At 46.8% G+C, this 128,923-nt stretch overlaps 1 protein-coding gene across 4 annotated transcripts; it reads right to left on the bottom strand.

The window, feature by feature from the left end:
• Positions 1 to 31,385: 31,385 nt before the first annotated feature.
• LOC8036479 lies at positions 31,386 to 83,065 on the bottom strand. 4 transcript variants are annotated; one of them, XM_042294410.1, is made up of 6 exons: positions 82,954 to 83,065; positions 63,634 to 64,165; positions 55,935 to 56,075; positions 52,885 to 53,113; positions 43,740 to 43,876; positions 31,386 to 32,194 (listed from the first exon to the last, which is right to left on the bottom strand). In XM_042294410.1, the coding sequence occupies exons 2-6, from the start codon at positions 64,157 to 64,159 to the stop codon at positions 31,617 to 31,619; spliced, it is 1,611 nt and encodes a 536-aa protein (XP_042150344.1). In that variant the 5' UTR covers positions 64,160 to 64,165; positions 82,954 to 83,065; the 3' UTR covers positions 31,386 to 31,616. The 4 variants fall into 4 exon arrangements, with proteins under 4 accessions (XP_042150344.1, XP_042150345.1, XP_040077995.2 ...); XM_042294411.1 differs by lacking the exon at positions 63,634 to 64,165 and having other exon boundaries at positions 82,954 to 83,040; XM_040222061.2 differs by lacking the exons at positions 63,634 to 64,165; positions 82,954 to 83,065 and adding an exon at positions 58,554 to 58,569.
• Between the last annotated feature and the right edge of the window lie 45,858 nt (positions 83,066 to 128,923).

Below are 128,923 nucleotides of genomic sequence, written 5' to 3'. Positions count from 1 at the left end.
ACAGTTGCGTCTCGCATGAAAAACCCCTACGGAATTCATGTTGATGATTGTAAAAAATATGATTGGCTTCTAAATATTATATGGAGTGATAGTTTGAGGCCAGCACACGATCACCGCTTTTAAAGACCGGAATGACCTTCCCCAGCTTCCAGTCCAATGGTATACGCTGTTCCACTTTCAGTCCGAGCACACTGGATGTCACGAGCTATCCCAGCCGATCCAGCGTCGGGAGAAAGTCGTGTGACCTTTCAGTTGGCCAGAGCGACGCAGGGAGCTCAAGGTCACGTACATGACACTCTCTCAACGCTGGATTGGCTGGGATAGCTCCTAGCGTCCGCTGTGCACGGACTGGAGGTTAAACAGAATATAGGCAATACTGCTGTAATGACTAAGAAAATATGAATGTGAGGAATTCACTAGATATTACTTTGGTGTTGCTAAGAATTGTGGGGCTAATATTGTCTGGATCACAAGATGATGAGAGTTTTAAACCTATAGGTCAAAGTATTCTGGAAGCAGAAATGTTAGTGTCAATGGGGGCCATGGGCTCAAAACCAGAGCAAGGCAAACTATATAGGTATATGATCAACGCTTTCGTTTGATAGTATGAAAGAGAAATATTTGTTTAAAGCTGTAGCGCAATGTGGCTCAGACACGGCATCTACATTTTCATTCTTTAGTCAGATAGAGTCAGTATTATCTCTGGGTGAAAATACCTTCCAGAACTTCTGGGGGTTACTTTGCAGAATTCCTGGCAGACCCAAAGAAAATAACTTTTTTTTCGTCAACCTTACGCTCTGTACAAGATTTGAGACATGAAAATTATTTGTCACGGACTTTGTTATTATTTGCTTGTTTAGCTCTTCTATACATGCCCTTCTTTTTGTTATTTATAATGATTGCAAAGTTTTATATTGTACCAGGGGTTATGCCCGTCGCTGTGTACAATAACATTCGGAACAAATTGTTCAGTTAAAATATTAAGTTTGTTTTTAAATAGTGACCAGTTTTCTTCCACCGATCTTAAACAAAGGTTTTCGACATACGACTGATAGAACGATTATACGTTCCGATTTATGGTGACGTAGTAATCATCTTTGTTATAGCTCACGAATTGTTTGAACAGTTGGGCTCAGCGTCGGCACAGGGATAGATAACTCGATGATCAAGATGCCGTGGTCACTTAAGCCAGCAACACAGTTGACAGTTTTTATTATTTCTGGTGTGCTTGTAGGGGTATGGTCAAGAATATTGTCGCCAGGGGTGGGTTGTTCAACAACTGGGGTGAGGTTAAAATTCAAACAGTTATTGAAAAACTCTCGCGCAGCATTCGAGCTGCTCGGGGTAAGATGAACCCAGTCAATGTTTGGAAAATTCAAGTCGTCAAAGATAGCAAAATCTCCTTTTGGGTAAAGACTCTAAATGTCGAGCAGTATGGTGCGCAAAGTGTTGCAGCGCTCAGAACCATTGTTCGGTGCCCGATAATACAATGGGCAGGAGATCAAACTATAAGGGGTACTTTATTTGAACTTGTCCCCATAGTCCGGTGTTTACTACCACAGCATAACAAAGAAATTGAACCTAGTCATCAGTCGTGGGCACGTTAACAACAAAAAGTAACAGTGTTACAGTTACAGTTACCTAGGGGGGAAAAGTAACACTGTTACGGTGACAGTCACCGGCTTCAAAAACTAAAATGTTACAGTTACTGCAAAAAGAGTAACGCCGTTACTTTCTCGTCACAGTACAAAAATTGGACTTAAGAAATCACAAACCAAAACAATATTATTTTATTTGTTACACTGTACAGTAAGAAGAAAGGTAAACTGAGAAATTAGAAAAATTTAAACCCAAAGGGTGTTTCTTTTTTTGCGTGATTCGCCATTTCAGCATTTTGATGTGCACAATTTATTTGCAATAATTGATAAGCCAATGCTTTTGATGAGCGACATCGAAGATGACGCTTCAAAGGCCGCTTTTTATACGACCAAAGCGCTGGTAAGAGTGAAGCACTTGTATCCAGACCGTGCATGACAAGCAGTCTTGGGCAGTAACTAGTAACTAGTAATGTGTTACTGGTAACTAGAGTTACTTTTTGGTAACGAGTTACTCTTTACTGCTGGTAACTTGTAACTGTAAGACTGTTTCTTTTGTATTGGGTAACTGTAACTGTAACTCCACGCATTAAACAAACAAAAAATTGTCTGGTTTAGCACACGACTGAGAATCGAGTCAGCACGAAACCGGGAGATAAAGGAAGCAGCACCCGCGGTGGTAAAGGCGGCAAACAATGTCCGTTTCACCGACTTTGTCTCACTCTTCTCATGTGGGGACCATCTGCGGGTGTCGGTGCTCGTGCAATATCTCTCGGAGTGTTCCGTCTGGGCTGTACCTGCACCCCCCTCTCCCTTCGCCTTTGTAGGATAAGTCTGTGCTGTCATTTTTACACCCAGCGGGTCACCGTCTCCTCTTTCCTATTAGTTTTTAAGGAAGCCGTCCCCACGGTGTGCAGAAAGTCGGCGCTTGTTTCACTTATTTGTTCTCTTCAGAGCCGCTCGAGTAAACACGAAGGCAGGTTCAAATGAAATATCCTTTTTCGTTGATAGCCTCAAGAAACACCCCAATGGTTGGACACTTTGTTGTGGAACCACAGATGGCTTTTTCGACAGAGACGCCGCAGTGGTCGTCGTACATTCTCGTTGAGCACCAGAAGGCCTCACTTTGTCTCCTTTCCTGTATATTCTTTTGAAACTGTTTGACCCGCTACGTTCAGGCCTGCTTCCGAGTATATCCCGTGAGGTAATTATGCGATCATCCGTGTCCTCAGTCGTTTCAAGGTCAAAAATAAACAAAAACATTAACTGATGTAGGCCGATGACAATTTTGAAAAACAGTTGATTCTAAGTTATAGTCATATGCAAAAGTGGATTTTGAGTTTGAAGCGATAAGTTTTCGCCAAATACTTTCAATTTGAATATTGAAAAGTTTTCCTACACCTTTCACTGCATTATATGCTTAGACGAAAACCCTGCTAAAATCGTGAAGGTTGTTCTACTTGTTCATTTATATTAAGGTATGTTTAACTATAAAATATTTATGAACTGTGACCTCAGAAGGTCTGATGTCATGGGATGGCAAGTAAACGACGGATCTGATATAAAATGAATCCCATAGAGACAGCCAATCATACCTAATTGAGTGAATTTACAAATCTTGCCATATAAAATATTCTTTCTTTAATCTCGAGTTAAAAAATGAAAGCTGTGTAACTCCGAATTAGAGCGCAGCTCTTGAGGAGGAGGAGGGAAGTAGTGAGCGGAAGCTATACCCCTCCTCCCTCCTTATCCTCCTCCTCCCCTCATTCTTGAATCTCCTCCAGGGGAGGGTTACGTGACCTTGAGGGGGTCATGTGACCTCAAGGGGGAATCTTGGGGGGGGGGGGGTCACGTGACCTTGGGGGGAGGGGGGTCACGTGACCTCGGGGGGGGGGGGGTCACGTGACCCTGGGGGAGGGGGGGGTCACATGACCTCGGAGGAGGAGGGGTCACGTGACCTCGGGGGGGGGGGGGGTCACATGCAGCCCTTATGGTTAGTCCAGGTGTGAGGAAATCTAACATGCTGGAGCCTGTATCCATTTAGCCGAAAAACCAATTACTTTTATCTAATTGGAGACGTTTGGCTAACAGCTAGGAGGGAGAGGGAGACAAATTTTATTTACAATGATGCTTCGTCCGCATTATCTGCATCTCGATCATTAGCGGTCAAAAAGATGCTGGTAGTGAGGGCGGCAGCATGCATGGTCCCTGCGACGTTGAGAATGTGTGACACTAATTGGGGCCATGTCAGTTGTGCTTCCCGGGGTGGGGCGGTCCAGCTCTTCCAACTGACAGATGTGGAAGGCATGAGGAGGAAGGGGGTGAGGTATTATGGAGATTATTGTGCGTGGGTACAAATCGGTTAGGGTAGGCATGTTATTAGGCACATATTCCAAAAGCGCCGCAAAGCAATATTTAGCCGACATTTAAGCCATTGCACGGTGCAGGCACATAGCCAGGATTTTGTTTCGGGGGGCGCCCGCCCATGACTAAATTCTGTATAAGGGGGAGGGTGGAGAGGAGGTCCCAGCAAAATGGAAGATTTCGGGGGGAGCCCGGGCGCCATGAGTCTCTCTCCTGTATACGTGCCACGGTGTATACATGAGTAAATTGCAGTGTTGCAGGGGGGAGGGGTGGGGGGGGGGGGGGGGGGAATTATTGTGTTCGAGACTTGAAAAGTTTGAATTTCGGTAACAAATCACTCCTTTTTATTATTCCGTATAGACTGTGAAAACATTTGCCATTTGCATACTGTTTGGTATACACATCTAATACATTTGGTTAGAATATTTCTTAGTATAGTAGATCCCCAGCTAAAATTCCCATTAGATCCAATTGGAATTTTAACTGGTTTTAACCGGAATCGATTGGTTTTAGTGGGTTCCAATCAGCACATTGGCCAATGGGTCTCACCAATTGGAATTTAATAATTCAGAGGCATCCGGTTTAGAGAAGCTCGTTTTAGCGAACGCCGTTTACCGACCCCGGTTTATCGAATCCCTTGAGAACCCAGTTTAGAGAAGATGGCGATGAGCTTCCCTTTAGCGAATTCGGCTGCCATTTGGCAGGGATAAATTGGTTGTCTGAAAACCCAACATGGTACCAATTTTAAATTCCAATTGGAATCTAATGGGAATCCTCAACTGGCCCGGGATGTCATATGAAAATTAACAGCACCAGCATCTTCTTTGCCAAGCATATTTTGTCCCTTCATCAGGGAAAGCAACCTCTCACTGGTGCGATAGTTCCGTTTAACTGTGTCTTTCATCTATTCTGAGTTCGGGGCAGCCGAAGCGAAAACAACTGCATCGGTGAATGATGTTGATTGGGGCGAAGCTCTGGTGGTGCTTGTCTGCGTAGACGCTGAGCCGCAGCATGCCGAGCCTTTCGTTCGTTTTAATTCATCCATGTCACGCTGCGGTCAAATGCTCAAATGCTTATATAACCACGTTCCATATACCACACATTCTCTTTCTGACATGGATGAAAACGAACAAAAGGTTCGGCATGCTGCGGCTCAGCGTCTACGCAGACAAGCTCCACCAGAGCTTCGCCCCATCAACATCATTCACCACGGGTAGATGCGGTTGTTTTTTGCCCTACACGAGCACGGGAGCATGTGCTCACGTGCTCGTGAGCACGAGCACCCGACGCCAGACATCGGATGGACATACGGACATGGCTAGCCCCTAAGGAGCTTCGCCCCTAAAAAAATAAAAAAAAAAAAAACGCGCTGTCCCACAAGCCTGCTGGCGGGACAGCGACCTTGGCCGGAAAAGCGTTATCTGTCCCGGCCTAAATGGAGACATCTGGTCATTTTATTGAAGGCTAAACATAAAACAGCGCAAAACAACGAGGACTAGCTCCACAGGCGCAGCACTCGTCCTGTGGTGTTTGTTCCTTTCCTTAGTCCTCTTTGTTTTGCGCTGTTGTACCTACATGACGTTTAACCAATCATAAACCTGAAATTTCTTTATCTACTGTAGTTGCCCTTGCAATTGCTTGAGCTCCTGTACCATCTGCTCAGCCTGTGAGTTGCCGGTGATGAGGTGCGCTGGTGACTCAGATGATATTCATGCAATAAATCATGGCAACTTAAAGCAGCTCCGTTGCCCGAACAAACCTTTATTAACACTTCAATTGTGCCTAATAAAGACCATAAATCCTTGATTACTACGCTCGACGACATGCTGCTATCCACTCACACCTCCAGCCATTTGGTGTATAACAACCTGAAATGCTTTTCATCACTGAAACAGCAAAGCCTATGTGAATTTCATTCCAAGATGTTGACCATTCTCACTGTCAGTGCTTTTAGCTTGGCTTTCTGGTTGTTTGGTATCGAGTATATGGGATCCATACATAATGGTCTTGGACATTATGATCCCAGACAATATGGTCCCGGACAATATGGTCCCGGACAAAATGGTCCCGAGTGCCAGCTAGCCGGACAAAATGGTCCCATGTTGTTTTTGCTGCATTTTTCTTTTTTTTTTCTTGCTTTTCACAGGTTTGTAGATTGCATGTATTTATTTTTGGTAAATATTTGTGACATGAGCCATTGATTATTTTAAAGTTACTTTTTAATTGCTTGGTCTTCACAGGTTTATGTTATTAAATGTGATTCGCAAAATACTTATATTGCGAGCCGTTCGTCAATCTAGAGTTTATATTTTTCACGCATAATTTTCGCCATTTGTTCTACTTTTCGTGTGTTCAACTTGAGTTTCAACCAGTCTACCGAGAAATGCAACAGCAACTTCAAACAATCTGCACACAGTACAAACAATTGAGCCGTATCGATGATCGACCCTCTGAAAGGCGTGGGCCAAGTGCCATTTCAAGATCGTAGACCTTTTGAACTGGATTGGGTTTTTATGGCGCAAGGGCTGCTGAGGCCAAACAGCATCAAAGAAGGGTAGACCTTTTCTGGGAACGTAATAAAACATGTCATGTGTTCAAAATCATGTTTATTATTTTCCATTCTTATTTTCTAACATTGCACCAAAACATGCGGTATCTGCACGGTAGATTGCCTTTATTCCCCCTATGACGAATCGACATGTGACGAATAGACCGTTAAAAGTAATCGCTGCAGATATCAGTGACATTTTAGACAGTGCGTCAAATGTGTCGGAAATTTTACTTGGGACCATTTTGTCCAGGTTTGCGCTTAGGACCATATTGTTCGGGATCATATTGTCCGGGATGATATTGTCCGGGACCATTTTGCCCGGGACCATTTTGTCTGGGACCATATTGTCTGGAACCATTTTGCCCAGGACGATTTTGTCTGGGACCATATTGTCCGGGACCATATTGTCCTACACCCATATATGCTATTTTCCCCAATTCCTGGCCATCGGACATATAGCTTCTGGCACAGGCTTCCATGGCGATGATTCTGCGGTATACGGAGTGCACCAGAGTCAGCGACCCAAACCGTGGATCCATTGGTATCACAACACATGATCCCTGCATTAAACAACATCATGTCACCAACACACTGATCTCACCAGCTATTGTGCACATGCTTGGTGATGCCATAACTGCTCACAGGGGACAGACGGCCGTGCACAAGACAGGTGGTGTCGTTTCGTGTACTGCACGCACAGGCCCACAGCGGGGTTATCACGCGTGCAGGGGCTGCAGTTCTCAGAATGAATAGCGGCAGCAGCAGTGTAAAGCGCGATCCAAACCAACGCTTCTTTTTGCGCCTGTAGGTCGTGCGGCTGCGGATGTGACGCATTTCGTGGCGTTTTTGCTGTTTCCGGGCGCGCTTTCTGAGTCAGAACCGTGCGCTTTGGTTTGGACGGGCGAAACTTCGGGCGAGCGCGCACGCAGGCACGAGCGCACAAGCAAAGTGCAACTGCGACAGACTGGCCGGCCAGACGGCGAGAGAAAGAGAGAGAGAGATTGCGTTGTCATGTTGGAAGAGAATAAAAGGGGGGAGGAGAGGGCAGCCAGACGGCGAGAAACGCGGAGCCGGAACTAGCTTGCCCTCCACCGATTGGCCGGGACACGAAGCGTCCTACTACGTCACCGCGCGTTTTTGTGCTCGTTGAGAAGAAGTTGAAATCAACCAACTTTTTTATGCGCGCCCGGAAGGAGCGAAGAAGCGGCGCGACGTCACGAAAATGCGTCACATCCGCAGCCGCACGACCTACAGGCGCAAAAAGAAGCGTTGGTTTGGATCGCGCTTAACAAAACTCTTGAATAGGTCAAAAATATCCTCTCTGGGGCCTCCGACATTTCTACCCTGAACTGCTTCGGACATGTGCGAAAGGGTAAAATTCTATGTGGTCTTTTCTGCCAGCTTCTGGAACATAATTAGAGTCTCCTGCAGGTCAAGAATAGCAGGAGAAGTCTCTGTCCCTCTCTCTCGACATTGGCGGAGCGAACACTGGAGAGAAGCAAACCACCTATCATGACAAGTAGAGGTGGTTTCCTCTTCTCCACTCTCATGCTATTCTTGACCTGCAACAGACTATAGCGCCCTTGTCAACGCTTGCAACATGAGCAGAACTGTGGGAGGGTTGGGCTCATCCTTGCCCGCAGGAAAGGCAGTCTGCTCAAAATGTCTGCGTTCAGATTCTTCAACGCACAGCTAAAGGCAACACTGAATTTGCCTGCTGGCACCTGTCAGCATCATGGATCGTCTTGATCAGCTCGAGGCAAGGATGCCGAAAATTTCGTCCTCGGAGTTTTCATGCAGCGTGGACTCTGACGTACACTGCTCTAAGAGTCCGCAAAGAAAAAAAGGTCCAAGGCACCTAGGAAGAGGGTTCCTGCTCAAGCTGAGTCAGCCGCAGACACTGCAGTCGCTGACCAACGTGACTGTCAGCTCGGTTTCTCAACTGCGCACGGACATCATCGCCTGGTTTCACCAGATAGATTTCAGGTTCCAGACGTTTAAAGTTGCACCAGGTGAGGCCATCCCATTGATTGTATCCAAGCCACCATCTAAGGACTCCAAGTGGATTACGTACCACCTCAAGACAGCCAAGCTAACAATGCATGTAGGAGCAAATGAAGAAAGCTTTTCGTCGTCGTTACAACCTGGACAACGAAGCTGAGGCGAAACAAAAGATGTTCAGCACAAGTCAGCACTCGGGAGAGTCCTCCACCAACTCCGCCTTCCGTTTACTGGAGCTCATCCACGAGTGCAGCTACCCGGAGAAGAAGGCGGGGAAATGCAAGGTTATCCTGGCCACACTCTTCCACAAAGCACGAAAGCATGCTTCGACAGGCGCTTCGCTTCGTTGAATGAGTTGCTGGACTCTTTCCTTTGCTTTGACCAGGTTGTCTTCAGCCAACCAAAGACACCGGTTTTGGCTCTCGCTGCAGAGCGAATGCAAGCTGCGCAGGGACAAAGAAAGCGCACTCCTTCCTGCTCTCGAAGCAGTGCCGGCCATTGCCTCATCGGAACGCTGACGACAGCAATCGTCACCAGCACCCTTCTGCAACAGAGAAGTAAAAGAAGCAGCATGCGTCGCTTCAGCATGTGTCAAAAACTTTGCGGGACTTTCAATGTTCTTCGTCCCAATACCCTGAAGTTCGTCCGCTACGTCTCATTTGTAAGAGAAGCGGCCACTTCGTCACGTGATGCCGGCAAGAGCTGACCCAAGAATTTCTGGAATGGCAACGGCACTTTGAGTCTGTTGCATTGTTGACGGAGAAAAGTGAAAACCTGATGCCCCTATTGCCTGGAAGGTGTCATCAGTAGTTGTTACATCACCTCTGGTGCTGCAGTGGGCATCAAGACAAGCTCAGCAATGCGGACACTGACCCCATTTTCCATTGATCAAGCCTTTTTATGCCAGGGGACTTCTGTCTCAGAACATTGGAAAGTTGTCAACCCTCAGCACCAACGTTGGTGTCACATTTGACAGCGGTACGCAGCTCGGAAGTTGACCTCCAGACAAATCAAGCATGCTCAAGAAAAGCAAGAAAGCGACTTTGACAGCGGCACATGTATGTTCTTTTTGAGGACTAGCTCGTGTTGTAGGAGAGCCCACTCATCAGAGTCAAGGCAACACTATGATTTACTGGCCCTCGCAAAATTGTGAGCCGGCTCTCTCCCGTGAACTACGAGCTTGAACTCGTGAACGGTACTGGCCGCGATGTAGTGCATGTGGAGAAACTGAAGCCGGTCGTCAAATTTGTGCAGCCTCTACCTGGCGATTGAACTTTGTAAACTTTGTTTTTTTCTCATTTATCACGTCGTATGTATATCATTATTTAATCATGTGCATATTGCTCGACGCAGTATTTGTTTAATGTTTGTTTAGTGTTTGTTGCGTGGCAGCGTGATATCAGGTCGACACTTAAAAACCTTGGCACGTTAAGGTGTATCCACACGACGGACCGGTCCGCGGACCGATTGATCACGTGATGCGCGGCCCGCGGGCCGCCCGGCTGCAATGAGCATCCACACGGCGGACCAAAAGAGCAGACGACAGAGTGAACGGGCCGGTCTAACCCTCGACCTCAAAGCTCCGCCAAACGTATGCAGCGAGCTGCTTTGAGGCTATTTGTAAAGAGCCAAAATGGAGGTTGAACGAAAGAGACGTTTGGCCGCGGTGGCCCTGGCGTTGAATATTGAGGATGAGGACGACCTAAGCGAACCGAAAAAGGCATGGGGACATCTTTAGATGATTATTTGTGTAGTCGTCGCGACTATTGTCCCACAGAGCGGGGAATTGCTCCATGAGCGTGATGAAGGAAAACGTTGCATCGTCGCACAACAAAAAGTTCGTCTTCTTTGTCTTCAACAGTTGGCGCCAAAAGAAAACGACTTTGGATTTGGATTCCAACGCAAACAACAAAAGTCAGCTTGTTGCCAGACTTAGCGCTTCAATTATACTAAAAACGCCGCGGTCCGCCGCCAAGGTCCGGGCGAGAAAAGTCGCTTGGCATTTCTCACAAGCGCGGGCCGCGGACCGCCGGCGGACCTCAAAAACCGGTGACGTAAGATCACGTGATGCGCGGCCCGCGGACCAAAAGAGCAATTTGGTCCGTCGTGTGGATACACCTATACGAGCTGCAAAAGAGACATCGCTCTGAAGCGGCTCGTGCGACCGCTCATGATCGAAATAAAAGAAGTAGTTTTGGCATGGTAGCTGATGACGTTGACATGTCTTTCCTGAGCATGGTGCCCATTTATCTTGATGACCGATCCAGATCGTCACAACAACATTACCCAGGTAAAATTTCATGACAAGTTTTCCTGCTAGGACTGTCTCCTTGCAGAGCTGGAAAATTGCCGCGGCAGCCGAAATTTTCAAGAGCATCCTTTTTACTCTGTGTCGTCCTTTGATGGTGTTTATGGTGAGCATATCTGCTGTCTCCACTGTCACACACAGCTAGTGGAATGCTTTGTGGCTGGGGCCTCTGCCGTGGTCTGCGTGGCGGTGGGTTGGGGCACAGCGAGTTTTCTTATCTTCCCCTCTGGGTTATGATTATTCATTGTTTTCATACGTGTATATGTGCTATCTTATACTTACGACTACAGTTTGTTTATGTTTACACCTACTCAGCGGCGGGCTAGCAGGCGCACATGCGTAAGGGTACTAACCTTTCTGTCTAGCCTCGCACGCCGCTGACTAGGCAAACTTTTTCGTGCAAATAAAAATTATTATTATTATTATTATTATTATAAGTGAGGTCCAGTGTTGAAAAAGTGGTGCCTCCAAACACGCTCACCACAAAATCTGTTACAGCCCGCATCAGATTTACCGCCAGTTTTTCAACTGCGTTCAGTGTTGTGTTGGCTCGATTATGCCTTAGCTTTGGAGCATCCGGAGTTCTGCCTCCACTGCGGTACACATTGCAAAAGGAACAGGGCTGGCCTTCAAAAAGCGCAGTGCTTCATCTTTTTTCAGATCCAGGTTCGCCGAGGGTTCTTTGTGCCTGCTCATCCCTGGGTCAAGAACTTCCTCATGTGTCAGCAACGCATCATCTATAGGGTCTTGCCCTGGTCAAGGTGGTAAGCTACTGTGTCTACCTCAAACTTCATTGGTCTCCCTTCGACTTTGGGTAAGACCAGATAATTCTTGACCAGTACATTATTCAGTGAAGAAAGGGAGAAAACACAGGCGAGCTGGTGAATGACAAACATAGTAAACCCGAGACTTAGGAAAATAAAAATAAAAATGAAATGAACATTGAAGTCTCGGACACAGGTTGAAGTTTATTCAACAAACACCGCCTTATATACACGTCCAAACCTCCTTCACAATCCACCCTTTGGCGAATACGTGCTGCCACCTAGACACGCGACTGGGATAGAGAATAAATGGCTAGAAAACAATGCGCGCACCAGGCCTCTCTAACCTGTTCCACACGCAAAACGTGAGCCACATCCTGTTTGCCCATTGAGCCGCTGTGACCTAGATACGGTTTCCCCAAACTTGCCTTTGTCCCCATCGTGGGTTATCTTCTGTCCCGAAGTCGGCACGAGAAAACTATTTTCCCTCTCTGCTCGGCCAGCAGGAAAAGAAAGAAGGTACTAGAACCACTTACTCTCAAACCAATGTTTCTACAAAAGGTTCATTGCTCGGCCAGAAGGAAAAGAAAGAAGGTACTAGAACCATTTACTCTCAAACCGATGTTTTTACAAAAGATCCTACTACTAGGCGTAACATAACTTCCAACCATATCCAGCACACGAAACAAGAAACAAAAAGAACATGAAACCCAGACACAAAAGAACAGGCCAAAACAAAGGACCTCAAACCGCAAAGGTTGCACAAGCAGAAGATGGTATGGCCTCGACTGCCTTCACAGCGCTTGCAGTGAATGAGCACTCGTGCAACCGCCATGGTGTGATCCAAAGCAATTAGCTCACACTTGTAGAATCTGGCTAACAGTCCATGCTAAGGGGAGATGAAGTATAGAAAACTGCAGCTCTAAACACACACACACACACACACACACACACACAAAAAAAAAAAAAAGACCTGCCACATTGGAAGAATATAGGAACAGGGATGGGGGGCAACGAGTTTGAATTATGTGGGGGATGGAGAATATAGCAACCCTGCCCACCTGTTCCGACGCAACTTCGCACATAATCCGATACCATCCGAGCCTATTTAAAGATCTATATCACATTCCCACCCGATCTGATCGGCATTCCTAATCAGTTTTATTTTCATATGTTCAGTGACAATGCAAGCCAGTTTCAAATACTCTATTTTTATAATATTACTTTTTCGTACTTCTCAATGCAACATTTTCATTGCTGTTCCCCAGATCACGAGAGCCGCGCACAAGTAGCGATCCTCAGTTTGGGCATCTAGGACGTAGTACGTAGCTGTTGTGCGTCTCGTACGCACTGCAAAATCTGCGTAAAACGATCCAAAACTTCTTTCAGCAAGCGCTGCGACCCAAGGGGGTATCGGAAGTCGAGCGTGTTAGCGCACCGAAACTCGTACGGCGAAAGGTCCCACTGCCAGGGATCCCCACCCCCACCCGATTCGATCTGTTGTGAGGCACAGACCCCAGGCTAGCAGTCGTACTGTAGTGGCTAAATTTTCTCATCTACAGCCTGAAACGGTATCGCCAGAACCTAGACAGGCCGATCGCACGCTATTTAAAATAGTGAGCGTCTTATTTTCTTCCGCTGTGCCCAAAATGACGACAGGGCATGCGATTGAAAGACCAGCGGATAGGCGGGCTACCACTCTTGCCTTCGAATCGTTCGGGAGTCGGGCACCTGCATTTGCACCATGATTGAAGAAACAGAAAGAAGCGACGTCAAATCACATTGACACAGAATCACTCCAAGCTTCCTTGCTTGTGCCCTTCAGCTCTGTGCGCCGTCAGTCGTATCAACGGTAATCAAAATTAACAACGCCTGCCGCGCGCGTTCCGCTGCTCATACAAACAACAACAAACTATCAGGGTACTTTGCTGCAGAAAGTTACTTCCGCCAGTTTTAGCGAAATACGGATTGGCTCAACCCCTGCTGAACCGACGTTATTCAAGGTATTGAATTTGGCGTAAGGGTAGTGTGTTTGGGGTATGCGAAAAAGACTACGGTATTGACTATGGCGTACGCCGAAATGACTACGGTATTGATTTTGGCGTACGCCATAACCACTACCGTAGTCGAAGCGGAGGGGTAGTGAGATCGGCGTCCTACACCGGCGCTGGCCAATCACGAAGACGGATCCGTCCTCGCGATTGGCCAGCGCCGGCCCTCGCGCCTTCCTCGAGGAAGTGGAGGGGCCATTCATTATCATCCACATTTTGGCATTGCTAACCCTCTGCCTGCTTCGCAAGTGGAAACTTTAGTGTCATCCCACACTTCGCAAATGCCTAGTCTTCCTGAAATAGACTGATGTAGTTTTCAGTGACGCTCGGCAAGTTTCTAAGCAGCAAGTTTCTTTTCACTACTTAAAAGTTAATTAGTAAATCTTAGGTAATCCTGCCATTTGCGTCGGCACACTCCAAACTGGTGAAGAGGGGGATCATTAACCTCTGCTTTGGTAACGCTCTAAAAAAGTTGTGCGCATACGATTGACGAAATTGTTTCAATAACTAGGCTTTAAGACTTAAATCAGCGTGATATCCGACCCCCCTTCTGTCAGAAGTGGCCGAGAGCACCCTCAAGAAGTTAAAAAATAAGAATAGTGAGCAGTAGCGTCACAAGGAGGGGGAGGGGGGGGGGGGGGGGCAAGGGGGGCGTATTGCCCCAAGGGTTGTCGCAGCGGGCGACGAGCGGAGGGAGGAGGAGATGTTGCGGTGGGCGACAAGCAGGGTGTCGCGGACGGCCACGAGACGGGGGGCTGTCACCGCGGGCCACTGCCCCGGGTGCCGCTGACCCCAGTAACACCACTGATAGCGAGGCGACGGAACCACAGAGAAAGGAAAAAAGTGGTGTTGATACCATACCTGCATAAAGTATCCCACAATCTTAAGAGAGTGGGCTTGCACACGGGAGTTAACATAGTTTTGTCAGGAGGGGGAGGGGGGGGGGTGGCTGCTGCCAGAGGTTGCCTCCCTTCCCCCCCCCCCCCCTTTGACACCTGGTACCCGGGGCCCCCCGCGCACCCCATTACTACGCCACTTTGATAGACAATCGGCGTCACTGTGCTACCGGCCAGACTTGTACATCATGTCCATGTCAAACTCCTGCAGTCGTAGACCCCACCTGGCGAAACGTCCTCAGGGGTCCTTCAGATTCGCAAGCCAGCAGAGCAAGCGATGGACTGTAAACACTCCGAACAGACTTCCGTACAAGTACGAGCGAAACTTGGTGACGGCCCAGCCGACGGCGTGGCATTCTTCCTCCGTCGTAGAGTAATTAACCCCGCCCCCCCCCCCCCCCCCCCCTCTCTTGGACAGTGTACGGCTAGCATAGGCGATTACCCGCTTTGTTACCTTCTGTATTTGGACCACCACGCGCCGCGCCCCGTGTTACTTGCGTCGATGTGAATTTCTGTTTGAGCATTCTGGTCGAAATGGCCAAGGACGGGAGGTGTTTGAAGTCTTTGTTTAAGCTCGTCAAACACCCGCTTGTGCTCTTTTGTCCGCTGAAACTTTACGGTGTCTTTTGTAAGGTATATCAGTGGCGCAGAAAGCTTCGCAAAATCTCGAACGAAGTGCCTGTAGTAGGCACAAAGGTCTAGAAATCTTCTTACGGCCTTTTTGTCCGACGGCGGGGAAAATGCGGCTATGGCGCGCGTCTTCTCGGGGTCAGGATGAACACCCTCACCGCTCATGACGTGGCCAAGGAGCTTGAGCTCGCCATAAGTGAGCCAATATTTCCTTGGCTTGAGAGTTAGTCTAGTGGCCTTGATGGCTTGAAGTATGGCACGGAGTAGTCGTAAGTGCTCGTCGAAGTTGCTGGGGAACACTACAACATCATCGGGGTAGACGAGACAGCTCTGCCATTTCAAGCCTGTTACACGCTGTCTATGGCATGCTGGAAGGTCGCCGATGCTGTGTCCAAAGGCGTCATTTTAAATTTGTACAGTCCGTCAGGGGTGACAAAGGCAGTTTTCTTCCGGTCCTGTTTTGCAACCTCGATCTGTAAGTAGCCACTTTTCAAGTCCATTGACAAAAATTATTGGGAGTGGCGAAGACGATCTAGTATTGTCGATATGGGGCAGTGGGCAGATGTCTTTCTTTGTTCCAGCATTGAGTCGACGATGGTCCACACAAAATCTCAGGTTTTCGTCTTTCTTTACGAGTACTGCAGGTGAAGCCCACGGACTGCATGATGGCTGGATGATGTCATCATCAAGCATTTGGATGAATTCCCCTTTCTTTCAAAGCGACACGGTATAGTGACTGTTGGACTGGGTGCACATTGCCGTCGGTAACAATGCAATGTTTTGCCACTGATGCTTGGCAAAATTTCGACAATATGGCAAAACAGTCACTGTATTCAGCAGTGAGGTCAACCAGTTACCGGTGCTTTGGAGCTGGGAGCTCGGGGTCGATGTCGAGTTGCAACGGCGACGTGCTCTCGTGTTGTGACGACGAGGTTTCTTCGAAGATTGCGGTGAACACGGCTGACACTTGAAGCTCATCGACGTGGCACACAGTGGTACCCTTCATTAGGTGCTGCGGCTCCTCTCAAAAGTTTGTCACGAGAACGGTGGTATGTCCTTCTTGCAGATCTAGCTGTTACGCCTCATGCGATGCCAATTTCATTTTCAAAGAGCATTTGGACGTTGTTTTCCAGAAGAGCTTCACCGCATATGGCTGTGTCGGTTACGACGGTTACGAAAACACTTGACCGCGGCAGCAGGTTCACATGGTCGGCAATAACTCGGATCGCAGCTGACGTCATGTAGGACTCCATCGGCGGCAAAATGGGCTTTCGCGGCGTCAACTGGTTTGCCCCGAGGTCGACAATGGCACCAAACTCACCAAGAAAGTCTATTCCGAGGACAACGTCCCTCGCACAGTCTTGCAAAACAACGAACCTCACGCCGTGGATCTCGACGCGAGCAGTGCATCTCCCAACTGGTGTTGATCTCCCATGGTTCGTATTTCACGTCGGTCCAAAGGCATCGTCACTTTTTGCATGCAGAGAGAGCCTCCCACTCAAGACTGGGTAGTCTGCTTTGGTGTCCATGAGTGCTGATGGGTCGTGGCCGTCGGTAACAACATTGAGGTTGTCGGGCACCCTTGCAGGAGCGTCTTGCGATGCGCGGCACCGGGAGAATGGGAGGGCTCCGACGTTCTTGGAGGCTGTTTACTTCGGTCATCTTCGGCAACGCCACCTCCAGGCGTTGCCACACTTAGTTTTCCCAACAAAATAGAGGAGACAGGCTGTCCCGCCATGAGGGGCGGAAGGGCGAAAGCGGACATCAAGGCAAAGCCGAACGGGAACCTCGGGGTAGAGTCGGCACCGGGAACAGGAGTCGTTGAAGGTACTCCTCAATGTCGATTGGTTGCTTCCCAAGGCGGGGCCGCGCGTTGCTCAGTGCAAAACCTCGCAGGCCCATTTGTCGGTATGGACACCGACAAATGGGCCTCGCCGCAGTGATAACGGAGCGGTCATCGATGAGCCGTGCACCACACATCCACCTTTCTAGGCGCGGTTGTTCGGTTCGGATGAGCTTGGGCTGTCCTTCCCGACGTCGGAAAGTTTGGCAGGTTACTTCAAGGCGACGTCGAATACTGCTGGGAAGCTGGCGTTTGTCTCTGAGCTACTGAGGCGTAGGTCAGAGTGGGCTCCTCGTTGTAGCAAAGCAGTAGTCGGGTGCTGCTATGCTAGCAGGAGCCTCCGGCTGGAATGCACACTGAATTTCCTCGCAAACAACTTCGGCTATTGACAGCGAAACCGGCTGGTTGTCAGCTGGCAAGACGTTCCTGAGCTCTACCCGGACGACGTCGTGAATGATATTAAGAATGCCCGGGCTGCTGCAGCTGGAAGTTGAGAGGGCAGCGATGCCGGGGAGGGGCTGGTAATGGGAGGCCCGCGCTTGAAGGGCACGTTTGATGTTAGTAGCCTCAGTGACGAATCCGCACAAGGCCTCCGAAGATGTTTTTCTTCACTCCCCGCATCAGAACCCACAGCGCTCTCAGAACCCGCAGCGGAAGCGTTTGGGTACGTCGCCCCTGTGAGGCAGACCAAGTTCTAGGCTGTATAAACATACCACACAACCCAATTTTAGGCGCAGTTCATCGGCGGAGAACGTCTCTGACAAATCTTGTGATGCTCTCATTCGGCCCTTGGCGCCTTGCTTGCAGAGCTAGGTTCTTCGGCCTGCTGTCGTCGCTGCTGGCTGGCAAAGGTACGTCGAAGCTCGGCCTGGAAGTCTTCCAACGACGAAATTGACGCTTCGTGGTTTTCGTACCAGGTGCGTGCTGTGCCTAGCTTCCAGAGCGAAGTAGACGTTTCGTGGGCTTTGCTCAGCACCCTATCCATTGAACTGGGCGACGGGCTCGTACTGGCTCAACCTGTCGTCCACATCTTTGTAAAGGTCACCATGGAAAGTCGCCGGTGTCCGTGGCGGGTCCTGCACCCAGAAGGTGGAAGTTGGTGGTGCTCATCGTGGCCGCACCCCTTGTTGGCTTAGACATATATAGTGACGAAATATGGTGGCAGGCCTTGGGTGCGGCGGCTGGTCCGGGTTTAAGGTTCGTCGACGGGGATAGGCTTTCCGGGACTTGAAAAAGATAACGCCTGACAGATCTTCTAAGGGGTACAATCACGGGCATAAAATGCGGTACCCCGCACCTCTACCAAAAAGTTATTAATGACGATTGATGAGGCGATGACTGACTGAAGAAAACTAAAGATTTTTAACAAGGCGAGCTTGTGCCCTCCTTCCCCCCCCCCCCCCCCCCCCCCCCCCAAAAAAAAAAAAATAGAAAAAGGCTAGCGTCGCAGGCGTCAATGGCGGCATAACAGCAGGATCGAGCGGTGAGGTGGGACTGACTGCAGCTCTGAGCTTCTGGAACAATTGGCGTAGAAGGTTCGACGCGTAGAAAATTCGAACCTCAGAGAAACAACAGGGTTCTCGAATTCACCAAAACATGACATTTACAGAAATAAAAAAAAAAAAAAAGGCACATCAGCTCCCAGGCCTCGAACTTCGGCTATTTGCGTGGGAGCGAAGCACGATAACCATTCGGCCGTGGGCGCGCTTGCTCGGAGACGCGCGTGGCAATATTAGGCAATTACTTTGCTAATTAGTGCCCTATTGCGACCTCCAACGTACCCCTGGCTTACAATTTGTTTCCAACATAAGGTGGTTTGCTTTTTTTTATCAGTCTATTTATTTGAAGGGATTTTTAAAAATATTCACAGAAACGGCCGGTATAGCCCACATTGGAGTGGCATACTTTGGAGGACGCTGAATCTGTATCACTGCACCATGACTCGTGGTAGCAGAAGGGAAGAGATGATGCAGTACATTCGAAAGAAGCGAACGTACGGTCCAAGTTTGATAGTCATGTGTTCAGCATTTATGAATCTGAAATGCAAATTGCACGGAGCCTGCTTGTTGCTGCTAGGAATAGTTGCATCACACATGGCTCGCACGTGACATCATCAGACCCTGCCGGAGATCCCCTTTGCTTGATTTTGCCGAGAAAAACAAATTTGGTCGTGCAAAATTAGGAATGCAGACGGTAGGACTCAGTAGCAAGGCCACCACAATGACGGCCAATGTGACATCAATGCAGGCCGTGCACAGGGTATTTCGATTGCTATTAGGGCATGAAACATTCGTACGGGATATTTCCACGCCAAACTATTTAGGCTCAAATTCGACCCTCACAGATTCGGTTGAAAAAATGTTGTGTTATTGGTGATGTAAAAGTATATTTTCCAAAATTATTCTGCTACAACTATTTTTTTTTGTGTGTGTGACACTTAATTTTGTTGGAAACAAACCCCAAAAAGTGAAAAGCACAATTGTTTTTTCTTATTATTTTTTATGGAAGGTATGAAACGAGACAGCGAAATAAACATTGTTTATAGTAGGTACTTCCGAGTTAGTTTGAAGGGCATAGTGTAAAGGTTAGCATGCTTGGCTATATATATATAAAAAAACGGTACTCTATGTGTTTCACAAAAATTTAAATTCAACACGCGTGCATTAATTTTTTTTTTTTTTTTTGTATTTTGTAAAGTTGTTTTTGCCGCCTCTGGGAACGTGACGTTTAAACTAAAAGTTATTTTAAATCACAATCACAACATTTGAGAGAGTGCCACTTCGGCAAACTGTAAAAGATTGCGCACCTGCTGCATCGCGCAGGCATAAACATACGTAAGAAAGCATGTTGCACATTCTTGTAGCGTTGATGTCGCTCTACTCGTCAAAATAAGCATGACCTGTATTAAAAGGACACGACGCCCCCCAAAATGTTGTTTTTTCATTTTTTGCTAGGCGATTTAATATGGTGTCGAAATAATACCCAGTTAATATTTTGCTACTAAGTCCCGTATATTTTTAATAAAGCCAAAAAACGCAACTGCTCGAAACGGAAACCTGCGCACGGAAAGAGTGAGTGGCGGAAGTCACGTAACTTCACCCGACCGCGCGCTTTTTTTCTTTTTCTTTTTATTTTGTAGCGCAGCAGGCAGGTCTTTTGCAGTTATGTTTGTTCCGCTCGCTGTTCCGCACTTCAGCACGAGTTGTTTTGTTTGGAAATTAGTAGTGAGTGCCCGTGGTGAAATTCCCGTGATCGGCTCCAAAAAGAATACCCAAGATGTTGCGTGAAGAGCTGCCGCAAATGTACTGCGTCCGAACATTTGCGGGCACCTCGGAAAGCGGACGCTCCCCCGATTTTTACGCTCCTTGCATTTTTCTGGAAAGTGACTACATTGAGTTCGCAGGTGTCAAAAAGGAAATTCCAAATCACATAGTTCTGCAACGTTTCGTCCACAACAATTATTTTTTTTTTTCAGTGTATAGTTAGAAAAAAAAAGAAATGTAAATACCGCTAAATGTTACAAAAAAAAAACGGTTTTGCCTACACTTGGGTCCGTTGCGTGAGAAGCGGACATCTTACCACTGAGCTACTAGGGAAACTCTTCGTAGTAATGCAGCCGGTTGGCTGTAGGTTGGAAATTTTGCTGCCGATCTTTTACCAGCAAACACACTCTCGGCTCGAAATCGGGCAGCACCACGCATTGGCTACATTTGCACCTAGTAAAGAAATCATATGCGTGCATATTCAACTTGAAGTACGCCCTTCGTGTTTAACGTTTGCGCGAGCAATGTCTTCAGCCACAAGGGGGCGACAGGTCGGCGATGTCTTCGTGCAGATTGGCTTGGTGGTCGAGCGTGTTGTACGGGATGAATACCAATTCTTTTGATCGGTCCAAAATTTCTCTTTCGAAGGAAGACAGAATTCGCCGGTACCGCAGATGACAGTTCTGAAGTAGAGGTCCCACGCCCGTCGTCCGCTGCCATCAACCATCCAGCCCGCGATACGGGTAACGACGCCATGTTGAGAATGGTTCCCGGACATTTCATCGAACGCAGTTTCGTCGAACGCCGTTTCATCGAAAAAATGAAAGTTTCATTGAATGTCTTTAAAATAAAAAGTGTGAAAAATTTTCTTTTATGCACGGATCGAGTGCATTTTCGTGTCATTCACCCATTTCATTGTCAGGTTTTTTAATGTCCAAACTTGTAGCTGTTACAATTTATTTTGATGCAAGTAACCGATGAGGATATTTGTACCGATCTTTATGTTTGTTTCGCACATTGTGCTTATCTGTTCATTACCTCTGTATTACCCGATGGGCCTTGAGGGTATTGTAACAAATAAATAAAAAGTCGCACCCCCGGTAAGAGTGCACTGCAGCTCATGGAGGCCAGAAGGCGACTTAGGTTTTGTGCAGGCGCAAAACCTAAGTTTCGCAGTTTCTGTACAACAGCGATCAAGACACGGCGTCAAATAAACGTTTACATTGTTTATTAGCATACTTAAATCTAACAAAATGCGATCCAATGCATTTTCCAAAAAGAGCCTTACCTGGAAAAGAAATTTGAACGCGTTATTTGTCTCACCTTCAGCACTTTTCATTAACAAAGGCGAGCAAACCGCACACCCGCAACAGGACCAACACAACTTATCCCGCTATTTTTTTTTTTTTTTTTCTCTTTCAGCGTTGAAACTTTGTCAGCGATTCGGAATTACGTCATGCTGCGCTCCTTTCACTCCCCATGCACCGTCTCCGGAGACGGTGCACGAGAGCCTGACTTCGAAAACTCGGAGTAACGTGCACCGGAAGTCGGTCTTTGCCGTCTAGTGGAAGGAGGGCTACGCACCCAATGCTAAATGCCTTAAAATCTACAGACTATTATTTTTTTTTTTTTCAATCATTCAATAAGTGTTTGGTGTTCTGACATCATCGCAACCCCTGTGCAAGAAGCAGACGAACTTGTGCTCCGCCTACACCAACTCATGTCTACAAACAAACCTGAGTGCCCCTAGCAGCATGCACCGGCGCCGCACACACGCGATGGGGTATGGGCAAATGCAAAAAGGTGAAAAGCACCGCCTCCTACATCAACAACTTTTGGAATGTTATGTTGCCGGCGTCGGTGCGAATTCCTGTGCTCTTTTTCGCGTTGGAATTGTCGACTCTAAAGGCTTACTAATTTGCTGGCGCCAGCAAAGACTCGTTACTGCAAAGCCTTCATGTAAATAATGCGCCGTACAGCAATTCATTCCACGTAAATGCTGCAGAATGGACAAAGCTTGATTCACATTACTGTCGGTTTTGCTCGCTATTTTCAGTTGCAACGCCGCTCAGACTGCAAAAGTGTGGATTGTAGCTGCGATGCTCGACGTCGATACTGAAAATCGCAATCAAGATCGGACCACGTGAATCGGGCATAAGTCGGTGATGGCATGGTAACCATGATAATATATTTATTTCCACAAAAAGAATATTACTCTCAATAGCATGCCAGGCTAGGGGTTTTACTACAGTTGATCAAACACTATTTGATTGAAACACGTTTAGAGAACAGGCACGCTTTATCGAAGCTCGATTTGGAGAATGCACAACCTCAGTTTAGAGAAACGGCATTTATCGAAAAGGAGACGCAGTTTTTAAAAAAAGGCTCGCCTACTTAACACGTGTTAACCCACCCGAGCCCCTCGTTTACGCCGCTTCCCGGCGAATCTGCAGCAGTTCATTACAAAAATGTTAACCCAGCTGGGCCACCCAAACACGCCGCTTCGCGGCGGCTCATTTCGCTAAAAGGAGGCTCACAGTATTTTCTATAAACTGGGTTTCTCTATAAAGAGATTCGATAAAAAGGCGTCGATAAAACGGCGTTCGCTAAATTGAGCTTTTCTAAACTGCATGCCTTTGCCAGAGTGGGCAGAATAAAGGATAAAACCTGTACACAAGTGCACCTGCCCGCCCCCCACCGAATCCACATCTCCTTGTATTTACTGTTTACACCGAGCCTACTTACCCCAAGCAAACTTGAAAAATTTTAAAAGTCTTTTAAGGCCTCCACTTCCCGCTGCAACGTTCAGTCTACTGGCTGCGGTCATTTGAACGAGCAGACAACAGTTTGAATGAGTTTTAAAGTGCATACAACAGCTAGTTTGAACGATGAGACAACCAAATTTGAATGTGAAGACGTGCTGAACGCTCCACGGCTGGTTTTTCCTGTTGGTTCATGCTGCAACAAAACAAATAAATCTGCCGACCAGTATCATCTGTGAATTCAACCCAAAGTGCTTCCTGTACAAGCAGTGGTGTAATCGGAAAAAATTCTCTTTTTTGTTTGCGGGGGGGGGGGGGGGGGGGGGGGGGGGAAGGGAAGGGAAGGGGAAGGGAAGGGGAAGGGCTGAGGGGCTGAAGCCCCAAAAGCCTCCCCCCTGCTGGCTATGCCACTGCGCACAAGCAATCGTGGTCAGATGGTGTCTGGTCTTCCCTTTACCCAGCAGCTATTCACACTCTTGGACAAAGCAAGCAGGCAGGAAGAAATCACATTAGAACCGATTTTGACAGCTTTCCAGGGTCCTTTAATACAGCCCCGGTTGCAGGGCTTTGATGAGAAGGAAGGTTTTAGTCTGGCTTCTTCCAAACAACACAGGAATGCCTATACCGCATGGCGACTTCGCCAACAGCCCTAGACCGGAAGTGCTCCTGAAATGTTGCCATTGCGGCGCACGAGACATCCAAGCTTAGTGACAGTCTTATTATTGGCGTTTCAACTACTAGGTTATAACCATTTCACATCCCCCCCCCCCCCCCCAAAAAAAAAAAGTGCATTGTTTCTTTCTTTGCAAAAATGAACTATGCATCACTGAATGCTCATTCTTCACCCAAATGTGGTGCCAGAGGTCCAAACCAGATGCCAAAGTTTCAACACTAACCATTATCTTATTCAAAAGCTATAAGGGATTTTCTAAAACTTTTACTGGGAAAATCGGGTCCATTTTCGCCCATTTTCGGTAACGGTGCCATAGAGCTCCACATATTTGAGAGCTGTCGGCCGCCCTATTCCCACTGATGTAACTCTTGAATAAGATCAGGGTTAGTGCCTAAACTTTGGCATCCGGTTCGTACCTCTAGCGCTACATTTAGGCAGAGAATGAGCGTTCAGAGAAGCATACTTCATTTTTGCAGTTAAAAAAAACCCAGCACATTTTTAGGGGGGACACCCTGTGCATACTGGAAGCTCTGGATTCCCTTGGACCAGCCTCTAAATAACGCTACCTATATGCACACAGTCCACTCTTATTAAGACAAACTCCAGGGAGCCACAGACTTTTTTGGAACGTTGGAAGTCTGAATTAATCAGAAGTTCATCTTAGTATAATGTGAAGCAAAGCAGTGATTTGCTACACACACCAAGCTCTACGCTTTCAACATAGGCCTGGTATTTATAAGCAGGCACACACATAAAACACTAGTCAAGCTTAAAGCGAAAAGTGGTTTTAGCTGAAAATTTTCTAATCAAATATTGAATAGTTTCTCCCAGCCTTTTCTACCGTTGTACGATGCTTAAACAAAAATTCAGCTGAACTTGTGAAGGTTGTTTCCAACCTTCCACTTGTGCACTTCTAAGCTCAGTTAGTTTTAATAAACATAATGTCTAGAGTACCGTCCAACGGTACTTCACTCATGCCTTCAAGTGCCATCCGAAAGTCGTCTATAAAATGAGTTCTCAAAACAACTTTTCGAAGCTGTAGTGAAGCGAGGGAGGGAGGAAGAAGTGATCGTGATTGGACGCTTAATTTTCGTTCTCTTGAACGAAAGTGATTCACTGGGGCCCTTGTGGCCCTGGGTTCCGCTACGAAGAAGGCAGCGATCCTTCAACAAGATGAGCTCCAAGGACAGCAGCATGACGGTCCTTGAAGACCGGGTTAATAAGAGGCAAAGGAATGCTCCAAGCAGACCAAGGAATATAGAATCATTGTACCATGTCTACCTACAGGTATGCTCGTCACAAACTCCCTTTCCTTGGATGCGGATATGTCTGGGCGACTGTACGAGGCAACAGATTTCAAAGAAGTTCTTTTTTCAATAATTGACCGGAAAGATCTCGTCGCCTTAGGCCCTTTCCAAATGAGCCATGTTTGGATGGCCGTCTTCACCAATGGTGCTGCAAAATACAAGGTAAAAGCACAAGAAGAACTCGAAATCAAAAAGAAGTGCCTGGTAATGGATCATACAAGGAATGAAATCAAAATGAAACTGCTATGGCTACCGCCTCAGCTACCGGACAGCAAGGTCAAGAAGGTGCTTGAACCGTTTGGAATGGTAAAAGGGATAACTAGAGAGAGGTGGAGATTTTCAGATCTCCAGGAGAAAGACACCTAAGGCCCGATTTGTAAAACTAGTACTCAGGGATTACCTCTCGGTTGATAAAGTCCCACACATGCTCACCATCTATACAGTGAATACTCTGGTGGTCATTCCCAGACGACCTCCGCTCTGCCTGTGCTGCAAACGATTGGCCATATTTGTCGACAGTGCTCTACACCACGCTGCACACAGTGCTGGCAGTATGGCCATTCCACCGAGGAGTGCGTTGTAACCTATGCCTCCAAGCTCCAGGGTAATGCTTTGCCATCGGCCGATGTAAGTGAACACCTCATGGACGTCGATGAAATGTTCACTAAGGACCTGGAACCTCTGGATGATTCTCAGGAATGTCAAGAAAACCTCGACAACTCATGCGAGGCCTCCTCGAGGCAGCAAGAGGAAGCACCTAAACCTTGCACCATCAATGCCCTAATCCAGGAGCCACCAAAGGATCCCACATCTGACGCTCCACTCACTAAATCAAAAAGGACAAGAAAACTTCTCACACAGATTACTCCGCCTGCTGTGACGGAGACAGAAGATGAAAGGTTGTGTAAAAAGGCAAAAGTCGACGCAATCGGCACCACCTTAGCAGCAGATCCCTGCTGCTCCAAAGATGTCCCCTTGAGCAGGAAAGACGTCCATCCCCAAGGACCACGTGGAAAAGCGAAGTTCAAGGAGTGGAAGAAACCAAACCGTCCCTGATCTAAATCAATGTTTAAAAGGTTACAGTCAGCTTTGGCACCACCCAGATAAGTTCCTTAACCATATGCTCCCTTAATGTGCGCGGTATTAATTCACGCAAAAAGCAATACCAACTATATCGTTTTCTAGAACCACACAATTGTGACATAGTCGCGTTGCAAGAGACTAAAGATTCTCAGGATAACGTTTTGTTCTTGGCTAACAGCGTATAGTCAAGCTCATACGATATATACCACTGCCCAGCAACCAATTACTCTGCTGGATGTGCCATTTTGTTTAAAAAAAGTTTGGAATACTGCATGTGCAGTTTAGTTGAAGGTGCAGATGCAGGGTAGGCTCTTAGTTGCAAATGTCCCCATACATGGTCACCCCTGGCAGATAGTTGTTGTTTACACCTACAATTACTCCGAACAAAGGGAGAACTTATGCAATCAAGTGAGGATTCACGCCGACACACGATTCAATGTTATCCTCCTCGAAGATTTTAGCTGCGTATTACATGCCAAAGATAGAATTCCGAGCAAGAAAATCCTTGATCCAAGTGTTGACATTCTTCAAGCTCTCGTTCGTATTGCGACCTGTTTAACACTTTCAAAACAAAAAATGTTCTTCAATGTACGCACTTCCAGGGATCATTGCATGCGCGTTTGGACCGTATCTATGTGTCTGGTTCGGCTAGCAGTTCATTTAGTAATTATAACGTCATCCCTGCAAATTTCTCAGATCATTGTATGGTCATGGTTAGTGTAGGTTCGAACCGAAAACGAATAAAGGAAAAGCCGCAATCATGGGAATGCTGGAAGATGAACAAAAGCCTGTTAGAAAATGATGCCTTTCAAAAAGCCACAAAAAACCTTATAAGTCACCTTGGACACATCAAAACTGGTGGTGCCAAAAGTGGGAACTGTTTAAGATCAAAATTCGAGAACTAGCTATTGAGATATCTTCAATAAAAAAGGTACAACGAAAAAACTGAAGAAGGACAACTAAACAAAAATCTCTTGTACTTATATAATCTCGAATGTCAAGAGCCAGGGATGTACAACAATGAAATAAAAAATATAAAGAGGCAAGTAGAAGAACACGACAAGAAGCGGTATGAAGGTGCGGCTGTGAGGACACGCACTCTACGACTAATTGAAGGAGAGCCACCTATGAAGAGGTACCTACACACCGAACGAGAGTATGTGAACAAAAAGTCGGTGCCATTGCTAATACTGAACGGCCAGGAACTGAAGAATGAAAGTGAAGCGCGAGACACATGCGCGAAAAATCCATCCGATCCGACGTCCGATCCGGCAATACGACTGCCTGATCCGAAAAATTTGGTCACTTCAGACGTCGGATCGGCGATCCGACGTGCGTCCAATGCGCCAGATAGTTTCGCACGGCGGACGGATTGTCGGATGCGTCCAGCCAATGACAGCACAGCTAGCGTGAACGTCATGATGACGTACTGGGTCTGGCGGGACGAAGCGAACGCGATAACGGGGCGGGCGAGGGGAAGCCGGATGCGTGAATCCCGCTGACCTATTCGAGAAAGATGGGCCCAGCAAAGAATGCACGCGCTAGCGAGAACAAGCTCCTAACTTTGCTCGTGCGAGCTAAACCGTCAATCTGGGACCAGAGATCTATGAACGCGGACCTCCGCTGGAGTGCTTGGATTTCCTGGGCGGAGCCGAACGGATCGTCGTGTCGCATGCAAGGTCGGAAGCGTGTGTCTCAAACTGTCGCGTACGGCGATTCGGAGCGGCGTTCGGACTGTCGGATCGGACGATTCTGCCGTCCATGTGTCTCGCGCTTGATATTCACCAGGCTGTTGTCTCGCATTACACCAATCTTTTTGCAACAGGCACTAAGGCACCTCATCCACGTCTGCGAGAGATAATATCAACACTACCCTGCTTAGAAAACAACACAACGGAAAAACTTAATTCACCCATGGATGTACAAAAAATTATGCAAAACATCTCTGAAATGAAAAGTCACAAAGCTCCTGGTCCAGATGGATTACCTGCTAGCTTCTACAAGAACTGGCAAGACCGATTTGCCCCCATACTTTGCAACGTTTTTGAAGAATCTGCACCACGGGTAACTTACTGCTGTCGTTTCGTAAGGCTCCTACAATACTAATTCCTAAATCGAAAGACCCTAACAAGCTTAAAAAAGTTGAAGGCTATAGACTGATCAGCCTTCTCAATACTGACTACAAAATCCTGGCTCGATTAATCGCAGGAAGACTTCAAACTGTCATAACCCTAGTCATCGAAGATCACTAAATATGTTCAATAAGAGGAAGAAATATACAGACAAACCTCCACATTGTTGGATCAACGTAAGAAGCAGCTGCTATTTTACAGCTTGATATCGAAAAAGCTTTCGATAGAGTAGACCACTCATTTCTTTTTGCCCTGTTGAAGCACATACAGTTTGGCAAAACACTTGAAAAGGGCATCATACTTTGCTACAATAGCTTTCCTCTTTGCCAAGGAAAAATGCAGAGCACATGCACTTGCAACCAATCTCCACAGGAAGCGTCCGCCATTAAAGTGCAAACGCTCCCCATGGTTTCCGATGGACCTTCTCTTCCAATACTCTGATCCTGACGTGCCCACAGAAGAGTGTGCCAGCGCGAGCCTTGTGCTACAGCCCGCAGCTGCTCCATTTCGACAAAGGTCGTTTTGTTTCCCAGTTTTTGCGGGCCTTGCGGCATCTTGTCAGCCTCGTCGGTCAGTGGGCGCGTGACCGAATCGTCACTAGAGGCGTCTGCTTGAAGCACAGTGGCTGTTCACGGGCGATCCGGGAAAGCGCCTTATTACGATGATAGCACGAGAGCAGTCGGAGCTAGGAAACACCCTTGCCCTTCTGTGCCTGAGAAATGCACTCTTTTCATCCATACAGAGACGAGAAATAGGTATCACCAGCCGCGTGCCGAGCAGACCATGCGCTAGACAAGCTGTGAATCGCGTTTGGGACGCAGAAAAGCCTTTGCCGATCGCCCCATCGGCAAAGCGAGCCACTTCGTCAGCAACGGCATTTGTGGGCAGGTCAGGATTGCAGTAGGTCGTGCTCTCTTCAATCAGCTTTCTGTAGCCTCCCAATGCAGGCAGCGCCGTCTTGCGGCGCACACGGGCATTGGAAGAGTAGGAGGAATTAGTAAACATGACGGCCTCGGGGAGCACTTCCGACAGCCATGGAGTATACAGGACGCGTTGTCCTTGGTCAATCCTTCGTTTCAGCTTAAGTCCAGACACAGGCAATGTTAGAAGCACGAGCTCCAGGCTTTCAGCGTCCCTGCCTGGCACACATGCTCAGGCAGTGCAAGCACCGTTCAGGGCCACATACTCGTGCTCTTAGCAGCGGCTGCGTTTTGGACTTAAAGGGCAACTCCGGCCAAAACTCAAAATGAAATAAATTACTGCTATTGCTGTAGTGACACAAAACACGACCCCAGGCAAAAAATTATGTCCGGGGGACGCCGCATTCTCAACTAATGCCGATAATAAAAATGTGACCCGCCGCGAGCCGCTGCTCCTTAGTGGGCGGCCAGCGGGTTGCCGATCGCTAAAGCAACATTGGGCTGTGACGTCAGTATCATTCTCTTTTTTTCCTCCGGTCCGGGCGTTGCGCGCTTTTTTGAGCCGCTACCACCGCTACTTCGGCTTGCGATTGGCGTGTTTAGCCGTTGCTTTTATCTGTAGCCCGTGTAGCTTCGGTATAGCCTTTTGTTTATTTGCTTGTGAGGACTCCAAAACTCGTTCTAGCGAGCAACTCAGTGCGCCCAAGGCTGCCCAGCTGTTCCTTGGAAAATGCCAAGTACAACTTGTAGCGGTGTGGGTTGCTCAAACAACCTGCTGCGCAACACGGAGGCGCTTTTTCACAAGTTCCCAACGGACAGGAAATTCGAAAAGGCGTGGGTGAACACTATTCGACGAGTGGACTTTGGACTTCGGCTTTTACGTGCCTGAGGAAAAAAGAACGAAAAAAATAAAAGCCGTTCACAATTCCCTGTAACGCCGGTTAGAGCGCAGCTCTGGAGGAGGAGGATGGAAGCGTACTGAGGGATAGGCGACTCCTTGAGGTCACGTGACCTCAGGGGGGTCATGTGACCTCGGGGGAGGGGGTCACCTGACCTCAGGGGGTCACGTGACCTTATGGGGTCATGTGACCCCATGCACTGTCAGGCATGCCGATGCACACCAAAGTTTGAACAAACGACACTTTAAGGAACATTTTCAGATAGGAATGCCAGAGAAATCCTGGAATGGTACCATATAGCAAAATTAAAGGAATGTTGTGTCAGCAGGACATCAATAACACAGTCTGAGAAGGAATTGCACTTTCTAGCTCTGTCTGTGACAGCTGACCGAGGCCACGTGACCTGGGGGGGTATCAAGTGACCTCAGGCAGGGTCACGTGACCTCGGGGGTCATGTGACCTTGAAGGAGGCGGGGGCGGAGTCACGTGACCTCGCGGTTACGCCGACGCTGCTCAAGCCGAAAACGGGCCCCTAAAAGCTGCGCTCTAAAAACAGACGTGTACAGCTCAGCACACGTGTTCGGGTGCCGCGGCACACGCTGGAAAGCCTCGAAACTTCGTGTCTGGCACTGACCCGCAGTGCGAAAGCGAGGGCCCCCAGTACTGTACATGACTGGCAGTGCGGCGTAGAGCAACGCCACTCCATCCACGAAGCCCTGATGACAATTTAGGCCTAGCGACGAGTACGGAAGACCGCACGCATGGTGACAACTGCCGAGTACGGCACTGAACGAGTTCACTCGCTTTCCAGTCGCTAGCTTTTGAGTATACAAGCGATGAGTACGGCATAGCGCACGCACGTTAGGTGCCACCGTGTATGGCACCTAACGAATTCACGGGTTTTCCAGTCGCTAGCTTTTGGGTATGTATACGCACTAACTCTTCCTACATAATCTGGATAAGTACCACGTATACAGAATTAAAACCAATATCAGCTTACCTCCTATCTTTAGACGGCTAGCGCAACAGAGGTAGGTGCCGTTCGGCCTGCATACTCGTTGAACGAGAACAATCCTGCCGTCATATTCACATAGCGGCTGATTTCCAGTGTTGCCAGGGTCTCGAGCGGCTAGTTTCAGTTTTGTTGGCCGCGCCCCAAACAAAACTTTGAGGCGTCGATATCTTTAAAGCTACGCACAATAACGAGAAAAAAATTACACCTTGCAATTCAGGGATGCTGAGTGCGCTAAATACAGTCATAATCCCAAAATCGAAAGAATGGACCGAAGTTGCCTTTTAAGCCGAAACAAAGTATAGGGAGGTGCCAATAACTCCTGAAGAAAAACGAGAAAAGGTATTTAATTCCGGCGCATAATGCCGACGTCGCGCTTACGCTAAACACCACCTCGTGTCTCGGCACGAATAGTGGGAGCCAACAAGAACCACCGTCCGCATTGACCAGCATCCAACAGTCACCAACGTCCGACCGTGGCACTAAGAAGGCATCGGCAACGACATGTCCTCACGCTGGAGCGAAGACGAAGAGTATAACAATCACTTCTAACCAGGTAGGCCTACTTGCCCGCCACATGAACCAGAGACGCTGCTGCCGTCAAGACAGCGTTGCGATGCCTCAACTCTAGCAGTTCAGCTTGGAGTCTGTGGCACTGGTCCTTGAGCATCAACATCTGGTCCTGGTACGCGGCTATGGTCAGGCCCGTCACTAGGGTCTGGCACCCGACAGAGTCACGAGGCACATCTGTCTCCGCCGACTGGTTCTGACTTTCGACGAGGCTAACCTGGATGCTCCTGCTCTCTCTCTGGCCATGGCTGGCCGTTGAGAGCTCCAAAAGCTTCTGCTTTGTCTGACAGCTGCGATCGGTAGTCTTAACTGAGGAACTGCTAGAGGAGAAAGAAGACGTGTTGCTGAAGTCACGTGTCCGGGCCTCGCTAGCTGTCACAGCCCTCGACACTCTACTGGTCACACTTTTGGCTGCTGCCTTAGACAGTGACTTGACCGCAGTTCTGGGGAACTTGGAAGGTACAGCGTGGGGAGCCAGGTAGCGCTTTTTGGGTCCTTGAATGTAGTCTTCCGGCTTGAAGTGTTTGCTGCAGATCTTGGTGTGGTCGGACGGTTGCCAGGACTTGTCACCTGCGTAGAGCGGATATTGTCCGTAGTTATTTATAGCCAGGGTTCCGTGTCTTCGGTAAACACCCATAATCCCCGAAAAATATATCCCCCGAGTCAGTTTTATCAAAATCGGGGAAAACCGGGATGCCCCAGATTGAAGCTTTTCTTGAATAGTGAAATCCCAAGCTTCATACAAAAAAAAAAATCATTATAGAGATCTTTTTTTTTTTATTTATTTAGATTACAAGTTTTGCTGAACTGTTTGTGCGCACTTTTTTTCTTCAAGACCTACACTACAGTAGAACCTCGTTGATACGTTTTTCAGGGGACCGCGGAAAAAAAGCGTATCAACCGGGAAAGCGCAGCAACCGATAACGCACTTAAAGGCACTCTATACAGTCGAACCTCGATATAACGAACTTCAATGTAACGAAATCCTCGATTTAACGAAGTATTTTATTTTTCATAATTTCTTGCCCATAGATCCCATGTATTTTTAGTCTCTATATAACGAAGTCTATTTTGCTGCTATTTCAATATAACGAAGCGCCATTGCCATAGAAGGCAATAAATAAATAGACTCTAAAAAACAACTTCGCAAAAAATTGTGGTTAAAAAGAAAATTATGCGCAAACGCGAGCGCTTGATAGGTTACTTCACGGGGACAGGCCTTCCAACGTTCCTAGGCTGCCCGAGGATGCGGCGCCGGTAGCGCCGGCGAGGCAAGCGGCAAAGCGGATTCCGCGGGGCTGGCCAGAAAATGCCGAGCAAAAAGTTAACGCGGCATAACAGCATCACCACTGACATTCACTGATCATCATAGTCCACTGTACCGCGGGTAGCGCGGGAGCCAACTTCAGCGGGGGAGCGACGTTGGCGACGTGATGGCGCGACCGCGCGACCGCACGGGCAGTGCCACTGTGGGCAGTGCCATCTAGGAGAAGACCGAGAAGACCGATTATCGTCTTGCGAGCGTGATGTAAAGCAAAAGCACAAGCACAGTGTGGGCGCAAGGGGGCAAGTAAACTGAAAAACTCTGCGGTCAAGAGTGCTGCGTAGGTTGGAAACATTGGCACCGCCTAAACTAAACACCTTTATTTTTTAACCGGGCGGTTCACTCACGTGCTTGCTGCCGTAAGGAAACGTAAAGTTCTTTCTTTGGATGAGAAAGAAACGTTTTGGACGCCATCCTGAAGAAACTGCCAAGATCACGAGCACTCGGGAAGTGCTCGACGCAATGGACGTGCTGAGGAGGTACACGGCGTCGCATGGGCACCAAGATGCCGTGCAAGCGCTGTGGGCCGTCAAACGCCGTATGACGCCGCTGCTACTGTCGGACAAGGCTCAAGCAAAACTCGCGGACTACTTTGCCCCTAAATAAATGTCATTTTCGGTGAGTTTTCATACCCGTAAAATGTTTCGGAATTTTTTTTTTGCATGCTAAAGCCAAATTTCGATTTAGCGAAATTTCAATGTAACGAAGTAAATTGCGAATTTTACCGATTTCGTTACATCGAGGTTTAACTGTATAAGATAGAAAGCAGCTCTTATGCAATGGTTTATTTTATGCACTTACCGAACTCTTTTGGACTCAGACACGTTCACAAAAACGCGTAATATCCACCTGCCGCTTCGAATTAATGGTATGCAGTAAAAGTCGTTTCTCCAGAAGCCGCAGTCCCCTCTCTCTCCGCGCAGTCATGAACGTTTACGTAGCGGCGCAAGGTGTCCAACGCAGCGATCGCGTCCGCAAACGTGGGTGCAGCGTAATCGTTGGTTTTTTTGCTCGTCTTCTTCATCACTTTCTTCGTTGTCGGCAGTAGTGAGGTCGGCCACAATGTCCGCTATGCTCGATATCCGAACGATCAGCAATCTCTTGCGCCTTCTCTCGCAGAATGCCTCCGTCGATGTTGACACAAGATGCCCGGGCTTGTTTGAACCATACCAACAGGGCCTCCTCTAACTTTGCGTGTTTTGCCCCCCGAGCCTGTTTAAAGCCTGGTTGGTAGAAAGGAGCCTTCGCCTCGATCTCCTTTCGTCTCGCGACGACACTGTTTAAAGTTGACGGCGCGAGCCCAAGCTCTCTTGCGACCTCAGACCTCTTCCGGCTGGGATTTCGATCCACCGTGCGAAGTATGTCAAACTTCTCTTTAAAAGAGAGTGCTTTTCTTTTTCGGGATGTCATGGCCGTCGTCAACGCGCACGCACTCAGAAACGGCGCTGTTCACGCAGTCGAGCTGTCGAGCGGAACAGAAACTGGAAGTGCAGCGTCCCGGCGTGCGTGCGGCGCGTAAACAACTCGCGCCGGAGAGAGAGGACAGACAAAAAGAAAGAGCAAGAGAGAACGAGCGTTTTCGCAGAGCTCAGCAAAGCCTAGTGAGGAGACCGGGAAAGAGGGTGAAAGGAGTAAAGGAAAGGGGGGCACCCGCGTGCCGCGCGGCCGCGCCAGAGGAGTGCAACTTCCTATACCGCCCATGGAACACAAATTGGAAAACCCTGGGAGGCCGCAGCGCCATTTGAATCCCCTGGTATCTGGTGGCTGTACTAAAATCAACATGGCGGCACAGCGAAACCAAAACCGAAACTGCACGGCAGCGCCATTGTGCTTGGATGGATGGGCGGTAGCTTGCGCCACCTAGAGTTAAATATATATATATTGTAGCTTTTTTTTGCCCGGTTTGCGCGTTGCTTTGCTAGGCTTCTGCTGCTTTGCGGCTGGTTTTCGCATTTCAATGCTGGTTAATGTGCGTTGAAACGCACACAAGCCAGCACTGAAAAGCGAGACCAGCAGCAAAGCAGCAGAAACCTAGCAAAGCAACGAAAGTGACACATACACAAAAAAATATGCAATGCTTGTCTTTTTACGTTCATTTTTATTCAGCAGACAGTAGAAAATACAGACGAAATTTCTCACTGTTTTGCACACGAGAAACAAAGAAGTGAACAACAAAACAGGATAAAACGTTAAGGTTACGTGCGACGCAGGTGATGATATGCGTCCTTGCAAATTTGATTATATAAGTAAGCATATAAGTAAAGACCGACGACGGTGTCTTAATTGCAACTAAAGGAAACTAAGCAATGAGTACCAAGAAAAACAGCTCAGCTCTTTGGTATTGAGTCTTCATCGAGAACCTGCCCATTCGTTTTTAATATTATCACTTAAATTTAGGAGTAAGTCACTGCTAAACGAAACGGGAAACCAGAGCGGATCGCTCTATCGCTCATCCTCAGTTAATCGAAAAATATTTAGGCTCATATTTTCACTCCTCGCGAACAGACGCGTGAATTGCTGACAACAGTGCCAAATAAACAGCTCACAGCAAAAAGTTTGCAATCTTTTAAAGTGAGCATATGTGCTCGATCTTGATATGAAAAAGTCGACACACAAGTCTCCAGTCATTTGACTATGACATATTTCTCGCGGCGAGTGAAGAGCAATCCTGAACAATGATAGGATTTGGTTTTGTGATTGGAAACCATCGTAGCTATTGCCAAAATCAAACAATTAATACTCACTACCACTGCGACAGTTAGGTTTTGTTGCAAACATCTAATCAGAAACTTAAGCGAGAGAAGACCAAAAGAGCGTACCGCACGTCCATTCGAACTCGAAACCATTGATATCCCGGCTTTCGGCAGTCATTGTTTCCCCACTTGGCACATCAGGTGGTGTGTTGATGACGAAAATCCATGCTTGACCACATTACACCAACAAGTTCCCACAAAAAAGAAAAGACCGCCGCGCGCGCACGAACGCGGGACGAATTTTGCGCCGCGACGCACTCCCAGAGGCGAAACAACTCGCCGGCTCGCGTCCCTCGCGCGTTCTAAAGCGCGATCCAAACCAACGCTTCTTTTTGTGCCTGTAGGTCGTGCGGCTGCGGATGTGACGCATTTCGTGGCGTTTTTGCTGTTTCCGGGCGCGCTTTCTGAGTCAGAACCGTGCGCTTTGGTTTGGACGGGCAAAACTTCGGGCGAGCGCGCACGCGCGCACGCAGGCACGAGCGCACAAGCAAAGTGCAACTGCGACAGACTGGCCGGCCAGACGGCGAGAGAAAGAGAGAGAGAGAGAGATCGCGTTGTCATGTTGGAAGATAATAAAAGGGGGGGGGGGGGGGGGGGAGAGGGCAGCCATACGGCGAGAACCGCGGAGCCGGAACTAGCTTGCCCTCCACCTAGACCTGTGCGCCGCCGCGCCGCGCCGCGCCGCGCCGCGCCGCCGCCGCGGCCTGTTTTGCTCCTGCCGCCCTGCGCCGCCGCCGGAATCCCCAGTGCCAGCACGCCGCCGCCGCCGCTGCACAATAAATCCGGCGCGCCGCCGGCGCCACCATCTTTTTTTTTTTTTTGGGGGGGGGGGGTATTGGTGGTTTTTTTTTCTGCTTCTGTATGAGTTTTACTTACTATATTATGCATAAAAATGAATAGATATTTTTGCCTTTCATTTTTACTCCTGTAAATATATCAATAAATGTAGAAGTTCCATAAAAAAACGGAGACACGGAACGATAAAAAAACGGACAAAACAACAATTCTCAAACACCGTTCGTTGTTTATTTGAACAACGAACGTTGTTACACATACCTCAAAACCCTCACCACCAAAAAAGAAACACCTCCTCTTCACTCGGTCACCGAGAGCCGGACACTCAGACAGAACCCATATGATTCATGATTCAGACATATCTAAATGATTTACACCAACCAGTCACCCTGATGACCTCGCTTGAGGGCTGACCAGCCACATGCGATAACAGGAAACTCCAGCTCCAGCACAGCCCTTACAATTTTTAGAAAACAGACGCAAAAAACGCCTCATGTCACTGTCCAGTGGCAAGGACGGTGTGCTTACTCAATTGCCAGAGGTCAAAATACGCATGGCCTCCCTCAGAACTCTCCTACCATTGCTGATTGTTGGGCGAGTTGGTATTGCGCGTGAGAAAACATGATTGCGCTTTAAGGCTTAGACATAGGAAGAACACCACAGAGCGCTTACTGTCAAATGATTTAATCCAAGAGCCTCAGCGTAGATACACACTGCGTCACCGCACCACATCTCAACCAATCCGTGGCCCTGCCGCGGACCGCAAATACACTATCTCTTTTTCTGCAAAGTCGATTGAAACCACGCATGACTGCAGGTGCAAACCATTATTTGCTTCTTCCACTGTTCTCGCTAGGCACAAAGAGAGATAACTGAGGCGGACGCCATCTATAGTTCCGGCACGTGTTGTGCATGTGTTTTTTTCTGGCACCCCTGAGGACCACCCGAAAAGGAGGTTAACCTTTCTAATTTGTGCTGAGCTTTGAAAACTAAATTTACACCGAACCTCTTTGCCACTGATATAAAGTTATGAGAGATTCCAATTAAGGTAGTAAGGCACACACACAACATTCTTTAAAACCGGTTTTTTCCACAGGAGCCGGATTGAACGTACGTTCCTTCACCTTCAGCACAACTGTAACAATCCCATCCTGGTGTAATTGTTAAAATGGTTGTGAACGAAAATTGAGCTTGGTAGAAGGTATTGTCGGTTTTTATCTAGAAATGCCTGACAGGAGTGGAGCAATTAACAGTCCATTGTCACTCAAAAACTCTGAGTAATTGATTGAAATATTGAATTCGCATCATGGGAGAAGGTGCGATGTGACAACTGTAGACATCAAGGACTTATGTTACTTTATGGATAAGTCGGAGCTGTTGATAATGTCAGGAGGTGGTGTGATGATAATCTAGTGAAGCTGCAGTCTGCCACTGGGATTGATGTAGATAGTTTTATCAGCATTCTGGAGTTTCATTTAGAGTCCACTGCCGTAGACTTTGATGGTTCTCTTTTTATTCAAAAACAGGGTGTGCGTATCGGGTCGTGAATTGCTCCAGTGTTGTCCGAGATTTTTATTTTTTTTTTAAACAAGACTTGTGTACACGTTGACACGGTTGTGCGGTCCTTGTTGATTGGACTGCACAACCCTGCCATCAGAGCAGTCGAATTAAGTAGTTATAGACCTACTGTTGCACACGGAAAAGGGCCTGTGCTGGAGGTACGGCAAGAAATCAGCCAAGCCTCTGCTGGCAGCGTCTATGTTGGCAGCTGACAGCTGTCACTTGAAGATAGTTAAGAGTGGTGTAAGTGCGTCTGCGATGGATAACGCCTGTAAAGAATCCCGTATGTTTTGGGTTGGTGAGGCAGTTGAGTTGCAAAAGATGCGTCGTCTGGAAGTGGGCCATCACCACGATGTAATTGTTAGAGTTGTGCTCAAGGTGCTGAAGGTTTAATCCGGCTCGTGTGGAAAAACCGGCTGTGAAGAATGGTGTGTGTGTGCCTTACTGCCATGGAATCTCTCATAACTTTATATCAGTGGCAAATAGGTTCGGTGTAAATTTAGTTTTCAAAGCTCAGCACAAATTAGAAAGGTCAACCCCCAATCTGGTGGTATTCAGGGGCGCCAGAAAAAAACGTAAGAAACCAAATGTAACTTTTCAGGCAGGAGTGGTGTACGGGACCCTCTCATTTCGTCGAAACTCGTTTCGTGGAATTACGTATCGCAGACAACTTTTCATGGGCACACGTTTCACGGACACACGTTTTGTCGACACGATCGTTTCATCGAAACTCGTTAAGCGAATTGAACGCTGTAGGGAGTCTAGGGACATCTCGTCACGCGTGTATCATTAGTAAGGGTTCTGATGGAGTTGCCTGTTATCGCATGTTGCTCGTCAGTCATCAAGCGGGGTCGTCTGGGTGGCAGGTTGGTGTGACCATGAATCATTTGGATCTGTCTGAGTGTCCGGCTTTCAGTGACGTGTATACACTCTAAAAAAAGGGTGTATTCTTACACCTTTTGTCTTCTATAAGACACCCCAACACTTCAGACGTCGATCTGACGGTACTAACTTTCACGAGAGGCTTGATAGCCGTGTGGTACAACTTATTAACATAGCTAGTGTACGTGTTACTGACTGCAAAAAAGATAATCGAGGTTTTCTTGGCCCTACTGCAAAATCTCAGCGCTTTCTTTCTGTGGTCTTTGATACATACTTTAGCTATATTTAATCAGTTATATCGCTCCGTTATCAAGCCCCTTGTTAAATGTATGGCCCTCTGTGCGCTGTGCGTCAAACTAAAGTTTTGGGGTGCGTTATATGGGACAAAAGGATGTATGGTGATACCCTTTTTTTAAAGAGTTCTTTTTTGGTGGTGAGGGTATTGACGTATATATAAGAGCGTTCCTTGTTCAAATAAGCTACATCCGTTTTTTTCAAGAAAAAAAGAAAGTTTCGAGCATTTATTTATTTATTTATTAAAGTACCCTCAGGGCCCGAAGGCATTACAAAGGGGGAGAGTACATACACGAAACAAAGATGTTCGTATACGCGACGCAAAGTCTTACGAGATTTGGTTGTCGAAGAAAGAAGCGATGATTTTGGCGCTAGAACGTGTACGTCTTGATAACACATATAGTAGAATCCAGCTACATATATCTCAATTCTCCACATAAAGGTGGAAATTAGTAATGGTTTGCAAGGAGTCGGACTCTTTTTGCTAGAGTTCTTGACATGAAAACGGGTATACAAGCTGTGTTTGAGACTTGTTGTCTAGTGCGTTATTTTTATCGTTTCGTGTCTCCCGTTAGTATGGAAGTTCTTCACCAGCTCGCCTGTGTTTTTAAAGTGCTATAATGGACTGAACGGTTTTGTAGACCGTAAAATGATTTAATGAGAACTTTGTGAAATAATTTGATACAAGAGGGCTATATTCGCGTCCGTTTTCAGGCTTCTTTCAAACGTATTTTATTTTGATCCACACGCCTGGCTTGTTCGTGTCACGTCGTTTTTCTAGGGGTCCTTCTTTCTCGTTTCCACGCCGGGATCCAGCATCGGGGGTCGAAGTCGAGCTCCCATCAGGTCGAGTCGGGGAGGCTCTCCTTACGGGTCTTTGCCGCCAGCGTGTTTGCTTACACTCCCGAGCTCAAAATCCTTGCGCCCACTGTGCTTGCGCCCTCGCACATTTTGTTAATGTTGTCATGATCCTCTGTTATGCGTCTAGCCATCGTGGAGGGCTGCGTCGGCGTGATGCGCTTGTAATCGGAGGATCTGCTGCGGTGCAAGGCGAGTTGGTTGAAATCGACGTCAATCGCTGCAGGTTGTTCGTGAAAAAAAAAAGAAAAAAAAAGAAAAAAAGAAAGAGCTATCGTGCGGCAGCTTGGCGGCAATCCGGTGTGTTTTGCGAGGTAAACCTGGAAATAGTGTAGGTTTGATTGCTCACGTTGGTGATGACTTAAGTGTTCGTGGAAAAGCAGGCCAAGTTTCGAGGTAAGGCCGTTCGTGTACCATACCCTGTCCCTGACGCTGTATGGAGCTGGTCGATATTTTGCATCGTATACGCTTCATGCCGTGAAGGTAAGCGTGGTTCGCGTTTGCAGCGTCGCAGTTCGCGCGGACGTCGCCGACCTCGATCGTCGGGAAGCGGGAAAAATTCCATAGGTCGACGTGGGACAAAGTTGAACAGGAGTTCGAACGGTGATCTCTGGAGTCTGGCGTACGGCTGCTGGTTTACTCGAAAGCTGGTTGCCTGGAGATAATCGCTCCAATGGTCGATGTCGCCGTTGACTTTCTTTCGCGCAGACATGGAAGGATTTTTCCGTTGGCGCGTTCGACAAAGCCGTTGGTTTGGGGAGCCTAATTGGTACTATTAGGGATGCTCTGAATGTGCCTGCCGGCAAAGTACCGCGAAGCCGAACGAGAGGTTAGGACCCTGTCCTTGTCGGTAATGACGGCTTGCGGCGTACCGAATGAGTATGAGTTCTATAAATCGAAGGACGTGCTCGGCCGACTTGTTAGGCACGGGGCGTGCGACAAGCGCGTGGTGAGGCGGAACGCGGTGATAAAATACCTGTTGCCGTCGGTCCTCGTCTTGTGGAGGATCTTGCGCCGCGGCTGCCAGCCGGCGACATATTCTCTTACAAACGAGAATAAACAAGACGCCGAAGTACCTAATTCTTCTAATGGACGCACTCTTCACAGCGAAAGCAATGCATACCTCTCCAGAAAAAAATAAAAAAGTGTGTTCCTTTTAATGGTATTTGCATCTTGCTTTCCAAATTCAAACGACTCCTTTCTCTCTCCCCTTCACTCTCTAATTTACACCCCCTTCCCCTTCCCAATCCCCCCACCCCTCCCCTCCCTTTTCCGCGCCACGCCGCCGCCGATCCGTTGATCCCCGCGCCGTCAACACGCCGCCGCCGGAGGTACAAACACCGGCGCGCCGCCGCCGGCGATTTCTGACCGGCGCACAGGTCTACCTCCACCGATTGGCCGGGACACAGGAGCGCCCGCGTTTTTGTGCGCGTGGAGAAGAAGTTGAAATCAACCAACTTTCTTGTGCACGCCCGGAAGGAGCGAAGAAGCGGCGCGACGTCACGAAAATGCGTCACATCCGCAGCCGCACGACCTACAGGCGCAAAAAGAAGCGTTGGTTTGGATCGCGCTTAACGGTCCACCGACTTCCCGGCGCCAGCGGCCAGCGCATCTCGAGGCGAGAGGCGCGGGTTCGGAGAGAGAGAAAGCGCGCCCAGACACGTTGAAAGAGTGAAAGAGAAAGTTACAATAACAAGCTTCAAAGCCATTCACACCTTCAAAACAACTTCATCTTTATTTGACATCATTAGATATATGAATCAATGTTATTTAAAATAAAATAACAAGTGCCAACAGCCGCTGGAAGCGCGGGAATCGGAAGCAATTCGCCGGACCGGACAAACGTCATAAGTATACGCGGCGGGACGGAAGTAGCCGAGAGCTTCACCCCACTGGCCGCGCGATCCGCGCTGCGTGGTTCGGCTGCGTGGCATCTTGGCGCACGGCGCGCCGGGGCGGAGGCGCCGCGATTCTGGCACTTTTGGACGTAACAACCGGGAAAGCAAACGTAACAGGCAGGAAACTAATACATGTATCTCTATGGAAGTAAAACGGGACCGGCGTTTTTGAACGCAACGGACAGGAAAACATATCAACCAAGAACGTATCAACGAGGTTCTACTGTATTTATCTCGTTTCCTTATTTCTTCATTCTTTTCCAAGTATTCGGGTCACGTGTGTGTTCCCCGGATGTTGGGGTATCCCATGCCCATATCCTGCTTTCTTCAACGTAAGCTTCAATGCACACAGATTGTTTGTCCGACACTGTAAACTGTCAAGAAAAAACACAGAATCTGTGGCAAAAAATAAACTCAGAATAAACACCCCCAGTCGAAGAAAAGTGAAATCGAAATCACAGAACCCTACTTTATTTACGAATACTGTTCACTTCTAACAGGGGAAAACTTCCCATGAAATATACAAGTTCACATAATGTTCACAGGAAGTATAGAAGACAAGCTCACATATTTAGAGCAGAGTGTCGAACCAGTCATCATCCCGGTTCGGCTAGAAATCAGGTCCGACCTTCGTACTTTCTTCTGGTTCGGCTCTGATTCAGACATGCATAAATAATATTGGCTTGATTGCCGGTTCTACCGGGCGTCTCAAGTAGCGGCCAGGCTATTTAAATCGACCGCGAAATTCGGTTTCTTAACCTATTGTGCTACAATTTTGGGCAGTGTTGCCCACGGGTGGTGCATTTTTTCTATAACATTTGCAAAGAGGGAACTTACCTGAGGAAGGTGTAAAAAGAGGGAAAGGCTTAACTCCTATGGAAACGCAGCAAAGCCACCGGTCTTGAAACAATAGGGTGCCCTATTGATTGAAGGCTTCACTGCATTTCCATAGAAGTTAAGCCTTTTTCCATCTTTGCTTTTTTCTCAGGTATGTTCGCTTTTTGAAAATTTTATAAAAAAAATGCACCACCTGTGGCCAACGCTGCACAAAATCGTAGCATGATAGGTTAAAGGGCCGTTCACACTCTTGCGACCGACTACGACTGAGAGAGACGAGATCTCTTAAAACTTCTTAAATGTTTTTAGAATGCGGGAACACACTGGCATTGTGGCGCCATCTATGCGGTGACCCTGGAACTGCATTTCACAAGAGCAAAGGTTTTGCGGGGTTTGCGAGGTCAAATGTGCGTAATACCCATAGAAGGGCTCGTTTATAACATTGAGAAAAGTTTTTCGAGCCAAGAAAGAAAGGATAATGTGCGAGAAATAAAAAAATATGCCGGACCGCCGAGTTTACACTGCTTCCCAATAGATGGCGCCAGTGTGTTCTTTGGTTTAAGAAGTTTTAAGGAACCCAGGTTTAAGAGGTCGCAAGAGTGTGAACGGGCCTTAAGAAATCGAATTTTGTGGTCGATCTAAAGAGCCTGACTGCTGGGCAGTTGATTCAATTTTAGTGTAGGATGTATACTGTGCCAACACAAAGCTAGAAACGTGCTCTGCCGAAAACTCAGTGCCTGCAAGGTCGCTTCCTCATACAAAGTTTGGATCCAGTTCAGCGCACGTGACTGCTTCTCCACCAATACGGAGTTGGCGGTGAAAGAAAAAAGAATGCGATACTCCGCAGTGTCTGTGTCCTGTGTGGCCCCTCTAATGGGTCACAAAAGGGACCTTCGGCGTGCGATGACACTCACCGACGGGCCTGACGGAGCGCAGGGCGTCGAGCCAGGACTGTCGCCGCTGCAGGTTGGCGGGAATCTCGTGGAAGAGCACGTCGTGGGTCACACCCGCCCTCGAGTCGCATTTGGGCACCGCGCACAGAATGCCGAACCTGGAGGGAAAGAAATGCGGGCTCAAGCCACCTGGGAGACGAGGCTTTTTATGCCATATGTATCTGGTTAATGGGAGGAGCCGGCAGGATCCTGGGTGGAACGGTGAAAGCGCCGCCGTTGGTAGCATTGCATGTTCCCCCTGCGACCAACTTGTGAAGCAAGAATGAGCTGGGATGACCTTGAAGGATTTGCATAGTATCTTGTTTTTGGGCGATGCGAAAAGTATATGAATGTATAAATTTAAGAGATTGGTGAGAAAGGGGAGTTTCGAGGTGCTGAGTGCGTTTACTGAGGCAGGAAAGGGGATATTGCTTGAGAAAGATTTCCCGAAACACGAGGCACAACTGCAAAAGTGGGGTGTGCACTCACGGTTTGGATCAAAGCTCTCACGAAGCCGAGTTTACACTTTTTACTGTTTACTCCGTCGTGGCCGCTCAATCAAAGGAAAGATTGAGTGCATTCTGAACATTGCCGCGACGGCGTCACGTGCGTTGCCCCTTCAGTTACGAAGAGTCGTAAATTTCAACTCTAGCGTGTTGAAATAAAATACTTGAATACATCCTTACCTAGAAATTGTGATTTGCTGAGTTCCTTACCTCCGCTAGGGGAATATCTGTCGCTAGTGGTTGGTCAAAAGAGCTGTCAATCATCGCACTGAAGGTCACTGAAACAATTTTGGCCAGTGACGCGCCTTTATTTTCACCCTATTGCCAATGAATGACCAAACTCTCCACATATACGGCTCTGGTCATCGCATCTACTTAGCGCCACGTAGCTGATGTCGCCACCGGCACAACTCTCAACGTCTCACGACAAGCAATACGCTAGCACACAGAGAAATGCGCAAGCACAAACTCCGTTCAAAGCACCAAGCTAACGCTGCAGATCCTACAGGGACCCTGCGTTCAATCGCCCACCTGCAACGCACCGGCGTGTGGTCGTGTATCACTACTGCACGATGCACGTTAAAGACGTGGAGCTAACGCTTTTACTGCACTGGCTAAATTTATAATCTACAACCGGTGACAATGTCGCCGTATGCAACTGGTCCAAGAAAGGAATGACTAATTTTGAACGCGCCGTGACATTACATTTTTAATGTGTGTTTGTGCATATTTTTTTTCTTTTTCATTTCTTTTGTTTACATTTTTAAGAATGCGGCTCTTATGATGAAACAAAGTATAGTTCTCTGACTTCTGAAAAAATATTATAAAACAAAAAAAAAATGGCATGTCAATGCAAGGCAAAGAACAAAACAAAAAACAAGCAGGCACATATAATAAAAAAAAAAGGGAAATAGAATTTATTACAATTGCCTTTTAAATGCGATAGCAGTTCACACCTACATCAATTTAGGTTTGAGCATACCAAGAGCTACAAAAGCGAGCTCCATGCTTTGGACGGCTCTATTGAGCATGTGCGCTTGTTCGCTAGAAGAGTAGTTCAGGGCAGCATGCTCGTGCTTGTAGGTTCCACTTCGCTCGAACTTACAGTAAAACCAAATACTTTACTGGTAAAATATTTGGTAAAACAAAGCTTACCTCTTGCATTTGTGCAATGCCCTCAGTTTTCACGTGACTACATACTTGTTTATCATTATTGTTTTTGTTTCCCACTGCGATTCAGCACATGCTCTTTTGTGCGCGACATGCATTACAAACAAAGGTAACCTAGGAGCAATCTGTTTCGCACATCGCAAAGGAACCTATGCTACTTGTCAGATGTGCCAAAATCAAGAAAGAATATTCTTAACTTCACACGTGGTCGCTCGCGTGGGTAAACAATGTTGCTTGTCAAGAACAACTTCAATTGTATGAAATCATGTGGAAAAGCTCACTGTCAGCAAGTGCCCCCTTGGCACAGTGAATACCATATTTACTCGCATAATGAATACACTTTTTTCCCCGGAAAATTGACACATATTTGGGGTGGGGGGGGGGCCTTCATTACACGGGGCGTTCATTACACACCTCGTGCAAATGTCATATTAGGTGCCAATATGACACGGCAAGGTACTGTGGCACGTCTCCAGTGATGGAAGCACACTTACGGCTGGTCGGGGGCGCGCCACAATAACCATGCTTTATAAATTGCAAACCTTTCTAGGGCATTTTAGGGGTGCCTTTTGCCCAAAAAAAAGCACCCTATGAAGCTCACTCAGCACGAAAAGCAGCACGAAAAGCAGCACGACCGTTCTTAGGCGATATATAATGCTAGGAAGCCCGCTCGCGCGGATCAAGTTTCGTTCACTGAGACGCTACCAGACACTCTCAGCCTACAGTGCAGCGTGCACGTCGTTGTGCCGTTCTGTTGCGGATTAAATAAACACATTTACCCGGAGTATGTGAAATTAGGCCTAGCCACTTTCACGATTTCACTGTCTAAAAGCGGACCACAGACGACGGCTTGTTTGTTGACATCAATGCATCTGATAGGCGAAGAATGTCCCGGGCTCGGCAATTCCTTGACCCAAGCTTCGTCAAGTGTGCGCGACACTAGGTTTCACGGTCGATCACTTCCGTAACTACTGCAACTACGCACTCGCGGCCATTACGAGAGTGGCTTGGCTTGACTTGGCCCGACCGTTTGGCAGCAAAAAAAAAAACTGGCTTGGTGGCTTGCTAAATTGGACGCAATTCGAGACTTGCGGATCCGAAAAGGAGGTGCGTTGATTACAGGAGGGAAAAAGAAAAGTCAAAATATTGATGCCCGTTGTGAGGGGTGCGTCTATTATGCGAGTAAATACGGTATACTCATAATTGGCGCCGAGATGATTGGTACTTGTCAGCAGGTGGAGTTTTTCTATCAACTCAGAGTTAGATTATTTCATTCTTTCTGTTGTAAGCAATCAGGAGATAACTCACACCAAATCTGAGGGTAATAAAGTACCATGAACATTCAAGCATTACGGCCAGAGCGGTATTTGTGTACAAGCTGTAGCTTTCTATGCACCCTTAACTTTCCATATGCTCAACACTAGTGTAAAATGTAGCGCAGTTTCAGTCTTAACCAGCGTGCGGTGTGCATACTTACACCACATTTTATGAAATGTCACACTCCAGCATTTGCATATTTTTAATTTTGCACCTTACTGCTTGCACAAATCACCCATTAAGACTGCTAGAACGCTTAAACTTTGTGCAAAAGCTATCCGCAGACCCAGAATCTTTGCCTTGACAGTCACTGCATTTATCACTGAACTCATATTAAAATTAATTTTTATCATTGAATGCTACAAGCGAATTTTTAGCCTTGGTGTTACTTTATCGACAGTAAGACTCTCACATCACTGTCCTACTTCAGGTTTACCAAACTCAATATCTACACCCGAGTGTCTTTTTTGTGTTTTCGAGTCTCATGGTTTTGGTCAAAATAGACACCCAGTTACCTAAATGAGACACCTGATAAAAAAAGAAAAAGTTTATTTGTTTTAATTTTTTAGGTAAAGTCGCCGACCAATCTTTCGGAATTGGGGGGGGACCCCAAACTTGTCCGAATAATCAAGTGGTTTGAAAAATTGATTTCAGCCAAATTATCAAATTTCCGTGCATATTCCGCTGCGTATTGGCCACTTTCCACTTGCTTGATGTCAATTTTAAGTTCTCGTGCAACTTCCGCTTTATATTGTTCACTTTGCACTTGTTTGTTTATCTGTTTGATCAGGGTGCTGCGCTTGGTCGGCACCTTCGTTGGCACAAACAGCGAAGTTAAAGGGGCCCTCCAACAGTATTTGAGCGTCGACTTTTTTTTGCAATTTCTACACGCTAGTGGTCCCGGAAACCCAGTGGACAAGGAAAGAGTTTGAAAATATTAGCGCATCATATTTTAATTTGACAACTCGGAAACACCTCCTCCGACGGTGGCGCCGCGAGGTGCCGAATGCGCGCGCATAACGGCGCTCCCTTTCACTATACGTCACATTCTTTGGGTTTCGTGATTGGCGAGAGCCGTCCCAGGAATTTTGAAGCGAAATAAAGTATATCACATTTTAACCGTCATCATTTCTCTACCAAGTCATTTTTATAGAGCTAATAAAGTTGCAAAGTAAAGTTCAAAAAGGGCGAAAACAACGCCTTGTCGCTCATGCGCGCCTCCCAGCGGCGTCCGCGACGTACCATCGCGAGCAGACGACAAGTGATCCGTGCACACAAGGCGCATCGTATTTTCACTTGTGCGCCCCCGGTCCTGGTCAACTAAAAGCAGTAAGAGGAGCCAGGGGAATCCTTATTTTCTTTTAGTGCTGTGACAGACTTTTCACTGTTCGAGTGAAGTGCTGCGACGGGACCGGTGCCCAACGGGACCGCTCACCAGTTTCTCCCTCCTACTCGCCGAGGTAGCTCCGGTGGCGGAGTTGCGGGAGACGAGTGTTCCGCGGCTGTCGAAGCGGACTGAGGCAGAGACACGGCACTTGCGTGGAGTGTCCTCGTACAGCGCGGCGCCCAGATCCGCACTAAAAATCTGATAAGCCCGGTAAATTCATCAATGATGGCAACCCAATCCCAAAGCTACGATGGTTGCAGCTAGGCCTAATGGCCGCCGAGCCGACCGGGCCGACGGGCTATCAACCAAACTCGCGTCCAATTGGCCAACCGCTTTGCTCCAATCGCTAAACTGTTTCATTTTACGTCATGAAGCGCTATGTTTTGCTTATTTAAAGTTATTTTCTGCAATATTTAATTTGCTAATAACTCACAAAATATTGTGAATTTGTGTAATATTTTTTTTCCTCGATGTTCCTGCTTTCATAGAGCTTCGTTTCAGCGCGAACTTCAAACCGGTCAAAAAATTGTTGGTGGGCCCCTTTAAAGTTGGTACCATTTGGCACAATTTGGAGTCAACGTTTAGTTCACCAAGCTTGCTTCAATACTAAGCCTACTGGCAAAAAAACCTTTGAGCTCAAAGACCCCAAGAACGGCAAACGGTCGCTCTTGTCGTGGTCACACCCAAAAAATACGGACCTTAGGAACAACTGGAAGAACCATAGGAATTTTGCAGACGGCGGCTGCTATGACTGTTAAAGTGCATATGTAGAAACTGGGGTGTACCGCCATCTACCGTTGTGACAGTCAACGACAAAACCCAGCGCGTTGCGAAGACAGCGCGAGTAAGCACACAAGGCCCGAGCATCGCGAGATGAACAGATGACACCGCCATGGCAGCTGGGCTACCGAACTCATGTTGTTCTAGTCCGTTCCCTACTAGAAATGCTTATTAAACTACTTGCAACATTAATGACGAGAACCAGAGCCCATCGGATGACAGATGGCACTTCGACAGCAGGCGAGAACAATCAGAGCAACGCTACGGCCATGGCCACGCCTGAGTTCAGCAGCATTCCCACGTTCGAACGCAGCTCCAGCTCTTGAAAGTCATGGTACGGCCGGTTACAATTTTTTTTCGAGGTTAACGATGTACAGGATGCCTCGAAGGAGCGTGCGTACCTGCTAATGCTGTGCGGGGCGAAGACATACGATAGAGTCTGCGCTCTCCTACAACCCAAACAGCCAAGCCAAGTGAGCTTCGACGAGATTGTTCAACTGCTGAAAGCACATTTTGACCCGACGCCTTCCGAAGTCTACTGCAGATACTGTTTCCAAGGTCGCGACCAGGAGGTCGGCAAGACGGTCAGCGCTTATGCGACAGCCCTGAAGAAACTCGCTGCCGACTGTAATTTCGGCACCAGTGCCGAACAAGTGACAAATTGAACGTTTCTTCCTCTGGATGTAATGTTGCGGGATCATTTCGTGTGCAGCCTCCGGAGCACGCAAGTCCAGCAACGTCTCTTTGCGGAGAAGGAACTGACGTTCATCAAGGCCTATGACTTTGCAATACGCGCCGAGAGCGCTGTTCAGCAGCAACAAAAGATGAAAAGCGATCACTCAGAAGTCAACGGTAGCAACAAAAAAGCTACCCAAAAAACGACAGCTGCGAGCGGGAGATAAAGTCATGATCCAACAAATCCGCAAAATAACCTGACTGGGTTCCAGGTGTGTTGATGAAACGAACAGGACTCCGTTCGTGGCATGTTCATTGTGGGTTAGGAATCGTCTGCCGACACTGGAACCAGATAAGAAAACAATGCTGCGAAGGAAATACAAATGACCGGGCGTCGGCGACACTAACGTGGGGTATAGGCGTCGAAGAAACTGACCGGTCCAACATCTCTACACCAAGTACGTCAAGTACAACGACAAAACAACCAGACACACCCCTCTCAGCGGAGATCTAAGAGGGAAAGACAATCACCTCAGAGGTACCAGACACAAGTCTAAGAGGGGAGAGATGTTATGTCCGCTAAAGTTCATATGTACAGACTGGAGTGTACTGCCATCTACCGTTGTGACAGTCAACGACAAAACCCTGCGCATTGCGAAGACAGCGCGAGCAAGCACACGAGGGCCGAGCATCGCGAGACGAACAGACGACACCGCCATGGCAGCTGGGCTACCAAACTCATCTTTTTCGATTCCGTTCCCTACTAGAAGTGCTTATTAAACTACTTGTAACAGCGGCCATGTTGACTATAGCAGAACCGGGCCGGCTATAGCCTCAACCCAGCTTGTTTATTTCGTAGGACGTGGTATCGAGGCTACAGGGCAGAATCAAAACAACCAAATAGGCGGTGACTAAGCTCGCGGCGCTATTGCAGCGGTTGTTTTGTGGCTGTGAACTGAGGAAATCACGCAAATTATGTTAGAAATATCGAACAATAAGCTTTATGGCATCTGAAATTTCGGTCAATGCTATACATTAACTTTATGGGGCGAGTGACGGTTCGGCGAAAACGTCAGAATAATCTAACATGTCCGAAAAATCGATCGGCGACTGTATCTAAATTCCTCAAGCTAGAATTTTGGAAACCCACGTCTATCGCGTCATCATGTTTCCCTGGAAATTTGTAAAGAGCCAAACACATGCGCAACAAAAGGGAGGCCCGTCATAGAAATCTGATCCTATTGTAATATGTGGAATTGGCCTCCGAAATCCCCGACGTGCTAATTGCACACAGGCAATTTTATATTTTTCAATGCTTCGGTCGTTTTGGTGTGCAGGTGTCTCGCCATTAGCTCAGGACGATTTGCATGTTTTGCTCTGACCACATTCGCTGGAGACGTCATCTCGGAGCGTAGGGAACTGGCCCCCTTGCACGAGAACAGGCGCAGCCATGCGCAGAGAAACACAAGTGAAGGACCAGGGATGTCACTTTCAGGATATAGAAAAATACTACAATGTATCGAAGGGCCACCAGACACGATTTCTGGCATTGATGTACAGGTCTGGAAGGCGATCCCATCGCCACCTCTCGCTTCAGAATCACACTAAATAAGGGTGGGGTTACACCTTAAAGGCAAAGCTTACCCCCCCCCCCAAAAATTTTTAAACTTTTTCCAGGCAATTTATAATGGTGTCAGAAGACTACCCAATCAATATTTTGCTACAGCGTTCCATATATTTTTAATAAACTAAAAAAATGCAACTGCTCGAAACCGAAACCGGACTGGGGAGGAAGGAGAAATATAAAGGAGGAGAGCGTTGCCAAACTTCATGGTGCTGTGTAACTTACTTTTTTTTCAATCAACGTATTTGCAGCCTTCTAGAGGCCATAAAAAATGGGCATCATATTTCTTTTCTATTTTTAATATTCAGCGTGTGCCTTCAATGACCCATGACTTGGTGGTTGTGTCTAAACCATAGAAAATGGCAGGTGGCCACGGAGAAGAGAGTAAGCGCGACTCAAAACGACCGATTCTCGATCAGTGGTTTTCGGGCAAAAAGGAAACGAATTTCGAGCCACAAATTGTATTTAGAATAGTTAGGCTCTCATGTGTCATGTACAAATAAAAACCTTGGCGAGCATAAATACCCTGTCAGTGTCCCTTTAAACGTCCCCCAAGTTTTTTTGTTTATAATGAGAACAGTTTTTTTTAAATTTATATGTTTTGTGAACACATTCTAAACTCATCACCCGTGGCGTTAGTAGTTTGAAAAACATTTGGATCGATTCTGTTATTTTTAGGCTGGGAATAATGGTGAAGCAATTAATAACCTAAATGCTTAAAACCCCATTAAAGGGTCTGCAGTTCACTATTTTGCATGAGACTCATCTGAGTGAGAAAAAGCAGCAAGAACAAACAAATAGTACATGAGAGCAGATGTTTTCAACAAATACAATATTCCGTGTCACCTCTAAGGCGTATGAAGGACTCTGTCTTTAAAGGAACACTGAACTCTCAAAAATGTTTTGAAGTGCCTGGATCGGACATGTATGTCACAAAATAAAGTTTCCGCAAACATTTTCTTTAGCTCAAAAATTATGCCGCGAGACACATCTTGAGTTAGGGAAGAAACCGAAATTAGCGCTTATATCGAGAAAGCAAATCCAAAATAGAAGTTAGTTTTGGTCTCATTCCTGAACTGAAACCTGTCTCCTGGCATAAGTATTACGCTAGACGCCGTTTTAACTCTCAGGAATAAAGAGGTGACCTGCGCGCATAACACCCCAGCTTTCTCGTATAAGCAGGGATAATTTGTGTCACACAGTGAAGCCAGCACAATAGACAGGCTCGGCAAATGGTATAAAGGCACACATCTCCTACCCTCACTATAACTGCCATTTTGGAAAAATGAGTGGTGCAACCTATGGACAGTTGTAGTTGCAAACTGGATCAGAATCACTGAATTAGAAACTATTTCTCTTCTTAACCCACCAATTTTTATAAACCTTTCTCCCGTCAGAGACTCAATTCTAGGATTTCTTGGTAGGAAATTTGTAGAAACAAGGGCACCGTTAAAAGTATAGAACAAATAATAACGATTACGGGTAATTTTAGTACTTTCCAAAGTAACCAGATTAGGTGCTTTCGAAAATACTTCCTAAAAATGTAATCAAATGATTATAAAATTTCCCCAAAAAGGAATCGATCGTAAGTAGTTTGATTACATCTAATCAGCATCGCACGAGTCTGCCAACGCGAAGCAATTTCAGACGCACGGACGTTCGACTCACCTGGCCTTGCGAGCCGACACGGGGGAGATTTCCGGGGGGGGCGTTTCCGGGGCACGCTTGGGTCCGTCCTTTTTGGCCGCTGGACGCGGGAAGGCCGGGCGGTCAGAGAACACGGTGGGCACGGCATCGGGCTTGAGCCTCCGCAGCTTCAGGCCCTCCCGGTAGTCCTCTGGCTTGAAGTGGAGGCTGCACACCTTGCTCCGGTCATTGGGAGCCCACGGTTCCGGGCCTGGAGATACGTGGGGGCGGCCCATTCAAGCACTTCCCTTTCGTTACGATCCGCCCATACAAGGGCGCTTTTCAAGCCTCTCGCGACGGCTTACGACCGGCAGCGCAGCGATGCGGCAGGTCGAAAGCCGTCGCGAGAGGCCTAAAAACTGGTCTTGTCCGAGTTGGCCGTAGTCAAGCGCGAGTGTGCGAAATCTCCCAGGGTGGCTCCGATACTCCACCTCGTTTCAAGTCCGATAGCAGCCAACACTACCATCCAACAAAGCCAACTGAGCAATGCCAAAAGTGCATCGTCACGGCGTCGTTTGCAGCTAGAACACACTTAACCAATCACGCATAGTAAATGCGCCGCGATCCTGCACATTTTTTTTGTCTCCGTAACAATTTGCCGCAACACTGTATACTTGCAAAAAAGCTGCCTTAATACACCGGCATCCAGTGGGACTGTCCGTGGCTCAATTAGGCCGAACGGAATATCCGGCGCTTTATTTCCTCTCTACAGTGTCCCCATTGAGACCAAACCTGCGGTATTTCTTGCCCTACGCCACGTTTCACTACGAGACAGGCAGATGTTTAAATGTACGGCTAGGGGAACACTACCAAAAAGTGAACGGGGTTCGGGACGGACATCTGTCGTGTCACTGCCATGACTGCGGGTGCAAACCATTATTTGCTTCGTCTACTGTTCTTGCTAGGCACAAAGATAGGATTGTTAGAGAGATTATGGAAGCTGACGCTATAAATAGTTCCGGCACGTGTTGTGTCAGTGTCGCGTCAATTGACTTGGCGGATAAGGAGTTGGCGTACTTGCGGTCCGTGGCAGGGCCACGGATTGGTTGAGATGTGGTGCGGTGACGCAGTGTGTTTCTACGCTGAGGTTCTTGAATTAAATCAGTTGAAAGTTAGCGCTCGGTGGTGTCTGTCCTTCCTATGTCCCCGTCTTCAAAGCGTAATCATGTTTTCTAGCATTTGTTTATGCAGAGGGACCAGAGCAAGAAGTGTGATCGTGTATCGGATTCAGCAGTCTTTTTTTTCCGTCTGCGCATTGTTTAGTTTCTGCTCCAGAGTGATCTGGTGTTTGTGTGTTGGTGCTTCTGCTTAGTGCCTTGTTTGGATTGTGGGCTGCCGAGGAGCTCGCTCGCACGGAAGAAAAAGGAACTACCAGACAAGTAGGTGCCGTGCTGCTGCTTATCTGCTTAGTCGCCAAGTGGTAAACGGAAGGACCTGAGCAGTGAGGATGAGCGCAGTCAAAACATAAACTGATATTTCTTCTATTTTCATTGACTTTTCACATCTGCTATGCCCCCGAGTGCGAGAAATTGACGCGGCCCGGTTCGCTTTATAATGGTAATAATATTTTTTTTTCTTTTTGAGGGCATCAAAACCTGCCCTCGCGTTATATTCGTGGTCGCGTTATATTCGTGCGAATGCGGTACTTCCGTATAAAAAATAAATGTTTAGTTTTATTCTTTAATTTTAGTTCTGAATTTCGTCTTGCGCGCAAGCACGAACTGTAACGGCCCATCCTTTTAGTTCCGGGCCTGAATGGCAATGGAACTTTTTTTCTATAAAACAAAATTTAAACCAGGGCAAAAAAGATTTTGTTCCGACACAGTGTGCAGCGCCGGTTTTGTAGCCCTAAATCTGCTTTCTTTCAGCAATAATATTTAGCAATGACCAGCAGCATGGTGCGATCGTCTTTGTTGACACTTTCACTTCACGAGCACGCGGGCATAGCAGGCCCGCTCAAAGCATTGAGTAAGCCAGTGAAGAAGCTACACTTCAGTGAAACGAGACTTCAGCCATGTTCAAGCTCTAAATTTCTGTTGCCAGTGTTCCGAAAAGCCAGAAAATGCTTTTCCGTCCTCTAGAAATGTAAAAACAGTCCGCGACATATAAAAACGATATCGCCTAAGGTATGATCCCGACCAAGTTTATATCTAAAGTTCTGAAAGACGCAGTTTCGAATTGTAACTGTCGCCGAAGGTGCCTGCTCTGCACTAAGCACCAAAATGACAATGCTTGCGAGAAAATCTTAAAAAAAAAAAAAAAATTGTGCCGATACATTAAAGGACACATGCAAAGCGAAGAAACATTTTTTTAAACAGCTTAGATGAAAAAAGGATGTCATAAAACAATTTTACAACAAAGAAAAAAAAATTTTAGAGCTATATTTACGGCGCTATACGAATTTGTAATTGGTGCCGCGGGAGCCGCTGCTGGTCACGTGGTAGGCCCGCGCGCCGCTGCCGCAAAGTAGTGCTGCCGCCGCATGCTGAGCGTTGTGTGAACGCCGCTTCGACGCGTTTCTCCATGTCGCACAAGTTCGTCTGCTTCGGGGTGCCGCCGCCGTCGTCTGACCGGCGCACAGGTCTATCACGTCTGCTTGCGCTTTTTCAGGAGTTTCCTTTGGGCTCTAAAAGTTACTTATTAATCTTAGTTTTTTTGTTATACTTCAAACAAAGATGAAGTTACTTTTAGACACCATACGAAGCTTCCGAAAGAGTGCAAGCATCACGTGATAAATAAGGGCCAGTCACGTGATAAATAAGGACCACTTTTCCGCGGCGCCGGCGGGTGCCAACTACAAATTCGTATAGTGCCGTAAATATAGCTCTAAAAATGTTTTTCCTTCGTTGTAATATTGTTTTATGACATCCTTTTTCCATCTAAGCTGTTTAAAAAAAATTTTTTTTTCCTTTGCATGTGCCCTTTAAGCATACAGCGCATCTATAGTGGCTCTATGAAAGAGTGTGCAGCAGTGCCCAGAACAGAAGAGACGTTCGATTTTCGCGAGATGAAAGGCTGTGTGCGCAATTTACCTGCGGCGAGGCAAGATATGTTGCGGATCCAGTCGTTGCGCACCTCCGTCACGGGAAACTCGTGGAAGGCGACCCTGCCCGGCGAGCGATGGCTCGACTTGCACAGTGGGACGCAGCAGCACCCCATCTCGCAGGCAGGCGCTGGGAATGAATCGCCTGAGGTTAGCCATGCAGTTTCGCCCGTCGAAACGAGCCGAAACATATTTTTGGGCGTTTACAAAGCCGCACTCACACTGCTAAATACATCGCACAAAAGACAGACTGCAAACGCCTGTCCGAGGCGCGTTTCTTGCATATTTTTTTGTTTTTTTACCCAATCCCCCAAATCATCCAGGTGATATTCCACGTCGCCTGGCGACGAAATTGCAGGGGGAAGCAAGTTGGTCTAGAAGGGCAATGCGAAGAAGCATACTTTTGGTTTTTAGTTTCCCGGCTAGATGGAGCAAGCTAGCACCCGTCATAAAGAGTACAGCCGTTAGCATCCATCCATCCATCCTTGTGGGACAGTCCTCTCACATTGGTCATAAGAAAGATTGAACAGTCCTGTGGGAATCCACGGTAGGGTCACGGCGATAACTGCGGCATGTCACGGCGAAGTCGTTGGGCACAGCATCGCGTTCACGCACCGTGGAATGCGTGAACATAAGCGTTTGAAACAAGATAAGACATCTGACCATTTTGTTCCAAACACTTTTTTTTGTTCATGATGAGCACAAAAGCGCGTTACCCGGCGCGAGCTCTTGGCATTGGCAGTGCTACGACAACATTTTGTTATCGGCTATATTTGTTTCCCAGAGAGCACGTGGGCATCGGGTACTACAAAGAAATCTATGAATGAACCGACTGGCAGGTGCACAAGTCACCGACTCCGGGAACATTGCTCTCATAGTCACGCAAGCCCGTAAACCTGCCCACAAACCGGAAATTCTATGGCCTATAAGTAAGCTATACGCTTAGAGAATCGGACTGAATAGACCTTTTTAGAAAGTGTGCGCCATAGGCCACCTGCCGTCATTTGGCCACGTGCTGCGAGCATGCACTGGACACGAGGGTAGTGTCGGCACTCGGCTTGCATCGAAAACGAGTGCTGCATTGGGCATCGCACACTTCGTGTCCAAGAAATGTCGACCGCCAACGTTGCTCGATAAACTTTTGAAATATTGGCAACAGTTAATTACGATGCGGGGAGGCAACTTCCCGAGCCTTGGATGCGGCATTAAGAAGCTGGGACGTTGTCGCGGACTGTTCTAGTATTTCCCAGGGACGGAAAGGACTTCCCTGCGATTTCAGATACATAACGCATCGGGTCAGCAATAATTATAAGCAACAAGGTAACTCAGATGTCCTTACTCCGAGGCCTGGATTATTTAGCAGCTCTGGTTGAGACACAAAAATGCCTTCAAGAACTAACAACCGAGCACACAGTTGTACGACTCCATGCAAAGAGTGAGGGACAAGGTTGTCGTTGAGAATACACACTCGCATTTTCCAGACGCGCGCGAGAGAGCGAGCAAAACCAAGACGGCATCTTGATAGCTCAGTTCCATCCAACGTTCGAGCAAATACATTCTAAGAAACTACATCTTACTCCGCGAAAATCCAACGGCCCTGGCGTCGGCAGCTTTTGCGTGATTGGAGAGGCCGGAAGCACGCACATCCTCGGAGTTTTCCTTTATTTGAATCAAGTGAAATGGCTGCCGGCATCTATCGGCGCGGAAACAAGTCGAGACACGAAAGATGGTCGTCTCTGCTGTCTCGGCGAATCCGATATTCGGTGCGTCGGCCCTCTCTCTTGGCGCAGCGCGAAAGCGTGGACGGCACGATGCGCATGCATTCTCTGGCACGTGGGATTCCCAAATGGGAAATTCCATATCGGCACATGTTCTAAGGTATTTGGGTGATGCACATGTTCCCTCGATGTTGGAGAATCTTATGACCGAGTCCTGGTTTTTCGACACAACCACACATAGACAGCGATTGGTTTTTTTTCTTGCAGGCGCCGAAAATTCACACACAAAACACCGTACCTGTGGGTAAAAATAAAAGAAACCCAAAACACCTTCCAATTTGAAGAAGAAACAAACCCCGAAAACACAAAACCCTAGACATACCCTACAGCACAGGCAGCACCATCATTGCATTCATTCATGTATGATATATACAGGGTGTTTTTTTTACGTTTTACAGATGTTTTTAGGGGGGGGACACTGGATCGGAATGAAATTTGCAGGGGAGATTTAACGTCAAATGTAGGTGAACTGTGCAAACTTTCAGCTCTCTGGGACAACTTTACATACCTGCAAAAGAAGATGTGTCACTCTTTGTTAAGAGATCTATGATATGCAAATGAAGCCATTAAGCACCATTTTGAATGCTTAAATATAAAGTGGGGGATCTGGGACTTCGGGCTATCTAGTTTTTTTTCAACTCAAATGTAAATATTTCAGGAAGAGTTATTACCCCAAAATATGAGGTGCAAATCTGTCCTTCGCCAAGTTTTGAAAACTAGGTTTTTTAGCACTGAAGACTTCAACTTAAAACAAAATAAAGTAGATAGCCCGATTCCCCAGTAAATTTCAGTTAAGAAACATCTTGATCATGGTATCAGAATACTTTTACCTTCAAACAAAAATTCCTTCGTGTGAAATTTGCAGCAAAAGGTGGAACTGACAAAAATGCATTCAAACATTGAATCCCTTTACTTTGTAACTGCCTCACAATGTGTTGAAAATATTTTATATCAACACAACTACTTGACGTATGGTTATCAAATTTCGTGTAAGGGTAGTTTCCAAAGTCAAAAACCTTAAAATTGAAAAATGAATTTTTTTTCAAAAAAATGTAAAATTTAGATTTAAAAAGCCCTGAAAAAAAAATATCTTTTTTTTAACAGTCTCATTAAGACATGCTGGTCAAAAAATTAATTTTATGTGAAAAAACTTTTTTTAGAGCGATAGTGATGGTGCAAGATGCGATTTAGTCGGTAGCCACCTCCTTTCCACTTGCTTTCTCTCTCGGCATTCCGGGCGCGTGGAGGAGAGGTGCGTTCATTTCGCCTTCACGACCGAGATGGTCATCCCAGAATGACCCGTGACGTCATGGACTATGCATACAGAATTTCGGATAAACCTCTCGCCGTTAATATTGCTCTAAAAATAATTTCTTTTTTTTTTTTTTTGCATAAAATTTATTTTTGACGCGCACGTCCCAACCACACTGTTTAAAATTTTTGTTTTTTTTTTCTTTTCAGAGACATCTTTTTTTCAATATTTGGCCTAGGATAATGAAACTTTCTAATTCTGAAGTTTTGCCTTTTCTTGTAACACAATTATTAGTTTTAATTTATCTTTTTACACAGAAAGGGTTTTTGGCGTAAACACATCATAAAGCCTTCCTTATAGAAGCCCTTTTGAAGTTAGTTAAAATTTACAAAGCCTAAAGATATGGCAATCTCAAGAAGGTTTTGGCAGTCTATGCATCCTGAAAACATAATCTTTTTTTTTTTTTTTTTCATTATGACTGGGGGATTTTATGCACTGAAAACTGAGTGCACAAACTGTCAAGACATCACGAAGTTGTAAAACCGGAAAAAAGCAACTGAAAGTTAAAAAGATGTATGCTTTTGAAATGTTGGTTGCAATAACATAAGATATGGCAAGAACACAAGTAGGGTGTTCAGGAAACATTCAAAGTTGATACAACCGTCCCACACTGTATGCCCTGACTTTTCTGGCCCCTCTTGCACCATGTGCCATCAAACATCAGTTACACTGGCTGTTCTTTCAACATCAGCATTTCAGTCCTTTTGAGGTTTTTGGTCGGCAGTTTTCACGGCAGCGGCCTGAACTTTCTCGCTAGTGAAGGTCTCGTGATGCATTGGTGCTAGCAGGTTTTCAAGCTGGCAAAAGACTCGTGAGAGCTACCGATGTCGTAGCTTTGCCTACTGCTTGTACGTCTCAATGTGATGCTGCACGTTCCAACTAAAGCGTCGAAAGAAAAAACCCACTCGGGGCATTTGTTCTTCTCAGTGTAGTGTGAGGAACAATGAAAATCTCTCGCGTTTCCCTGCCGGCTCCCGGACGCGTAGAGATTGCGCTCGTGGCAAACAGGGCAGATCGCACTGCTCACAAGTATCGTCATTGCGCCAATGTTGCCATCACTGAACTCGAAAAGCCATAGCCACGTGTTTTGTATTTGTTTTCGAAGGACGCAATCGTCTTTTTTGCATAGCGCTAACAAACATGAATGAAGCATCGATTGCATCAAGACAGTCGCCGGTACTGTGGTTAGGATTAGTAGGTCGCGGTAAACTTTCCTCTGCTGACGTTCTTTGCTTGCGGTTGTGCCACTCTTGAAACTTGCACTTGCTTCTGCAGTTCCAAAAGCGAAAATCGCGCGTTTTAGTCTAGTCTATCGCAAATCGAATCAAAGAAATATAGAATGTGCTGTTGTCGTGAGCGACAGTCTCTCAAAGATGGCCGATATTCGCAAAAAAACTTGCGATTTTTGTAGTCACTACGAGTCAGTCAAACATGATTATTTCCTAACTTCTCGTCCGAATATTGTTTTGATATTTTTACTCACAAAAGTGAGATGTCCGTAGATGAGAAAGCTAGCAAAAACAAAAAAAATTGCCAATTTGAAGAATAAACTTGATTTTTTTGATCCCCATCTCCCCTTAGAAAGTCGTGACAGCTACGCTAAAGCGGTCTGTGCAGGTGACTTGTACAGTCACGAGGACGTAATATAGGGAGATAATTATCGCCATAAGTTCAATAACTAACTGCAATATGTTAACAAACTCTTAATTAGTAAAAATAAACATATGGTTCTAATTAGAAATTTGTTGAGTGTCATAGAAACCTCTAAGCCAGAAATATTTCTAAAAACTGAACGCATGGGAAGCGCGGTAGTGCCCTAAAGCTACCACTCGCGTAACAGGCAGAAGGCTGGCAGTGTGAAAACGCGGATGATAAGACACGAAAAATCCACAAGGGTGCGTTATCGCACAGTAGCCTTGCTCCTGCTGAAGTAGTAGTAACTTTAGCACTCCACCATGCTCCAAGTCTATCTAAAATTGTCTACTTTGGTGGTTTTCAATGACACTCAACAAGCATTTTACTTTGAGCCATATGTTTATTTTCACTAATTAAAAAGTTAATCAACATATTTTAGTCAATTAGGCGACTTATCATGACGATTAGCCTGCACAAACTGCATTGGTGCAGTTTTCATGGATTTTCATAAACAAATTCATAAAGCAGAAAAACTTTTTGTACCTCCATTTATCTAGTCCATTCGACCTGGCAGGTAGCCCCTTAAAGGTCCCGGCGGCTAGGGGCAGGTGAGGACATTTTGGCCAGTGGCCCCAGCTTAAACCCCCCCCAATCCCCTGAAGACGCTGCCTGGCAAGGCCCTCGAGGAACCAGGTTGGCCAATGATGCCGCCCAATGCTGCAACGCCCAACATTGGACCAACATCTCCTGGATAGGAAGGCAGTCTCTGCCATCACCTCCGATGCCAGAGTCCCATACGAGCAACAAACAGAAAGAACCGACACCCACAAGCCTCGGGAAAGCTATCTCTAAACCTTTCCGGCGCACCCGGGTGAAAAATGCAGAGTCATTGGGCTGAAGACGCATGCATGGCGTCTCAGATTTCCTGAAAGGGAGCTACTGCGCATGCTCAGAGCGCCTTCCATAGCCCACTAGACAAAGACAGTAGACCGCAGAAGGTGATTATTGGAACTGGAAAGGGGGAAACAAGCGACAAGCGAGCATTACTTGCCCTCTGACCAAAACAAACTCTTTTGGCAGTCCGAGCGATCTGCTTGGCGCGTTCACTATCTTGGTGAGGTGACCAGTGGATGGATCCATGGCATAAACAAAAACGTGTCATGCCCCAAGAGATGTTGCGCACAGAGAAGGCTTAGGTCGCTTGCTGACCCGTCACCGACGCAGGGAGTCGTTGATACTTCCTGTGTCGACGACTCCGCAGGGGTCGTTCGTCTAGCGTTCTACACCTCACCTACGCGTGTGAGCTTAAAGTCACCGACGGCATAAAAAACGCTTGGTTGCATGCTCACGGTTTTCTGTTCCCGATTGGCCCCCTCCTCGCTGACTGCGAGGACGTTCGCGAATTGACCCCCCCCGTGCGTTTCTTGGCACGTCGGTGACTGTCTGCATTTGCACTACTGCCAGTCCCACGCCGGCTCTCGTGGTCTGAACGCACAACGTTTGGCGAACGGCACTGAGAAGTCAATCGTCGCAACGTTGGGGATGTGCGGGCCAAGAAAAGCGCAACGAGCTCCTTCCTAAAGCCTTTCCTGGTCTTTCCACTTTACCAGAGCAAGCGGAAGCAGAAGAGGAGGCAAGTCTGGAGAATTGTGTGTCCCCTACGCGTCTATACGTTTCCCACCTGTACATAAGCGTCATCATTATCACGTTTCACCGCTCGTTAATGCGCAGCCGAGGAGGAAGCTGGCACTCGTTTGTACGGGCTTTCAACTTTGGCTTCCTCAGGCTCTCGGGTGTGCAAACGTTAAGCCGATAAATTCTTCTTCAACCTCCGCTCCGGCATTTTCTCTGCTAAAATGGGAAGAGTGGAGAGTTTCACGGGAGAAGCATGTCCCACTTTTCTTGACCTGCCACGGGGTACTCGCGACGCAACATTTCGGTGGCGCCCTCTCGTAGTTCCTATCTCCAACGTCATGACCGAGGCTGTTAGTAGCGAGGACGAGTTTGTGGTGCGCAAAAACCGTGGTGGAAGCATAGTCATCCCGTTTCTAAATCTTGACACCGTCAGACTTTGAGAGTCTGCACTTCGCTTTTATTTCCGTCGACGAGTGCAAAAATAATCCCGCTCAAGACGCGGTAGTTTGGCCAATCGTGGAAGGCCGATTTCAGCGACGCTTCCGGTCGTTGATAGTATTGCAGTAGTATTAATTTTGGCTCGAGACGGACGCGACGCCGTAGAAAAAATGGCGGCCCGTGCCGAGAAAACCCGAGGCGCCTCGTAGAGACGTGAACTCTGATGCACAAATGGTGCCGACGAAGGTGATCAATGGAGCTTGCGATTGAAGATGAAATAATGCCATTGAAGACGCATCAACTATATGCACCATTCGACGGAGTGGACACCTGCCGACATCGGGGCCGTCGGGAAGGCTCGAAGCGAGCTAGGGCGACATCCATGCGTATGCCAGCTGCGCATACGTGGCAGATCTCAATCCCTAAGATGGACCGCAGACGGAGCCATCGAGGTCCGCGCAACACTCCCAGCCCGGTTGGGCAGAGCCCAAAGTCATGTGACAAGATGGAAAATAAGTGGTGAAAAGGCTGCCTTTCAGATTTCTACACCTTCCAAATAGACTACGCAGAGCCTCCAGATATTCGACTGCAAATATTCAAGTTGGAACACTCTTTCAAGCACCTCAATGCAGCGGTGCCGAGCGAAAGGAAGTCCATTGCTCTCCGCACCAATTCAAGCTTTTGACGTTCATTAGCTGTGTAGGTTCAGACTAATAAAATCGATAGACCTCACAATGGAGCTTTTTCGCACCTTACGGGTGCAGAAAAAAACACACGCTCGATGTATGAAATACGCCCTCGATGAAAATATAAGCTCGCCATGTGCAGGCGCTGATTTTGCAGGCTGGTCTAAGAGCCCCTCCATTCGAATACAGTCTTGTTAACATTACCTTGCAAAGATCCCGATGGGGTCTCCTCTTCGACGTTCTGCGGCGACCGACTTTCCCCTCGCTCGAGGTCGGCTGCAGTCGATTCAGTAGGCTCGTTTGCTGCCTCGTCGCCACCTGTGCTACTTGGCGGCGATGCGGCTGGAGCCTCCACCTGCCGTTCTGCACCCTCCGAACGTTTCTGGACCTTCCGCCCACCGACGCAGTCTTTGTGGACGTTGTCGCTGCAGCAAGTTTTCCTGACTCTTCCGCCGTTCCTTTTTTTCGCTCCGCAACTGTCCTCGAACACCGAGGGAACGACCCCTTTCACCAGGCGCCGGCGTTTTCCCTCTATGAAATCTGTCTCCTTGAAGTGCTTGCTGCACACTTTGCTGTAATTGGACGTGGTGTTTGGGACCCAGTTGTCTCGTCCTATCGCTCGTATCCAACTCTCCCTCAAGTCCCAATCCGCCGGAATTTCGTGGAAGGATAGTTCGGGAGCTGTTCGCTTTCCGTGAGAGCGGCAGTGGGGCACGCAGCAGTAAGCCATCCGGTCCTGAAAGAGCAAAAATGGCACTCTGGAGCCAGTGTGCCACGCGAAATATTCTATGCGGTCTATAATAGACCTCTCGCAAAATCTAAGCAATCCTAGTGGCATAGTGCTGTGCGAGGCATCTTGAGTACCCCCTGGCTGCAGCTCCGATTTCGATTTGCCAACGTCACTTCCCGACGTCCCGTCACGACCAAATACAGTGTTTGCATTTTCGAATATGTGACTTTCCTCAATTTTATAATACTCTAGGTATGCGTACCAACGAAGATAAAATGCTGGGGCACAATTTTTACAGCGATAGCTGTTAGCGGGACACTTCGCAGTTTTGCGCCGTCGATCGCGCTCCATATCGACGCAGGCAATTGTCGGAACTCCGCCAAAACATTTCACGGGCCGCTGATAACAAGATAACATGCATGGACGGTAAAACAGTCCCCGCCAGGCAATCTGGCAGTGCACTGGGATAGGTGCCCGTGTGACCCGAAAGTAGCGCAAACAACAAAGCTCGGGAAATACACGGCTGAAATTGACTTTGAAGTTTACGATGCATTCTGTATCAGAAAGCAAGGGAAAAGAAAGTGCATTAGTGCCTCATCAATGCACCTGACCAGAGCCTCCTCTACTTGTGGTTTCTGTGTGGTGGCACTCGTGATGCTGCTATGCAGTGAAAGTCATGCTCCGCTTTGCAGGAGGCAGAGTCATGTCAGTCAGAGCATTATAGAGCTTGAGGCACACGCAGAAAAATATAAATTCGTCCTCTCCAGTGGTGACTCAAATTTAACTTAGTATCTGCATTTTCAGTAATAAGAACTGGAACCGAGGAGGTAATACCCGAGAAAATACTAAATCCACAGACTTCGTTTCTTACGTCTATTAAAAATTGTGGGACCATTCAAAAGTTTTTGTGAATACTTCTTTGTACACTAGCTTTTATAATACCGTATTTACTCGCACAATGAAAGCACCCTCCAAGTCGGCTCTCAAAATTTTGACTTTTTTTTTCACTCGCGTAATAAACGCACCCCCAACTCGGACATCAAAATTCTGACCCCCTCCCCCCACGTGCGCGAAATGAACGCACTTTTCTATCCTGGTGCAGCGAGGTCGCGAATGCATGGGCAGCGTGGGCTAACGAAACGCCTTGCAAAAGGCGTTCAAAAAATTCGCATAGATCCAACGGAAGCAAGAAAAAAAACAACAGAGAGGAGCTTTTTTTTTTTGCACAGCGCAGTCTGGACGTTGGGTTCGCGCGCCGCCACGCGCAAGGAGGTAAAGGCCCATACGCACATTCGCGTTTAAGCGCGGTGCGTTCCGTAGCGGCAAGCGGACGCGTTGCGTTGCGAAGACCGCTTGCGCCAAACTTGTACGCACAGCTGCGTTGACACGCAGTCAGCCGCAGTCAAGAGCCAATAAGAACGCGCTATCGTCGCTAGTGGCTCACCAATATTAAGCGAAATCCAAGGCAACATGGCGGCGCACAGCGACAGCGTCAAGTGTTCGATCTTGGGAGAATCTCGCCGGCTTCCCCGACGTTTTGTCAGGCTTGAACCATCGCAGCCTTGGAAAATACAGTCCCCACCGCTCCCCAAAACGAAAAAGCAAGCATGCGACCGGCGAACCGGATACGTCTCGCCGAGTCGGCCCGGTGGGGCGAGCGAACACGTCACCCCTCTCCTCTTTCGGCTTCTGATTGGTCGAACGCACCTGAACGCACCGCAACGCTTCGGAAAGTTGAACAAGTCTCTACTCGCTTGCGTCGCGCTACCGAGCGTTGTGGGGAGGCGCGCGTCGCTCCGCAAGCGACCGCGCCTGGCCGCAAGGACTCCGCAACGCACTCAAACCATAGAGTTATTACAATAAACGCTAGAGGCTCAGCTGGCGCTAGTGTCTATGGGACTTCCGGTTGCAAATTGAAGCAGACAGCATGCAGTCTACTTTTCCAGTCTTCCTGTGTATTCCTATGGGAAAACGCGCGTGAATTTTGTCTCGTCGCCGGAAAATAACATTAATAACTTTTGTTATTTCGGTTGTACCGGGTAGTATGTACCTTTATTAATATTGTGAAAGTGTAATTGCTTTAGTTACAGCATTTTTCATTTACCACTCCCAAACCTCTGCTCCATGGCAGGTATGTAGAAACGAGCGACGATTCTAAGCAAAATAACGATCGAAAGGAATGTAGAGGGTGTTCAAAGTTCGCCAGCATTCCGTTGGTGCTTATATATTGCTTCTATGACCCCGTCGTGCATCTCTACGAGCGGTTAAAAAAAACGTTCGAAACGTAAAGAATGAAGTGCGTGGGCTACGAAAGGTGTATTTTCTTATTATTTCCTATGTTGGGCACTTTTTATCGCGCACCTGTCCTCTGGCTTCCCCCTATTTGCAAAGATTTGGAGCGTGCGGGTGATGATTTGAACACAGAACAAGCATCTTCGCACGTATTCATGAGCAGATAAATCGGACTATATTACGTGACTTTCAACTTATTTTGATCGTCTGCAAGCACAAGGAGTTACTTACCCACTGTTACTACGTGGTTCTTGCCGTCTCTCTTGGTTTTCCACATGTCCTCCTTCGTTCGTTTGGCACGTATATCCCCCATGCTGGAAAGCGTCGACGCCGTGTTCGCGCTAACAGTGTCCGACAGTGCACATAAATACACGTACGAAGCAGTTTTAACACAGTTTTTAATGCCGCGAATTTCAAATAAAAATGCTGTAACTGACCAATTATTTCATCTGCGTGACTGGGAAATGTTCCAATGTGCCTAGTACGTACAAATTATTCGTAATATTTGCTCTTATAATCGAGCGCAGAGAGAAAATGCACCCGCTTTTTCCCATAGAAATGCATTACCGGAAGTCAATTTCTGACTGCATGCTGTCTGCTTCAATTTGCAACAGCACACTAGTGCCAGCTGAGCCTCTAGCGTTTATTGTAATAACTCTATGACTCAAACGCGTTCAAACGCGAATGTGGCGAATGTGCGTATGGGCCTTAAGAATGAGAAGCAGAGAAGCGCTCTAAGTGAAGGAAACAGCTAGCAAAAAATCACAAAAAAAAAAAAAAAAACCACCGAATTGAGAAAAAAACAAAAAAGATGAGCTTTTCTTTTCTTTTTTTTGCACAGCGCAGTTTGGTTACTGGGGGGCGCGCGCCGCGTGCAAGGAGGTAAGAAAGAGGAGCAGAGAAGCCCCCTAAGCAAACAAAACAGCTAGCGAAAGGCGGCAAAAAAAAAAAAAAGAAATCCACGGAGCTGAGAAAAAAAAACAAAAAGATGAGCTTTTTTTTTATTCTTTTTTTTTTTTTTTTTTGCACAGCGCAGTTTGATTACGGGGGTCGTGCGTCGCGCGCAAGGAGATAAGAAAGATAAGCGGAGAGCCCCCGCCTAAGCAACGCCTAAGCAAACAAAAAAGCTTGCGAAAGGCGGCAAAAAAAAAACAAAAAAAAACAAGGAACTAAGAGAAAAAAAGAAAGAAAGAGGAGTTTTCTCTTTTTGCACAGCTTAGTTTGGTTAGGGGATCGGGCGCCGCGAGCAAAGAGATAAGAAGTTACTTCGATTTTTCAGGATAAAAGGTCCGTTCATTATGCGAGTAAATACGGACGCAAAAATTTTACTTCGCGTAATGAACGCCCCCCCTCCCCCAACTTTGCATCGATTTTTCGAAAAAAAAAAGTGTGTTCATTCTGCGAGTAAATACGGTAGTTGTGTTTTCAGTGATATGATTGGCCTAAGCCGTTTTGGAGCACCTTTCGGAGCAGCCAAAACAGTGTTTTGGAGCAGCAAAAGTGGCCTTTGGAGCAGTCAGAACATTGTTTTGGAGCAGAAAAAGTGGCTTTTGGAGCAGCCAAAAACGTGTTTCGGAGCAGCGAAATTGGTTTCTGGAGCGGATATTGTTAGAAAAATAAAAATATTTGTTTCATTTGCTGGACAAACGAAGGGCACTTTGCTCGCCGCAATAAACAGATGTCAAGTTAGACCACCTGGGAGTCCTTCAACATGTAACTGAAATGCCAATGACATGACACATTTTGCAATGCTTCAGTTAAATGATACATATATATGTACCCATTATAGATAAATATGAACCAAACTGCACATATTAAACTTAATTTAAAAATGACCACCTTAGTAGTAAATATTACAGCATTAGGTTGACTAGATATATAATAAAAAAATTGAACCAGTCTCCGACTGATTAAACACATAACTACTGCAGTGCAATGCGAAATTGTACACAAGACTAAGGTGCATTATGACTAGCGAGTGCTTTTGTTTTTGCTTTTCGAAACTTTCTGCAAGGCTGCTGCAAGTGCTGCAAGCCTTGCTTTGCCTTTGGCTAGTAACGAATGGCCACTTTCAATGCCTCCAAAAAGACATAGAGACATCCCACAAGTCTACACACATTGCTGCAGGCACTGCCAAGCAATTTCGAAGAATGGCTTGCCACCGTTTTACTGGCTTCCGGCGTGTCAGAGTTTCGTCGAAAGTAAACGAACATAAAACAATGAGTTTTAAGCGTCCCGGCTGGTGCCTCTCTCGTGCATTCATGTTGGCATGCACATTGTGCAACTTCTGCGAGTTTGCAGTTGCACGTGCTTCGTCGCGCGAGCAGATATGGCTGTTTGATCGAAACGGAAACCATGCCACTCCACTCCGTCGCCAACTGATTACCAGAAATGTATGCAAAATGTAACTGTCCAGCATACGACAAAAAGCAGTCTGGTGGCACAGGCTTGCCAGGCCGGCAGGCGAGGTACAAACTAAACACACACAAAAAAAAGAACCTGAGCGCATAGATGCAAGACATCGCGAGCCAGAGGCAAGAAGCTCTTGGAGCGCTTTGTGCAACGGCTGAACTCGAACTCGCAGTGCGGGTTTAGCGAGCAGACATTGCATTATTTGCTTTAGTTCGCTCCTCGTCAGTACCTTTCTTTCGCGGCAGATTTTTCACGTACCAGGATCCCTCTCAAAAGAAAGCCCACCGAGAGAAACCTAGGCAAACAATACTTTGACACAGCAGTCTTTGAGTGAAAGAGGGATTTTTGTGGTACCGTACGATTTAAACAAGAACAGGAATGTTGATGAACATGCGGCGGTCCTAATGATACAGTTAAGAAAGCGCCATATCTGCAGCGTCGTGAGGACGGCAACACCCGACGTCGCGCAACCACGGTGACTGGCAGGCAGAGACCAAATATAGGTTTCCCGGCCGTTGCTTTCTGGAGCGAGTGCTTCGGCTCACAAAGTAACTCCCGCCGCGCAAAAACGTGGTTTGGTTTCACAGCATGACGACATGGCTGGTACCCGGGACACTTGCGTCAGGGCATACGCACACGGCCCCGTCTATCGTTAAAATTTTTTTAAAAAGACGCGAGACGAGACACACGAGACGACGAGAGCACGAAACGAGAGACAGCGGGACGCTTACAACTCATACAAGGGGACCGGATGGACGATTGATGTAGGGTACTTTCTGTTGGGCAACTCTTGTGCACCCGAGCTCAGACATGCTCAGTTACGGTACTCAGTTTAGCTTCGATTTTGAAAGGCGACCAAAATTGGTCCTTTGGCACAGGCTTGGCACAGATTACCCATATTTTGGCAAAATGTAGCATGATGTAGCAGGGTTAGGCCCTTGGCGCAGTTTGGCGCAATTGGTGCAGCAATCACACCACTGTGTTTTGGTAGATTTGTATGTTTATATTCCAGAGATATTTACGAGGCCTTTATAAATGTCAAATCCCTGCTAAAATGCTTCACAGCAATGCAGGCTTCTTTGTAACCAAAAAAAGATATACAGAAATGCCGGCAAGAATGTGTGTTTGCAATGACAAATTGGAAAACATAAGGTTGCTCGCTTCTCGCCCTACAAACAAGCTGTTTATTAGAAAATGATTTAAGACTATTGATGACTTGTTGGTGCGAAAAAAGCGCTGCATGCTGCAAATATGCAACGAATTGAAATCGAATCTTGCAAGGCAGGGTTCACTGTGCTGTTGACAATGCCTGTTTATTGAAACTGAACGGTTGAAACGAAATTATGACAGCTACTTTGGTACAGAGTAGGTCTCTGTTGATCGTTTGAAACCACTTTGCTAGCACAAGTGGGTGAGATGCTATTTGATTGTGTGATGCGGTGTTATTAGAAGAGGGCCCGCATTTGCTTGCACTGCAAATACTCAGCAACTGCCTCAAATAGAACTTTACTATGGGATCCATATATATTCACCCTTTCATATCAAAATGTTACAGCTATAAAATTGCAGTGTTTTTATTTTTCACATTCGGCGCACTAACCATTTTAATCTGGCAAACAGACCGAGGGCCACTGTTGGTCAATTTATGGGTCAAGCGACGACATGGTGTCACGTGACTTTACAAAGTCACGTAACGTCACAACGTCACGTGAGGTCAGGAAGTGATGCAATACCATGACATACGACAGGGGTGGCCAAACTGTGGCTTGCAGCTCCCTGGTAAGGGTGCCCCCTTCCCCTCCTGTGCCTCCAAGACGAAAAGAGTTCTAGAATTTAAAAAAAGGTTCCAGGGCCCGTTTGCTCGAAGCGCTAACCGCGGCTAAAGTTAGCCGCAGTACCTAGGAGAGGGATTTTGAGATCATGTGACTGGGGCTCGGTAGGGATGCGGGGAAACATGGCGGTGCCCCGGTGAGTGAGCGCCGGTTGCTTTGGAACTAATATGTCGTTGTAGCTGCAATATTGGGCGCGTTAGTCAGCAATGAATAATGCAGGAGGCTTTCATTTTGCCTTACCTCACTTAAACCGCAAAGCATGGGCAATGACATCCCTGCATTTTTTAGATAGTGTTTCGATTCTGGGCATTCCTAAACCTAAATGAACGCAGTAATTGTCGGCATGGCAACGTCTTTGGATTAGGACTGTTGATAGCACACAAAAGCAGACAGTATCCCGACAGACTTTTTTCTAAATTATCCAAGGATCGCGAGGAGAACGCTGGAAGTGTAATTCTACAGTTCACGCGCGCTGGCAAAAAATTGCCAGCGCGCGTTAACCGCTGAAGTAAAAAATCATAATAAGGCTTTAACGAACGCGCGTGCAAGGCAAAATTTGTTTTATACTTTTTGCTTTAGAACGGTTACTACTGCAGATGCAAGCACGTGCGACGCGTGCAACTACAGTCGTAGCATGCACCTCAGTGCTTGGAAAATTTAGAAAAAAGGTCTGTTGGGACGCCGTCTGCTTTTGTGTGCTATCAACAATCCGCTTTCCAAAGACGTTGCTATGCTGACAATTATCGCGTTCATTTAGGCTTAGGAGTGCCCAGAATCGAAACACTATTTAAAACTTCGGCGATGTCATTGCCCATGCTTTGCGGTTTAAGTGAGGTAAGGCAAAGCGAAAGCCTCCTGCACCACTCATTGCTGACTAACGCGCCCGATATTGCAACCACAACGACATATTAGTTCCAAAGCGAGCGGCGCTCACTCACTGGGGCACCGCCATGTTTCCCCGCATCCCTACCGAGCCCCAGTCACGTGATCTCAAAATCCCTTTCCTAGGTACTGCAGCTAACTTTAACCGTGGTTAGTGCTTCGAGCAAACGGGCCCAGGTATGCCTAAGCATTTCTTATGAGCTGTCAATGCAAAAGCAAGCAAGCCGCTTGTCTGCTCCCTATTTCGTCTGCTGCATACTTTTCGCCGCCGGTCAACGCGCGCACTCTCCTGGGTGCGCTGACCTTGGAAGCTCCGTGCAAACGGCACGCTGATGGACACGCAGCGCCATGGGGTGAGCGGTCGTGGAAACTGATGTGCAGCGGCCAATGGGAGCCTCATCGACGCGCACCAGCCAACGGGACCGAAGTCGAAGATTCATCAGCTTTACTTTGCCCCTTTCGGATTGGGCAAACTAGGGGCCGTTGTCTAGGCTTTTCGCGTGGTTTCATAGCTGGGAGCTGGCTTCACTCGGAGAAAGGATTGAAAGGGATGCTGAACCGAAATCTAGATTCCACAAAACACGTAGCAAAAGTGTGCAACGGGATGCCACAAACACCAAGACGTCACTCATACAGTGATATCTCGAACAGATGACTGTATTTTTCAAAAAAAGGGCGCTCATTTGACAGAAACGTTTACGTCATGTTTTTCCGAGAAGGAGAGGGAACGACCCTGCGTCTTCTCCGCCTCGCCACCTTGAGGGAGCGAAGCGAAGAGAGGAGGAAAGGAGATATCTCTATGTCACGTGCCTCGTCAGCCTGGTTCCATCTCGACCTCTTTTTCCCAAAATACGGCCGTCCATTTGAAATATCGTCTTACGAGTAGTGTTGTACGGATTGTAGCGTCCCACCTACATCTCCTGGATTGTTTTTTTTAAATCCAAATTTCCGTTCACCATCCCTTTTAAGGTGCCATTTTCCAACTTCAAACTGATGACGTCGGCTCGCTCCCAGGGACAGTTAATGCTTTTGCATCAAGAAAAGAATCTCAGTCTTGGCAGCCTTGTACTACACGACACACATACAGCTGGACTGCTTTTTGACATATAGATAAGTCCAGTGACTCTGTTTCCCTTTATTGTACTAGAAAGAATTGGGAACCTTATACGCACAACGGGTGTCAGGGGCAGTGGCTGGCTAGCAAACAATGCATTCACTTTTCCTTAGAGGCAGAAGGAATGTTCTGCTGCCTGGTGTTATTGTATTTGTTATTGTATTTGTTGTAGTCAGCAATTATACTTGTCTTCTGGGAAAAGACTGTTTCCTCTAAATCAATTCTTCTTCAAAGTAGGCCCCCCCCCCCCTTTTTTTTTCTTCCTGTGGCCCTCTGAACTTTTATTGTTTTGTCTGAGGCTCTGACCCCATGTCACTCTGGCAACACCTGGCACATGACGTCCCTCTGGACTTATTTATTATAATGCCATAGGGCCCATATATGTGTAACACTAGAATATGTCAAACAGATTAACCTGTCGGTTTTCTGATTGAATTCGGCTTATAAAACAATCTGGTAATAATAGTCAGAAAGGTTATGACTTTCACAGATTTACACCCGATTGCCTACCACTATTATGTAACATAATACGGCCCTGGTGCTAATATAGCGATAAGTGATACGCCAGATGTACGATAAATGGACGTGCTACAAATATATCATGACACAAACCAAAAGAAAACAACTAAAGTGTCTGTAAGGTGATACAGCCAGTGCAAAAAATAGACACAATTCTTCTGGACGAATGAACAGCTAAAGGTTTAGCCACGACCTACTGTAATCCTGACCTGCCCGCAGCAGAATCTGCAGCGCGCACCTTGTAGTACAATGGCCATGGCTGCAGCATTTCGTCACGCCATGACTTCGCGGTGCTGCATAAAGTTTTGTTTGTTTCCTAGGGTATCTGCATATCAATCGAAAGTGCACAAGGCGCGGCGGCCTTATCTGGTCCTGACCTGCTCTCCTCGCAAGCCTCACGGGATCTCATCGTCAGTCAGTGGTCGTGTCACAGATTTGTCACTAGAGACGCCGGCTGCCAGCGCAGTGACCATTTATGGGTGATCCAAGAACGTGCCTTATTTCGACGATGGCACAAGAGCAACTGGGGCTAAAAAATGCCCTTGTGCTTCCGTGCCTGAGAAATGCACTCTTTCAATCCAAAGAAACATGACAGTGATGCACCCTGCTACGTGCTACTGATACTGCAGCCTGCTGGCGCCACTCAACGGTAGGTGTTCACGAGAAACAGATATCACCAGCTGCACGCCGTGCGGATTGTGCGCCAGATAGGCTGTGAACTGCGTTCGGTTCGCAGAAAAGCCTTTACCGAGCGCCCCCAGTGGCAAAGCGACGCACTTCACCGACGACAGCATCTTCCATAGGGAGCCATTCTGTGGGCAGATCAGGATTGCAGTAGGTCGTGGGTTTAGCACTGGTGATTCTGTCATAGCGTCCCATTACTCTCCCGGTAATATTGCCAGCGTTTTGATGTCTTCGGGACGTGGAACCCTGGTAAGTTCAGGAATGCCAAGGCACCGCTGGATAGGTCGGGCTCAGATAAGCGAGAGCCGAACGTTTTTGCGAGTTTGCCCGGGTTGCATAGTGTGCAAATCATTTTGTAGCCACGACAGCCATGGGATGGCGCTTCTCAAACAGTTGTCCGGAGAAGCACCAGTGGTCGTGCAGGGGCTGTGGATTGATGGTCATAGAAGCTTATATAGAATGCTCTAACCTGACAGATACAAAGTTTTATTTTCTAAATATGCAAAATTCTTGACAGCTATCATCATTGTGCCATCTGAAGCTGCCATTTTTTTTACATCTTCCAGTTGTGGACGAGGCGTATCTGCATTTAATTTGGTTTTCATGACATTAGGATAATGTATTTGTGCACTCAATGGGTTGCAGTTTAGTTTTGGTTCAAAAAAGAAAAGAAAGAGGCCGTGAAATTCTGGTAAAGGAATTGCCAGCAACGAGGTTGCAAGACTCGTTACTCACGCAGTGAACTGGGCCATCCAGGTCAGCGAACGGTCTTTATCGAAGACGCGCTGAGGGCTTCGTACTTGACTTGCAGCACATTATCATATTTTAGGTATATGACTCCCACTTTGCAATTGTCTTTCTGGCAAAGCTATCGGTACGGGAACCCCCCAATAAGCCAAAAATTTAATAATTGTTCGTCAGTACACTAGACGGTGCTTTTCTTTTTGCATATTGCCGCGCGCGCAGCTGGCCAAGTAGGCAGCGTGGCCGTGACCTGGCGGTTATCTTGCTTGCCTCCCACATGAAGAGCCAGGGGTTCAATTCCCGGGAGTTAGGCGTCTTTTATTTATTCTTTCAGTTTAATGTTCTGGCTAATTCGAGAATCTTGTTGCTTGTTCGAGGTATGAATGTTCTAGTCGCCGAACCTTCTAGGTCGATTGTTCCATAAGCCAACACGTGTACATAAGGGGCTCCACATGGCGATCTGGAATCAGACTTGCCCCAGCGTACAATCCTGCTTTCACGCCGCCATCGACGCCCGCGATGCTTTATCGTTATCTTCTGTTTTCTTTTGGTTTGGGCACAAGTTCGCCCCATTAAATGTTTAGTTTCTTCAGGTTTCGTCGCCTCATCAATTGTCATTCGTGACAATATCAGTGATGTGATTGGCCTAAGCCGTTTTGGAGCAGAAAAAGTGGCCCTTGGAGCAGCCAAAACAGTGTTTTGGAGCAGCAAAAGTAGCTTTTAAAGCAGATATTCTAATAAAAATAAAAATATTTGTTTTAGATGCTGGACACGCAAAGGGAATCATGCTCACCGAAATAAACCAATCATGGTGAAGTTCGGCCACCTGGGAGTCTTTCAAGATGTAACTGAAATGCCAATGATATGACACATTTCTTTTTGCTTTTCGAAACATTCTGGAAGGCTGCAGCAAGCTTTGCTTTAGCTTAGGGTAGTAATGAATGTCCAATCTCAATGTCTCCAAAGAAATATTGCGACATCCCACAAGTGTACAGTGCTGTAGGCATTGCCAAGCAATTCCGAAAAAACTGCTTGCCACCGTTTTACTGGTTGCCGACGTGCCAGATTTTCGTAAAAACTAATTAAATGTAAAACAATGAATTGCGAGCGTCCCGGCTGGTGCCTCTGTTGTGCAATTATGTTCGCATCGTTGGTTCATATGCACGTGAGGGCAACTCCTGCAGGCTTGCAGGTCACGTGCTTCGTCGCGCGAGCGAAACGGCTGTTCAATCGAAACCGAAACCATGCCTCTCCGCTCTGCCGCCAACTGGTTGCCAAAAGTCTATGCAAAATGTAACTGCACAGCATGCGACAAAAAAGAGTCCAGCGCCGCGTGCTTGCAAGGCCGGCAGGTGAGGTATGAGATAAACACAGAAAAAAAGAACCTGAGCGCATTGATGCAAGACATCGCGAGCCAGGGTCGCTTTGTGCAACGACTGAACTCGAGACAAACAAGCGCGCTCTGTGGGTTCAGCGTGCAGACATTCCCTTCTTTGCTTCAGCTCACTTCAACTTTTCTTCGCGATACATTTTTCACGTACCGGGGTCCCTCTCGAAAGAAAGCCCACCAAGAGAAACCTAGGTAATCAATACTTCGACACAGCAGTCTTTGAGCTAGAGAGGGATTTTATAGCAGCGTATGTTTTAAACAAGAACATGAATGTTGATGAACATGCGGCAGTCCTTATGTTTCAGTTTAGGAAGCTCCATATCTCCAACATCTTGCGGCCAATGATTTCAGGAGCGAGAGCTTCAGCTCAAAAAGTAACTCCCGCCGCGCCGAAACATAGTTTCGTTTCACAGCGTCACGTCATGGCTGGTACCCAGCACGCTAGCGTCGCAGCACACACACACACGCCGGCAACTATCGTTAAAAAAAAAAAAAGCGAGACGAGATTTACGCTTACGAGACGACGAGACATGAAAGGAGAGACGGCATGGCGGGAAAAACCATGCAAAAAACCATGGACGATTGATGCAGGGTATTTTGTGTCGAGCGGCCGTTTGCGCCGCCTAGCTCATGCATGCTCAGTTACGGTACTTAGTTTGGTTTCAGTTTTGAAAGGCGACCAAAATTGGCCCTTTGGCGCAGATTACCCATATTTTGGCAAAATGTAGCAGGATGTAGCAGGGTTAGCCCCTTGGCGCAGTTTGGCGCAATTGGCGCAGCCATCACATCACTGCAATATTGTCTATAGTCTGTTTCAATAAACTTTGATTCCAACTTCCTTGTCTGTTTATTCGGTGCTTTTCGTGTCTGCTCCAAAGTACAGAAAAAGGGGTGCGTCACGACCTTTGATGAGATGCTTAAAGGAGTTGTGCAACAATTTCAGTGCTTTACTTAAATAATTTAGGATTTGGTGTCTTGACCTTTCTGAAGGGAAGAAGAAAAAACCGCTTTTGTCCTGCATGTCCTGGATTTTATTTTAAAAATGTACAAAAATTGAGGTTTTCGGCACCTCTCGACTCTTTCATTATCTTCGGAGTCACCTGTGCTGTGACGTCAACGGGGGACGCGGCTTATTGCAGAGAAGGCGCCGTGTAACCGAGCTTTTGGTTGCACGTCAAAAGATCCCCAGGTGGTCCAAATTAATCTTCAGTCCTCCGCTGGGGCGTGCCAGATGCCCGTCGTAGGTTTGGCACGTAAAACCCCCAAATTTGACTTTCAACGGGGGACGCGCGGGGTTTCGGTGAAGCTCTATCTCTGGAGCCAGTAGAGAGCACCGAGAACTCACCCGCTCACGACCATGTGACCACGTGCTTGCGCAGTGCAATCAACATGGCGAAAGGAGGGAAGTCTTGTCCGGGTCCAGCCATCCATGTCCGGCTCTGCCCCCGTCCCCCTCTGGGTCCTCCGGCTTCTGGCGACCGTTTGCGGTAGCAGAGAGAGCTGACGGTTTTGTTGACCTTGGATAGATGGCGCCACTAAACCTCCGTATAATAAAACTTTTGTCTATGATATCAGGTTTTTTGACACATTTATATTTATGTTGGAACGCCAAGATTTATAGAAAAATTAACGTTTATAAAGCAGGTATTTACACAACTTCCAATCTTTTTACAAGGCCCCCATTGACGTCACGCCGCGTGGTTCTCATGGCCGCCGCTCGCGGCTGCAGGTCGGGAAATATGCTAATTTTTGCCTCGCGATTATGCGGCTGAATCGTAAAATTTCGAAGGAAGGGGGTGTGTTTTCTGTCCTTTATGACAAGATAAACAATGTCAAAAGTAGAAGATGCTCATTCGTTAAGGTCGTTGCACAGCTCCTTTAACAGGGAAATCGGCTGCCCATGAGCGTGATTTCTGGTTTCTTAGGATGCTTAGAGCCCGCAGATTGAGTTATCACCATCAGTACACACTCTCAGAATCCACTTGAGTGCCTCTTTAACTTGGTTGTTCTGTTCACCAAGGTCTTCAACCCTTTGACGGTCCTTGGACATATTTGAAAATGCCCGTCTAGACATAAAACTGCGTGCCCCGCAGGAGATGGTATTTTCGTTATGTCTCTGGTGAATTAAAAATGTCATATTTGCATCGTATTTAACTTTGCTGGACTACTTATATTTTAAAATTAGGAGCTCCCCACATGTGAAACGCATGAGATGTTTGCTTCACATGTCGGCTGCTCTGGCGGTAGTCGCAATTGGAGCGCCGTCTCTCCCGATTCAGACTTTTAACTCTTCGCAGAATTGAATTCAGAGAATGAGAGCCAACCATTCAATGGAAAAGCTCTGCGAAGTACCTTTGGTTCGAAATGTGAAGCCGCTGGAATGTCGCGGAGGTGTACGCACCAAAATGAAACGGAGTAGAACAAAGGTGACAATTTTTTGCCTTCAATGTTTCCATTTGATGCTTCTAAAATTGAACAGCTTGCAAGCACTGTTAGTGCTCCCGCTGCATAATTAAGAAAAAAAGCTGCACATTGATTGTTTATTCATAATATTCCTTGGGAAACAAAACCCAACCACCGGAAAACGTCTTTTGGGAAAATATTTCGACCGTCAAAGGATTAAAAGAGAAGGTGAACATTTACGAGATAAATTTTCTGAAAGGCACTCACAAGCTTTACCAGGAACACAAGTTAATTTCGTTCAAGTGTCATTAAAGAATATTTTATTCTGAAGTCGATTTCAGATCGAAACCGAATCCCTGTTGCAAGTCAACACGTCCGCTGCTTTGAACAGCCAGGGCCGTGATGTCAGATGTGGTATAGGCGCTAGCATCCAGGCAGCAAGCCGGGGGCTTCTGGCACAGTCGTGCTGACTATAATTAAGCTAGCTAAGCGGTGCTCAATCAACTCGTGAATAAGTACCGCTGGCAGACTTCCATAAGGAAACTTCAGAGAACTCGCAGTTTGATTCTGATCTGCCAGTGTTTCCGAAGAGGAGAAGACCAACAGCTGTGTTCCCAATCCGCCAGTACGTGGACACGGATGGTGAACCAAAAGTGGAATGAAATAAAAAAGATTGTTTCCATTTTGCAAATGATTTTGTTTCTCGCTGGCTCGATATTACTCTAATGCTTTGCACGATACTGCCCGTTTGCGGCTAGGCCTAGCCATTGCCGATACGCACACCATTTCATGTAATTCGGACAAGAAGTAGACGTAGCTTGATTGAGGTCAACTAACGCTGGCCGAACCCTGAAGTCAATGTCCCCGGCTGACAGCTCGCGGGTGTAGTTTTCTTTTTGTTCAGTATTTTAGATCAAAAAAGAAACGAATGCAGTTTATAAAGTTCGGAAAACAAGAAATGACTCGTCAACATACCCGCCACCAAACGGTGGAAAAGGCAGCGCATACTAGAAAGGAGTAGTGGGACCTGGTGCCAACATCGAAAATGTCCCGGATGTACGCGGCGGCGCTGCGGTCGCATGGACAGGAGCATCCAACCGGCTCCGAGCGTTCCAAAGGCCTTCGGAGAGAAGCTTTGTCTTGTGGTTTGGCCGTTTCGCGGTATGGCAGCGCGAAGTGGCTTCCATTCTGAACTGATCTTTACCCCGTGTTTGCTGTAGTTTGAGGCCAATGAAGTGTCATGCCGAATTAGTGTTTAATCGCGCAGCAAATGCAATGAGAGCCGCTCTGTCCACTCGCTGCATACAGCCTATCCAGAACATGCTTTAGTGGCGCCCTCTCGCTTTGTCGACACGGAGTGCGGCAGCCGTGAGCGCTCGAAGCTCACTACCCCTCCTCTAGTTCACGGCCACTCCAGCAACCAGGATCATGAGGGAGATTATTTTTTGCTTGTTTTTGTAATTTTAATTTGCCTATAACTTTTAAAATAAAGCAAATTTCGAGAAAAAAAAGTTTCAGTAAGTTACAATGTTCAGTGTGCTCAGGTTCGGTGCAAATTAAAAACCAGTAAAAAAGTGAAAGCCCTGTAACGCCGAATTGGAGCGCAGCTCTTGAGGAGGAGGAGGGAAGGGTACTGAGGGGAGGGTAGACCCCTCCTCCTCCTTCTCCTCCTCCTCCCCTCATTCTTTAATATGCTCCGGGGGTGTCACCTGACCTCGGGGGGCGTGACCTCGGGGGGGGGGTCACGTGACCTTGGGGAGGGGAGCCACGTGGGAATCACCTTGGGGGTCGCGTTACCTTGAGGTGACCTTGGGAGGGGTCACGTGACCTTGGGAGGGGTCACGTGACCTTGGGGTGACCTTGGTTATGCCGACGGCGAAGCCGCCCAAGCCGGAAACAGGCGCCTAAGAGCTGTGCTCTAAAAGTCCTTGCAGGGCCCCTTTAACGCCTAGAGGGCCTGTTCGGAGTTCACTTCAACATGATTGGTGGTTCTTGCAATTGCCAAAAATGTTTAATGGCCATGATGAAGTAGACCACTTTGAATTACTTTTTTTTTTTTTTTTTTCAGGATATGTCACAAGCAAGAGGCATGAGCTAACAATATCTCCTTTTTGTTCGAGCATTTCCTCTACTAACTGTTGTAAGCAGCATTTTTAGAGCGCAGCACTTAGGCGCCTGTTTACGGGTTCGGTGGCGTCGGCGTCAGCATCGGCGTAACCGCGCGTTGCATTATGGGACATCTCCCATAATAATGTCACACGTAACGTCACGAGGGTAAAATTTCCTCACTAAATTTAGCGGAAAAAGTTCCCTGCTATATTTAGCAGAGAAATTTTGGCTAAGATTCCCACTAAATTTAGCGGGAAAATGTTAGTGAATTTCCCGCTAAATTTAGCGGGAATATTCTTTGCTATATTTAGCGAGGAAATTTTCACCTAATTTAGCGAAAGTTTTAGAGGAAATTTCCTGCTAAATGGGAAGGGAGCAGGGGAGAAGGAGGGGAGGATAAGGAGGGGGAGGAAAGGCATACCCTCCCTTCCTCCTCCACAAGAGCTGCACTCTAATTCGGCAATACAGAGAATCGTAAAGATCTTTTATTTTTCTCCCAAGAACAGTAACTCTAATAACATTGCAAATTGAAAAGTTCCACAATCATCACTGTTGTCATTCAAATCTCACCTTAAACGTTTTTTGCTAAGATGATTTTTTTGTTCTGTCCTTCTACACTCTATTAAAAATATTTTTGCCAGCCTGTTATATCCCACTACTGTAACCAACTCTGGTAAAATCCCGAGCAGGGATAAGAGTATTTATAGATAAAATTGCAATAAGCTCGAAATCGTCCCAAGAGCCACTAATTAAGCCACATTTCAAAGTAGGGATGCTCCATTCCCCGATTTTCTTGTGGCACCGCAATTTTGATTGAGTTTAGAGCGGGTGCAATTGACGGCAGTTACGATGAAACAATAGGGAGTTTTAGAATAGCGTATGCAAAGAATAGCGCCGTTGCCACTGCACATGCACCAAACGCTGACTGCATTTAGCGGTTGGCGCGCGCTATTGTAGCGCACAACGTTTTTCAGAAATTGCGCACATATGCAAAGTGTCCTTGCACTCCTCCAAGGTGGATTCGTGAGCATGAGAAGTTGGCGAAAGCTAAGGTGAGCAGAATTAAAAAATGGCGACTCCCAGGACCATGGCTACGGCCGCTTTGAAGGTCGTTGTGAGGGCGACGTTGGCGACATTCTAGCGACTGCAATTTTCGATACAGGACGACATTGCACCCCTACGGAATGTGCATGTCACAAACAGTTTGGAAGACCCAGCAAGGTCGCATTCTCACATTTAAACAAGTCTAAAACGCTACTCTGTACCAAAAAACTTGTTTTTCTCAAGTTACAGCGTTTTGTGCATGAAATAAAAATTGTTACTGTATCTTGGTGGCATTGCAAGCCCGAGATGCTCGAGTTTTTGCTGTGCACAAAGAAAAGCTATTCTAAAACTCTGTCGCGTAGCGTGCGCTAACGCAAGTGCTAAATTTAGTGCTAGCGTGTGCTAAAATTGTGTATGTTATTCCAAAGCTCCCTAATGTGACTTCCCCAGCCTTACATACGGTCTCAGAGAGCTCAAGCGATGTTGTCTTACTACGTCACTGACTTTTTTGAACACTTCTACAGGGAAGAGTTTTTTTGCAATTTCAGATAGAGCTTCAAATCACTGACAGCAACAATCTTAATTCTTTTTTTCTTTTACGCGTAGCGGCATGTATGAGCTGGCGACAAAAACAATGTTTCATCTTGCGGTATCACCTTTTGATGACACATAATACGTCATTTTTTAAGTGACTTCCGTTTTGATACATTCCTTCATTGTTACAGTCTATGTTGCACAACCTTGTGCTTCACGGCGAGCGCCGAGATCTAGAAATTACTTATTAAGTTGGTATTTGACGAATGTGAAAACAAGCAAGTTACTGTTCCCAATAAACAAAGGCCAAGTAAGGCCACTCAAAAAGTGACCTTGGGACACGAGCGGCGAGGTCAAGGTGCCACTACTTTTTCTCAAAAAGTACGAGAAACATGTCATAGAATACGAGAAACATGTCATAGATTCTGAGAGAACTAGTATGCCCATACAAAGAGGACAAACACGAAGGGGTGGACAAGGGGAAGCCACTCCTTCGTGTTTGTCCTCTCTGCTTGCGCATACAAGTTTACTCAGTACCATGAACCAACGAGCCCAAAAACAAGTCAGGCTAAACAATGTCATAGGTTGGATGCATGCAGACATGAATCCGATTTTTGCTCATAATATAGCTAGTCTCTTGTAAATAACCATTCTTCACAGAGTATGCCACGGTGCAACAGAGACCAAAATTTGCGTTTGGCACGCGGAAAAAAGAAAACCCGGCACTCCAAGTACTAAGCAACAAGATGTCTGAAGTGTCCGTAAAGCGAAGATTATTCAATGGCTCCAGGGCCAACGTCGACTGGAGCCTCTCCCTACGCTCCTCCCCACTCACCTAAGCCTTGTCGCCGGGCGGCTGTTGAACCTTGGCTGCAGACGCTTTCTCCCGTGCCTCGATGCTGTCGTACCACAGCTGGTACCCGCGCTTGGTCGGGAACCGCTTGATGGTACCGCACACCAGGCAGGTGATGGTCTGGCGCTTCTTGCCCTTGCCCCCTGGCGCGAGTGGCAGACGACACCGCTCAAATGAGTATGATTTTTTTTGGTTGATGGGCAAAGGGGGAACTGGCTCGCTCAAACAATGATTGCTGCTCCCAAAATATTGAGTGCAGCACCCTGCCAACGCTGGCAGAGTGAGAAAAACAGGGCGCATCTTTGGAACGGCCGGCCCCTGCACGCCACTTTGTGCCTTCCACCATGGTTTTGCCATGTGCTCGAGGTGCGCGAGACATTCACGTGTTGTCCGAGGTAGGAGGCGGGGCAACTATAGCTCCTCCCTGCTATTCTCACCCTTCGAGTCTCACATCTTAAATAATTATTGAATTTTCAAGATTTCGCATAAATTATGCCAGGTGTCACACCAATGAAATGGCATCACGGGGAGTGGAGCTTGCCTTAGCTGATATGGCACCTTTCTACTACAAGTATCGAAAGTACCAATGTGGTTGAGACTTTTGCTAAAAAAACTTACTTTCACAACTTTTATAAATGTGATTTACCTTTTGGTAATGTTCCCAAGGTAGGAAATCGAGCGAGGAAAGTGCCATTGACTTGGGCAAATGCACGGGACACATGCCACAAGCAAGTGCCACATCGCCACTTTCTTTAAAAGGCGGCAAGGGGCACCTGCCTCGGGCACTCGCGCATATGATGCTCCACGTGAGGCAAACATGAATGCATCAAGGGGCTCTAGTTGAGCATAGGCTGCCTCGACGACAGTGCCACTTCCAGGGAGGAGAGTGATGGATGCAGCGCGGGCCATACTGGGTTCTGCTGGTTTGCGGTGTGTGGATGTAGTTGGGGCGCAGAGCCCTGATCTAATAAGGTGCCCACGGCGGTGTCTCCGGTTATGGCGGTGTCATGAAGGAACCCTAGTTCGGCAGGTGCAGCCGATGCTGGCACCATCATTTTAAGAGGGCATACAGCCTGGGAGGGTCAACTTTCAAATTCTTTGCTCAAATTGCTCATAAATCTCAAAGTGAATTGAACCCCATTAGAAATGATGACATACAAAGTTTCAGCCCTATAGGTCAATTCTGTTACATCCCATGCTCCTCAAGCTCTAGGAAAAGTGAGTTCACTAGGAAATCTATCAAAGGAAAATAATTGCACCCTGCAAAATTTGAGTTTTAATGAGAAGTTCATAATGAGAGCTAAGGTAAAAATTAATTACAGAAAATGCAATTCTAGGGAAAAACAATAACATCCAAAAACAACAGGACCTATAGGGAAATGTTTTGTGTTTCGAAATATTACTGTAAAATACGCCCACTCAATATTCGGAGATAATCGCAAAAAAATGGGGGATGGGTGCTTGCCCGGTCGTCAATTCTACATATAAATGTACCGCATGTATTCACTCAGATCTAACAAATTTGGGAATGGGCACTTAGCATGGAGTTGGCGGATGCGCGGTATTCTGCGGTAACTGTTCATCAGGAAAGAGCAGGTTCTATCATATTATGAGTATCCTAACTTGCTCCTCGGAACACTTCACTCCAGGATATTCCCAAATAAAGTCTTCAAGCTTTCACAATGTCAAATGATACATTTCCTTGTACGAAATTCCCCCCTAAAAAATGAGACTGAGAAAAATGCATTTGAAGTTTGTGTTTTCTGAGCCCAAGATACACAAAATCCACAATGAGCATAGGTACCCCCTTTCTCTTTGAGACTTGGTTGCTCCCCTGGCTATAGCTACCAGCTTCCAACCCTTGTGGCAGAGCTAACTGTGGCAGTGAGCGTTCCTCAACGGATAAACTGCCGAGAACTAAAAGGTAAACGATACTAAAGAGCAGCAAAGTAGCAATATGATCTCAAGTGGGAGACTGTGTCAAAAGAACCCTGCGGAAAGCAACACAATATTGTGTCACCGGGCAGGACCAAACGTAAGCCCTGCCTCAGGTCTCAACCAATAAAACTGCTCATACCAAATTTTCAAAAATGTTTTCTGTTTGGATGTATGGAGTTTTCTGACCATTGATACTTTTGTACTAAGGAAGCTTCTGCAGGCTGAAACTAGAGTAAATGGCACTTCTAATGATGGTGAGATAAGTTAGCTTTTTCAATTCATTTAATTTCATTTCATTTATTGTAGCCTAAGGCTCCACAGGCATTACAGAAGAGGAGAGAAACAAGAAGGTTAAAGCAGTAAACAAAATACATAATAGACAGGCATAACAAAACGGTTAGTAATGGCACTTTTAAAGAGGTTAGAGTCTGTTATAAGGGTGATCGAACCAGGAAGGTTTCCATTCCTGGGATGCATGAGGGACAAAAGATGAAGGGAACATTGTCGTGATAATAATAATAATAATAATAAATCCTTTATTGCACAGTCTTTTGTACAGTGAAATCGATGGCCCACTTAAGCGCGCAAGCGCTTGTGTGCGGGACCAAATAGAATTTGATATGCCCACCTTATGTTGATGATCTAGACGAGAGAAAATGTAAACAGGCTGGGTGATTAATTTGTCACTTAGGAGGGAGATATGATGATAAATGTTACAAAATATAGGAAGACGAGACATTTTTCAACAAAGAGATAAAGGTGGCACTGATAGTGTAGTCTGCATAGAGATGACGTTAGCAGTGTGGTGGTAGTTTGTGAGAATAAAACAAGCGGATCTTTCCTTAATGGCTTCCAATGCATATAAGAGTGGCTTGACTGCAATATCAGACAGATGCTGCATATTCTAACTTCGAGTGAATTAAAGCTTTGTAAAGAACAAACTTCAGTGAAAATGGGGTTAATGAAAAATTTTGCTTGATATAACCTAACATGTGAATAGCATTAGTTGAAAATATGCTGAATATATGTTTTCCACAAGGGTCAAAAGCTATATGCACACCTATATATTTTTATGAAAAAAGTGGTTCTATATTAGCACTGTTAAGGAAGTAGTTAGAACAGATATGAGACTGGCAAGACCACGTAAAGCCTTGCATTTGTTAATGTTAGGCTTCACAGACCATGAGTTGCACCACTGAGAGATAGAATTAATGTCAGATGGGAGTACTATGTTGGCGTCATCATGATCTAGAGTGCCACGGTAAATAATAAATGACACAATCATCAGCGAACAGATAGATGAGGCGACAATAGGTCGTTGATATAAATTAAAAATAATAAAGGCCCTAAGTCTGGTTCTTGCAAAACCCCTGAAACTATATTAACCTTTTAGCCGTTTTGGACGAGCCCAGCTCGTAAATACGAAGCCGTCCTTAAATTGTGCTGGACGAGTGTAGCTCGTCTGCTTTCGCCCACTCACCCAGTCAATCGTTTTGGACGATCCAGGCTGGCTTGTGGCTTAGTTTTTGCCTCCCGCAAAAAACGGCAGGACTAACTTTTTTTTTTTTAAATATTGCTCCCATTCTATTTTTGACTAAAATTTTATTTTGAAGACAACAAATTTGATTTTGAAGACAATTAACAGTTGGGGGTCAGAAATTCAGCGAAACTGCAAACGGCTAAAAAATTAAACACTGAAACAAAACAAGACAAAACAAAAAATTTATTTAAGAACATAGTATATAAGACAATACAAAAAAAAGATAGACGAAAAAAGAATTAGTGCAATCTTTATGCTGTTAGATAGAATTTAGGTGGAGCAAGCCCTGCTCTAGACCCCGCCCATTACAAAAGGTGCTTAGCTGGCTAAGCTTCATTTCTTAGTTCTTATTGGTCAAAGAGATGATTGAAATGTGGAATGTTTGTTGTAAAATTGTTTCTCTCTACCGTGGTAGTCTTTGATTCGAGATATTTTTATGTTTGAGAAACAACCAATATACCTAGATAGTCATTATTGTTTTCAAGAATATCACAAGATTGTCTTCTTTGCTTCGGTTTCAAACGATAATCAACATGGCTGCCGGCGTTTCCGGCGAGTGGCCTTATACACCGCGTAACTTGTTAAGTTGGTCTACTTTTATGAGTGCAAGTTGTTTTGTGTTCACCGAGATGTTCAGAGGAAGATCTCCACCGACGTAGTTTGCAGCAAACTGTCGCAAGTACACGCCTTCGGAAGAGCTGTGTGAAAGCTTGTTTTCGTAGCGGGACTGGCATAAACCTAGCATCCCACATTAAACTATTTTTCTAGATGTGGCTCGATTTGTTAGTTTGCACGTTTTAATGTCAAATAAACGTGCTAGTTCCTGTAAACGCGGCCCTTCTACTCTAAGAATTGTGCATCCGTCGTGCTTGTGACCATCGTTTCAGTACTCAGAGGTGACCTACACAGGTAAGAATTTGCGAGCCATTTCACTGGAAACAATCGAGCGTTCGCCTCGCATGAGGTTTGTCCAGGTATGTTTCCGTCATTTTGCTTCAGAAGGCTCTCAACTTTTGAGCAGTGCACCTGGCTTGCTAGAGCCAAAATTTTTAGGTTGCGTTAAAATTGTGCATTATAACACTCACCTACCTTGCTCGCGGATGCTACGCAAGAAAACAACAGAAAAGCTAAAAAGACTGCATATTTATTTTTGTTGATTTTTCTTGGTCTTTTCGGTTGCTTTTTACCGTGTGTAGACAGATGCTGACAGACGCTTGTATTGGACCGTGGGTCGTGCATGATGCAATGCTAGGAGGCCGCTTTCGTGGTCGAGTCTTGCGAGCCTTGCAGACACTAGGCTCGCTCGATTTACCTGCACCTCCTACATCAGTGCAGACAAGCATATGGCAGTGTACTTCCGGTATATGTATTGAGATATGACCAGAAGTACACCGCCCAGGAGATGCAGGTAAATCAAACAAGCCTAGTTTTAGACGGACGCAGAATAGCAGACAGATACAGGCAATGGCAAATGCAGACACATTGCTTTCATGGCTGAATTTTACAGGAGTTGCAGACAATGATAAATGATTAAGCGGAGGTGGAATAGGAGACGATGCCGGAAGCTGCTGCGCGTCTGCTCGCACAACTAGCAGGCGGTGTCAGACGCCACACTACATGTCCTGGATGAGCAGCCAAGCCAATTCAGTAGTAATGGGAGGGACCACTGATCTGTGGGCAGGGCTTAGAACGGGCCACGACCTTTACCTAAACTGCGTGTAACCGTGTTAAAATTACGCAAATATTTCTTTTCTATAAGCGAAAATTAAAAGAAAAATCTGTACCTTCTAAGTCTTCTCAAGAGAACTGTTTTTTTTTTCTTTTCATTTTAGTGTTTCCTTAAGCACGCATGTAGCAGGTCTAATTTAAAAATATGTAAAATATTAGCTGCCTGCTGACTCAGAGGACTGCTGGCATGCCAAAAGTAATTTTTGGTAAATCCTGCATCTAAATAAACCTTTTGGAAAATATTCTTTGGAAGTTAATATACTTGAATATAACATTTCTCAAGAATGATTCTTTTTTAAAAAATTGGAGTTCCGAGGTCATAACCCCCCTTAAAGGGCAACTTCGCTTCATTTTTGATATTTAGAAAACTATGTAGCCCTCTTCAGTATCATATAGGAAGACCCCCATGTCAAATATTACAATCTAATTCCGTATATATATTTAATAAACTCGCCAGCAAACCTTCAAGTGAGCCAAGTCGCCGAAATCTGCCGACTCTAGCAAGCGACGTGAGGCGCAATCGTCAGCACAGTCAGTGCGACAAAGTTGGAGCGGCCAACGTTGAGCCACTGCGTCAGAGGCATGACTACGTCATTCTCATGTTTTGTTTGTTTTTACCTTTCAGAGCGAAATTGAACGATGACGTCATGAGTTTCTCCTCCCGGTGTTGGCTGAACGGCGTCCACGTGATCACCGTAATGCGGATGCGCTAGTTTGCGCTGCCCTGCGCGCTTATCGGTCTGTTTCTCCGCTCTCCCTCTCCTCTTTCGTCTTCTCCCCCTTTCCTCTCTCCCCCGGGCCACCACCGTCCACGCCATGCGAAGCAACCTGCCCCAGCCTGCCCGTGTCGCGTGTCCTGTTCCTCGCCTCCCCGAACGTCACAAAACCACGTGGTTCGGCGTGACGTGGCCATGACTCTGACGATGCGAGACCAATGTTGCCTGACGCAACCGAAGTTTCGGTTTCGGTATCAGCTGATGTTTAAATTAGAATTACACAAATAATATTCCACATTTCGTGAATCCGAAGACGTGGAGCTGTTCAGTAGTGCTTTGTGAAATGAAATCACATGTAAGCCTACATTTTTCGGAATTGAGCGGAGTTGCCCTTTAAAGGGACGGTGCAACCATTTTTGTACTTTGCGCAAATACCGCTGAGAATGAATGCCTGACGTTTATAACCTATGAAAAGTGTGTTCGATTTTCTCTCCACGCAATGGTAGTCTCAGAACAATATAGCGAAAACCAAACACCGCTCACCTTTCATCTCGCAGCCAAAACAAGCAGCCACGTGACATAGAGCCGATTATATGCCGCTAATGTTTACCATAGCCACACACTTGACTTGGTGGCGCACAGAACACGCGCCGAGTTGCAGATTTTGTCGTGTTTCGGCTATTGTCACCATTGCAGCGATTGGACACGAGAGCCTTCTGGTAGTGGCTTATCACGAGCCCAACGCAATGCTCAAGTTCAATCTACGAGCTGCCTTCCAACATCGTCACTGGGGGACCATGCCGACACTGCAACCTCCAAGCTATGTCATCGGGTTTTTGCAAAAAAGAGATCGAAAGAAAATGCTCGCTTTTCTCCTTGAAATTACACCACAGCAAAGACGTTTCTTGGGCAGTGGCATTGCGTGCGAGTATACTCGAGTCCCATTAAGCTCTCGTAAAGTGAACCTTCCAACTGAATATTGTTGTAGTGACCCTTTAAAAGCTGCAAGGCTCACCTCTGTGATCGTCCTTCTCTCACATTGGGACAAAAAAAGAGGACATTGTTTCGAGAGGGTGCTGCCATAACGAAAAGAAGAATAACTGGCAGCCACATTTACCCTTTCTTCAGGCGCTAATGAAGATTAAGCACACGGCCAAGCGAGCATCTCACATCACTATCACACCAACACGAGGATGAAAGGAATAGAGGCTACCTCGCAGCCGCTCAGTGCAGGTGATTCCCGGCCAGAGGAGGGTGCTACATTTCTTGCACAGCGTCCGCTTGATGCTCGGGTCGCTGCAAGGACACAGAGGGAGCGGGTCAGCGGACAACACGGCGAACAGGTTCAGCCTCGTCACTGGGGATTTCCGGTTCTCAGTCTTACATTTTTCTCGAAGTTTGGCGTTTGTTTTAAGTGGTCAAAACTTGAGCTATCTTCTGGTTAGCTTTACTAGATTAGAGCAGCGAAAAGTTTGAAGTCTTCCAACAGAGACAAAAACCTTTTTCGCACTAGAGCCACACTATAGCCATTGAGTAAGCTACGCCTAGAGCAGCGGTACATCATTCCCCCTTTTTCTTGTGGGTGCCGCCATTTTGGTGCTTAGTGTTGAGCGGCCGATTGGCAACCGTTACAGTTAGAAAACACGGCTCTCTCGGCTTTAGAAACGGTTCGAGGAAGCTCAGGCAATTCGAGTGTTTAACACTTCTGAAGGACGTAAAAGCGTTTCCTGGGATTTCAGATGCAGCTTCAGACAGCTGGCAACAATGATTTTGAGCACCAAGATGGCCCACGTGTCGTTACTCTGAAGGCCCGTTCACACTCTTGCGACCGAGTACGACTGAGAGAGACAAGATCTCTTACAACTTCTTAAATGTTTCTAGAATGAGGGAACACACTGACATTGTGGCGCCATCTATGCGGTGACCCTAGAACTGCATTTCACAAAAGCGAAGGTTTTGCGGGATTTCCGAGGTCAAATGTGCATAATACCCATAGAAAGGCTCGTTTATAACGTTGACAAAAGTTTTTCGAGCCAAAAAAGAAAGGATATTGCGCGAGAAATAAAAAACAAATATGCCGGACCGCCGAGTTTACACTGCTTCCCAATAGATGGCGCCAGTGTGTTCTCTGGTTTAAGAAGTTTTAAGGAACCCAGGTTTAAGAGGTCGCAAGCAGTCGCAAGAGTGTGAATGGGCCTTGAAGCGTCGCTTACCTAGTGGTTCCCATCAACCACCCTGCCGAGTGCTCAACTTGACTCTCTCTAGACCATTCCAGTACTTGACGTTCTGCAGGCGTCGTCCACTGGGTCCCGGGGCATGTTCTAGGCATGTGCTCACTTCCGCGGGTGCCGCTAGTGCAATCACACCCCAGTGACTCAACATTTTTTGCCTGGGTTTTGGAAAGGTCCCGTTTTACCTGAAGATGTACCACACGGGAGGCTGATGATAATGATTTTGGGGGTTGATGGCGCAAGAGCTACATGGCCATCTGCACCAAACTAAAGTATCAATCAATATACAGGGTGATTGGAAAATACTGTCCCATGGATGAAACATTGATTTATTTTTATTTTCTCGCATTTTTGCTTTGCGCTGATGTCTTATTCTTTTTTCTCGCGTTTTTGGGGTTAAAATTTTCGCTGCAATTGTGTTCTAAATTTTCAGGAATAATGGTATCCCAAGAACACCGTGCCGCGATTGTCGTGCATCACAAACGGGCAATGCCAATTCCGGATATCATTAGGCTCCTGAATTTCAACCGGACACAAGTGCGTCGCATCGTCCAACCTTTCCAAGAGACCGAAGGTATTAAGGACTGGCAAGAGAGTGGAAGACTGAGCACAGCCAGGACCCCTGCGTTCAAGAACACGGTCAAGAAAATCCAGCGAAATCCCCAAAGAGGTATCAGGAAACTGGCCCAGGAGCACGGAGTTGGCTACAGAACCATGCGGGAGCTTATCACAGAAGACCTTCAACTCATCCCCTAAAAACCTGCAAAAGAACAGCTCCTCACGAGCCAGAACGAGGCATTGAGACTGAAAAAGTGCAAGAAAATGAAGACTCTGAGGCATAGCAAGTTCACAAGAGTGTAAAGCAAGCAATGAAACATTTAATTCCACAATTTGAGTGTGTATGCCACCTTGGATTTCCCAAGATTGTGAGTATGTCACTGAGGTAGGTTCGTTTTTCCATCGCATCGCTCCTGTCGAAGCAGAAATAGGAGAGCAAGACGTGACTGCCGCTACATGGCTCCGATTTTTGAAACAATTTTCTTGGCAATAATCTCTTTTCGAATTTCGACCATGCTAATGAACACCTTCCAATACTTCTGGTGCCTGCTGAAGAAAATAAGTTGGAGACGTCTGCCCGGGGACCCTCCCTGCATTCAAGACACAATGTAACAGAAACATAGGCTGGTGCCACCTTCAGGCATGAGTGATGCAGCCATAACTCTAGTTTACAGGATGCAGGTGGCAGTGCACAATGTGGCTCATGCTGTCTAGTGCTGAGCTTGCGCGGACCTGCAGAAGAGTTTTCACGTGTGAAAAAAGACTGCGGCTTACACAATGCATGCCGGCAGCAGCGGTGTAATCAAAGAGGCTGGTGAAATTGGTCTACTGAATATGAACACTGCATCAACACTCAACTGAGTCTTTCAATACACAAAACTTTTTCGTAATGCTATGGAAGAGATTGGTACATGACCATACGCGGCACTAGTGTAGACAGAGGAGCCGCCAATGTAGCGAGCACCATTGGGAGTCTGGAAACTGGGAAGTGTGTCAGAGTTTAAAACCCCCTCTGAATGAGCCACCCATAGACCACTGTGGCGCATCACTGCATCGATAGCATTTCTGGTTAATGTAAGCATCTTTGCCTATGTACATCAACTGTTCTAGACTACCATCCATATCTGCTACAACCTCAGAAGTAATATCATTTTCATTCCTCTTTCTTTTCTCAAGATGAGTTCAATATGACTGAGTTCAATATAGAGGCACTATCAGCCCGTATGCTCAATTGCTTAGCTCTTTTTTGCTTGCAAAAGCACATTTTTATTTGAAAGCAAACAAAAAGAGCCTATTTGTAAGTTATGTTGTTAGATATCAATAATAATGACTAATGCTTGCATACAGTGATCAACTACAGGTGTAACTAAATTTATGTGTACTAGAAATTCTTTTTTAAAACTACTTGTAATCTTAAATTTGGTGCGGTTTACTCAGAGTGGAGTGGTTAAAAGAAAATACACCCTTACTGACAGTCGTTCACCTAGTGGCGATTTTTGACACTGTACCAAACTTTGGCCAAAGGTTTGTGACTACCGTAATATCCTGAGTCATTGCCCACCCCCCTTTTTGGAGGAATATTGATTTCCCACAAAAAGCACCGGGTGACCGCCCACCCCTACAAATACTGTAAAACCCTTTATTTTCGCAGCCCCTATTTTTCGCGAATCGGTCACAGAGGACATAATCGCGGCCACTAAATTTCGTGAATTCCAGATGCCTGCATTGAAACTCTTAAAGAAAAATTTTTGCGTGCCCCTAAATTATGCGAATTTCTCAATTCGCAAGAATTAAGTGCTTGTAAACATTAAGGGTTTTACAGTATAAACTCGAAAGATTCTTAGAGATTGACTCCCTAGAGCAGATGCAGAAGATCCGAGCGTGTGTGGTACCCTACACAAGTAACAGCGTCAGCCCGACGTTTTTTTTTTTTTTTTCCCCCGCGCATAGGAAAAAACAGGCTTTTCTTTTCTTGAACTTTTTCCCGAAACCCTAAACTTACAAAAATTTTAGTACAATAAATGCACCACCTAAAGGCTCCTTTGTGCAAAATTATATGGCATTCTGTTCATCAGCTTATTTATGATCTTTGTTTTTTACAAAATCCTGTAGAGTAAAACAGAACTCAATTTATGGGCTGTTTTTCTTTCCATTTATCTTAAAGAATGCTTAGATGTATAGTGTTGTTCCTTCGGTGAATTTGTGTTAAATAATGGGGCAAAAGCAAACCATTCATAAATAACTTGCAACCATGCCAGGAGCATACAAGCCCCCTAAGTATTTCTAGCATGCCTCGAACGGCTGAGTTATGGCGCCATCCAGTGGGACGGCGCAAAATTATATCAACAGCATCAGGAGATAGCGGTCCTTGTAGGTGCGCCCTAAGTGACATGGTCGTGACATGGTCGTAGTACAGAGTTGACCGTGTTTTTTACGACCTCTAGGCTGTAGCAACACAAATTGCTGAGTTTGATAGGGATTGTCAAAGTCAAACCAACAAAGGGCATAAGGCACGACCCAGCAGAGGACTGAGGATTTATTTGGACCACCTGGGGAACGTTTGACGTGCAACCGAAATCTCGCTGACTTATCTGCAATAACCCTTTGACAGATTGCGAGCATGTCCGCCGGGATTTGAGCCCACCACCTGGGGATCCGTAAGTTGGTGCTTTGCCTCAGCGCCATTGAGGCGGGTATCGATTGAGATCAAAACTGACAACTCGAATGCCGCAGCTCGGAGAACGTCTGAGACAGCAGCAACTATCAGGAATGCACTATATTTATGGGATCCCCTGTGGTGGTCATATGTCTTCTGGTTTGTTATAAGACAATTTTGAGGCTTCAGGGGGATCAGTTGGCACTCAGAGTGGTATTTCCAAATGCAAACACATGGGACTGCTGCGTAAGCTCACGTTTAAATATTGCGAGAGAACTGCAATTTCAATTATGATGGTGACGAGACATCATACATCACTGCTCCTGTGGTTGCTGAAGATGAACGCGAGACTGAAGTTTCAACTGCTGCAACACCAAAACAAAAAGTAGTTCTATGTGAAGGTGGACTTCCCACATAATATACGGCACTGTCTTTTGGTTTCAACTGAACTGTGAAGAGGGGCAATAAAAGTTTCCGTCTTGGGTGCAAATCTGTTTTGAAGGGGGTTGTTAGTTGTGAATACGTTGAATGAACTGCCCAGGAATGCTGACCGGTCGTTATGCTTGCTCCTGAAGTTATTTTTATTTTTTACAAAGTTATTTTTTATTTAAAACCCACACTTTTTTTTTTTTTTTGCGACGGCTGTAAATGCGCTATGCAGGCAAACAGGTGTCCTAGGCTGTCGCAAGATCTGTTTCATAGAGAATCGAGCACATTTTAATGGCAGCAACAGCAAATAACCACCCTTGTTCCATCCTTGGTGAACGTTTTGAAGCGTTTACCGCGTTTTAGAAGCGAGATGTCGGGACTGTTTGCCGCGGCGATCCATCGGCGGCTTTCGCCAGCTACGGAGACAAACTTTCGCACCCTGAGAATGTGGAGTCTCCGACAGGATAAGAACAGCAGGGAGGTTATTCAACATCTGTCCCGCCTCCAACGCGAACTTCCTAGCTTCGACAACACTCCCGTAAGGCTCGAGCGTGCACGCGCAGCCCAAGGCAGAAGGCAACGCGCTGGAGGCATCGGAAAGAGACTCCTGCCGTTTTCTCCCAGTTAGTGACCAACTGTAAACAGCAGCGCATTACTCACAGTTTGGCTTGAATGCGGCGCGAGATCATGTGAAGCGCATGGCCGTACAAAGAGACCAGTCTGGAAGGCGTCTGCTCTCGCTCTAACAGGAGGCTGGCCACCTGTGCGAGTGTGGGTTAAAACAGTGAGGGAAGCGAACTTACGTGCTAATACAAAAGTGATCGTACGAATTTTGCAATTTACCCACGGACCTGGTAGAGAAAGTTCATACGTTGGAACGCGTCGCCGCCGCCTTTCCCCTTGGACATCGTTCGGATTGGATTCGGATTCAGATCGATGAGTAAAGGCGAGAAAAATCGAGAGTACAATTTTACGAAACAATTACACGTGAAGGACGGAGCACGGACTGCACACGTGCTGTGCGTGTTCTGTCCTTTAAAAACATTCAAAATAAACTATTTTTAGAAATCCCTGCATCCAAACACTGAGCGAGTTGCATTAGAACATGTTGGAAGAAAATATGCTCGTTGCATTAGAAAAACAAGAAGAAAATATCTTGAATAAAAAAAAAAAAACGAATGCAGCTATTATTAAGTATAGTGCACCACGAAAATAAATATGACGTTATTACATGGTATTTTGGCCATTTCTGGCCGCCATGACAGGGAGCCGAGAACATTTCCGGTTCTGGTTTCGTTTAGATGCTTTTATCACAGCTATTTTTTGTATGTTCAATTAAATCGATCTTCTGTTATGGTTTCCGCGTCCAGTGGGTTCTTGAAGTGCTGCAATGCTTTACACTGGACTGGGCAACTTTGCTGTGCCAGATCTCCGCGAAATAAAAGATGCAGCGAATAATAATAATTGGGATTGTGTGGATATTTAGACAGCGTGTAGTTGGTCAGCCATTTCAAAGTTGCGACGAGTCACTCACTGTAGATGAGCAATTTAGCCATTGCAGTACGATCGATAGTCTGGGGTCTTTAACGTGCACCACGCAGTAGTGATACATGACAACACGCTGGTACGATGCTTAGTTTTCTTTTTAGATTTGAGAGCAATGAATGAAACTCGGATTACTTTCAATCTATCCCAGTCAAAAGCAGTCCAACTGTACGTAAGGTAGCAGTAGCACGAGACTACCAAACCGCAACCTGTGTTTTAATTTAAAACGCGTTTCGTTTTTCTGTTTGGAGAAGTGCTCGTGTGAGCGGGAGAGAGTCGGCGCAGTGTGTGTGTGTGTGTGGGGGGGGGGGGGGGGGGGGGGGGAAGGGAGGGGGAGGAGGGGAGGGGAGAATGGAGAGGAGGGAGCCACGAGCCGCACTTTAACTCGCGAAGAGCCGCAGCTTGGCCACCCCTGCTGTAAACAATCCATGCGCCGAACCCTCTATTACACAAAGTAGTCCTACGGACGGCCTTTATGCCGATTCACAAAGATAACTCTACAATCTCCCCCAAAACTGAACAAAAGGATCAGTACCTATTCTATTCTGAGCACACACAAAAAAAAAAAAAAAAATCTTTACCAGCGATGAACGGATGACACACACTGAACCTGGAACGAATCCCGGAGAAAAGCTCCCCGGAGAAAAGCTCACCAGAGAAAAGCTCACCGGAGATAAGCTCACCGGAGAAAAGCTCACCGCAAAACCGGCGGATGCGGAGAAAAGCTCAACGGCCATGAAGCGTAAGCGGAGAAAAGCTCACTGATTTTTTTCTACTTTTTCATGGAGGCTGTTGGATCATGCGTAACATATATCAATTTATTATCATCAAGATTCGTCGTCTTTGTAAAAAAGAAAATGTAATTTTTTGTATTATTTGTTAAGCTTATTGGGTATGTCGCCCCCAAATTAATAATCGCGGGCAAGTGTTTTCTGTGGCTTACTCTCTAGGCAGCGAAAGTCTAACTAAAAACTTTATGAACTTGAAGAACAGGAAAAATTTCAAAAACCTAATAATGTCTGCCTAAAACCTAAAACTGTAAATGCCGAAAATCCGAAAGTGCATGCGCAACTACGCGGTGCCTGAAGATCTCTTTGAAGCTTTTGTTACCCTTTGAAAACAGGCTAAACCAGTCAGTAGGATATCGAGGCTTGTTTCTTCCACGGACATGCGCGTTTTCTAGCCGTTCGTGCTGGTGTTTCCTCACGTTGCCTTTGCGTGATATAGACCGTTTTACTGAAAGAGGGTCCCGGATGAGAGGCTTCCCCGGTGTTGGGTCTGATTGTGTAGAAAGAGTGAAAGTCCCGGATGAGAGGCTTCCCCGGTGTTGGGTGTCTGCTGTGCGCGAACTTCGTTCGCGCACAGCAGACAAAACAGAAAAGAAAGCGCGAACTTCGTTCGCGCTTTCTTTTCTGTTTTAAACTCGCAAACTTAAAGGGACACTGACAGGGCATTTATGCTCGCCGAGGTTTTTAGTTGTACGTGACATATGAGAGCTCAACTACCCAGAACAGAATTTGCGGCTCGAAATTCGGTTTCTTTCCGCCCGAAAACCGCCGATCAAGAACTGGCCGGTTCGAGTCTCGCTCACTCTCTTTTCCGCGGTCACGGGCCATTTTCTAAGGTATCGACGCGACCACCAAATTTAATCAAAGTCGTGGGTCACTGAAGGCACACACTCAATATTAAAAATAGAAAAAAATATGAAACCCATTTTTTGCGGCTTCTAAAAAGCTGCAAATACGTTGATTGGAAAAAAAAGTTCCACAGACAACCGGAAACATTCTGTGCGTGCGTCGTTTCGCGTATCGTGGGACTCGTAGGGACGGCGATGGCAGCGGACGACGGGCGTGGGACCTCTATTTCAGAACTGTCGTTCGCGGTACCGGCGAATTTTGTCTGCCTTTAAAAGAGAGATTTGGGACTGGTCAAAAGAATTGGTATTCATCCCGTACGACACGCCCGACCACCAAGCCGATTTGCACGAAGACGTCGCCGAGCCGTCGCTCCCTTGTGGCTGAAGACATTGCTCGCGCAAACGTCAAGCGCGACGTGTCTACTTCGAGTTGAATATGCACGCGTACGATTTCTTTACTAGGTGAGAATGTCGCCAATGCGTGGTGCATCCCAACTTCGACCCGGGAGTGCTTTTGCTAGAGGAAAATTGGCAGAAAACTTTCCCAACTTACAGTTTACCGGCTGCATTATTACTCAGGAAAGAGATACCGCAATTTCGATATGCCCCAGTAGCTCAGTGGGAAAGACGTCCCCTTCACACGCGGTAGGACCGGGTTCGATCCCCCGTGAAACGATTTTTTTTTTTTTCAAATATTTTTTGATGTTTACATTTCTGTTTTTTTTTTTACAATTATTACTGAAGAAACAAACAAAAAAGAAATATAAGAAACAAATGTTGTGGACGGCACGTCGCTGAATTAAATGGTATGGGATTTCCTTTTTGACACCTGCGAACTCAATGTAATCACTTTCCACAAAATGCAAGGAGCATATAAATCAGGTAGCGTCCGCTTTCCGAGGTGCCCGTAAATGGTCTACAGGAATTGCAGCCAGCCATTGGTCCCGATCCCGTTGATCTTTCGGAAACTCTGTCGCACAATGCCACTTCTGTTTCGGACGCGGGACATGTGAGCCAGCTCTTCACGCAACATCTTGGGTGTATTCTTTTCGGAGCCGATCAAGATTCACCACGGGCACTCACTACTCATCTCCAACTCCTCAGTGTACAAAACAACTCATCTTGGACTACAGAACAACGAGCGGAACATATATAACTGCAAAAGAATCCCACGGCGAACAGTTCCCATACGCCGCATGTCGTCTGCTACCGGGAAAGAGAAAAAAAAAAACCAAAAAAAAAAAAACACGGTCGGGTGTAGCCACGTGACTTCCGCCACTCACTCTCTTCTCCACTTCTCCGACCTCCGTCGGGTTTCGGTTTCGGTTTCGAGCAGTTGCGTCTTTTGGCTTTATTAAAAAAATACGCTACTCTGTTGCAAAATATTAAATGGGTAGTCCTCCGACACCATAATGAAGCGCCTGGCAAAAAATTAAAAAAAAATTTTGGGGGGTGTCAGTGTCCCTTTAATTAGAGCCAGAGGCTTCGATGGCAACAGTCCCCCGGTCATTGGGACACCATTGCTGGGTGATAGGGTGCACGAATAACGACAGAACGCGTCGAATACTGTCCGAGGACATATGTAGCTTGCAAGGAATCCAGCAAGGCGAGAGCGGCTGCAATGTCTTTGAGCTTTATCGCTTTCCACATGACCCCTGTCTCCGGGGGCAGTGGATTGCGTCCGTAAACCGAAAAGGCGTTTCCTCAACGCCATCCTCTCGACTTCGCTCGGAACATTTCGTGAATGGAGCGCGCACCGAATGCTGTACCGCCGATGAACATGGGGTACGCTCGCAATGTGCGTGCGAGTTTTCTCGTGATAACTGCTGTTTCAGCTTGTAAAATTTCGTAACTGAATTTATCTTAATAGCTATAATTTGCAGTGGTGACTGAATCGATTTTATTATCTACAACACTTAGTTGAAGGCTTATTTCTGCCGCCGGGTGAGGCTGGAAATTGTTGAAAACGTAGTTCTATTGGTTTTATTATTATTTTTTTTTTTATCGCGATTTTTTGCGCGATACCAGACAGCCGGCAAAAGCGCTCCTTGGAGTACCGCTGGTGGGTTGTTTCCGTTGACTAAGGCGCTTTGAGGCGCTTGATAGTCGCTGCAGGGAACGTCTCGTGTGTTGCGATCTGTGTTTTCGAGCCCAGTGTGCACGTTTCTTTGTTTGAGTCATGGCATCCGCCTGTGTGGCGACGGGGGGAACAGCGGCAGCGAACGTGCCAGCTATAGAAATTGGAGGTGAGTACCTAAAATATTGCATCAAATAGTAAAATAATTCTTGGCTGCTTCGAGGCTTTCTGCGGTTCGATAAAAGTACATCTAGAGCGTCTTCGTCGTTCATTCACAAGGAAATATAAGAACAGGGACACGAAGATAAAAACAGCACAGCAAGACGATATGTAGCAGCTCCAGGCGTTTACAAAGTTAATTGAGGTTCCCGTTTCGTGTATCGCTTGTTGATTACAACTAAAAGCGGCTACGTTGAAATAGGCCCATTGCAAGCAAAAATGTATTAATGGTTCATCATTTCCAGTCTTGCGGAAAGCAATGGAGCTTAAAAACATTCCAGCCGTACTTGCCTTGCCGGATTCCATGCAAACTACATATAAGCCATCGGACAGTATTCGACGCTTTCCGTCGTTATTTGTGCACCCTATCACCCAGCAATGGTGTCCCGATGACCGGGGGACATTCGCCATCGAAGACCATGGCTCTAATTAAGTTTGGGAGTTTGAAACGTAGAAGAAAGCGCGAACGAAGTTGGGGCACTGCAGACGCCCAACACCGGCCAAGCCTCTCATCCGGGACTTCCACTTTTTCTACACAATCAGAAAGGGGGAAAGCGCCGGTAGCCCTTTCCCCTTTTCTCTCTCGCTCTCAAAATGGCGCTACCCACGATAAAACGGTCTATAGTGCCCTGCTACGGTGAGCCACCAGTGACCTTCAGAGCTGTACACTGGCACCTTTGTCCCTCGTGACCTATATAGGAACTAGTCTCCTAGTCCTCTGTAAGGTAGTGACTCGGGCGAGTTGGCAAACGGTATACATGATGAAAACGGCTCAAACGACGGCGACGGAGTGACGACAACAAACGCGACAGGACGAAGCTGTTCTCAAAACTAAAGTTTTGTTAGTGAAATTAACAGAAAGAAAACAGTGTAGGCAACACTGATTACATCAAAAAACACCTCCTTATATATTAGACACAAAACAATATTTGGAGCTGAAACTGGTCACACACCACTATTCATATTAGCTCGCAAAGAACAAACCTCTTTATCTGACAGCGCTACCGACGGCGCACTGTCAGCTATCAATAAATTGTTGCCTTTTTTTTTTTACCGGAGTACGATAGTCTGATTTTATACTTGCGGCTTCATTAATATATAGAATGCATGATTACTAATTTTTGAGAAATTAATTAATATTCAAAATGAACTTCAAGAATATTACAAAAACGAGGATATATTTTTAATGAAGTGACGAATGCGAATTTCGTTAAATTGCCACGTTTCACGCAAAATCAGCTAAGTAGAAAAAAAAAAATCGGTGAGCTTTTTTCTGCATTTGCTCAAAGGCCGGTGAGCTTTTCTCCACATCTGCCGGTTTTGCGGTGAGCTTTTCTCCGGTGAGCTTATCTCCGGTGAGCTTTTCTCCGGTGAGCTTTTCTCCGGTGAGCTTTTCTCCGCCGCCCACCTGGAATGGGGCAAAAGCGTTCAATACACACATCACAATCACACACACACACACACACAAAAACTGTAACGAAACCTGACTTATGCAATTACCTAGAGATTTTATCCGCACCATCTCCCTTGCTAATCTTTTTGCATCATTCCTCTCCTTGTGAATGATTTCTGTCTCTGACCAAAACAAAGGTATAAAGAAGGAAGGAGAAGAAACAAAAAATAAACAGTTGTTAGTCTGCGCATTCACAACTATTAACTGTCTTTCCTATCATCTCATAGTTTACATCTTTATGTGTTAAGTGTAACTTCGCAGCTCAGTATACCTCAGAGCTAAACGAAAGTATTGCGTCAGTGAGACGCTGCTTTCCCTGATGAAGGTACAAAATATGTTTGGCAGAGAAGATGACGAAGCTGAAGGTTAATTTGCATATGACATCCTGAACAGTACTCAAGGACATAGAATCCACAAAAATGAATACTTTATTAAAAATATTCCAACCAAATGTATTAGATGTGCATGTCAAACAGTATGTAAATTGCAAGGAAAAGAAATGTGCATCGTGTATACAAAATAATAGGAAGATCTGATTTGTTACCGAAATTTAAACTTTTCAAGTCTCGCAACACAATAATCCCACCCATAGAGTTATTATAATGTACGCTAGAGGTTCAACTGGCGCTAGTGTGCTGCTGCAAATTGAAGCAGACAGCAACCAGTCCGAAATTGACTTCCGGTAATGCATTTCTATGTGAAAAAGCGAGTGTGTTTTTTCTCTGCGCTCGATTATAACAGCAAATATCACGAACAATTCGTGCGCTCTAGGTAGCTTGGAACATTTCTCAGTCACGCAGACGAAATAATTGGTCAGTTACAGCGTTTTTATTTGAAATTTATGGCACGAAAAACGGCGCTAAAACCGCTTAGTACGTGTATTTATGTGCACAGTCGGACACTGTTAGCGCGAACGCGGCGTCGGCGCTTTCCAGCATGGGGGATATACGTGCCAAACGAACGAAAGACATGTGGAAAACCAAGAGAGACGGCAAGAACTACGCAGTAACACTGGATAAGTAACTCCTTGTGCATGCAGACGATCAAAAATAAATTGAAAGCCACGTAATATAGTCAGATTTGCAATAAATATGTACTGCTTTATTCTTACTGCTCCCGAATATGTGCGAAGGTGCGTGTTCTGCAGGTTCGAATCATCACCCGCACGCTCCAAACTTTACAAATAGGAAGAATCCAGAGAACAGGTGCCCGAATAAAACTGCCCGACATAGGAAATAATAAAACGACACCTTTCGTAGCCCGCATACTTTATTTTTTTAACAGATCGTAAAGATGCACGACGGAGTCATTTTCGTATAGCGAGAGAACGGGCATATTAGCAATATATAAGCGCCATCGGAAGGCTAGCGAACCTTGAACGCACTCTACATTCCTTTCGATTGTTATTTTGCTTAGAATCGTCGCTCATTTTTACATACCTGCCATGGAACATAGGTTTGGGCCTGAAATATAGCGAAGTCTAACATCGTTCAGTGGTAAAGAAAAATGCTGTGATTAAAGCAATTACACTTTCACAATATTAATAAAGGTGCATACTATCCGGTACAACCGAAATAACAAAAGTTATTCGTGTCATTTTCCGGCGAAGAGACAAAATTCACGCGAGCTTTCACATAGGAATGCACAGGAGCACCGCAAAAGTAGACTGGTTGCTGTCTGCTTCAATTTGCCTCCCGGAAGTCGCATAGACACTGGCGCCAGTTGAACCTCTAGCGTACATTATAATAACTCTATGATCCCACCCACCTTCCCCATATGCGTCCCGCATTGGGGCCCGTTTGTTTCTCTGGGATTGATCCCGTCATCCTTGGCGTGTTTTCACTCCCATCACCAAAACCAGGAACTCAAGCAAACAAAAAAAAAAAAAAAGATATATAACTTTTCGGTTGCGATATGGTTACCGTTTCCTGTGGATATCGGTTTCGTTTCGGTTTTTTACGGTTTCAGTGTTCACGGTTTCGGTTGCCGGTTACACGTTCCTAAAAACCGGTTTATTTCGGTTTCTCCAATAATTTGCCTTGTTGAAATGCTAGACAACCGTTTTATAATAAGCGGTTCAAAGTAGTCCAAGATATCCAACAACGAGACATTCAAAACGACAATAACTCAAAAACGTCTTCATACTTCTAGGTGGTGAAAAGTTGCAGACGTTTCTAGCTCCAACACATGTTCACTATATTTGCAATATATAACTTGATACCCAAGCATACATATCACCCCCACTACTCCGAAATCATCGCATTCTAAATAATAAAAAAAATAAAATAAAGGTCGTTCATAAATTTCTGTAATGCGAAACTAGAGCGCAGCTCTTGAGGGGGAGGATGAGAGGGTATGCCCCTCCTCCTCCGTGCCCTCCTCTCCTCTCTCCTCCTTCTTTCCTCCTCCCCTCCTCCTCCCGTAAAATTTCCCCGCTAAATTTTCCTCTAAACATAGCTATATTTAGCGGGGAAATCGACGTCACGTGGCCTCAACAAAAATTCAATTTCCCGCAAAATTTGGCGGGGCGGTTACGCCGACGCCGACGCCGACGGCGAGAGTGCCGCCACTCAACGCGGAAGCGGGCGCCTACGAGCTGCGCTCTAAAATAAAAATAACCATCGCTACTTTGTTTTTCGGTTGCGTTTGTAAACAACCCCCAGAAAGTTCCCACTGGGTGTTGGAAGAACCATTCGCACCTTCTCGTCGGTATAGTTCGTTGCAACCTGGTATGCAGACGAGTCTTCGCCCACACTGAAGAAAGGAGCAGAACCATAGCCCTCCTCTAGTAAAATACTGCTAAGTGGAATAAAGTAATAAAAGTGAGAGCTGGGCTAGCTGGTACAAGTCAAATAATGTAAATGCAATAGCGCAAAAGAAGGAGGATTAAGGAGGGGAGCGAATAACACAGAAAGTTCTGACTCCTAAATATATGTGTTGTGTTGTCCGTTCCTTTCCCTAGTCTTCGTTGTTGTGCGCTGTAACACCTCCCGTCATGTTTGCTATTTCCAATCAAATGCATGTGGCTATAGAAGCGCACGTTTCTACCTGTCAGATTCTGTGACGCTAGAAAAATTGTGTATTTGCATAGTAGCGCCATTTTTCTTCTGGGTTTGGAGGCGGAGCTTCTCCTACAGATACGGTGCAACTAGGGATGTCGCGAACTTCCGTCGAGCAGGATTTTTACATCGAACCTTAAAGGCCCGTTCACACACTAACGACCTTTTTGAACCGAGTGCCTTGGAACGTTTTAACATCCCTTACGACGATAGGACACACTGGCGCCTTCTATTGGTAGCAGTGTCGACTTGGCGGTCCGGCACTTTTTCTATTTCTCTCGCGCATTATCCTTTCTTTCTTGGCTCGAAAAACTTTTGTCAGTGTTATAAACGAATCTTTCTGATAGGTACTACGCACGCTTGATCTCGGAAATCCCGCAAAACCTTCGCTCTTGTAAAATGCAGTTCCAGGGTCACCGCATAGATGGCCAGCGTGCCAGTGTGTTCTCTAGGGAGGCTCTAGTGAGGGAAGGCGAAACTCAAAACCTGGAGTATGGTCTACTACAACGTTACTAAAACACTCAGTTGGGAAACTCGCCGTCGAAACCTGGGCCGCTGGCGTCCACGGAGACCGAGCTAAATGCGACAACAGCGTCACTCTTTATCGTTTGTCTGTACTGTGGTCCCCTTGAGCTTTTTGAAAGCCTGTTTTTGCGTAAAAACAAACGGAAAAGACTCTTTGTATGGAATTTATTGGAGTTTAGTACCAAATGATGGGCGCGTGATGTTTTTATCATCTTTAGTTCGCAAGGTTTTGCGGAACAATTAATATTGTTTTCATACAACCATGCCTCAGCGGGCCTTTCAGGTAGCACGTCCTGACCTAGGTTCATTTTAACGTCAGTAGTTGAACGCGGCGCGCCCGCCGGGGAGACGGGGGTGGCACCCCTGTAACCTCTAACGCTGTATCTGTTCTTGAGCCAAAATAGAAGTCACGTGCGGTTCTTCGAGAGGCCGCTGCGGGAGAAATGGTGGCGTTGTGTTCGTCATTAGCTCGGTGCTCGGAGACAGATTGGGGCCACTTTTTCAAAGCTGTCTCTATGGGAGTTTCCCAACTGAGTGTTTTAGTAACGTTGGTCTACTAGAACTGGGCAGTGTGTCGTCCGCGCCGAGAAGCAACGGAGGGAGGAGGTCGGCGCAGCGATGACGGCGCGCAAGGACGCCAGGGGGCGCTGCGGGTAACAGGTGTGCTCCTTCCCGCTCGGATTGCCGTGTGGTCGTACTGCTTGTGATCACGTAGTTCGCGTCGTCGCCTTGTTTTGCTGCAGTTTTTTTTTTAATAGTTGAGTGAAATTGATTGTGATCGGTGCCGTTCAGTGGGATGTAGACACGGCGTGCAAAAACGGAAAAACGGCGGGACAAGAGAGACGGGACGTGTTTTGTGTCGGGGCAGCAATTTCCCTACACCCCTCTACGGGGTGTACTCCCCCCTTGTTTTTCGAAAGCACCCGTTTAATTCGCAACGACTCTTATAATCTCAATGCCCCCCGAACCCCCCCCCCCCCCCCCCCCCTCCCTAACATCAATTCCTGAGGCCCATGCCGGGTTGCAACAGTGGCTACCGGTCCTGCAAAAAAGCCCGTTCCCTTTTTCGTGCCCCTCTCGAGTTCGATCGGCGTGAGCCGTGATCCCGCAACATTAAAAGGAGTGACAGGGAGACTCTGCTTCATGTAATGCAGGCAGTTATGACAGTCGTCCTCTACATTTTTTTTGGACTTTTTGCACTCTAAAGTATCTGCTAAATCGGTTTTATAGACGCTGGTATGGACACACCGAAGGGTGCTGTGCACGCTGACTGCATTAGAAAGGCTTGGAGAAGTGACTGTGAAAATGTGACGTTAAAGGTTATGGCTTCACATCAGCAAATTACTTTTTTCCTAACGGCTTTAAAAATATGAGGGTTGGCCCAGCATTCCGTCTCTTCAATGAAAAGGTGCTAAGAGGCCTCTTTTTTTACCGCAAGAAAATTGAAGGGTTTTATGGCCCAGCGGAAGATACTGAGTCATTTATCCTGAACATGTCGAAGCTCATCAAGATCATGACCTCACGTTGGAGAATGTAGAGGTACATAACGCCATATTTATTTATTTATTACTATTTATTACTATATTCGCCGACTACGGGGGAGCTTGGGAGCCCCCCTCTCCCGAGCTCTTGGGAAAAGCAAGTACCATCGCCTCTGGAATCTTTGGGTGCACCTCATTAATCTCATCTGTGCGCTGGCGCCCAGCGTATAATTAAAAATTTATCTGTCTGCCCTGGTACCAACACATATCAATATAGCTGGTGCCCAGTGGATAAATAAGAATTTATCTACTGTGGTTACTACCAGAGCTGGTGAGTGGATACATTTTTCTAACTACTCGCACAGTCCTGTTTGAAGAACCTACGTAGTAACTGCAAATACGAAAAAGGCTAGTGCTGGAAATTCCTTCGAAAGCCAGTGGGAGTCGTTGCGAGAGTCGACAATGGCATCTCCATGCAGCCCACGGAAGTAGACGGTATAATCCGTTTTGTAAGCCCCATTTTGTTTTCCCCAACGTTAAAACAATTCATTAGGGTAGTGCGCTTCAACCACGGAATTCATTGATCACAACTACAGTGAGAGCGAAATTATAGGGTCACAAAAGCCCACATTTCTTTAGGTATCATGCCATCAGCATGCTTATTCTACGTTATCCAGGGGATTACACACGTTTGGGACGTCTCTTTCAAGAGACTTCCCAAATGTTTTTCTGGGGGATGGATTTCCCGCCTATTCAAAACGCAACATTGTTAGCGCGAACATGCGATCGCCGGTTTTTCTATGAGAAACCAAAGGATCTCAGCAAAGTTCTAATTGCTGGGGAAAAAGCTCATTCGGGTCTATAATGCAGGTGATAAAAGTTCGTCCTCACTATACTCTTTCGAAGTAAATCCGAGAAAGCGCCAATATCTTGTTCGAGCTAGCAGTGTCGGGATGTGTACTGTGGCGTCCTGCCCGAAGATGCACATCTCGGGCAAAGCATTTGGCAACGAATTAGTGCGATAAATAATATGTGAAACAGCAGAAATAAAGAATACCGTAAAGAGGTAGCCAAACAATACGAAACAATCGAACCCGTGCGGAACGCCAAGCCAGCCAAGCGCTACCGCTGCCTGGCTCCGCACTCCGGCAGCACGCCTACTATACGTTGCGCCCTCTCGCGGCCACCGATCCGGTCATCGCTGAAAGAGCCCCCCCTCCGCCGGCGCTCGCTACACTGCCCAGTCTTCTAGTACACCATACCTGGAGAGCGTTTGCAATTTAATGGCGGCGCCTGAGGGAGAGGATTTGGGAAAGGATATGCGCCAATGTTGCCTGCACGAGAGCAGACGTCCGCTCTGTTGCAACTTTGTTGCTCAATGCGCCTTTCATCCTCTCGCCTCCCATTGCAAGCAACGAACGCCTTGGCGTAGCCTTTCTCGCTTCCTTCTCGCTCCGGGAATTGCAAACGTCGAGAGGAGAAAGCAGGGTTGCCAGACAAGCAGCAACGTCCAAGATCGTGGAGTTTACCATTTTTCGCGTTAAACAGATACTTAACCTATCGGAACAAAACTGGTGGCTATGGAAAAGTAATCATTTATAACCTGCGTAAATTATTCAAGCACATTAATGGGCTCTTACGACCTGAGTTAGGAAATAAAACGACCCTTTGCCCCATAGACTCCGAGCAAAATTTAGCAATTAAATGGCGTCCATGTCCCGTGATCTTCGATCTAGCAGTTGCACCCACCCTCACTTGAGCCTCCGTTCTCTCATCCTAAGAAATTTTAAGAGGTTTCAGCAGGTCTCGTCTCTCTCGATCGTATTCGGTTGCAAGTGTGTGAACGGGCCTTAAAGGGGTACTCCGGCGATTTCTTCATGGTCCCCGATTTGCTTGAAATTTTGCTAAACTCGCCAAACAACATCGCCAAAATAGTATCCCAAATATTAGGTCAAAATAATTTTTTTTTCACGAAGTAATTGAATCTACAATGTTGGTCCTCACCGTGTTTTTCAAACTGAAAGTCTCTACTGGCAACAACAAAAAAGTGACGTCAATGGAAGTGCAGGGGTTCACTCTTTGAACTGTAGAATTTGTTCCCAACTGATTCGAAGCAGTTCATGGTGTCAAATGAATGCTTTGGAAGCTCGCTCCAGTCCCCGCACTCCAGCACGGAACGAATGATTGGCATATTCTATTTTCTAGACTGCTCGCTCGACTGGCAAGCTTCCCTTCCACTGACGTCACGGCACTGAAAAGCGCGGGTATATTTGAATGTTGGTTTTTGCATCATGTTCATTTGCCGATTTCGCAATAACTATTATGAATTTCGCGATACTAAATAGCATACCGGAAAGGGGGAAGGCCGGGTAGTCATAAAATATAGTTAGTTGAGGTAGCTAAAAAAAATCGCCGGAGTAGCGTCGACTGGTTTGACAAACATTCGACCCTTTCACCAAGTTCCACAAGATTCGACTTCGTGGACAGTGTGGCTAAACTTTGATACAGACATTTCTAGGTTTGGAGAAAACGTTTGTATAGTTACAATCAACGGGACATAATTCTAATACATTAAAAGTTCATAATATAACGTATTCTTGCATATTATAAGCAACTAGACAGTGCTGCCATTACTAAAAGTCAACGTTACTAAAACACTCAGTTGAGAAATTCACCCTTGAAACCCGGGTCGTTCGCTTCCACTGAGACCGAACTAAATACGATAACAGCGCCGCCCTCTAGCGACGAGTTAAAACCGGAAATTAAATTTCCATAGTTACCGCGAAACGGCACTGCAAGACGACGTCACCGCGGCCCTCGCGTGGCTCGATCTAAACCAATTAGGCTTGTGCGAATATTCGAAATTTCGAGTAGTAGCTTTGAATGATAGACTATTCGAAATTCGCTTCGAGAAGAACTGTACTATTCACGTTTTTCGAAGTGTTGATTGCGACGGGTTAGCCCCGTTGAGTAGGCTTCTTTCCGAGCACCAGTGCAGAGCGGAGAAGCAATACCCGCGGAAGCGAGCTTCGCGGGTGTTGCTTCTCTGCATTACCTAGGTGCTCGGTAAGAAGCGCAGTTAACGGAGTAACCCGTCGCAATAAACACTTGGAAAAGTATGAATATCGTGAATAGGGTGCACAAACCGCTGTAGACGCGCTTTCCTCCTCTCTTCGGATTGCCACAGAAAGCTGACCACGAGTATAGAGCCTTTTTTTTTTTTTCTTTGCGATCGAAGGCGGGGAGAGGAGGACACCAAGTGATTGTGTGCCTCTTCGAGAAGCTCGAGGCCGTAAGTGCACAGACAAGAATTAACAATGTCACAACACGAGACAGCGCTCCGTCTACACTAAAATCCACTAAAAGAGATGTGATAATAGCGAGTTTTAGTAGACCGTGTTTCCCTCTCCGCTAAGCCACCCGCTACCCGGAACTCTACAGCCAAGGCCATCGGCGCGCAGGCGCAGTGGCGATTTCTTCGTAGCGGAGGGGGAAACACGGTCTATAAAACTACCTATGATGTGAAGGCGTTATCGCCACAAAGCAGCCTCGTTCGTTGCTGCCTTTCTTTCTTCTTCGACACCGTTTCCCTGCATTTACCAATATCGGGTTTTCTACATCATGATCAACACTCATCATCTTCTCTTAGAGAACAGGATGTTTTTTTTTCAGCTTTTTTTCACCTTCGTCACCTTGTTTTAAAAGCTACTTATTATTATTATTTTTTTTTGAGGCCAAGCTTCTAGCGTTGGGCAACTTTATTGGTGAATTTCAGGTTATCTGCATCTCAGTTACCCTTTCTGCGAGTCAGTTTTTTGCGAGGGAGCACTTCAAAAATGGTAATTGTTTTCCTTTTTTTGTTGTTGTTGCTGTTTGTACCGAAGCAAGGACGCATCTTATCTCAAGCAGAGATTTTTTACAAATAGAACATAATGGTGGCTGACGTAGACTTGAGATTCTGGGCTTGAGGAGAGCGTGAAACCCATGAGTGGGGGCCATAGTGGGGCCTAGTTTTCTGCGCTTCGCTGCCCGTGGCATCAGCGAACGTCTATCTGGAGAACAGCGGAGTAAACTGCTCCGTGCGTTTTTTAACGGCATCAAGAAAGGTACACACGGCAAACGTGCGTTTACATTTCCTTGTTTTAATCGACGTTCTAATTAATTGTTGTTATGAATGTCCTGTTTTTTTGTATTACTTATATTTTTATATTGAAGACGTTTTCTTATTCACCAACGCCTTAACCGAGGCTCGAACTGCTCAGAACCACAGAAGAAGAATATCGAGCCAAACCATATTTATTATTTAATTATCACCTTACTGGTACCAACTATGTTTTGCTATTGTCTGGTAATATATGCCGGTATAATAAGATGTGCACAAATAATATCTTATTTCAGTTTTGGCTAGTTGTATGACGACTTCTAGAGCTTCGCGATTTCGACAATAGAGAGTTTTAGTAGATCGTCCCGATGACTCCGATAACAATATCCCATACGATACTACGCCGAAGCCTTTGCGCATGCGTCATATCGTTATCGGGTACCGTTATCGGGGGTATCGGAGGTATCGGAATGATTTACTAAAACTCTCGAATATTAGGCAACGGCTGCAACGACGAAGCCTTGCTCTATCTTCGAGGTAAATAGTACTTTCACTGCTTCGCTGAAGAAGCTCAATGCAGAGCATAAAACATTCGTGAGGAACAATATGACATTCCCATCCAGTGCCTCAGTTCAAAGGGTGTTCAGCGTAGCAGTCGGCATCTTCAGTAAGAAATAACGCAAAATGTCTGACGAGATTTTAGAGAGCTAGCTGTTGCTTAAGGTAGCAACAATTTCCCTTTGTTTCTTACTTGAGGACAATAGTGTTGAAAGTAACGCCACGGAAGTAACAGATTACGTTTTAGGGTAACGGTCAGTTACTTTTATTAGAGGGTAATTGTAATTGTAATTAATTACAATTTAGCATTGAGTAAAAGTAAATGGAATTCCTTACTATTTTTCAGTAACGTGTACAAGTCTGACTAAAATACAGCAGCCTTACCGGAAAGGTGCGCCTCTACGATTTCAAAAATATGTTTTTATTTTTGTTTACGTTTTTCAAAACAACGTAAAGTAGGCGAACTTGTGATATTCTTTGTAATTTAAATCTTGAAATAAGAGAGAAGTCACATAAGCACACTACAAAACACGCGCGACACAACAAATGTTACTTGTCGTTTTTTTTTTTTTTTTATAAGTTTTGACGGCGCCGCTCGATTAGCCGCGTGTCAAACGAGAAAGTGCTGAGCTGTCGAAAATAATTAACAAGAAAAGATAGCCGAAAGGCATGCATTCTTCACGCTCACAAATAACGTTCTTATCGATGGACAGGACACGGACATACAATTTGGCGAGTGTTAACATTCGAAAAATATATTGTACAGTCTCCGGCGATATGAAAGACCCACTGGGAGCGCGTGGCCGAGGCGGTGGCTGGCGGGGGCGCTGCGAGCGCTCCGGGCAGTTCCGTTCTGCTTCGAGGGGAGGACGCTCCCTCGGGGCTCAGCTAAAGCGCGCGCTTATCAGTTTGTGCTGAGTCCCGAGTGAGCGTCCTACCCTCGAAGCAGAATGGAATTGCCCGGAGCGCTCGTAGCGCCCCCGCCAGCCACTGCCTCGGCCACGCGCTCCCAGTGGGTCTTTCATATCGCCGGAGACTGTACGTACCACACGATGCAGCGCTATCTGAAAAAGAATTTATTTCAGAAAGATCTCAAATAATACAGGCACAGTCGACGACAGTCACATCTTGACAATCGGACGAAATCCAGATATCTTCGCTCTGGAGGACGTTTTTGGGAGAGCTTACTTTTTTCACGCCAGCACCAAGCACCAAGGCAAAGGTACTGGTGCGCCTGACTCCATCCCGAAGAACTCTACTCGGATTATCTCTGGGAGGGGGGAAAACACCTGTCGTTGTTCGCAAAATCGCGTCGAGGGCCTTTCGATGTCTCTCTCCCCCTTCGTCTCCCATGAATGTCGAGCAGAAACGCTTGAGTGGCAGGCACTTACGAGCCGTACTTCTCAGAGTCGAAGATCACACAGAAAGGGTACGCAGCATGCACCAGAAAAATTAAGTGGAAAATTTCAAGAGGGGCCAGAAAACGCCCAATGAAAAACAGCAAAACATAGAGAGAACTCGCTGAGCGGGTTTTCACCGTACAAAAGAGTGGCAGAAAATTTTCAACTAGCGCGAGAGCCGCAGCATCAGCATCACTAACATGGCGACGGCCTTATAGCGTTTTTGGAAACGTGAATACATAAGAGGCGTTTGCTGTTCAAATAAACTATACTCCGTCTCACTGAAACCGTGCAAAGGAGAGAGGTTGGGATTTCCAATTTTTCCCTCATGTTCCTCCTTTCCCTCCTCTTGACTAGGTTAGAAAACGCTTTCTCCTTTGGGGTTTTGGCTTTATTACACGGTTTTAGTGAGAGGGAATATTGAAGTTTCGTTTGAGTCTTGTTGATTGGTCCGGTTTTTTTATCGTTTTGTGTCTCGGATTACTCTTAAAGATTTGCCGGGCAATAATTCTGATTTTTGAATTGGACTATTAGGCTACTACCAAACGGTAGCAGCCTTTTAAAAATTCACTTATAGGCTCATTGGAGTACCCCTCCCCACGGTAGTCTTTAGTAAATGTTTATTGTGAAAAAAGGCGAGATCCGACTATTTACATACTATGTACATGAGAGCCGCTCTTCCCGAAGAGCTATTAAAAGCACAGCCGGACTTCCGGCTCCGACTCGTTAGTTCATATATGCAAAGTTCGCGCGCGGTTCTTCAAAACATCACTCGGACATGCGTGGTGCCCTTCACCATGAAGAGGTCGTGGTGCTTACTCCATCTCGCCCGGAATTCGCTCTGGCTTAGCGTCGCCAAGTCCTCAGTGATCCTTGCAAATAAGGCGTTCCGCGTCTCGAACACCAACTGGCGCAGGGCGGTTTTGTTTCCTCCGTAGATGGCCTTGTTGCGCGCCGTCCATAGCTGGAAGACCACTTCGAGGACCAGCAGTCCGAAACCTGGGGCTTTCCTCTGTGGCACTGGCATCGGGTCTAGAAACCGCACCGTGTCGTAAGTCACCCGTGGAAGTCCGTACAGGCCCGCCACCTTGCGCCATAAGGCTGCTGCATTCAGGCAGTCATAAAAGACATGCTTATGATTTTCTAGGCGGCCACACTCTGGGCACCGGTCGGTCCTGCTGTAGCCCATGCGGTAGAGGCGCGTACGCACAGGGAGGACTGCGTGCGAGAGCTGCCACACGACATCCACACGGCTGCCTTGGTACGCCTCGGTCGAGAGCCTGTGTCTTCGTTTGTGTTCCTCCCCGGGAAGGAGAGGCTGTTGTCGAAGTTCCAGAAGAGAGTGGTAGAGCCGCTTGACCGTCCAGCCTCTCAAGTCTTCACCGGGGAAGGCTTGTCGCAGCTCCCGCTCGTGTCGGCACATGATTTCGTAGAAGTACGGATGGTTTCCGGAACGCGGCCTTGTGTGGTCCAGGGTCCCTCCGAAGTGCGTTACTTCCGTGCTCAAAAAGAAGTACGTATAGTCGTAAGCAACGTGGTCGTCATCCTCAAGAACGCGGAAAGTCATTCTCAGCCCTAGGGCCACGCAGAAAAGGCCAACGTCCGGGATGGCCCATCCTCCACCCTCTCGCGGCTTCTGGAGCCCCCGCCTCGCCACTCTTTCCGGTTTGTGGTTCCAGAAGAACCCGTAGAGGGTCTTGTGGCACCGGGTCACCGCCTGACGAGATGGCTGGAAGGCCGTCCCACCGTACCACAGTGTGCTCGCCAGCCTTGTCTTGAGCACCTCGCTGCGGGTTCGGAAGTCGTACTCCTCGTTGGTGTGCTGTTCGGCCAAAATCTTCAGTTTCTTGACCGCTTCTGGCCAGCACTCTGTCAGTGGGCCCTTGTTTGTAAAGCGAATTCCAAGAATCCTTGCCTCCGCCACCACAGGCACACCTTCAATATTGGATGGTCGGTTCCACCATTGGAGAGGTAGGACCGCCGACTTCGCCACGTTAACTCCTGCTCCTGATGCCTCGCCGTACTCTTTGAGGATGTCGAGGGTTTCACGTACTCCTCCTACCGCGGTGGTGCACACCGTCAGGTCGTCTGCGTAAGCGAAGACCGACGGTCGGGTCTGGTTTCCCGGGGTTGGCACTGGTGCCATTCTTGTGGACTCCAGAAGTTGCTTGATGGCCGTCTCAAAAACGAGCACGTATAGTAGCGGAGACAATGGACAGCCTTGTCTTACGCCCGCTGCGATCGGAAAGGCTCGGGTGAGGCACCCGTTCACAACGACAGAACTGCTGGCTGCAGTATAAAGGCATTGCGCTCCCCCGAGGAAACGTCGACCGAGCCCCAGACGGTCCAAGACATGGAACAGGAACTTGTGGGAGACCCGGTCAAACGCCTTTTCCTGGCCAACAGTGAGCATCAGGGTCGGGATGTCCCGGTCGCCTACCCAGTAGCACGTGTCCCGCAGCGCGAAAAGGTTCTGCTGGACAGTTCGCCCGGGAACAGAACAGACTTGTTGCGGCGACACCAAGTCATGCATTACGGATGAGAGGCGGGTCTGTAGGACTTTGGCTAAGATCTTGTAGGACGCGTTGAGGAGGGTGATAGGTCTCCACGCTGCCAGGTCCCGTCGTCTCGTGTTGTCCTTGCAGAGTAGCTTTAGCACCTCCTGGCGCATGGACTGTGACAAGCAGCCGTCCTCTATGCTCATCTGATAGATCTTGACTAGCGGGTCCGCCAGCAGGTCCCAGAATTTTAGGTAAAATTCTACGGGGAGTCCGTCTGGGCCTGATGCCTTGCCCTTGGCGAGGGAAGACAAAGCCTCCCAGCACTCTTTCCTGGTAACGGCGGCATCGAGGCCTTCAGCTTGGCGGTTGGTCAGCCGAGGAAGTGGGTCTCAGAGCTTCTTCCAGAGAGTCTCGTCTACAGGGCGTTCTGTATAGAGGCACTTGTAATATCTCCGACACTCTTCTTCAACTTCTTGCTGCGAGGTCAGAAGTGTCCCGCTGGCCCCATTCAGCTCGGTAATCGCCTGTGGTTCGGACTTGAGCTTGGCTGCAAGGGAGACCCAGGGAGGGGGTCTGCAGCTTGAACGGCACGAGGAGATCGGGCCTTGCTCGCTGACCCGCGACATGAGCAGCTGCTGGAACTCAGTTTGTAGTTCTGTGTAGGCCTCTATCTTTGCCGGAGTGTCCAGGCCTAAGCGCCGCAAGTTCCGCATACCCCATTGTAGTACTGCTACCTCCTGTCGTCGCTCCGCCGCTCGACGTCTTCCCCAAGCCTTGAAGACCTCGGTGATCTCCGTGGTGAACTCGTCCCACCAACATAGGTCGAGCTGTTTCGTCTCGAGCGTTTTCTTGATGAAGGTCCGCACATGCTTGACCACTTCCTCGTCCTGAAGCAATCTGGTGTTAAGGCGCCACAGAGTCGCTTGCCTGCCGACGCCCGGAGCTAGCTCCATCTCAAGGACGACTGCTTGATGGTCTGTCACGTAGGCTGCTGCGCTCCCTACTGGCATAACTTCGCAGTCCTTAAGGGCGCCCACCAGGGCACCTGTAACGTAGAAGCGGTCAAGCCTCACTGAGCGTCCTTGCGCGGAGAAGGTGTATCCAGGTACGTTTCCATGGAGGTGCGTCCATGCGTCCACTAGGGAACAAGATGTGACCAGCTGACGGAGTCCCTTGGCTTTCCATGGCTGGTGTTTCTGCGTGCCGCCGAGCGAGTCTTTCGCCTGGTCGAGGACGCAGTTAAAGTCTCCCGCCAACACCAGTTCTCGTCTTCCCTGCAGGTAGAAGTCCAAGTTCCTGAAGAAAAGGTTCCTCTCTCTGCAGTCTACTGGTGCATAGACGTTTGCTATCCTTAGCACCTTCCCCTTGTGCACGACATCTACGGTGAGGAGCCTGCCTTCATCGTCGTGTCGATACTTGCCGACGCTACCACGGAAGGTCGGCGACACCAGGGTGGCCACTCCCCTCGCTCTTCGTTCGCCGAAGCTATAAAAACCGGTCACAGGCACCTTGCCCTCAAAGTCCCGCACCTCCCGCGTGCACGTTAGGTGAGTTTCCTGGAGGAGTAAGACGTCCACTTTTAGCTGGTTCATAAGTACCCCTATCCACGCCTGCTTTGCCGGCGCCCGAACTCCTTTTACATTTAACGACATCACTCGCATGATGGGTCGTAAGGGGTGGAGTCCCATTCCTTGGTCTTCTTCCGGAGTGTTAATTTGGTCTGGCTCGGTTGCTTGGGGAGCTTACTCAGCTGCCCCGGAAGCGAATGTTTTTGCTTCCCAGAATCATCGCTTTCCCTCGAGCTTGAAGAGTCACGTGGGCGCTTGATCGACTGTGACACAGCCTCCATGGGAGCTTCTTCGTTTCTGGCCCCCAAGTATTCGTCTTGCTTTTCAGATGAGAGTGATAACGCCGTCGTGTCACTCGAGGTTTCCGACCGTTGCTCCGAAGTTGTCGCCCTTTCCTCGGCCATACCCGCCGACATCGCCGTGCTTTCCGCCGAGTCACCGGTAGACGTGCCTGCGTTATCTGGGCTTATCACCGAGCTAGCACCGCCCCGCTGAATCTCGCTGTTTTCACTGGGCAGAAGGGCTGCCGCCGGTATGTCTACTTTTTCGCCCTCCTTAGAAAAGGAGTTGTCTCCTTCCTGTCCTCCGTCCTCCCGCTGGGTTTCGTGGGCTCCCCCAGTCAGCGCGCTGGCATACGTGCTGACTGGGCACTGTGAGGTCGGGTGATCCTCTCCGCACTGCTTGCAAGGCGCCCGACACTGAGGGCCGGCGTGACCGTACTCTCCGCACCTGGTGCATCGGGGGGTCCTGCAGTCGTAGGAGAGGTGGCCGCCCAAGCCGCACCTTCTGCAAGTCTTCTTCATCCCTGAGTAGAGGCACATGCCTTGAAATCCACAGACTTGGATGTAGTTGGGTACCTCCCTCTCCATTTCCATGACGACCCGCCTGGTGCCGGTCTCCAGTGAGGGGTATTCGCGGTGCGTCTCCCGAGTCATGCGAATGACTTTCCCGTAGGCGCCCAGGACCTGAGCGACGGCATAGTCCGGGACTTCCACCGGGAGCAGGAGGAGGGTCACGGCCTTCACCTTCGATGCCAATGGCAAAAGCTCATAGCTCCTGCCGCCGACGACCAGGCACCCTGCTTCACGTAGCTTTTCGGCTGCGTCCGAAGTCTTCACCGTGAGCGTGAATCGCCCACCGCCGTACGGGTGACAGGCCCGTCCACTTGCAGGAGGTACCAAAGCCAGGAAGGCTTCAATGACTTGCTTTGTCGAAACCCCTTGTCCCACGTGCACATTGAAGCTGAAGTCGCGACGGACTTCGGGTACGGCCCCCCGCTGCGACGCCGAAGCCTCCATGGCAGCCGAAGCGTCCGCCGGCAGCAGGGTGACGGGTGGCGTGACTTCGCGCAGACTATCCGGGCGAGGCTTCGACTGGCTGCAGACTGACTGATGACTAAAACGAACTGCGCTGACAATTAGAAATCTCCTCACAAAGGCGAAAGGCTATCATGTAGTCTTGAGGAGAGGCATGAGCTATACTTACCAATGGACGGAAAGGAAGAAGCCGGTCGGCACAGGCTGCGTGAACTCCGCAGTGACGGTCTCGTAAAACGATCTGTTTATTACTTTCATTGATCATTAAAAAGCGCTACATGACAGCTCATGCCTTGAATTATGGACATAAACACTATCTCTTAGGCGTGATATAGTACTGTGCAATTCCACTTAATTCTACGTGGCCTTCACTGATGGCGTAGAAGGATGAAGTCACGTTTTAGTTATGATCATCGTCGAGGCATCGCGTAGTTCGGCTTTGCCTCAAAGCCCGAGCGCCAGTGCAGCGTTCACTCGCTTTCCTCCGGGGGGTTATGAGCGCCAGCGAGTCTGCAAGATTATGCGAGCTTAGACGTAACTCTCGTCACTGGAGAAGCCAAGAACCCGCTTGAGGTTTGAGCTTATGTACAAATGAAAAGGCCACGCAAAATGTCAAAAATTGTTTCTACATAGAACGGTTCAAAGTAAACGAGGATGGAAACTCAATATCTAGACTATTACGATTAAATGATAAATTCTCACACCCTTCAAATCATGTACATTAATCTTTTGGGAATATGCACCGGGGTTTGTTCTCCTCACATCTTGCAGGTTGCCGACGGTGTATTACACAATTTTTGCACCTCAAAAATGTAGAAACGCGCGCACAGAACCGGTAAAAAACACAGAAACATCGATGGTACATCTTCTGAAGGCAGTACATTTTTTTACTAGTTCGACGTAACTGTGAATCAGTGTTAGCACTGTGTAGGAGCCACGCAGTCCACGGCTGCTGTTTTTAACATGCCGGCACACACTCGCTGATGATCTTCTAAATTTCGGGACACAAAGAGTTACGTGCCTCCCTTGCAAACACGTGTATGTGCAGCTACTCTGGGCATCGAAAATCTTTTCTAGGGCAACGTTCAATGCGCCTTCCTCCAGTGTCTTCTTCCAGACGTGTAAAAATCGGATGCCTCTTGGTGGGTTTGCGCGGGAGGTTCTCTTTGGCAATTCAGAGTAGAACAAACCCTTTGACTTTTGGTCTGGGTGCCTTAACGACGCTTTGCGCGTTCGTTATGAAATACAATTCTGTAGTTGTCAAGTTATACATGGCTGCCTGGTGCTTGAGCCCGCCGCCTACTCCATCACACGAGCTTTTTCCATGCTTTGGTGCGGAGAATATACACTTGGAGACGACATTATTTTTCTTGGATACGTACACCTGGCGCCTGTTCTTGAAGGTGTGAAGCACCGTCTGAAATATAAACAAGTTGCGTGAAAAAAGGCAATACTTCCTCCAGCCGCCCATCGACAACGTTGAGCGTAAAAAGCGCGTGGGACGGATCGTGGACGATGTCGTCGCTCACTACGCCGAAGCTTAACGTTCCCTGTTCGGTCGTAGTCCCGCAGGTAAAGATGGAAACCATCTCGCTCTTCCAGTGATGTCCTTGCACCGCGCGCTGGATCACGACACTCCATCTTTCAGCAAAATCGAAGTGCAAGGTGACAGCACTTGACTTCACATGCGCGTTCTCGAGCATACGGCGCTTCGCTGGGCGCGTCTGATGAAGAAGTGGGGAATGCATTTTTTAGAGCGCAGCTCTTAGGGGCCCGTTCCCGGCTTGAGCGGCGTCGCCGTCGCCGTCGCCGTCGCCGTCGGCGTCGCCGTCGGCGTAACCGCGTGGTGCATCATGGGAAATGTCCCATAATGCACCGCGCGAGTCCCCCACCGGGGTCACGTGACCTTGTGGGGGGTCACGAGACCCCCCCTCCCGAGGTCACGTGACCCCCCGAAGTCACGTGACTCGCCTGAGGTCACGTGACCCCCTCCTCGAGGTCACGTGACCCCCTCCTCGAGGTCACGTGACCCCCCGAGGTCACGTGACCCCCGCCGATGTCGCGTGACCCCCGATGACGTCATCGTCACTGATGACGTCACCGGCATCCACATCGTCATCGGCATCATCACTAATGACGTCACCGGCATCGACATCGTCATCGTCACTGATGACGTCACCGGCATCTGCATCGTCATCGTCATCATCACTGATGACGTCACCAGCATCCACATCGTCATCGTCATCATCACTGATGACGTCACCGGCATCCACATCGTCATCGTCATCATCACTGATGACGTCACCGGCATCCACATCGTCATCGTCATCATCACTGATGACGTCACCGGCATCCACATCGTCATCGTCATCATCACTGATGATGTCACCGGCATCCGCATCGTCATCGTCATCATCACTGATGACGTCACCGGCATCCGCATCGTCATCGTCATCATCACTGATGACGTCACCGGCATCCACATCGTCATCGTCATCATCACTGATGACGTCAGCGGCATCCACATCGTCATCGTCATCATCACTGATGACGTCACCGGCATCCACATCGTCATCGTCATCATCACTGATGACGTCACCGGCATCCACATCGTCATCGTCATCATCACTGATGACGTCACCGGCATCCGCATCGTCATCGTCATCATCACTGATGACGTCATCAGTGACGTCACTGATGTCGTGACCGGCATCCGCATCGTCATCGTCATCATCACTGATGACGTCATCAGCGACGTCACTGATGACGTCACCGACATTCGCATCGTCATCGTCATCATCACTGGTGAAGTCATCAGTGACGTCACTAATGACGTCATCGGTACCCGCATCGCCATCGTCACTGATGACGTCATCAGTGACGTCAGTGATGACATCATCGGCATTGGGGGTCACGTGACCCCCAAGGTCCATGACCCCCTCCCTGGTTAGTTTAACCCCCCCCCCAGTGCCCTTCCCTCCTCCTCCTCCTCAAGAGCTGCGCTCTAATTCGGCGTTACAGGGAGTTGTAAGCGGCTTTCATTTTTTTTGTCCGCTTCTGGAACTAGCTAGTAAAAGCCGTAGTATCCAAACTTTTTTTTTTGTTAATTTGTTATTGCATTTTCACAAGGCAAGCTCCAGTACGTCTTTGTGTTCGAGTCCTAGCTTAGCCAGCGATGAGTCATTCATTCCTTTTCAAACAGACTTCACATCCTAGCAAGAAGCAGTGTTTCGAAGGAGCCTTTTTCAAAAGCGGAAACGGAAACAAAAACATTTTTTCGAAATCCTAGTGGCACACAATGCCGGCAAGGTTGCTGTATTTTAGTCAAACGAGCCCATATTTCACATGATTCCGACTTAAATTGAGAGCATACAACCAGAATTTTACATTTCTAGATTATTTTGTTCTTACAGTTGAATATTAAAACTGAAAAAAATATAAATAAATCATAAAAATTTACAAACAAGAAAATTTATTTCAAACTTTCAACATTTGTTATTTTTCACCACGTTTACGTAAAAATGGCGGAGCGGCTATTCGACAGATCATAATGGTATTAATATCTCTATAATGGGCTAGCTTTCGTCTTTCTGTAGAACTAAAAAACAATTCACCTTTAGTGTAGAAAAATTTAGGATTTGTCAGAGTTGATCAAAATGAACAACGAGTTTGATATTTTCTTTAGAAAAAAATAAAATTCCTAAAAGATTTGAATACAACAAAATATTTCTATAGTACATATTAAATGAGGAGAAAAAGTTAAGATGAAAGGCAAAAAACAGTAGCGGCAGCAGAGTGTGTCAAACACGCGACCTGCGACGGCAGGCAAAAAGACAGGTTTCTGCCACTGCGGCTTCTACGTTTCGTAACTCGAGAACAAAAAAATTGGGCAACATGCAGTTTGAGCCCTCCTTCATTTCAGAAATACAACCAAAATGCATATTTTTTCGTCAAAATTAAAAATTAGATCTTTTTAACCTACCCGATTTGAGATGAAACCACTCATATAGATGAATATATATATTTTTTTGCTCTTCTTTTTTGGTGTGGCAGAGACATTTAATGGGATACCAGAGCGAAATTTTGGAAACCGGACAAAAGCTCACCGGATTAAAGCTCACCGGACAGAAGCTTACCGGGCAAAAGCTCACCGGACAAAAGCTCCCCCGTTTTTTCACAGACCCGGACAAAAGCTCACCTCCTTTTTTTTCCGGCTACCCCGGGCGAAACACGGGCTGGGATAAAGTGCGGACGCGATGGACGTTGCACCATATTTAAGAGAACTCGTATCCCACCTCATGCAAAGATGTCGACAGATAAGTCATAACAGGCAGACAATGATTACGAGACGGAATGTCCAACGAGCCTGAATGTCCAACGAGACGGAAGATCCAATCATGGATATTCAGGCACGTTGTACATTCAGGCGCGTTGGACATTCCGTCTCGGTTGGACCTTCCGCCTCGTTGGACATTCAGGCTTGTTGGACATTCCGTCTCGGTTAGATCTTTCGTCTCGATGGACATTCAGTCTCGTTGTACATTCCGTCTCGATTGGATCTTTCGTCTCGTTGGACATTCAGGCATGTTGGACATTCCGTCTCGCCAATCACGTGTTATAATAAGTTGCCTTGTTAAATATACAGACTTGTGTGCATATTTAATCCGCGTTCCTGCAGGCATTGCCGTATTTTTGCTATACTGAAATGTCGTCCCACTGAAGCCGACGTTGACGGACCGACAGAGAAGCATAGAGGAGACAAAATTATTCTAATTTCATCTATAGGAAGGCATGATGGTTAGTTAGCTGAGTGCCGATGCGAAGCTACGTAGCCATCGGTTAAAGGTGTCCATTGTACGACGCCAAACGCTCCTTTGATTTGGACAGTTCAAACGTTTCGAATGTTTCCATGGCATAGGTCAGCCAATTTGAAATATGTAGTAGGGAATCGGATGGCAGTGTCCGGGTGTTCTAGTGCATCGCCGTTGGGGACGTCTATGAAAGCCACGCTTCAGATCCCAGAAATTTATAGTTCAGTCCTCATCCCTGCCCGTTTCAACCAATAGATGAGCTACATACGGAGATCCGAATTGTAAACACACGACCGGCCGCCAGCGCCACTGAGTATGCGCAGAGTCAATATTTAAATTTTTTTGAAATGAGCTTTGGGAGCTGTTGGTGCGAGGCATCAGCAGTTTGCACAAGCGCAATTTCCCACTAATAAACAAATATAGATATATATTTTTAAATAAAATATTCATCTAACGCGCCTATACATGCACAGGGGTGGACGGCTGGGGGTGTGACCCCAAAGTGCATGAGTCAATGCAGAACAATTGTGCGAATTTGCCATGGAATTTGTATTTTTGTTCGTTTATCTTTGGAACAAACAACTACTCAATGTACACTGCAGTTGTCAGTAGTTTACATACGCAGGCATTCCCGGCCAGTAGGTTGGTACGTCACAGACTAGAAGGAAAATACTAGTCTCACGCAGTACGCACTTTTTTCTCTGCTTGTGACATGCATAGTGTTTTCTAGAAGCCCATCTAATTTAACTGCCTTCTGGAAGCACTCCGAAGCTCGCGATCCTGCCGAGGTAGTTGATGACGTCTTGGTACGTGGGAGCTTGACTGCTGATAAAGAACGCGAACGCATTCATCTCGGCGTGCAGCAGAAGGTTCACACCGGGATGTACCAGTAGCCTGCATTCTGTGAGAGTATAACAAAAGATCGTTCCACGTGGCTTTCTGTTCTTGTAGGGTAAGCGTATTGCACCGTGAATCCGGCCAATTCGTCGATATTCTATTGGTCTCTGGAAAACATGGAAGAATTGGTCGAATAGGACTTTTCGCCTAAGACCAATTCGCAGAATGGACAATGGGGCGAAAGTGCCCGTTTGTCGAACTGTCGAAAAGAGTTGATTATGGTAGGGTGTGTAGATAGCCAGAGAAAGTGGGGGTCAACCAATGAGACCCTCTTTCCAAAAGAAAAATGATGAAAAATGCAGCTCTCAGTATTTACAAGGGTCCGATAGTAAATTGTACTCGGGTCGTTCAAAATTATAAAAGCCGGGTTCTACGTGAATATGTTCACTCGCGACTTTAGCATAATGGGTCTGGAAAGAGCTAGCGAGGTGTTGGCCGCCTGATCCTGTGGTCATATGTGCACTTGTAATATGCGTATATGAATTAATCGCGGTCGCACGGTCGCAGCGGCTCGGTGAAAGAGTTACGACCAGTTGAAATCCGATCGCAGCCTCAGTATGGTATACCTGGGTGCGTATCGGTGCGACTGCTGCATGCCACCTGACCAGAAAAGGCAGAGCGGAAACGACGGAAGCCAATCCTTAAAAGTATTGTATTCATTATTAAAATTACGTACTTGTTGCTTAACATACGGTTCACTGCGACAGCAATCGCTTTGACGGCCGAAGCGTGCAAAACTATAGCGTCGTGATAAGCGTCAAGGTACCGAATCCCCCGGACAATCACCGGACAAAAGTTTACCACTTTAGGACATCATCTGTGGTATTTTATCACTGATTTTGATATGAGGAACAAATTTCTGTTTCTGGGGACCGTGAAGTCCAATCAAAAATGCCTAAAACACTCACCTTCGTTTTGTAAAAAAAAAAAAAAAAGAAAATTTGGTGTAATTACACATACTACACCGACTTGACCTAACAATAATACTAACAATTTAATCAGGCATTTTTTTCCCATACGGGGGACATCATCTTTGCTCGACTGGGGACACCAATAAGGAAAATACAGCAACTCGTACATCACGGAAAGAAGACTGTGGCTGGGGATAAGCACAATTAACGATTCTAAGAACTCTCGTGGACCCCAATTTTGCTTCCGCGCCAAAGTTACGACCTTCTAAAAAGCAAACGCGTGACCGATTGTCAATGGTCAACGAGTTCGGTCTTTTATCTTGTAGCATGTGTGACCTTTTCCACGTCATTCTTTTACTTATAGAAATTATTTTTATATTTATATATATAAAACTAGTTATAAATGTATTGTTTTTGGGGGGTTTTATGGTCTACAAAATACACGAGCACAATTTTGTCCGGAGGACTTCACAGAGGCAACGTCAGAGGGACAAGCTCAGCGGCACACCAAACTAACTGTGCATCGAAAAGCCCGGTACCAAAACGACCACGTACCGAAACGACCGCGTACCAAAATGATCGCGTACCGAAACGACAGCTTACCGAGATCTCCGCACCGGAACGACCGGTTCCCCATTCCATCGAACGGATTTTTCACTGCTGCAACTATCAGTAATCCTACTATTCGAAAAAAGAAATATCTTCTACATTCTATGCAAGGTTCATTCGACATTCGTTGGATATTTAGACTCGTTAAACATTCAGACTCGTTGGACATTCCGTCTCGTTTGGATTTTCCGTCTCGTTGAACATTCAGGCACGTCAAACGTGAAAACAGCGCAAAAAATTGAACAAAGGACAAGTGAAAGGAGTGCACGGACAAAGCGCTGACGTTGGACATTCGGTCTCGATTGTACCTTTCGTCTCGTTGGACATTCAGACTCGATGGACATTCTGTCTCGATTGGATCTTTCGTCTCGTTGTACATTTCGTCTCGCTCGTCACGTGACCGATTGGACATTCAGGCTCGCTCGTCACGTGACCGATTGGACATTCAGGCTCGCTCGTCACGTGACCGATTGGACATTCAGGCTCATTGGACATTCAGGCCATAAGCGGCAGAGATTTAGGCAACGATCTGGGAGCAAAATTTAGGTCACTGAAACTTAGTGCAGCTGATTAGATCAAGCTTGCTCGACTCAAGGTATGCCGGAGCTACCCTTGTTCCTCTCCCAAGAAACTTCGTGAACCGAAGTTTTTGAACCCGAAGAGTGATCGAAGAAGTGAAGACGCCTTTTGTCGAACCTCGCTTTTTCATTGTGCTTATTTCACGCTAAACGCGCACATAAAGGTTAGGCACAACGTCTCTTCATTGCTAATCCGTGGGTTTTCTTGCAGCTCAGGTTAATATTTGAAGTGAATGGCTAAGAAAATTAAATTCATTCCGTTATTGAGCGTAAATGTATTTGAAATAAAAAATTATCTTAATGTATTCTGAAAAGGAAACTCAAGCAAAACTGTAATATAGAAACCATTGAGTTGCGAAGTTTTGAAAATATTTTTAAGCAACGAAAGTGCGGCCTTTTGGACAGATTACCAATTTAAAAAAGCTGTGCGAGATTTTGGACAGGCTCGCGTTTCGTCCACCACAGCTGGTACCCGAGGGACTAACCTACATCAGGGAAACGTCTAACGGTGACATCGGCGACCTGCTGGACTACTTTGACTGCACGTATGCCAACGGCCCCTTCCGTTATGCTTCTGCTCCTTCTGCGGCGGCACCAAGAGCGAATTCTTCCCTTTGCCTTTTGTGTGCTGACGACGACCGGAGTTTGCCCCGGAACGGTGGAATATGTACGACGCCACTCTTCAAGATAAAGACCGGACATACACCTGCGAAGTATGGAATACCCGGTTCCAGGAGTTTGTCGGCCACGCACATCCAAGCGTCTAGATGCTGATTGAATTTCCACAGGAACATGAAGCGTTCGTTGCCACGGCGTTGACACAAGCCCGCAGAGGTGAACCCCAAAGAAGCGTGTACGAAAAACCTCTTTGCGCCTGCAGAAACGTCTGAAAAATATTTTCGAGGGGTTCGAGGTACACTCAGATCTATCAAGACTGCTGGAGCAACCGATAAATAAACTTGTTTCTACTCTAAGCAACAAACCATGCGCCTGCCAGATTTAATTTTTCGTTACATTTTAGTGTCGCACGCATGCACCTAAGTTTTCCACACATGTGTTAAGACCAACATTAAATTTTCTCCTCGTGAACTTTTGTCCGGGTCTGTGAAAAAAGGGGTCAGCTTTTGTCCGATGAGCTGTCCGGTGAGATTTTGTCCGCGATTCGAAATTTTGGGCGATTATTTTTTGTTTATATGTGTTCAAAGGAGCAGTATCACGTCGGGCACACCAATATTTTGTTAAAAAAGACATGAAAAGGAATTTTAAACCCAATTAAACGATTTGCAAAGAGCACATAGTGGATGTCGCAAAAGCCCTGTTTGTAATGCCCGTCTAACAACTTTGACAGGTAGTGACGATAACTGTCTCGCCTAGAACAATACGTGGCTTGCACATGACGTCATTTCCAATGACCTCCAAAAAAAAGGGGAAGAAGAGGCTCCCCTATTATCAGGATCCTCCTATGTGTCTCCCGGATATGCACCCGCCCCCCCCCCCCCCCCCCCCTCAGACGTCGCTATTTTCCTCCTTTTACATGGTGGTCAAAAGTATGCGATGTGACGTCAGTGCAAGAAGCCTATACAAGATAATATTGTAGGGGAAAAATTCACTCGAAACTGACACAAAAGCGGATTTGCGGTTAGTTGTGGTGGCAAAATGGTTGGAATGCTTCGACCGCTTCTGTGGCTGGAACGGCCAGGGCATCCCGACGACGTCAGACTCGCAGCAGCTTTGCTCATTCCGAGACGAACTACGTCATGATTGGGACGGATATGACGTGCTCTCCGCTGGCTGCTCTCCGAGGGCTTTCCAGAGTGGGCCGTTTAAACAAAAAAATACAGCCACCAGGATTAAAATACAAACGATCGATTGTCATTTACGCACATTATGGATAAAATTCAACCTATTTTGAACGCGACGAGCATATTTCAAATGTTGTTGAAGTATCCCTTTTTTACATTTTTTGGAACCGGACTTAGAAGCAATGGCAGAAGTGGCACCGAGAGTATGAAGCCGAGAAAGCAATTTGACGGAAACGAGCTGTTTCCCTGGACATTTTCAATTTGCATAGAAACTCGAAGATATCCTTATTTTATTTTTCTGAAGTACTACGGGCAAATAAAGTTTTCTCAATAACCAAACAAATAAAGCTCCTCGTATTCTTGTGTGACGTAGCTTATATTAAGAAAATAAGTTTTGAATTAACCTGCACTTTACGATATAATTAAATTTGCATTGAATCATTCTTTCATGCTGTTTTAAGTGATTGGGCGGATCGAAAAATCATTTTCCGGGCACAGAAAGACTAGTGAAAAACAAATTTCTTCTATCTGTAATGTAATTTAAATAGTATATATACAAATATGATTTATATTTGGTTCAAACTTAAAGGAACACTGACAGGGTATGCATGCTCGCCAAGGTTTTTACTTGTACACGACATATGAGAGCCCAACTACTCAGAACACAATTTGCGGCTCGAAATTCGTTTTTTTTTTTTTGACCGAAAACCACGGATCGAAAATCGGCCGGTTTGAGTCGCGCTCACTCCCTTCTCCGTGTTTACACGCCGTTTTTAATGGTTTAGAGTCAGACACAACAACGAAATATAATCAAAGTCGTGGGTCATCGAAGGCACACACTCAATACAAAAAATAGACAAAAATATTATGCCCATTTTTGTTGCTTTTTAAAAATTGCAAATAGGATGATTGAAAAAAAAAAAAAAAAAAAGGTTGCACACCGTCGTGTGCAACTCATCCACCGTGGGGATGACTGTTCGCCACGTAGGCTACCAAAAGAGTCGGTGTGGTCGGCTTGCCAATATTAGCCAAATTGAATTAATTCCGCTTTCATAAACGGAAATACGAGTAACGTCACGTAGGCAATGTTAACGGTGATGTTTTAAGA

Source organism: Ixodes scapularis, unplaced genomic scaffold, assembly GCF_016920785.2.
Source record: "Ixodes scapularis isolate PalLabHiFi unplaced genomic scaffold, ASM1692078v2 PGA_scaffold6__148_contigs__length_123643588, whole genome shotgun sequence".
Lineage (NCBI taxonomy): Eukaryota > Metazoa > Arthropoda > Arachnida > Ixodida > Ixodidae > Ixodes > Ixodes scapularis.
This window is presented reverse-complemented; position numbering and strand designations above follow the sequence as displayed.

Bases quoted from the DNA above. Each gene is read 5' to 3' on its own strand.
- LOC8036479 (XM_042294410.1), bottom strand. From the start codon at position 64,159: ATGGCTTACTGCTGCGTGCCCCACTGCCGCTCTCACGGAAAGCGAACA. The intron at 53,114-55,934 runs GTAAATTGCGCA...ACGTATCTCCAG, and splicing joins CATATCTTGCCTCGCCGCAG to GCCCGGAACCGTGGGCTCCC. The intron at 32,195-43,739 runs GTGAGTGTCATC...CGCTCTACGCAG, and splicing joins GCGCTCCGTCAGGCCCGTCG to GTGACAAGTCCTGGCAACCG.